The sequence below is a fragment of the Gossypium raimondii genome, chromosome 10 (genome assembly GCF_025698545.1).
Source record: "Gossypium raimondii isolate GPD5lz chromosome 10, ASM2569854v1, whole genome shotgun sequence".
NCBI lineage: Eukaryota > Viridiplantae > Streptophyta > Magnoliopsida > Malvales > Malvaceae > Gossypium > Gossypium raimondii.
Genome location: NC_068574.1, coordinates 4,719 through 144,631, shown reverse-complemented (window position 1 = coordinate 144,631; position 139,913 = coordinate 4,719). Strand labels below are relative to the sequence as shown.

At 34.3% G+C, this 139,913-nt stretch overlaps 18 protein-coding genes and 2 long non-coding RNA genes across 40 annotated transcripts; 11 read left to right on the top strand and 9 right to left on the bottom strand.

Annotated features, from left to right (window-relative positions):
• Positions 1-350: 350 nt before the first annotated feature.
• Positions 351-2,737, top strand: LOC105776007 (pollen receptor-like kinase 4; the record flags this gene model as incomplete). The annotated part of the gene is made up of 3 exons (XM_012598476.2): positions 351-996; positions 1,194-1,790; positions 2,157-2,737. Coding segments are annotated over exons 1-3 (1,824 nt in total), but the record flags the coding sequence as incomplete, so codon positions are not given.
• A 2,817-nt stretch (positions 2,738-5,554) lies between these two features.
• On the top strand, positions 5,555-9,510 carry LOC105776671 (U-box domain-containing protein 34). Of its 2 annotated transcripts, XM_052621822.1 has the most exons (9): positions 5,555-5,689; positions 5,806-5,900; positions 5,973-6,094; positions 6,174-6,380; positions 6,570-6,870; positions 7,246-7,347; positions 7,865-8,287; positions 8,424-9,182; positions 9,283-9,510. In XM_052621822.1, exons 2-9 carry the CDS (start codon positions 5,841-5,843, stop codon positions 9,295-9,297), a joined length of 1,989 nt encoding a protein of 662 aa, XP_052477782.1. In that variant the 5' UTR covers positions 5,555-5,689; positions 5,806-5,840; the 3' UTR covers positions 9,298-9,510. The 2 variants fall into 2 exon arrangements, with proteins under 2 accessions (XP_052477782.1, XP_052477781.1); XM_052621821.1 differs by lacking the exons at positions 5,555-5,689; positions 5,806-5,900; positions 5,973-6,094 and having other exon boundaries at positions 6,361-6,501; positions 7,243-7,347.
• A 985-nt stretch (positions 9,511-10,495) lies between these two features.
• Positions 10,496-16,589, bottom strand: LOC105776672 (YTH domain-containing protein ECT4). Of its 11 annotated transcripts, XM_052621818.1 has the most exons (10): positions 16,439-16,568; positions 15,418-16,219; positions 15,063-15,272; positions 14,552-14,589; positions 14,278-14,443; positions 13,431-13,507; positions 12,836-13,345; positions 11,974-12,516; positions 11,532-11,744; positions 10,496-11,242 (listed from the first exon to the last, which is right to left on the bottom strand). In XM_052621818.1, the coding sequence occupies exons 5-10, from the start codon at positions 14,420-14,422 to the stop codon at positions 10,871-10,873; spliced, it is 1,860 nt and encodes a 619-aa protein (XP_052477778.1). In that variant the 5' UTR covers positions 14,423-14,443; positions 14,552-14,589; positions 15,063-15,272; positions 15,418-16,219; positions 16,439-16,568; the 3' UTR covers positions 10,496-10,870. The 11 variants fall into 11 exon arrangements, with proteins under 11 accessions (XP_052477778.1, XP_012454948.1, XP_012454946.1 ...); XM_012599494.2 differs by lacking the exon at positions 15,063-15,272 and having other exon boundaries at positions 14,546-14,589; XM_012599492.2 differs by lacking the exon at positions 15,063-15,272.
• Positions 16,590-17,902: 1,313 nt separating this feature from the next.
• On the top strand, positions 17,903-19,073 carry LOC105775882 (hypothetical protein). Its single transcript, XM_012598375.2, has 3 exons — positions 17,903-18,017; positions 18,095-18,315; positions 18,628-19,073. The coding sequence occupies exons 1-3, from the start codon at positions 17,928-17,930 to the stop codon at positions 18,935-18,937; spliced, it is 621 nt and encodes a 206-aa protein (XP_012453829.1). The 5' UTR covers positions 17,903-17,927; the 3' UTR covers positions 18,938-19,073.
• A 2,322-nt stretch (positions 19,074-21,395) lies between these two features.
• Positions 21,396-26,699, top strand: LOC105776298 (myb family transcription factor PHL6). 2 transcript variants are annotated; one of them, XM_012598870.2, is made up of 8 exons: positions 21,396-21,544; positions 23,076-23,755; positions 23,994-24,198; positions 24,496-24,572; positions 25,280-25,319; positions 25,447-25,522; positions 25,915-25,984; positions 26,117-26,699. In XM_012598870.2, exons 2-8 carry the CDS (start codon positions 23,207-23,209, stop codon positions 26,399-26,401), a joined length of 1,302 nt encoding a protein of 433 aa, XP_012454324.1. In that variant the 5' UTR covers positions 21,396-21,544; positions 23,076-23,206; the 3' UTR covers positions 26,402-26,699. The 2 variants fall into 2 exon arrangements, with proteins under 2 accessions (XP_012454324.1, XP_012454325.1); XM_012598871.2 differs by lacking the exon at positions 21,396-21,544 and adding an exon at positions 22,102-22,188.
• Positions 26,700-26,804: 105 nt separating this feature from the next.
• Positions 26,805-36,595, bottom strand: LOC105776297 (histone acetyltransferase HAC1). 3 transcript variants are annotated; one of them, XM_012598868.2, is made up of 17 exons: positions 36,279-36,595; positions 35,552-35,980; positions 34,993-35,107; positions 34,535-34,826; positions 33,961-34,461; positions 32,072-33,849; positions 31,618-31,914; positions 31,247-31,525; positions 30,409-30,537; positions 30,054-30,254; positions 29,832-29,974; positions 29,402-29,714; positions 29,096-29,235; positions 28,851-28,929; positions 28,340-28,732; positions 27,645-27,862; positions 26,805-27,529 (listed from the first exon to the last, which is right to left on the bottom strand). In XM_012598868.2, exons 2-17 carry the CDS (start codon positions 35,773-35,775, stop codon positions 27,415-27,417), a joined length of 5,217 nt encoding a protein of 1,738 aa, XP_012454322.1. In that variant the 5' UTR covers positions 35,776-35,980; positions 36,279-36,595; the 3' UTR covers positions 26,805-27,414. The 3 variants fall into 3 exon arrangements, with proteins under 3 accessions (XP_012454322.1, XP_052478069.1, XP_012454323.2); XM_052622109.1 differs by having other exon boundaries at positions 35,552-35,910; XM_012598869.2 differs by having other exon boundaries at positions 35,552-35,763.
• A 659-nt stretch (positions 36,596-37,254) lies between these two features.
• LOC105777404 (uncharacterized) lies at positions 37,255-45,003 on the bottom strand. Its single transcript, XM_012600660.2, has 13 exons — positions 44,757-45,003; positions 44,339-44,570; positions 43,248-43,377; positions 43,029-43,131; positions 42,151-42,274; positions 41,474-41,539; positions 41,068-41,106; positions 40,669-40,749; positions 40,538-40,585; positions 39,109-39,159; positions 38,944-39,012; positions 38,024-38,266; positions 37,255-37,746 (listed from the first exon to the last, which is right to left on the bottom strand). The coding sequence occupies exons 2-13, from the start codon at positions 44,492-44,494 to the stop codon at positions 37,495-37,497; spliced, it is 1,362 nt and encodes a 453-aa protein (XP_012456114.1). The 5' UTR covers positions 44,495-44,570; positions 44,757-45,003; the 3' UTR covers positions 37,255-37,494.
• Positions 45,004-48,770: 3,767 nt separating this feature from the next.
• Positions 48,771-52,634, bottom strand: LOC105777119 (tyrosine-sulfated glycopeptide receptor 1). Its single transcript, XM_012600186.2, is given in 2 exon segments — positions 48,771-50,197; positions 50,200-52,634. Coding segments are annotated over 2 exon segments (3,258 nt in total). The 5' UTR covers positions 52,289-52,634; the 3' UTR covers positions 48,771-49,028.
• Positions 52,635-60,710: 8,076 nt separating this feature from the next.
• Positions 60,711-66,304, top strand: LOC105775113 (uncharacterized). The gene is made up of 4 exons (XM_012597643.2): positions 60,711-60,717; positions 60,816-61,140; positions 61,862-61,997; positions 65,837-66,304. Exons 1-4 carry the CDS (start codon positions 60,711-60,713, stop codon positions 65,912-65,914), a joined length of 546 nt encoding a protein of 181 aa, XP_012453097.1. The 3' UTR covers positions 65,915-66,304.
• A 4,719-nt stretch (positions 66,305-71,023) lies between these two features.
• On the top strand, positions 71,024-94,400 carry LOC105776523 (nudix hydrolase 3). 6 transcript variants are annotated; one of them, XM_052622168.1, is made up of 21 exons: positions 71,025-71,323; positions 71,895-72,074; positions 72,577-72,654; positions 73,323-73,419; positions 74,476-74,609; positions 74,732-74,807; positions 75,275-75,319; positions 85,287-85,393; positions 85,464-85,635; positions 85,778-86,019; positions 86,121-86,202; positions 86,512-86,577; positions 89,020-89,097; positions 89,177-89,272; positions 89,941-90,047; positions 90,148-90,316; positions 91,006-91,089; positions 92,505-92,599; positions 92,682-92,772; positions 92,854-93,000; positions 94,023-94,400. In XM_052622168.1, the coding sequence occupies exons 1-21, from the start codon at positions 71,241-71,243 to the stop codon at positions 94,074-94,076; spliced, it is 2,283 nt and encodes a 760-aa protein (XP_052478128.1). In that variant the 5' UTR covers positions 71,025-71,240; the 3' UTR covers positions 94,077-94,400. The 6 variants fall into 6 exon arrangements, with proteins under 6 accessions (XP_052478129.1, XP_052478128.1, XP_012454668.1 ...); XM_012599214.2 differs by having other exon boundaries at positions 75,275-75,361; XM_052622167.1 differs by having other exon boundaries at positions 71,026-71,323; positions 74,726-74,807.
• Positions 94,401-97,102: 2,702 nt separating this feature from the next.
• On the top strand, positions 97,103-100,540 carry LOC105777522 (uncharacterized). The gene is made up of 6 exons (XM_012600849.2): positions 97,103-97,331; positions 97,520-97,780; positions 97,863-98,036; positions 98,269-98,375; positions 98,861-99,186; positions 99,759-100,540. Exons 1-6 carry the CDS (start codon positions 97,212-97,214, stop codon positions 100,235-100,237), a joined length of 1,467 nt encoding a protein of 488 aa, XP_012456303.1. The 5' UTR covers positions 97,103-97,211; the 3' UTR covers positions 100,238-100,540.
• Positions 100,541-100,803: 263 nt separating this feature from the next.
• On the top strand, positions 100,804-104,380 carry LOC105778503 (putative leucine-rich repeat receptor-like serine/threonine-protein kinase At2g24130). The gene is made up of 2 exons (XM_012602219.2): positions 100,804-103,827; positions 103,908-104,380. Exons 1-2 carry the CDS (start codon positions 101,373-101,375, stop codon positions 104,318-104,320), a joined length of 2,868 nt encoding a protein of 955 aa, XP_012457673.1. The 5' UTR covers positions 100,804-101,372; the 3' UTR covers positions 104,321-104,380.
• Positions 104,381-107,793: 3,413 nt separating this feature from the next.
• On the top strand, positions 107,794-111,762 carry LOC105776023 (uncharacterized). Its single transcript, XM_012598487.2, has 10 exons — positions 107,794-107,961; positions 108,071-108,129; positions 108,217-108,257; positions 108,347-108,378; positions 109,031-109,059; positions 109,547-109,583; positions 109,800-109,856; positions 110,649-110,725; positions 111,082-111,155; positions 111,414-111,762. The coding sequence occupies exons 1-10, from the start codon at positions 107,878-107,880 to the stop codon at positions 111,431-111,433; spliced, it is 510 nt and encodes a 169-aa protein (XP_012453941.1). The 5' UTR covers positions 107,794-107,877; the 3' UTR covers positions 111,434-111,762.
• A 1,437-nt stretch (positions 111,763-113,199) lies between these two features.
• On the top strand, positions 113,200-116,938 carry LOC105776022 (ketol-acid reductoisomerase, chloroplastic). Its single transcript, XM_012598486.2, has 10 exons — positions 113,200-113,527; positions 113,610-113,702; positions 114,484-114,549; positions 114,698-114,838; positions 114,958-115,185; positions 115,290-115,407; positions 115,502-115,641; positions 115,789-115,956; positions 116,121-116,276; positions 116,349-116,938. The coding sequence occupies exons 1-10, from the start codon at positions 113,249-113,251 to the stop codon at positions 116,715-116,717; spliced, it is 1,758 nt and encodes a 585-aa protein (XP_012453940.1). The 5' UTR covers positions 113,200-113,248; the 3' UTR covers positions 116,718-116,938.
• Positions 116,939-117,871: 933 nt separating this feature from the next.
• On the top strand, positions 117,872-118,991 carry LOC128034048 (uncharacterized). 2 transcript variants are annotated; one of them, XR_008190032.1, is made up of 3 exons: positions 117,872-118,096; positions 118,204-118,286; positions 118,430-118,991. It is a non-coding gene; the product is annotated as an uncharacterized LOC128034048 (long non-coding RNA). The 2 variants fall into 2 exon arrangements; XR_008190031.1 differs by having other exon boundaries at positions 118,201-118,286.
• Positions 118,370-119,298, bottom strand: LOC128034047 (uncharacterized). The gene is made up of 2 exons (XR_008190030.1): positions 119,101-119,298; positions 118,370-118,909 (listed from the first exon to the last, which is right to left on the bottom strand). It is a non-coding gene; the product is annotated as an uncharacterized LOC128034047 (long non-coding RNA).
• Positions 119,299-122,616: 3,318 nt separating this feature from the next.
• On the bottom strand, positions 122,617-124,662 carry LOC105775111 (uncharacterized). Its single transcript, XM_012597642.2, has 3 exons — positions 124,625-124,662; positions 123,805-123,973; positions 122,617-123,542 (listed from the first exon to the last, which is right to left on the bottom strand). The coding sequence occupies exons 1-3, from the start codon at positions 124,660-124,662 to the stop codon at positions 123,201-123,203; spliced, it is 549 nt and encodes a 182-aa protein (XP_012453096.2). The 3' UTR covers positions 122,617-123,200.
• Positions 124,663-126,777: 2,115 nt separating this feature from the next.
• Positions 126,778-127,720, bottom strand: LOC105776025 (uncharacterized). The gene is made up of 4 exons (XM_052621973.1): positions 127,532-127,720; positions 127,397-127,459; positions 127,191-127,295; positions 126,778-127,103 (listed from the first exon to the last, which is right to left on the bottom strand). Exons 1-4 carry the CDS (start codon positions 127,718-127,720, stop codon positions 127,008-127,010), a joined length of 453 nt encoding a protein of 150 aa, XP_052477933.1. The 3' UTR covers positions 126,778-127,007.
• Positions 127,721-130,948: 3,228 nt separating this feature from the next.
• On the bottom strand, positions 130,949-132,705 carry LOC128033808 (uncharacterized). The gene is made up of 4 exons (XM_052621972.1): positions 132,652-132,705; positions 132,048-132,252; positions 131,594-131,744; positions 130,949-131,472 (listed from the first exon to the last, which is right to left on the bottom strand). The coding sequence occupies exons 1-4, from the start codon at positions 132,703-132,705 to the stop codon at positions 131,415-131,417; spliced, it is 468 nt and encodes a 155-aa protein (XP_052477932.1). The 3' UTR covers positions 130,949-131,414.
• Positions 132,706-135,192: 2,487 nt separating this feature from the next.
• LOC105776021 (uncharacterized) lies at positions 135,193-137,458 on the bottom strand. The gene has a single exon (XM_012598485.2). It carries the CDS (start codon positions 137,254-137,256, stop codon positions 135,490-135,492), a length of 1,767 nt encoding a protein of 588 aa, XP_012453939.1. The 5' UTR covers positions 137,257-137,458; the 3' UTR covers positions 135,193-135,489.
• Between the last annotated feature and the right edge of the window lie 2,455 nt (positions 137,459-139,913).

The window sequence follows — 139,913 nt, the reverse complement described above, 5'->3', positions numbered from 1 at the left end:
TAGTTCTTAACTCCCAACTTTTTTTTCATAAATCGTAAATTCATGTATATTAAGTATAAGGATTTTGCTTTAGCTTTTTATTCTTTAATAGTTTAAACCTCCCTAACGTAGAGTGAACAATCAATGGTTGTCCTTATATTTCTCCTAACCCATATGCATATAGTTTTAGTTAAATTTTAACAAATAGAAATAGTTCCTCACTAACTTCTATTATTGTCATTTTTCACTCCAACTTACAGAACCAACCCAAAGATAAAGAGTTCATGCATTAATCTAAAAATTCAATATTGTTGATTTATTATATAGAGCAATAATTTTTACTTAGTCCTTTCACCTTTGAGATGATGAAGATGACAATATTGGGGACTCGCATTGCAATTCTCTCTTTATGGTCATTGGTCATTGTCTCATTAGGTGATATGGGTGATACTGAAAATCTTTTGAAATTCAAGGACTCATTAGCAAATCCTTCATCTCTTAGGAATTGGAATGCTTCCACTAGTCCATGTAAAGGAAGCATGGCAAATTGGATTGGTGTGATTTGCGTTAAGAATAAAATATGGGGTTTACAACTGGAAAATATGAACTTACGAGGATTGGTGAATATTCAAATTCTCGACAAATTGCCTACGTTACGTATTATAAGCCTCATGAACAATGATTTCGAAGGCATAATGGTTAATATACGGAAACTGGAAGCATTGAAGGCATTGTATTTATCGAATAATCGTTTTCATGGTGAGATTCCTGATGATGCATTTGAGGGTATGAGATCGTTAAAAAAAGTGTTTTTGGCTAATAATGTTTTTTCGGGTAAAATTCCATCCTCCTTAACGGTGTTACCTAACCTTGTGATATTGAGACTAGAAGGGAATCAATTTGAGGGTCATATACCTGATTTTAAGCAAGAATTGAAGGTGGTGTGCTTGGCTAATAATAAATTGGAAGGTCCTATCCCTAAAAGCTTAAGCCGTATGAGTGCAACCATGTTCTCGGGTAACTATTAATTTTACACATTATAAATATTTGTTTTTTTTATTGCAAGAGAATAAACAAATTCCAAAACCCAATTTTGCTTTCACATAGTTTGCACTAATTATTTTTAGAAAAATGTGAAGTTATTGAATATCAAATATATTCTCAATCCCTATACTCTTTCAAACTTTTAAAATTTAGTCCCTTTCATTTTGCAGGCAACAAGAATTTATGTGGGAAACCATTACAAGCATGCACTTCCTCTCCACCTAGACCGCCTCCTTCGTCAAAAGAAAAAACACTATCTTCAGTAAAAATAGCATTGATTGTGTTATCCACAGCATTACTATTACTCATCATAGCAATACTCATTCTATTCCTGACTTGGAGGACCCAAACAGAGTCTCAAAAAGCAAACGTGGTGAATGAGGCAAAAAGGGTATCTAAAAGTGGGAGCATGGTGAAGGCAGCAGGTTTCGAACATGGATCGACATTGATGATCTTAAGAGACGGTGCCCAAAGGTTCGATCTACAAGACTTGTTAAAGGCATCGGCTGAGGTACTTGGGAGTGGGAATTTGGGGGCATCGTATAAGGTTGAAATGGAGAAAGATGACGGGGTTGTTGTTGCAGTGGTGAAAAGGTATAAACAAATGAATAATGCAGGGAAAGACGAGTTTTATGAACATATGACGAGGTTGGGGAAGTTGAATCATAAAAACTTGTTGCCTCTTATGGCTTATCATTATATGAAAGAGGAGAAATTGTTGGTTTCTCAATACACCGATAATGGTAGCTTGGCTACTCACCTTCATGGTAATCTTTCTTTTCCTATACCTCTTTTATTAAAAGATATAATGTTGCTCAATTTCTTGTTTTGCTCCTTCTATTATGCTTAGCTTTGGGATTTTGTTCCTATATTTTAATTTGGCATCTGTTTTTCTTTATTTTATAATGTATAGCTAACTATATCTGCTTAAAATGTTACTAAATTATGTCAATTATTGGGAAAGTACCTGTAAGGTACCTCTATTATTAGATGCATCAGTTTAGTCTCTTGATTGTTAAAAAGAATCAAATAAGGTCAAATCTTTATAGTACACAGTAAAGGGACCAAAACCACAATTTAACCTATAGTTTTTTTCACGTACTTGCTAACTGATATTCTTTGTTTTCTTCCAGGCAACCCTTGTGAAGATAAACCAGGTCTTAGTTGGCAAACTCGACTGAAGATCATAAAAGGTATAGCTAGGGGTTTAAGTCATCTATACAAGGAGTTACCCACCTTAATACTACCCCATGGCAATTTAAAATCATCCAACGTACTTTTAGACCACACATTTAAGCCATTGATGTGTGATTATGGGTTAACACCATTGATCAACCAAGAACAAGTTCACATGTTCATGGCTGCTTACAAATCACCAGAATATGCTCTAAAAGGTCGTGTTAGCAAGAAAACCGACGTCTGGTGTTTAGGGATATTGATTTTAGAGCTGTTAACGGGTAAGTTGCCAGAGAACTATGTGCAGCCAAAGTATAATAGTAAAGCAAATTTAGGCAGTTGGGTGAAAGAGAAAATGAGCAGTGAATCAGTGTTTGATGATGGGTTATTGGGAACAAAGGATGATAAAAGGGATGAAGTTATGAGTGTTTTAAAGATTGGGTTAAAGTGTTGTGAAGAGGATTTGAATAAAAGACCTGAGTTGAAACAAGTGGTGCAAGAGATTGAACAATTGGGTGATGATGAAGATGAAGACGAAGATGATGATGATGATGATGATGATGATGAGTTTTGTTCTACTATATGTGAAGTGAATGCAAGTATATGCAGCGAAAAATGTGAAAGATGAATGGTTAGTTTTTATGGACTAAATTGAATATATGAATATTTTAAGGATTTTTTTTGTGTTGTAATTGTTGGGATGGGAAATGATATAGTGTAAATGTAAAATTGGAAACGTGTGCTAGCTAGTTATGTGCATCAAATTCTTGTAAATTCATGAGAAGCTTAGTAGGGCTAATAAACAATGTGGTTTATGCATTCTACATTTCAAAGTAATTTTGAACTTATTTCAAATTTCTAAAATTTTAAGAGGATTTGAATATAAATATTATATAATAATTAATTTAAAAATATTATAATGTGAAAATTAAAAATATATTATAATATAAATTTGAGTGGATTTATTTAATATATTATGTAATATATACCATATAAAAATTAACTTTAAAATAATTTATAATACTAAATATTTAAAGAAAATATGCTAAGTTGCGCATGTTAAAATTTTAATAAAATTTAAACTATAAATACAAACTTTTTTTTTGTATATAAAAGAATGTTGGTGAATCTAAAACAGGTTTGGATTAATTATTTATAAATACAGTAAATTTAAGTAAAATTTAATATTTATATTTAGGTTAAGCTAAACTTGTCAAACATGAAATATAATAACACTATATATTAACCTAAATCAGTTGCTAATTAACAAATTAAGTACTGACAAAAGTGACTAGGGAAGTTGGGCACTTCTTCAAGCATTGCGAAACACAAAACAAAAAATAATGGACATAAAGATTGTTTACATAGTTCGATTTTTCTAGGATTATGAAGCCTAGCTCAATGAGAAATATCCACTATCTTCAAACACTTGTAACAAGTTAACCTAAATATATTACACCTTAATGAAATTTCCTTATTTTTGAATCTTTGAAGCCTAGAACTCTCACTACCAAATTCACCCATGTAAATTTTGTAAAATTACCGGGTTTTTTTGCAATTTTTTTGTAATATATATATTTTAGATTTTTATGTATTTTTATTATTTAAAAAGGACTTTTACAATTTTATTAGAACTAGGTCCAAATTGAGATAATTTATAAATATTAAGGGTTAATTTCTTTATAATTATGACCAATTTGATAAAATGTATAATTGTTGAAAGCTAAATATATTATTATATTAATTTTAAAATTGTCACGTCATCAATCTATCACATACTTAAAAGCACATAATGGAAAAAGGGCAAAAATAAAATAAACCCAACAAGTTGGGACCAATTTAAAACTTTTTTTTTATAGTTGAGAGATAAAAAAATTTGACCATAGCTGGATGACCTAACCCAATTTACCCTAAATTCTAGCATATCAATACATTTAATACTTTCCAAGTAAATACTTAAATTTGAAATTAGTATATTGTTATATCTCTACCACAATTTAGACTCAACTGAACCTTCCATTAGACCACCCAAGGTTCAATAAGTGGCATAGTTGGATAAAACCTTTACTTTCCTATAATACTCTAATGATCAACTTGGTAAGGGGACTCCTCTCCACTCACAAAAACTCCAATACACTAAACTCTCAACCACCTCTGCCTGAGTCTCGCTACTATTCTAGCTCTCGGCCTAGGAATGGGTGAACCTACCTCCTTCCAAACTACTCCTCTCCTGCTTTTCCATCTTTGTTGATGTCCTGTATAAATATATAAATAAAATTTTGTTATTAGTCCATAAATTACGTGCAAGTTGGAAATTTGCTAATATTTTAATTTTGCTAATTTTAATCTTTATAGTTTTTGAAATCTAATGGTAGTAGTGAAAACTATTCGGTTAAGTTATGTTATTAGTCTTGTACTATGCATAAAGTTATAAATTTAATCCATGTCCTCTTGTTTGATCATTCTTAGTATTTATATTTTTCAAAATTTGAAATTTCAATCTTGACACCAATAAAGCTGTTAAATTCATTTACTATCTTTTTTTATAAGCAATATGTGAAAATAACAAATAAATATTATATCACATATGTGATAATATATTTATCATATAAGATTTAAAAAACAACATAATAAATTTAACAATTATATTATATTCACAACTAAAATTTTAATATTTAAAAAGTAAAAAAATCAAATTAAAATACAACGATGCGCAAAATTTAAATCAAAATAAAAATTATAAAGGTGTTAAAATTTGAACATGGATATAATATGTAGATTAAACACGTGGTGTTTTATGGTTTTCAAATTCTTAATGCACTATTTTCATGCAATACATAAGGTTGGTTTCGTATTTGTGAACCATGTTCAAAATTACCAATTAATATCTCATGTTTAATCTTTGACTCTATTTACTACAAATCTTATGGAATTTTTTTCTTAAAAAATTTATGGCATTTTTTTGTTTTGCTTTTGCCATATTATTTGACCATTGAAATAGAGAGAAAAAGGAGAAAATTTTGTGGCAGCTTTGTTAATTTAAAACATGTTTCGTAAGCACACAATTTTCGGTCAAAATACATATAATTTTGAGGCTTTAATTTAACAACCAAAATAGAAAAAAACTAATTAAAATAGGAAAAAGCAATTAAAATAGGAATTTGAGGAGGTTTTGGAGCTTTGAAAATTAGTTCTAAATAACAATAATTTCAATATTTGATATAATTTTTTTTCTTTCATGATCTGGCTAGTTTTTTTTTTCTTTGTTAATTAATTCTTTAAAAGGAGACAAAAAAATAAATAAATAAAAGAAGAAGAAGATAGAAAATGTGGAATTCAAAGGGAGGACAAAAAAGAGGAGCAGGGAATGGATTGGTTGCTGTGGCCATTGATAAGGACAAAGGCAGCCAAAATGCTCTTAGATGGGCTGTGGAACACCTTCTTTCCAGAGGCCAAGCTGTTGTTCTTATTCATGTTACTAAACCAACATGTATGTCTTGTTTTCTTTGTGTTGGACAATTTATGTTTTGAGGTATTAAAAATGTTGATCTGGTCTGGAGATGGGATGTTATTATTGCATGATGAGAAAATATTTGATTGGTGCAGATGAAACAAGCTCACTTGCTCCAACTAAATATACGATGGATAGGCAAACCAAGGAATTGTTCCTGAGTTTCCATTGCTTTTGTACTCGAAAGGATGTAAGTTTAAGTTGTTTTTTATTATATGAAATGGTGTGTCGGAATTGGATTGTTTTGGGTTGACAACTGCAGATACAGTGCCTTGATATCATACTTGAAGATACAGATGTTGTAAAAGCATTGACAGAATATGTATCCCATGCTGCTATCGAGAAATTAGTTCTTGGTGCCGCTTCTAGAAGTGGATTTATGAGGTATTCCCACACTTGCATGGACTTAGTATGTACCTATGGCTACGGATGGTTTTAAGCAAGTTGGATTTTCGATTCACAGGAAATTCAGAGCCGATATTCCCAGCTGTGTAACCAAAGCCGCACCCGATTTCTGCACTGTCTATACAATATCCAAAGGGAAGGTCTCATCATTACGAAACGCCTCTCGATCAGCTCCATTTTCTTCTCCACTTATTGATCAAATCAGGAAACTAAATAATAATTTTTCTGATCCTAACCTAATTAATGCTGCTGTAAAAGCAGGTTGGTTTCTCTCCAAAACTACTTTTAAATCATTGGGAGTCACTAAATATTGGAATCTTTGAATATGCAGCTGCTGATAATAAGGCTATGCTCAAGCCTCGTTCCTCATTTGAAAGCGTTTCCAGGTAATAAGCCTTGGGCATTCATTAGGATAAATATGGGTTCATCAAGTAACCATGATTCACAAATGCAGGTCACCACCGTTGCCAGGTACAACAAGGCCGAGCTTGTTGAAAGCCTTTGCTGATTATCCGGAATCGGATACCGATATCTCCTTCGTTAGCTCCGATAGACCCAGCACCGATCGGAACTCTTCCTTGCTGTTCGATTCCTTCATCGATTCCACCAAAAATTCACGCTTGTCAACCAGTACAGATTATAGCATGGGATCGTTGCGTTCAGGAGCCAGGTGGTCCGAAAGTAATATACCTCCACAAAATTTCTCCTCTGTGTCATTTGAAAGTGGAAGATCATCTTGTTCATCTCAGAATCTGGTACTTTCAAATCACTCCCCCATTTGCTTTAAAATGTATTCTCTATACATTTTTCAAATGATTCGTATGTTCCCCACCACCTTCCTCACACGTTCGTCCAGCTGCTAGCCCAAAAATCAATAATTGCCAAGTATTTATAAAATTTTAAATTAATTCAGTCCCTCTTAAAATTTAAAACACAAAATTTAGTTATGCTCTCTCAAAAAAACAAATATTTATAGTTTAATCATTTGAAAATTATAAAATTTTATATTAATATAGAAACAAACTCAAAAATTTATAATTCAAATTCAACCCCTCCAAAAAATATCTTCCTTAATTGTGTATTTGATGAAGATGATTCTTTCTCGGTTATCTTTAAAAAAAAAAAAGCAGGATGAAGTTGAAGCTGAAATGAGGAGATTGAGACAAGAACTGAAGCAAACAATGGATTTATACAGTACTGCTTGTAGAGAAGCCTTGACAGCAAAACAACAGGTAAATGATGAATGTCTCTCATTATTTACAACCGCTCCGACACCCATGTTGGAAACATGGATATAGGAATAGCTTGCACCGATCATACTATACATCTGAACACGAGCAGCATAGTTTAGAAATCGGGATAAACATATCATGTAGAATTTTAAATTAAGATTCAAATAATATTTTATCTTTTTTATTTAAAAAAATAAATTAATCATTATATGTTAACTCAAAAGTAAATTAATATTTGTTTAATAAATATTTTATTCAATTGTAAAGTTAAAACTAATGTCATTAACAAAGTAAGCCGATAATGACACATTACATATCACGTGTAATGTTGGCGCTGAATTTTAATAATAGAAATAGATAGAAATTTTAACAAAATAGTTAGTTTACTATTTTATCTAACATTCAGGAATTAATTTACTTAATTTTTTAAATAAAAATAAATAAAATGCAATTCAAATCTTGGTTAAGCAATCTCCATGATTATTTTCCTAAAACTTAATGAAATATTGAAATTTAGGCAATGGAGCTGCACAAATACAAGAACGAAGAAGAACAAAGATTGGTAGAGGCAAGACAAGCTGAGGAAGCAGCAATGTCAGCTGTAGAAGCAGAGAGAGCAAAGTGTAAGGCCTCTATTGAAGCAGTTGAAGCAGCACAGAAATATGTTGAAACCCGAAAATCATCCACTTTAGATGGTGAAACTCTAAGAGAAACAATGGAAATGAAGAAAATGTTTGAAGCTTTATCCGATGGTAAAATCCAATACCGGAAATATACGATTGAGGAAATCGAGGAAGCTACCGACAACTTTTCTCCATCTCGGAAGATCGGAGAAGGAGGTTACGGGCCTGTTTATAAGTGTTACCTTGATCATACACCGGTTGCGGTCAAGGTTTTACGTCCAGATGCTGCTCAAGGGAGGTTACAATTTATGCAAGAGGTATGTACTACTTTAAAAGACATGTATTATTTGATGATTGTATGGTAGGTTTTTGGATTGGATTGAGTTATACATGAAGCGGAATAACCTACATTGTGTCCCATACAATCTGTAACATTCGAGTACCGTTGCGCAGATCGAAGTATTGAGCTGCATTCGCCATCCGAACATGGTGCTTCTTCTCGGTGCCTGTCCCGAGTTTGGCATTTTAGTCTATGAATACATGAGCAATGGAAGCTTAGATGATTGCCTATTTCGTAAAGGGAAAATGCCGGCATTGTCTTGGCCAATTCGATTCCGAATAGCTGCAGATATTGCCATAGGCCTGCTTTTTCTCCATCAGACAAAGCCCGAGCCCATCGTGCATCGCGACCTCAAGCCTGCCAACATCTTGCTAGATCATAACTTCGTTAGCAAAATCGGTGATGTCGGGTTAGCTAGACTAGTCCCTGCTGTTGCTGAGAACGTGACACAAGTACGCGTAACTTCGGCAGCTGGTACATTTTGCTATATCGATCCGGAATATCAACAAACAGGAGTGCTGGGTGTGAAATCGGACATATATTCACTAGGAATCTTGCTACTTCAACTTATAACTGCGAAGCAACCGATGGGACTGGCGCATTACGTGGAGCAAGCGATAGAGCAAGGAACACTTTTTACGGAGATGTTGGACCCTGCGGTGCCGGATTGGCCAGCCGAAGAAACAATGGAACTAGCAAAGCTGGCACTTAGGTGTGCTGAACTTAGGCGTAAAGACAGACCAGATCTTAGCAAAGAAATTTTACCATTGCTTGCTAAACTCAGAGATATGGCTGATGAGAAAATGGCTAATTTGCTCTTTGCTGGTAGTCCTGGAGCTTCTCCTAAATATAGCCAACATTCTATTTCACAGGTGAATTTCGATTTTCTTCTCCTTTTTTATTTAATTTTTCATCCCCCGCTTAACATTTTGTGTTTTCATATGTATTATTGAGATTCTTTTTTGTTTACAGAGTGAAACGGACTGACAATGGCGGTTTAGGATTGAATTTCAGACACGAAAAATGACTAGCTGAAGGGGATATGTTCCATGTTGTTGGGTTCCTTTTTTAGTCATCCAACTAATTTTCTGCCTAGGGTTTTTTTTCTTGGGAAATTTGCATATTAAAAATGTAATTTAACTGCATTTTTTTGGATTTGTTATTTGTTTTTTATTTCTCTTTAAATAAAAATATTATTTGATGAAAGTTATGACATGTTATCCTCTAACTCTTCATATTCAACACATAATTGAATGCAGAAATAAAGACATCTCTCTTCAAATTTTTTAAAAACATTAAAGAAAATAGAGCATGTGCTTGTGTTCGATATTATTCAAATTTAAATAATTGAAAAAAGTTATAGGTAAAGGAAAATAAGAAATATATCTTACTTTTTATTAAGATAATCCGAATATTATATCCGACATAATTAATTTTAAATTGATTTTCTTTATTTTTGATTCACATGCTTAGATATCAAGCTTATATATAATTCATGTAGGCACACTAAAACTTTCATTATCGATACATTTATCATTTCTATTCGAATATGTGGTATCATCCCAAAACAAATACTTCAATGAAATATCATAGCTTTCTTTTTTATAAGATAAGAAAAACCGTGATGGGCGCACTTACTTGGTCTGAAGACAAATTAATAGGTAACTTCTTTGAAGGTATTGTGGTGTTACGAAATCTATTTTTAGTACAAATTTATAGAGATAATAATGATCTTATTAGAGACAAAAACAACATCAAATGTCTTACTCTCATGTATCGGAAAAAAAAAACCCCGATGATTTCAGCTCTTAAAACTCTCTCACACCCGACCCCACCCAATATTGAATACAAAAACCTTAAGATCTGTTAAATGTCAAATTTTAAAAAGTACTGGAACTTTTTTCTGGCCATCAGAATCACTTGGATTAAGTCAATATAATATTTGCCACAAGGGAAATTTAGAAAAAAAGGTTGCCATTTGTTAGATAGATATTACATATCATATTTAAATAAAGATATTTCTAACAGGCATTTGTATTGGGATGAAGAGTAGAAGCAAAACTAATACTTTGGATTCATGGAAAAACAGTTATGATGATGATGATGATGAAATACATACATTAAAGACAGCATTGTTGGGAACAAGAATATTCCCGTACACAGATAAAATGAACGGGGTCAAAGGTTCCACAACACCAATTGTTGTATTCTTTTTTATTAATCTACCTGCAAAGATGGGGGAACTTTACAAAGCATGAAATCAGCCCATTACCTTCACTATTATACTCACCTGAAAGAGCAAAGCAATGGTAGAATGCAAGGAATGAAGAAACTAATGACTACTGTTAAAGAAACAAAGAAAAGCAAAAACAAAAACTGATGACTACAGGCAAATATTACATATGAAGCACATCAGCCCCATACTAGACCTTGTTCGACTTCCAATGCACTCCAAAGGAATTTCACCAACATCTCACAAAATAAAATAAAAAGGCAAAAAAGAAGTTTGTGTCACATACAGTAAAGCAAGGCTGCCCGAAATACCCAGAATGCTTATTTCTTAACTTGCCTGACCAGAAGAGACAGCTGCCGTCATAGCATCTTCAAGTTTAACCCTTGCAACTTTCGAACCATCAGAAGCAGAACTTGTTCTCTCAATGGCGGTGCCATCTTTATTGCCATCATCCAAGCACACAACTTGAGCAAAGCTCTTTGACATCTGCTTCATGAAGTCGTTGGATAGAGAGACTGTATTTCTATGCTCAGTTTCTCCTACAACCCCGACAGACATGAGACTAGCTTGTTGTCTAGCCTTACGCTCCTGCATTGCTTTCTGCCTGTCCTCGTAGAAGTCAAAATCATCCAGGATTGATGTATCAGTTTCAAAACTTTTAAAGATGTTCAACATCTCAATTCCTTGCTCCAGTCTCACCTGCATAATTTATGTTCAAAACAAAAGCAAAACAAGTGTGTCATATAAGTAAGAACTCTTTAATTGGTAAAATAATCTAATTCCTCAAAAAGAAGACTGGAATAACAAAAAGCTCCTTAACTTAATCGTTTTCTCCTAGCTACGCCCCTATACTTTTATTACAGTCAAGCCCTTAACCTTTAAGTATTTTAGCTGTCTAACTAAAAAGCAGTTCAACAATTTGAAAACCAGAACACATTTAAATGATTGAACTGTGTCATTTATAACAGATGGTCATCTGAAAATATACCTCCTGAGTGTCTCTACTGTTAGTTACTGGCTTATTATCATTATTTTCCAGTATGATGTGACGGAACTGACTGTTTGGAACATCTTTGATAAAATGCCATTTAACAGGGAACTGCCCGCTCCATTTATCTTGCTGCCAGTAATCAACACTCTTGTCAAAATCAACAGGTCCAACCATTTCAGCAACCCCACAGAACTGAGCGCTAGCATTTACCTGCAATAATTTTACAATACAAATCAATGGAGATGAATCAGGGTGGAAAGGAACATGCACGGAGTACCAGAAGAATTAACAATGAAGCTAAAGAATTACAATTGTCTTTCAATATGAACAAGCTTTAGTATCTTGTTCGTGGCATCTCCAAAGGACCCAAGAGAATCATGGATTAAACTGGCATAAATCAAGTAAATACAAGAATGTCTAAATTCTAATATATATTTACCGAAAAGAAGAGAAAGACAGGGCAAGGATCTTGGTTCTCCTTGGCCTCACGATATGCAGCATCCAACTTTTTGTTACCATTAGGTGTGCTAGCCCACACACCATATTTTATACTTTTGTGAACATTATCTTCACTGTATGACTTGATTATAAAGAACTTAGCATTCTTGTAATCAGTTGAGAAATCTGGCCTGTTGTATGACTCATCATGGATCTTGGATAAAGATTTGTTGTTTTTACTATCATCAATGGAAGAACTATGTTCAGCTGTGATTTGATTCTTGGGTTTTGAGGCCCTTGGTCCTCGGTTTTGCTCACTAAGGATATCAAGAGCACCGTTACACCCACATAGGGGGACACCACTGCCCCTTCCACGCCGTCTGTTACTATCAAGTGATAGCCAGCCCCTACTGTTTGCACCCGAATTAGGAATTGATGCACTTCCAAAACGGGGATCTTGGTTGAGGTCACTTTGCATGAAACCTCTGTTATAGGAGGTCACACCGGATCCTAACTGATAAAATAACCTTTGCTGCTGAGATGCCTGGGGAAAAGAATCAAAATTAAGAAGGTAACTTTTTTTTGGGGGGGGGGGGGGGGTGGAATGTATCAAATTCCAATACTAGCTTCACCAATTAACTACAATGACAAGCATCATTCCACAAATCTTATTTCTTTGTATAAATTTAACAGATAATAAAAGATAATAAATGGGATTAGATAATCATAAACATCTATTATGGAAGCTAAGAAAGTTAAAAGAAATATAAATTTAGACACCTTCCAATTTCCAAGCATGTAGGTTAATATATAAAAATAATATATAATTAGATCTCCAAAAGTCAATTAAAAAATATAGATACCATTGGAACATTCTGCCCAATTGGCCCAAATGGCTGGGGAGATACTGCTGGAGATATGGGAGTCAAAGATCTCTGTCTGTCAGAAGGCTTAGACCAATCTGACCAAAGTCCTCCAGACCTCAATCCATCAAAACCTTGCTGTGAATCATTAAATCCTAGGTTACCATGATTTCCGGGGAAACTGCCTCTACCGAAAGAACCCAATGGAGTGTTATAACTGGGCCTTGGTCCAAAAAGCATGTTATCACCTTGTTGGTCAATGCTAACTAAGGTGGTTAGCTCTGGTTGTGAAACTGTAGTAGGTGAACTAATATAAGGCATACTTGGAGGAACTAACTGCTGATAATATGGTGGCCCGGAGAATGGGAATTGCTGAGGAGAGTACAACTGTGCATCACCACCTACAGAAGGCAAAGGTGTAGTGACTGGGGAATATGGTCCATATGGCATTTGCGGATTGTAACCATATCCAGGGTGGAAGACTAGCGATGGATTGTCATTGTAGACACCCTAATTAAGATAAAGATGTCACAACAAAAGACGGAAAGCTTAATCATCGAAAGAAAATTAACATGATGAAAGGAGAGATCCTGACCATAGATCCAAGTTCTAGTCCATCAGCATTTACATATGGTGGATACTCATCCCATTCACCAGCGGCATTGTCATACCCTGCTTTTCAATTTGAATAAAAGTGTCTCAGGTTAACTTCTACTTCGAACATCTAGTAATGACAAACTGAGAACCACATTGCATTTGAAAATCAAAGGTTTCTCCTACTCTTTGAACAAAAAAATTATTCTTTTCCACAATTTTCAAAATACAGAAATTACTGAAAGTAACATGCACCATCAACTATGCAACTCTTACTAATATAAACAGGATTTAAACAAGAACTAATAAAAGAATTAAGCATCTTAAAATGCTACATTTACAACTACGATGAGTTTCAGCATTCAAATTAAAAAATCTATACCTTTCTAACATAAATGCCGAAGACGAAGACAAACTGAAATATTTGTTTCCTATTTCACATAGTAAACTCAATTAGAAATTAAACTAGACAAAGACAAAAGTTATTTGGTTCTTATTGATATGGAAACTTAAGACTTCTTTTTTTATATATTGGTTCAGTAGCAAATGACTTGCGTTGATATCAATCTACAGTTGGCATCAGGTCCAGGGTTCAAATCCTGGACAACCATTTCCCTTCTTCCTAAAATTGGCCCAAAAAACCTAGAATACATGGATCAGAGTCTGATATATCCGGGAGTTCCTGTAATAATAGCAACTTAGCATTGAAAGAGAAAAGGAATGCTCTTTTATGGATCTCGAATGCACAAAAACAAAAACAAAAAATGATTTTCGACTGAAACTAGTACATAAAAGATTCAGCCAGACTAGTCTGGCTTTAGAATAGGTTGAGAAGACAGAAGATTAACCTCTGTAGTAGAAAGACTGTGCCTGAGGGGCATATATTGTAGGTGAGTAGACATTACGATCTCCACTTGAACCAGATTGACCAGTGCTATCCCTCGGATGACCTATTGGGGCAGTATCATGGGAGGAGTTAGGAGAAACAGACATCTCATTTTTTGTTGAAAGTGGCTGCGTAAGAGAATAATATATGAAGGTCATTAGTAAGAATAATGTTCTTCAAATGGTCAAAAAGAAACAAATAGAATGGAAGGAGTAATATTGTTAACTCACAGTTACCTGCTCCTTCACGCTTTCAGGATCAGCACGTTGCTCTTCTGCATCCATGATCAGTATGCTCAGTGACTAAGTAGTCTTAGAAACACAGGCAGTACAAACTATTGACCAACCAAAGCTAAATTCGAGGATAGGTAAACTTGAAGCTATGAAAATGTGCGCACAAATCCACACGTGCACACCTATGCACACATTATAAATAGAAAACATGAATATATTTTAAAGCAAAAGTAGTTGCTTTACAATCAAAATGCTTGGATTAGCATTTATTTTCTTGCATGAAGACAACATCAAAATGATACAGCACAAAGCCAAAAGCCCATAAATACTACTAAAGAACTAGCGAGCCACTTATTATTAAACAGAATCCAAATACAAGATAAACTGGATGAAGCCTCTTTTATGAAGACAATGATGTACATATCATCTCATTTTCTCCAGGCCTAAAACAGAAACAAGATAAAAAGGACAGATATAAACTCGGCAGTGTACTCTAATGGACCTAACAACTCACCTTTAAAACCAAATACCACCTTGACTGCCAACTCCAGAAAACTCTTCCAATTCTAAATCATTGACCCTCGGTAACTCAAAGCTTTATCCTCAAAACTTTACTAGGCCAACCAATACACGCACCACTCCTAACTGGATCATCCAGCTATCCACACTAGCCTTTAAGAGGCAGTGTATAGCCTACCACCTCCAGCACACCTTCAGCACACCACTGGACAAAAGTTCATATGCCACAGAAGCTGCCATCAAGATCCTTAAATTCTATCTAGCATCCACATTGCGTTCAAGCTAGAAAGAAATTGACGGCATACAAGGAAATAAGTGAAAGGGATTTCGAGGTTGGTGAACGGATTTACCTTAAGCTAAACAGAAGCTGCCTGATGTAAAAGCAGCTAGATATTGCAGACCTTTCAAGTGTTGGAGAAGGTTGGTAAAGTGGAAATACAGGCTGCAATTACCTCTATTCTCTAAATTAGTCCATCCCACGTGTCCTGTACATAACTCAGAAGTAAGGGGGCAGCCAGCCCACTTAGGCACATTTACCTATAACGACAGATATACTTGATAGAAGGATGGTGAAAAGGGGAAATAGTCGTTGTGGTAATCCAACATGGAGATCCTTTATGAATACCTTGGTTTAATCCCTGAGGACAAGGACTGGTAATCCAACATTGGGGTATTTGATATAAGTCAATTAGTTAGTTCATTTCTGGTAAAGTTGATTGGCTAAAGACCTACGGTTATTTTGAAAACTATGCACAGAGATCCTAAAAAGACGGCACAAAGCTGGAAGTGGCTAACATTGTAAGGAGCATTCATTAAATAACAAAAAACTCATTCTCTCAATTTTCTTTTTTCTTCTTTTATTTTTGAAGAACTCTTTTTCTTCTACTACACTATTCCCTTGTTTTCTGCAGATTCCTGCAGTAGAAATACTTGTTTCTGCTATTCTTGGCTTGAGTAAATACCATTTTGAATCTTAAAGTATCAAAAGGTCAAATACACCACAAAAATTAATCCAATTTTCGGAAACAGCCTACAAATCGAAGGGGGAAAATGAATATAACAAAGAAGAGCAGAATTTTGAAATAATTCCTTTCAATTAACAAGACCCAGATCCCAGATCTTAATAATAAGACCAAATTCCATCTCCTTTACCTAGATCAAATCAAACCAACACAGTAAATCAATCGAAGATCCCCAAAATTCAGCAACAGTAAATAAATAGGATAAAATAAAACAAATTGACCTATCGAATTCCAATTGACATGACATAAGAACGAGACTGAAACCCCATGAATCAAAAGACCCAGAGAAAAAAGAAGCCAAAAATAACAAAAGATAAAAGAGAGAGAGAGAGAGAAAGAAATAGAATACCAGGGGTACGATCTGACGTTGCCGCCATGAATCTTCTGTAAAACAAACAAAATAAAATAAAAAAGAAAGATTGCCTTCAAGAATCTAAAGCTAATCTACAGATGCAGGCAGTATCTTTCTATTTCTGTTTTCATATATAAGCATCTCACATCCTCTTTCGTTTTACTTATTAATTAATTAATTAATTAATTACTTTAAAAATGGATTTAGTTTTAAAATGTAAAATTATAAATACTAACATTATTTATTTAAACAATGGATTTAAATAATATTTTAAATTTTATCATTTTATTAAAATTATATTTTAATTATAATTGAAACCGGATTAAATCGTTCAATCGAACAACAAATTAACAGATATATTAATTCTGACAAAAAATTTGAATTTGAGTTAACCACTTAACAACTATTAAATTCAAAAATTGAGATAAAAATCAATTTATAATTTTTATGAGGTTGGATTGACGGCAAACCAAAAATCGACGATCCCTCTTTGGTTTTAAAACATTAGTTACAAATGGGTTAACGCACAATGGTGAATTAGAAAAAGTACCTATAAATATATTTGTAAATGTTAGGCAAAAATAGGATTTAATTAAAATGACAAATTTGTTTATTTTGAAATTGAATTTTTTAAAATATGTTTAAAATGAAATTAGGGAAAGTTTTCATTTAATTTATTAAGTTGTTAAAATTATTATTATAGTCTTTTCTATTCGTCTGCACCAATCGAAAGTTTACATTTATCTTTTTCTTCTATAATTCAATTTCTCTTATGAAATAGTTTTAAACGTTAAAAATATACGTACCCAAATCCAAACAGCTTTCTTTTTCGATCTCTGACATTGACCATCAAACTGACTTGGATCTAATGCATGTTCTTTTACTTGTCGATGGGTACTGATCCACTATACCAATCGTCGCTTGGAGCTTGCTAGTCAGACATTTAAAAAAATTTATTGATTTAAATAAAGATTTTAGAATGTCCAATGGCTTAAAAGAAAACTTTCGAATAATTTGGTAACCTTTTTATCTTTTTAAAGTCGAGTGACCAAAACATAAATTTTCTAATAGTTTAGTAAAATTTACTCTATATTATATATCGAATTAATCCATTTCCAATTGCTTGTTCCTGTGTTTTCTTTATATAGTGTTTAATAATTTAAACTTTTTTAATTATTTTTAATAGTATAGGAAGTAAATTAATTGGACTAATTTAATTTAATACAAGGGTATAGGTCATTTCCAATGTTTATTATTTTTAAAAATCAAAATTTCCGGTGCGTTAGTTGTATATTTATGTAATGTATGGGACAAAAGTGTAGTGAAATTTCAAGGTTTGGTTACCACAAAAAAACAAAGAGGGGGCGAAGATATCCATGATGTCTGACTGATGATTTCTATGAACTGATACAAGAACATTTAATCATCCTATTCCTATATGTATTGATTATGGTGTTTTATGTTTGAGTTCATCACCTAGGTCATAATGGCGATAGACATAAAAACAATGGCCACTACCGTTGCAGTATTTGGGGTCTTATCTCTCTTATTTGGTGTAATTGCTGAGAACAAAAAGGTTCCTTCATCTTCTTCCTTTCCATTCTCTCTTCAATATTCTTGTTGGGTCCCATTAAATTTATTTCTATGTTACAGCCGGCATTTGGAAATCCAGAAATTCAGACATCACCCCTTCGAGTAATTTGCAACTATCCATCGGATCCCACTGTTGTTCTTGGTTTCTTATCCATTGCATCACTCACTACTTCAGTTGTGCTGGGATATTACTCTGTGTTTTATCCTTACAATTCCACATCTGTTCCTTATTATGTCTTCTTCCGATCCATCCCTTTCTTCGTCTTTTTCCTCATCACCATGTGAGTCTCTATATACTCTTAACATTGATTTCGTAGATTGATATTTATCATAATTTTTTTGAAATTGTGATAGTTTTCTAATTATTGATTTGTTGTTCAACCTATTTGAACTTAATTCGTGATAAAAACTCATTTATTCAGGTTTTAGTTTAAGCTTGAATAGCTAAGCTCTAGTAAAAAATAAATTAAATTTTAAACTAGATATTTATAGCTTAAAATAAAAATAAAACTTGATTAGATTATGTCGGAATTAAAAATAATGGAGCAGTTTGTGTTTGGGTAGAATGAATGTAAAAAATTGGAAACGTGCAGGGGACTGTCGATGTTGGGAGAAGGGATGTTAACATGGGTAACCATCACAGAGCTCCTTCATTTAACTAACAACGTTCATAAAGACATGAAGACCACATGTCCCACCGCCAAGACCGGTTTGTTCGGCGGCGCCGCTTTCATGGCCCTCAATGCTTCGCTTTTCTGGTTGATATGTCTCATGCTCGCCGGTGATGTACGAAAAGACTACTTTGTAGAACAAGGCGACAGTAAAGCTCAGGTTTTCATAACAGACGACGACGACGACGACGACAAGAAGCAGCAGTCCCACAATGAAGAAGTTATGTATTAGACGAAGGATTTCTTGCTTTTATATTTTGTTTTAAATAATTATGTAGAATCCAACTTAACACTTTTTCCTACTTCATAAAGTAGAAGATTCATACCCAAAACGATAAATAGCCCATTTATTATTGTTGTTAGCTGGTACGGGGTCGTAGTATAAATAAAAGGCTTGTAACTAAATATGTTAGATTTATTTGAATAACATTTATAGTATCCTTTATATAAGGAGTTAGGTTGCATGTTATTTTTTATTAAAAATGGGCGAGTAAGTCTTTTATGTTAGATCAAAAGTAATTTAGTTCTTTTGTTAAAATTTTATCTATTTATACTATTAAAATTGGTCATTATCGTTAACATGATATACATGTAACACGTCACGTGTCATTGTTTGATTATTTTGTTAGGCACGTTAGTTTTTAACAATATAAATATATGAAATTTTAATGAAATGACTAATTTATTCTTTGATTTAACATATAGTGACTAATTTGTTATTTTTGAGTAGAGGGAGCAAAATGTAATTTAATTCCTAGTACAAGATCTTTCATGGTACAATTACCTTCAAAAATATATTAGATGAGAGTGCAATTGTTTATAAATTCAAATTTAGAATGTAACTATTTGTATTTATATATGTGTGATGGTTGAGTAACTACTATAATTGGTGAGTCTATTAAATTGAGTGTCTCAATTATGTGTTTCAAATTATATAATAGGTAAAAATGAAGGAAGTTATGTTAGCCTTTCAAATTTTTTATTATATAGTTACTATTTATATCATCAAACATCACATATAAAATTAATATTAATATGCAAATACATATACTAATAAATTAGAGGGTATGATTATTATTCTAATATTGGAACTTTCTAACCATTATTATTTTTCCATGCTGAAATACATTTTTAGATTTTTTTTTAGGTAATGGCTGCCTTTATACCAGAAAGGAATCTTACAAGTGCTAGAATTTCATCAAATTTATTAAGAGGAATTCATAAATAAATTAGATTGAATCCTAAACGTTTCTTTGATTATCCTTCTGTATGAAATTAAATAAAAAAAACCTAAAACATAAGAAACAAAGGATTTTTAGATTCCAACATCATGTTAAATTTGTTGATATTATATTTTAAAACAAAAATATTCATGATTATAAAATTAAATTAAATGTAATAAAATAATTTTAATGATATTAAAAATTAAAATTAGATAAAAATAAAATTTTAAAATATAAATATATGAAAATACAAGCATAAATAGAAAATTAAGCAATTGGGAGTATCCGAATGAAGAAATAGTGTAAATGATATAATTGATGTAGTTTTAGAAAATGTTGAGTCATAGTCTCTGATGAATATGATACTTATAAACCTTTTAACACTAAAAGGACTAATTGGATATGTATATTAATAATAGACTAACCTAATTTATATGACCACCATCATAATTATAGTAAGATAAAAAGAATATAAAAGGGGAAACAAGAGGAATTGTTAATATATACCCAAAAAGATGCTGGTTAAGAAAGACCCCACAAAGCTTACACCACAAAAAAGATCCAAGATTGTGACACATTGGCAACCGTTGCACTCCTTGACGAGCTATGTATCCATTTTCCTCTTCCCATTTCACCTTTACATATCAAACATGGTGTGGGGACAAGGCTGTAAATAAAGATAAAAAGGGGCCAAATATGGAACCCGTTTTTCAACAATGTTTTATAATAACAAATTTTTGCACACAAATTGCATCATCATCTCCGAGCTTCTTCACCTTAATGATTTAATGGACCCCTTCATTTAATATTCAAATGGTGATACAAATTTCAACTTGCACTAATGTGTTTGCTTGTCAATGTCACCCACATAAAATAAAATTACGAGTGTTTAACCAAAAATCCACTATCAAATAACATTGGAATTGAAGTTGAAGGTATTTGGAAAGAGGGTATTCACGATCATCCATACAATACCAACTTTTGGCTAACACACTTCCTTTTTGTAATTGTTATGTACAACACTAACAAAATTATTGGCTGCCGTAATGTCCTTTTTCATAATATTATTTTTATGTAACTAAATAAGTGTATAAAAGTATTTCAACGTGATTAAACTCACACTTTTCTATATCGATAATAATGATAATATCAACTGAATAAAAACTTAATCACTTTTGAGTTGACTATTATCATGTCACTATCATATCAATTTTATATGTAATATTACATTAAATCGAAATTATAGTGTAATATACTGAATTAAAAATAATGTAATATATATTTTAACCTTTAATTGGTAAAAAAAAAAACTTAACAAGGAAAAAAAAGCAAAAAAGAAAAGAAAAGAAAAGAAAAGTTGACGTTAGCACCAGCACACAGTAGAGTACCAAGTACCAAAACATTGCACCTCATTGGTACGTGCATATCAGTATTTAATAAAGGCGCGTAAAATGATGATGCTGATGTAGTTTATCAATCATTCATTTTCTTTATAAAAACAAAAGCTGATTGAGCGCAGCCAAATCTAGAAGAAGAAGAGAGTAGCTCTTTCATCTCATTACGTCTTTTCTATTTGCATTCAGTTCAGAATTTTCATGGCAGAAGCCAAAAACTAGGTATGTGTAATTGTGTATACGCATTTTTATTTACATGTGTTCTTATTTTTATGTTTCTAAGATCTGTGTTGTTTAGTCATAAATTGAACCAGACAATATCAGATTCATTTGTCTGCAAAGATTCAACTAATTTATATCTATTGCTCTCAGTCTTCTTAGCTGTATGTTTATATATGTATATGCATATATACAAATCTGGATAAGAATGGATGTCTATTATATAGGGGGTCTTAATAACAAATCTGGCTTTTGTTTTGTGAGATTTTAATTCTCGGCGGGCTTTTTTTTAGGTAATTGGGATTTCAATGGCTCCCTTTGTTTTCAGAGTTTATATGCTATACCCAACACTCTCACACGAGTACAAAAGTTTAGAGAGATGTATTTGGGTGGAGGGTCAATTATGCATTTCAATTTGCTTTTGCATTTATGGTGATACAAACTGCTTTTTATTTGTATGTGGAAAGTCCTGATTGGGTTTAAGCATACAAACAACTATCTTAGCAAAGTTTTTTGAAGAACGGCTATAGAATTTTATGATGCTCACTCTTCTTTTTCGGTCCAAGTATATGGACACATAGATATGGGATATGACCTCCAAGTATCCTTGAAGTACACATACCTGTGCCCGAGCTCCAGTTACATAGGTGAAATTCACAGGATACCTCTTTTTGTTAGAATAATTATGCTTATAGGTTTGTGGTTATTATGGTGAATAGATTGATATAGATTGCAAATGTTGAAGTTGTCAAAAAGCTATCATTCTTATGCCAAGTTGTGAACTGTAAACTTTTGCCTGTTGGTCCCTTGGAGACATGAGATTCCTATTCTCCAATGTCCAACACTCTTCCGGACTGTTCTCTTCGTATTTTGTTTTATCTACTTGAAGAATTTATACGATGGAGCTTATCTACTGAAAAAACCTTTTATGGGTCGGAGTTGCTATGCATGATTGATGTTTATCTCTTTTGTTCAGCACCTGTTCTCTTTTCCACAACTCTAATTATGGAGTACTGCTAAATGTATATGTCTAGTATCATGTAACGGAGGTTTCATCATTTAATAGCATTACCTTAATGCCGGGCAGTCCAACACTGCTTATCTGTAGGGAACCATATAATTTGGTTTTTAGTTCAGAAATCATGGTATCCACGTGATATTTGTCTGCTTATAGTTCATGTGGTACCAATTCTGATAGTTGTAAGAATATGATATTTGTTTCATTGTTTCTGATACAACTGATCCACAAATTTGCTCCGATATATAGTGGCAGAGAATGATAAAGCATATATCATGATGATGATAGTGAAGAGAAGGTTCATTTTTGTATGTTAAGCCTATAGCAATTGACCAAGACATTTGATCCTTATATGATCTTGGTGTGAGGCATTGTATGCATATAAAGTTCAGTTCTGAGTTTCTTTTTATCTTCTCAATCATTTGGTTAATCGGATTTTAATCATGAAATATATTTGTTTTCTTGGTTTATTCAATGCTGTTATGCTGAGTGCTTAGTTTCTGTTGTGTTTTCCAGGTCCTTCTCTGGGAAAGGATTATGTTTTTTGTTGAGTTCAGATCAACAAAACTTATTCAGATTTGAAGTTCTAAATATTTTGAAGCATGTAACCTTTGGTGACAACAGCGTGCAGTCCTTGCATCTGGCTTATGACACAAAGTGAGCCTAGCAAGGGAATTGGAGAGCGATATCCTATAGCAGCATTTCCAGCTCATAAGATTCTGAGCATAAAATCTGAAGGTCAATCATCGATGGCCGGTGAATGTTCATCCCGACTTTCATTTCCCTTCAACTCTCCAAGGTCTGATGCTAAGAATGCATCTTCAAGTTCTTCTGTGTTCTGTACCAGTTTATATTTGTCATCATCGTCAACATCCGAAACGCAACGGCAGCTCGGTAATTTGCCATTTCTTCCACACCCTCCCACACGCCACCAGTTCATTTCCTCTGTCGATTCATCAAAATCTCCGGCCATGTTTAGTGAGGATTTGAACAATCCATATAATGAGGGTCACTCTGAAATTATCATGAAGGACTTCCTTAATCTGCCTGCAGATGCTTCCTCTGATGGTTGCTTTTATGGTATGCATTGTGAAAGTGATGATTTTGGCATCACAACTGAGCAGTTAGAGTTACAGTTTTTGTCTGATGAACTTGACATTGCTATCACTGACCATGGAGAAAATCCCAGACTTGATGTAAGTATGTTCTTCGTTATATCTAATTGTTGATAACTATGATACTTGAACTTAGGTGTGAGTGTTGGATATGAGTACGTTTTTAACTTGGATATGGTCATATCCCGTTACTCATGTATGAGCCAAAAAAACCCAGAGCAACGTAGGTTGATAATACCTATGTTGTATGTTGATAGGACATAACTGAGTCCAAGTAATATATATGTTTTCATCCTTTCTTGATTGCCTGGCAATTTAGGAAATATATGAAACATGTCCACCTTCATCAGCAAAGCCAACTGTAGAGTTGAAATGCAACCAAAACACTAATTCTGTTTCACCAACGATTGATGGTCCTGCAATGTCTGGAGCAGCTGCGGCCGTTCTCAAACCAAGAATGAGATGGACTCCTGAGCTGCATGAGCGTTTTGTTGAGGCTGTCAACAAGCTTCATGGCCCTGAAAGTAAGTAGCTCTTATTCCCACTTTTTCATTTTTCAGATATGGATATAGTAGGGCTAAGCAGAAAAACCGAGAAAACCAAAAACTGATTTCAAACGTAGTGTTGGGTTTGATTTTCGGTTTTGATTTAGAATAACAGTTATATAAATTCAAGTTGGTTTTTAGTTCAGAAGTTTAAAAAAAAACTGCAACCAAATTCATCTATATTTTTCATTTAATTTTTAAATGATTTTAAAAATTTTAGGATATAAAAATAAATGTTCCATATTCAAAAACTCATTATATGAATGCATGATGCAGAGGCAACTCCAAAGGGTGTATTAAAGCTTATGAATGTTGAAGGTTTGACTATCTACCATGTGAAAAGCCACTTACAGGTACTTAAGCAATTCTATAAGATGATTTTTCATATATTTGTGTCCGAAACTCATATTAAATACATATTTGTACGAGTATAGATTTATGTTTCTTAAGGATTAGGGATGTAAATTATACATTACTGCTCGCAAGTTACTCAGCCTCGGTTTAGAAAAAATTCGAATTTTACTTGGTCATTATCTATTGAACTCTTTCATCTCGAGCTATTGAGGGAGCCAAATTCAAGTATCCTAATACTTGGGTTTGGCTTAGAAAATATTTAAATTTTGCTCAGTTATTGTAGAGTTGAACTGTAGAATATCGAGCTATCGAGTGAGCCGAACTGCAGTGTCCTAATACTTAACTCGCGTGCTTAATGGAGCTTTTTTTCTTTCTAAAATATATATTTTTTTAGTTTTAATTAATGTTGAAAATTTCAACTACAACTTAAGAACAAATTATCGAGCTTGAAGTCAATCGTGAGATCATCATCTCAAATCATGCTTGAGCTTTGAAAATAAAACTCGATAGAGCTTGACCTTTCGATAGATTAAGCTTAGCTTGACTATACCCTACCAAAAATCCTTCAAATACATATAAAAAAAAAAAAAAAAACTTTATGAAATTTTTTAACGTATTCATTTTAGATACTCAATATGCAACACTCACATGAATAATTAAGCTATGTTCTGAGCAGTAATATTGATATAATCTTTTAACTCTACAGAAATATCGACTTGCCAAATATATGCCAGAGAAAAAAGAAGGTAATTGATTCATTATCTGCAGAAGTGAAGCAAATTCGGCTGATGAATATCCGAATTTATGTTTTTAATATTCTTCTAATGTAATGCGCAAGCTTTTACACGTTTTTTGGCTTTTTGAACTTTTCAGAGAGGAAGACTTCTTCTAGCTCTGAAGAAAAGAAACCAGCTTCAAGCAGCAATGAAAGTGATGGAAAGAAAAGAGGGTATCTCTTGCATTATTTTCTCTATTTCTTTTTTTCCTTTTTCTTTTTCTTGAATAAGATTACTCATGATAGCGGGTCAAACATCTGCATTTTTTGAGATATCCAAATCCGCATAGCTGCTTTGAAATCCAAATATGTTTATATCTGCAATAATTTGAATATTATTATCTAGAATTGAATTCGACTTAGATAACATTATCCATTGAATAGAATATATAGATATCCAAATTCATTATCTGCTAAAACAAAGTAAATTTGGATAATAAATATCCAATGGTTAAAATCAACATCGGTTCCAAATTTGTAGTAGATATTAATTTTAATATTATTTGAATCTAGAAAAAAAAATAGAATCTACACGTAAACTAATGGTTTTTCACATTTGTGAGCAGGGGAATGCATATTACGGAAGCTTTGCGCATGCAGATGGAAGTACAGAAACAATTGCATGAACAGCTGGAGGTATTTATCATGTTTGTAGCTGAATGTACCAATTAATACGACACAATTGAGTGCGATTTAAGTAGCTTTGTTATTTGATTGGTTTGAATTCTGTTGATGTTCTATTTCTGTATGTATTTGAATAATGCACAGCTACAAAGGTCGCTTCAGTTACGCATAGAAGAACATGCAAGGTATTTGCAGAAGATGTTGGAGGAACAGCAGAAAGCTGGCAATGCCTTAATTCCGAACTCAAACTCTGAACTGCCATCAAAGATTGCATCAGAAACCGAGCCTTGTGAGTCCAAAACCGAGTCACCAACATCTCTACCATCAAAGCATAAAGCTCCCAATGTGGAGGATTGTAAACTGAAATCAAGTCCGAAAAGGCTTCGTATGGACGAAGCTGAGGCCGAGGTAGAAAATCCTGAGCAGTAACAAGTGGGAATTTTGATTTGGTTTTGTAGATCCATCCACTGTAGAAAGGTAGTAATTGAATTTATGGCGTATCTATGGCACCTGGGAAATTTGGACAGAAGCAAATTGTTTCTGGCCTGGGTCAAGCTATTGAATTTTTATTTCTATTACTCCTAACGGATCAGCTAAGCTTCACTTTCTATATTTTCATTACAAGATCCAGATGGTCATATATGTTAATTTGTGTATTCCATGTCATGCTTACGCTTTTTTTGTATTGTTGTGTCTATCTGTTGTATAATATAAAATCTTCTGTTAATCTGTTATGGATTTTATACATACATAAAGCAGCAGAAGCAGCAGCAGCGTTTTCCAAAACAAACATCACTTTGAAATTTAAAAGATACTACAGAAGACAAGTAAATGGTAAAAGAAAAATGTTTACATTAGAATTACATAAATAAAATAAAATCAATATGACATATGAATTGCTGCTGGAGTTCTCCAAATGCTACTTATTTAAGAAGCAATTCTAAGACCAACAATGTTCAAAGGGGGAAAACAGCATAGAAAAAGGAAAAGACTTTTAAAACTCCCTCCCTCCCTCACATCCCCATGTAATTAGAAGAAAAGAAAAAAGTCAATAAAATACCAAATTAGAACAATTATAGTACACTAGCCACCCCACCTCCACCGGTACCAGTCCACAGATAAACTAAGATGCAAAATTAAAGAATCACCGACACGCATCACTACTTCAACTCCGACACAAGAGGGGAGGACCATTGTTACCAGCTGTTGCAGGCACACCACATCTCTCCAACAACTTCCCTTGCTGCCAGCTTCTCTTTTAAGGGAATTCAGTCATTCAAACAATTATTGCTCCCTTAATCAATCTGTTTTATCCTTAATTGTATGCCTATCCCCTTCCGAGCTTCTAGATGTGCCGGTTTTCCCCCCATCGCCACCTAGTTCGAATAAGTGAACCAGTGGAGTAGCATTTTCTTTTATCAAAACATATTTACAGTTTGGTTTTACCCGGAACTACCAGCAACCTCTGCAGCTCTCTGTCTCATCATCTCCATCACAGCAGCCCTTCGCCGTGAATCAGACTGTTGCTGAAGCCTCTTCAAATGGTCCTTAAGATCTCTGTATTAATTAACAAATTTAACGTTATCAGATTTAACTTTAAACCCATGAGCACAAACAGAGAAAGAAGCATAGCATATGACTCTTCAAGAAGGTTAGAGACTTGTGTGTGTACCTGCAACGCGGTACATGGCATTCGGATTCTTTGCATGCTCGTGCATGAAGTTGCAGTAGATACCACATTTTCTTACAAAGTACACAGCCACCAGAAGCACGTGTTTTGCATTGGATACCATGGCGGAAAAGCCCCTTCACTTTCCGACAATTTGGGTATTGGCAGTGCGCAGAACGACATTGTGATGCATGCACCAAAAGGTCAAGCATTTTCCTAAGCTGCAAAATGCCAAGAAACAATCATATTAGAATAACACATCTGGAATCAGCCATATTTGGACGCATACAGTCACACTTATTTTCCAACAATCTATTTGCCAAATCGGAAGGAAAAATAATATATATATATTCAGGTAACATAAATACTTCAATGCGAGTTAGCATTTAAAATATTGGATATTCAAGTGCAGAGGGCCAATAAAATCTCATAATATCCAATTAGAGAGTCGTTTAGTCAAACATTACCAGGCCTTTTAGGTTCAATAAGCCCCAAGTAAGAATAAAAAGGGGTCTTGATACAAGCTATCATCAGATATAAACCACTGCTGTTCTCTTAACTAATATAATATAGTATGCCATAAATACCACATGCATGCTTGTATGTTTAAATGGCATTTAGCCAATTAACCACACCCAACGAATCACTGCGAAGACAAAAAACAAATACAAAGTTCAAAAATTTTAAGTAAAAAATACCTGCAGAACCCGTAGTTGCCTAGCCTCTTTATTCTGTGCATCACGTTCAGCCATGGATGGATGGTTTGTTAACTTATGAGGATGATCAATACCCCCATCCCGTTGGAAACATGCATTGCACACATCGAAATCAGGGCAAACTTCACAGCGCCAGCCTTGACCAGTTTCAATGTCCAGATGACATACGTTACAGGTTGTCACAAATGCAGGAGCAGTTGGATTGTGAAGATGGTACAGGACCATCATCGAGGAATGTTTAGCCCGTCTTAGGGTATCATACTGATAATGATTCCCTTGACAAAGACTCAAAAATGCCTGCCTAGTATCAAAAAATTCACTCTCAAGAATTTCATCTTTATCCTTTGTATCAGTAGGTACATCAGTAATTTCAACCTGCACAATAACAATTTTCCAAAATAAAAAACCGAGTTAGAAAAAAATAAGACAGGTTTGCATAGCAACAAACAAAATACTGGAAGTAAAATTATGGTTAGTACCCTGAGAAACTTACAGGATAGAATACATGTTTTTCCCTCTGATTGATGGGATGTCTCTCTCTTTCTTCACGTTTCTGCTCTACTTCATAGCACCTGTGAAAGTATAAAGAAGAAGACGTTAGAACACAGTCCTAGTCAGAGGAAACAAGAATAGATGAAGATAGTAATGGGAGAAAAGACCAAAGACAGGAATTGCATCGATCAGGCTTCTAACCAGGGGAAAAGGAATACAACAACGCGAATAGGGTAGCAATCTTACTTATCACAAATTTGAAAGTTTTTGCACTGGTTGCAGACCCAGCGGGTTCCAGATACCATTAGAATACAACAATGACTGCAACAATGCTGCAAGTGAACCATGATAAAATCCTCCTTCATCGGGGAAATGGTCTCACCAAGCTGAAGTGAATCAAGAAAAGAGAAAAGGAAAAGCATAAAATAACCAATTAAATCCTTGGATCATTACAAGAAAAATCCAAGATAGCAAGAATGGTAATTTATCACATCTAGTAGCTTTGAACAGGAGCAAAACAAGAGCTAAAAGATTAGGAAGAAAAGAAATTACTTTATGCATCAGTAGCAGATCTTTGGAGGCGTTAGCAGAGAGATCAGACTGACCAGAGGCTTTTAAAGCCCTTTTTGTTATGGTCTTTTTCGTTGTTCCTTTTCTGTTCAGCTTTCTGCCATCTTCTTCTTGACGAAGTTGATTGATTAGATCTTCGGCAGCCCCAGGCCAGTAATCACCATCAAAATATGGCAGCCTAGCAGCTGTCACCTTGGCCTTACATTCACCAGCGTATACAAAGAAATGATCATATAAATTAGTAAGATCAACTACAATTTTTTCCTTGGCAGCTTTCCTTAACATCGATAAATACCTGAAACAGCATCACACATACTAGGGAGATTATTCGACCGTGTCATTATAAAATTATAACTTCAGATGCAGATTAAGGAATTAAGAAGAGAAATTTCTTGAATACTATTTGCATTACCATTCTCGCAATTTATCTGATTTAGGTGTCTTTTGAATTTCTGGATGACAATACAAGATATAATCTTCACCCTTTAGTGGAGGGCAAGCCCATATATAGCAACTTGTAAAACCACGCTTCTTGCAGTATTCAAGGTATCCAATCTGGAAAATAAAGGATTAGAATCCGATACCACAGACAATGATCTCAATTAAATAGAATTCAGGAGAAGCTTAGACTTACAAGAATTTCATGGTAAACAAATGTACGGAGGGCCTCTCCAGTAACTGCTTTAACCTCAGGCCGGAAATACTTGACTGAATCTAGGTATGACAGATAAACACGGCGCTGATTTGGGAATGCACATTCTGATCCAAATTCTTGAACATACATGCCAAACAAGCATACTTCTACCCCTTCTATCTTCTGAAACAACAAAACTACCTGAAAGAGAAAATAATAAATTATTAGCATTTAATAATTAGAATTTAAGTGCCAATCCAAACATACAAGCATGGATTACACTTTATCAATCCCAACAAGAGAAAGCACACAGACAGAAAAGCATGTGTTTAAGCTTAATCTATACCCTTCACACCTTTGATTTATATGGAAATTCTGGTGGGTAGTTCTCTTCTTGAAAAATTTCAAGAAACCGTGGCTTCACTTCCAGCTTTTTGTCAACTGATGAAACAACTCTAACTACAAGTGCCTCAGCCCCAGGAACCTGGAAATATCGATGAAGCAACAAATGAGCTTATTACCTACAGCAGCAGAACTCCATGTAGAGGACTAGCATGTGACTTCAAAAGAATGAAAAAGAAATCAACAGGAATGCCAAGAAGAAACTCCATAATATAAGCCAAAGGAATCTGAAATTTAAACCCCATCCTATGATTGATAAGCTTTGGAAATATCAATGAGAAAAGAACAAAAAAAGAAACCAAGAATACCAAGAAGAAATTCCATATACAGAAAATGGTTAACTGGCCCAAGCCAAAGGAATGGGAAGTTTATGCTAAGTCATATGAATGATAAGCTTTGGAGCTAAATGACCTATAACTAGATAAAATGGGTAGCAAATATTAAACACCAATCAAAGCCACTGGTCTTCAAACATAAATTAGGACAGATACAACTACTCCAATCTTCAATGTTCTCCTCAGCATAAACAAACTCACTCCAAGCAACATGCTCAATCACAAGCAAAAGGGCTTTAACTTAGATATCCCTACAGTTTTTGTTACTTCAATACATAACCAGAAACAAGGAAACTTACTTGAATATTACTTTTCGTTCTTACTTTTGTTTTTCTTGTGTATGTGTGCACAATTTTGTAACATATCAAACATCTTTCAGCAACAAAAAAGTCAAAAAGGACAAACATGTGTAACATAGAATCAACCGTCAGCAAGAGATCATGATCCATTAATCACCTCATCATAACTTTTTCCTTGAACCCTTGCCCTCTCTAGTCTTTCCTGTTTCAGTCTCCTAAATAATCGCTGCTCTATGTGGTCACTAAGGATTGTTCTTGGCAAATCTTTGGCCCCAAGGACAGCACTCTGAGGTAAGGGCTTGCGCTCTCCTCTTTCGACCTCGGTAATATAGCAATTGGGGCAAGTATATTCAGCTTGCCCGCCGTCATTCCTTCGACCATTAAATAAAGCACAAATTTGATGCTGCCAAGCCTCACATTTGTCACATTGAACCCACTGCACAATTTTATGAAGACAGAAAAATGAAAACACAACTTCTAGGGATGATCATGAAAGATAATTGCACAAAATGTAAGCATTCTACAGACCCATTCTTCAGTCTCTTCATCATTCTTCTTCTTCTCAAGCCTTCCTTTTGGAATGGCAGTTCCATCAACAATAATGGTATCTCCACGAGCCTCATTATGACATGGAATACAAAAGTAATGTCGTGTATCGCCAGCTCCCATTGTGTAGTACATTGCATTCCGCTTAATGCGAGCACCACAAGTGCTACAATAAATAGGTGGTGGTTCAAAAGTAAGTTTCTCAACTGCACATAATTGACAGGAGTTCTCACTCATTGAGTGCTCCATTGCTTGGTTCTTTTCAGCCTTTGATTTACTCTGAAAAAAGTAAAGAACTATCCTCAATACATTTTTTGTCACCAAGTCCAGTTTCTGCTTTCGAAAGCTAGCACATATTACCTCCTATGATTTATCAATGATCTACATACAAAAAATAAAGCTTCAAACAAAGCATTACACCACAAATGAAGTGTACCTGGCCAACCCATTGTCTGAGACCTTTAATATGCTCCCTAACTTGCTCAGGGGTGAACAATTCAGTCAATGATACCCCCTTTATTTTTGGTTTCCCAGACTTAGTTCCAGATGCATTTTCAGAAGACTGTGCTGTATTTTCTTGATCAGCAAAGTCAGGCTCCTTCTCAATCTTAACATTTTCTTGCTTAGGCAGGCCAGAAAATTCATCACATGTAATAGGTTTTCCATCAGCCTTTGGTTTGCAAATGTCATCTCCATCATCCTTCATCTCAATAACAGCAGGACTACCTTTAGCAGAACTCAATGGGACTTCCGCCTTTACTTCCGTAGGCTCAGGTTTAACTTGCATACACCTGTCACCATGTTCGTAATCTTGGTGTTTGATATCTTTAGATATATGAGGTTCAGTAACAGCAGAACCTGATACTGCAGGACCTTCACTTTCAGCTATGGCAGACCGAGAAAAATGCTCTATCTTCATGCGTTTTAGTGAAGGTTGTATGTCAACAGAAGTATCAATTGCTGTAGTTGTAGAAGTCGTTCTAGCTGAAACATCTCCAGAATCATATGTTCTAGTAGACCTACTACTCAAAGGTGGCAAACCAGAAGTGGAGTTTAGACAAGCACGGGCCTTTTGAGACTGCACATAATTGTTAACAGGAACACAAACAGGGCAAGCTATATTTGTACAAGTCTTGTGATGACGAATCAATATCTTGGAGTGATGGCAACGAGGATACGAGCATCGAGATGACTGACACATATCCATATGACTCAACAACTTTCGGACAGTAAAACAATTACCATCACACTTTCCCTCGGAGGCTTTACACCTACGAGCATGACGCAAAAACAAAAGCCACCTCACTTGATTTCTGAACTGCCGATCATGGCTCCCATTTCCAGATCTAGAGATGGAAACCCTTGAATTTGATTGATCCAATGAGCTTCTAGGAACAACCATTGGACTAATAGTAGATGCATCTGCAGATAAATTGTTACGCTGAGCTTCATCCTGCACGGATATTCTCTGGCGGAAATCCTCTTGGACATTCTGCTCATGTGACATATCCCCAGGCATTTGAACCTGAACTTGAGAATGAGGGTGCCACTGACTCCGCACAGCTGATTCCAGCTGGGATCCAGCTGAAAGTTTATAATCATTATGAGACTCTGAATCCAGTTGGTGTTGATGCAGTATCTGTGGCATTTGTTGAGAATTCTGTGGCAGCGACAAATGCATATCCTGCTGACTAGAGAGCTCTTCCATATGGTTCTTCTGCAACTCAGGCTGAAATTGCTCAGAAGGTTGCTGATGTAAAATCTCATCATGGTGTTCCAATCCAGATTCATGCTTAACTTGACTGCCTATATCAGATATCAGCTGAGACGGACTATAACCACTATTGCTCAGCAAATTCTGATGCTGCAGGTTTTGCTGCTTCTGCTGATGTTGTGAAACCTTCTGTTGTTGGAACTGATGGGGCTGCTGCTGAAATTGTTGATTAGACTGAAGGATATTATCTATTGAAGAAATGGGAATTTGGAAATTCATCTTTTCAAGCTGATCCAGGGACTGAGGCTTCAGATGGGCAGCCGATTGCACACTATGTAAATTCGACTGGTTGCTTATCAAAGAAGAATTTGTTCTGGACATAGACTGCAAATTAACTGGGTTGAAATTCTGAGAGTTGGCCATTGATCCAACAGATGTTACAGTACCATACACATTTCCAGAACCAAAAGAATCGGCATTGTTCATACCATATCCATCACCTGAGGAAAAGAATTGTTTTCTATGAGACAACTTGTATATCCAATAACTACATATTCACATTCATTATTACTAGGAAATATAGGGGCAGAGAGACGAAGTCAATATGCTACCTTGCACTAAGGGTCGCTGATGTTGATCAAAGTGTTGTTGCAAAGGTTTAGATGAATTAGTATAAGGTGTTGCAGTCTGATATCCCCCAGAAGCCCCCAGTTCATTAACAATTTGCATATTGTTTCCCATCATCCCTAATGCACCACTTAGTGACCCATTAGGAAACCCAAAATTTTTCGGCTGCAAGCCAGACCTGATGCCACTGCCCATTTGGCTACCAATGGTCTGCAAAATAAGACTGTTTTGACCACCAATGTGTTGCTTCTGCTGCTGTGGCTGAGAGACCATAGTTGAATCAACAGTTGAAAGCCCACCAACATTATTAGGAGGTTGATTATTCACGTAAGACTGATTATTAATGCTACTGTTATTGTTATTACTATTAAATCCTGGAGTGGGAATCATTTGGCTAGTCATTCTTGGGACACCAATTGATGACATCCCACCAGAAGCAATGGGAAAATTTGCAGGCGACTGTTGATACCCATTAGATATATTTCCTACAAAAAGTACCATTCAGTTAGCATCAGCAGGAAATGCTATTTAACTTTAAAAGATAAGGTTCAGATTCACCTTCAGATCTACTGAAAGAGCCACTACTCATGCCACCAGTTGGCAACAGATTTCCTGCATTCACAGTTGTAGGAGCTATGCTAGCATTGACAGCAATCATAGAAGTATCTATAGAAGATGTAACCATGCTAGGATTGCCACTGTGCGACATACCCGGGGTCGGTATCATGGTACCAACTGCTGCTGATGCCGAATTAACAAGCTGTGGATGTCGTTGGTTGTGTACATTTCTGCTACCCTTTATTAGAATCTGTAAACGTTGCTCTAAAGTATTCAAATTTGCATAGTCCTCCTAGAAAAACAATTTCAAGCATTAGAAATAGAGGGGAAAGAAGGTTGTAGCATAAAAATCATCAAAAGAATGCAAAGTAATGTGCTTCTATAGCATGGAAGAAAATAAAGAAATGAGAAAAATAAATGAGGAAAAATAAAGGAAGAATACAACTAAACTAATTAACCTTTGTACGAGCGATCTTAAATAGACCTTCTTCCAACCGTCTCGCAAAATCCCGAAACTTCATCATTGATGCTTCAGTAATAGGATGCTGGTTCCGCAATTTTAGAATCTCAGTGCTGACAGAAATGAGATTGGTAGTAGTAGCATTAGGTATCAATAGTGATCTCTATACATACATACAATAACAAGACAATTCTAAGACGGAATTGCCTAATCTCTACATATAGATTGATCAAAGAAGAAACTACCTAGCGATAATGATTATATAAGAATCAATGACAGCGAAGATGATTATCTAAGACTCAGCATCTAGCTGTACACAAGCATCACAAACATGCACAATTGTACATGCAAACACACATGCATACAGAAAAGAAAATGATGGAATGAAATAAGCAAAAAAGCTTCAGTTCATGCTAAATAGCATTCAGACAGTATAAGTCAGCATCTAATGCACCTTCTATTCCAAATTACTCTATATAAAGTTTAAATTAAATCAATCAGCAGATGCAGACATTTCATAAAACAAGGTAAACAATACTACTTATAGAAAATCTTACATCTTTCCTCGCATAAATTCACGTATTCTCATGAGGTCCGTGTCCATATTCAACGTATTATGAGGACCTCCAGTGCCAACAACACCAGAAACACCCACACCTCCAGCAACACCTAAATTCTGCATCTGGGAAGGCTGGAGAGGGTTCCCATTTTGCTGGGGCAATCCCCCTTGATTAGGTACCTGTCCTGATATCTGTCCTGACATATGTGCCTGCACATTCATTTCTATGCTTATTCCTTCTTCGTTTTTTCCTTGTTTTAGTAAGAACCACAACTAGAAACAACTACATAACTTATTCCACACTCTTGCCGTACAATACAACCATCCACCACCACTCATGCTTCCTTCTTTGTTTCCCTTGTTAAATTATCACTTCAAATACATCAGTGTCACGGCATTCTCTATATATTATGCACCCTGCTTATATCTTTGAGGAAAATTGAATAAATTAACTCATAATCCAATGATTAAAGCTCAAATACAAAAAATTTAATTGTTTAACAAATCGAAACCAGAATTCACTAAATTGGATGGAATTATGGGAATTACGATCAATGAAGCAAGAAAAAACCCAATTTGAAATTCAAAGATAAAACAGGATCCTAATTAGTGAATTTAATTAGTGAATTTAACACAAAGAAAATCAATAACCCTAAGATAATAAATGAAAAGAACATTACTTTCCTAAATCATTGAAGGAGATAATGAAAACCCTAAAAACAAACCTGAAGAAAGAATGAAAAAATGAAAGCAGAAACAAAAGTAGCTTCGATCGGAGCTTCGAGACTTCCTATAGTAAGACGGCGATCGGGAAATAGAAAAGGCAAGAGAAAGGAGTCGGCGAAACACTGCAAGAATCACACGTGCGAAGGGAAATTGACACGAGCGTACGTTGCCAAGAGACAGTATGAGACGGAGACGAGAAGAAGACGACGAAGAAAAGGGGGCGAATCGAATTAAATTTCCAGGGATTGGGGTTTGCAAATAGAGGGCTTCAATTTGGGGATTTTGTGGGTCTGTTTTTTTTTTTTGTTAATTTTTAATTTTTACACTCTGGGAAAAATATAAATATTAAGTAAATATTTATTCGATAAACGATGATTTTCTTTTTAATTTTGTTTTGGCCTTGGGACTTCTCCTTTTCGATCTTTAAGTTTTTTAATAGTAAATATTCCCTTAATAACGTTGCAAATCTCATAATGGACTTAACAATTCTTTTTCTTCACTTACAAAATGGAGAAAATAATTAAAATTTATCACGGAGTTTTTAATTTAAAATAATAAAATAACTTTTTTAAAAACCTAAGTTTCATAGTAGTAAATCTTATTTTGATATTATTGAAATGCCAATAAAATTAGTTTAACTTTTAAATACATATATAGGTAATTATTTCTATAAAATATTTAAATGAAAAGTTAAGAGTGTATTGTTTGATTTTCCGCTTGTTTTCTTTGTTGTGTCCATCAATGAAGCCAAATATGGATACTTGAAGAGACCAGGCAACACGTGATATAGGAGATAAGGCAAACAAGTGTAATATATGAACTTTTAGCGGAAAAGAGATGTTATCCCGCAATACATAGCTCCAAATGTATGTGCCAAACATGTATTATTAAAAAATGAATAGTCCGGGTAATATGACATAGAAGATGTGCAAATATATGAAGATTCAGTAAAACATACGACGACATTGGCAGATATTTATGCAAAATAAGAGCTTTAGGCAGAAAGGGAAAAGAAATGGATACATAGATGTATCGCCACTGCCGGCGGAAAAACACCGAAAGGCAGGGCTCAAAGAACATTCAACAACCTAACCATCTTTGCTCAGTCCCACTGTATATCAATACAACAAATAAAATATCTATTGAATTTTCTTTACAGTGGAATCTGCCGGATAAGGCAGCCAAGGACCAAGCAAAAAAAAAAAAAAAACCAAATTAGTTATATGTTGAAGGCCGCGGCTTCCGCGGAATGTAAAATGAGTTACTGTAATCGATTGGTGTATGCATGAGAGGATTCCATCTGTCAAACACAATTCGGCCCCCACGCCCCATTCTTCCATGAAATTTATAAGGTGGTGTAGAGGCACCATTTTTTGTTGAAGTATCAGATGGGGGTACAATGTTTGCAGCTGCCAGCTTATCCGGAACTAGTGGTTTTGTGAACAACAAAACTGGCTCAAGAGGATCCTGCATTAACCATACCGAAAAGAAAACCAGAGAGACAACCCACACTTGGAAACATGAGACTGTAACTTATGATCGAGTTAAATAAAGGCTTATACGAAATGCATATCTAAAATATAGTCAAGCCCAGCACGAAAGTCAGAAAACCAAGTCTACAAGCATCTGTTCTAGAATGTCTACTTAAATGGTTATGATATGACAATGCAAAATTGAGCAATTTTGTTTGGGAATTGCATGATGGAGTAGGAAAAAGAGAGCATGTCAATTTGATGAGACATACCAGTTTATGGAGCCATCCATGCAACAAATGTCGCCGCCGGAACTCTTGCTTAACACTTGCAGTAGGAGCCATGCCTACATTAGAATCTGTTAGAGGTGGATTCTGAACTGCAGCAGGTCGTGCACGTGGACGGCTGTTTGCAAGGTCATCCGAGTCCATAAACTCATCTTCACTAGAAGCAAACTTGCTAGATATTGGTGGAAATCCAGGAAGCGTAATATCTTCGAGGAGTTCAGTTTCGTGCTGAAAATTCATTAAGAATCCAAAGCCATCCAAAATCAATTTTCAATTATATTAAATTGCATTTTCTAGAGCACATTAAAATTTATTTTAAAAAGGATCAAAACCTACACAATGAACAGATGCATTGCAGTAAGACGCCACCGATCCTTTTTTAAACAATGGAAGCATCAGAAGTTAAGAGACTAGTCACTGGGAGAACTTTTTATTGAGAAAAAATGGCATATGGCAATGGAAATCTCTTCGAAAAACCGATCTCTTTCAAAAGGTACCAACAGAGCCTAAAACATGGGAGACTACCTGTGCTATCCTATAATTAAGGATATTCTCATAGAGGCTCAACATCGTCAGGCAGATTTATTACAAATTTCATCCTATTTTAATGTTATTTTCCCTCTATTTAGGTCAAAATAGAGGCTTCGGACGACAATCTTCATGTTTACCAGAACAACAGACCCAACAATTTAAATATTCCATTCACTATCCATTGGTTTAAATTATTTCAAATAGATTAAAGACAATAAAATCCAGGCATCTTACAAACAACATTTTGAATAATAAATAATAATTATCATCGGTTATTGCTTAAATGCTTACAAAAGATTAAAGTCGATTAAAACGCAATCCTGGAAACTATAAGAGAAAAGAGAAGCAAATAATAAAATAAATAGTAAGTATACCTTGTACTTCATTTGGATCCTCTGAAGACTAACTTCACATTCCAGAACATCTCTCTTCTTCTCTTCTCTCTGCATTCAATCACAACCCAAGGCATTATTGCTTCAGATGCATACATAAGACTTTATTAGCAACCAATATGCCTGAAATTGACTGAGGATGAGCACCTTAATCAAAGCCTCAAGTAAGGTCTTGGCTTGATCTAGGTTGCGCCTGACCTGAGAGAAGTCAGGTACAAAAGGAAAAATTAATTTGAAAAACGATTGATGATAAAAAATGCATGAATACAATAAAAAAGAGAGTAGAATATTTACAGTCCAAAACAATGTTAAGAGTAGCATATTTACAGTCCAAAACAATGTCAAAATAAAAACAAACATATTACGGGCTTGAATTGACTCGAGCATATTTCCGTAATTACTCTTACTTTTGTCTACATGTTCAAGAATAGAAATTAAAAGTAAAAACAGATTTGAGTTCAACACTTGCAGGTGCTTAACACTTTCTACTGATGTAGAAAAACTTGTGGATAACCAAAAATTAAAAAAAATTCCATCCTTTCTAATGGCCTTCAAAGAAATGCAATACATGAAACTATGTTTTTGCATGATGCAAGATCTAAGCAGTCGCAAAGCTAGGAGTATAGTTAACACGGGAGGGGGAGGGGCTTGAAGGGTGCATATATATTATGGAAATAAAGATTAAAAAGTAAATTAATTGTTACTAAAAACTTATTAAATATTCTCATTTAACTTTAATAAATATATTTAAAAATATAAAAATAAAATTTTAATATAGAAAAAGTTTCAAAGGTCTTGAGCTAGATTGAGTTTTGAACAAGCTTTTTTTTTTTTTTTTTGCTATTCAAGCTTGGCTTGATTCAAAAATAAATTAGTATGAAAATATTAAATTTAAACATCATAGATGACATTGATATTGTGAACTATATCTAAATTTCTTATAATCAAATAAAATATCAACTTTTGACCATCGTAATTAATGTTGTAGCATATGTAAAGTTCTAATAGGATTAAAATTTTAAGGTTAAAAAAATTATTTTTGTAACTAAAACAATAAAATAAATATAGAATTATTTCATATTACAAAAGAAAAATAAAGATTACATACAATAAAAGAAAGTAAAATACAAAGTTTATATTAGATATTGTAATGATTTAACTCTCTTTTTCTCTCTTATGAACATATAATGAAAAATATTAAAGCAGTAACTAACGAAAAGGTAACAGGGATAATTAAGCTAATAAAAAGAATAGGTTTAAATTAAATGTGTGACTAAATTCACTATATCAAATTACAATATTTATAAAAATTAAAAATTTGGAGGGGCCAAGGCATAATTTTACCATTAGTTTCTATAACAATACAATTCGAATAAAAGATTCATAAATATCTTTGTTGCGGGGAGGGCCGGGGTCCCTCCAGCCCCTGTGGATTTGCCCCGGCTCTAAGCTAAGTAAGACAATAACTTTGCTGACCATGAAAGTATTATTTCACATAAAGTTCTCATGAATGTACACTGAAATGGACAGTAATTATGTTCAAAAATTAAAAGAAATGGACAGTAATTGTTCTCACCTGGCGAAGCTTTTCAAACGACTGCACATTGTTTTCCCTCCTTTGCATCTAAAGGAAAGATGGCACAAACTTCAGGTATTTAAAGTACAAAAAACCATATCTAAGGTTTACAACCAAAGTGGAAAACAAACCCTTCTTGTGTGAAGTCTGTGAGCTTTTTCCCTTGGCCTAAAGACATTGTAGGGGTTGTTATCATTAACTGGTGGAGGAGGCTGCACCACAAGGGAAAAGAATATAAATGCTACTTTCATTAACCAATCTGTATTGTATGGTTGAAACATCATTTTATGTTTATATATTGTGTATGTAAATAATTATATTTATCCAATATAAAAATAGATTTGAGGTATTTATTTCTTTAAATGTGTATGATTAAATCAAAATTAAAGTTTCAAGTATACATTTGAACCATAATCAGAGTTTCACGTGTATAACTGCACCAAACTAAAGTTCATATATACATAAAAAATGAATATATGTTGCATGTATTCATGGAACAATCATCATATGGTATAAGCGATAAAGCCAACCTGCAAGCGGCGTAAAATAGGCTTCTGCCACCGTTCACGCTGAAACAAGAAAAGAAAAAGACAGAAACACAAAAATATTCTTGTTATTACATAAACAATAATTCAAGAAGTCATCACAAGCACTCCAGGAGTACAAGGCAAGCTATCATATTAGGATAACAATTCAAATTATGTAACAGTCACATTTTGCATGGACATAGAAGCTGCACAGTACAAATTATTTTCATCAAAATAATGGCACCTCCTCCACTAATATCAGAGTAAGCAATCTAGCTTCTCAAGCCAAATTTTAATTAGTTATTTAGATACTTCTGAACACCATGAAAATCCAAGCAGGCTTCATTCACAAAGATTCTGAATCTCGTACAAGTCCTTAAAACATCCAGATATGACATTTGTTCCTTACCTTTTCTTTCCAATAATTATAAACCGCCTGAAAGACTCCATATTTGATGGATTGAGATTGCAAGGCCTAGCAATTAAAGCAAACCAGGAAAATTAGATTAAGCATAAGGTTACATTTCACTCCAAATGATTCAACAAATTAGATTATTGATTAAAATAACAAATCCAGAGGCAAGAAAAATAAACATGTTACTAAATAAGATTTAGCATTTGGAGGTAAGAAATAGGGTAAGAGTTTAACATCTTAAGTGCAATAATATCTCTTTATCTTGCATCAAAGTTTTTAAGACGAACGAAAGTAGGGAAGTCAGAATTACAGAAAGAAACGAAAAGACACAAAATAGATTCTAGGGCTTCAAACCAGCTGGTCTTGGAAATAATATATAAACATATAACGGTAGACTCTAGGGCATCAACCATCATTACATCAGAGGACAGATAACTCTATTAAGAGAAACATATGAGTCATTTTTACACTAATTGAATAGTAATTTTTATAAAGGTCATTGAACCTATAATTAGATGAACATTTTAAGTTGAAGGAAACTGTTAAAGTTGACATTATCCATGGTGTGATATGCATAGATATGAAATGTAAAAAAAAAAGAAAGAAAGAAAGAAAGAAAGAAGAAAAACATCAACTTGGAGAGCATCTGCATGATCAAAACCAATATTCACCTCAATAGCAGCATCCATCGTCAACAACACAGGAATTGGTGAAACAAGAGTAGGTGTTATAACTCCAGCTCTTTCACGAGCTTTATGATCCAACACCTCCAACTTAAAAAGCAGACTCTCCAACCTGCATTATAAAGCAGAACTGCAGAAGTGATTATGCAGTTACGCAAGTAACACACTTGAACTGATTTGAGCTTGTATAAAATATGATAACATTTAGGGTGGATCTGCCAAAGACCATGAGAACGCTTGTCCTCTGTCTGGGTTCCATCTAATAGCACTATCATTTTTGAAAATATAACAAGTTAGTAAATAGGCTCTTGTTGGCTACAAAGAAATTACGCTTGCTTCAAGCAGGTATAGGCATATATGATTAAAGTGACAAAAACAAACAAACAAAATACACATGCATGCTAAGGAGCTGATAGATATTTATTGTTCATAAAATGGTTCAAGCAAGTGAATACGCAATCTCTGATACAAAAAAGCTAGATTCATGCGACTAAAACAACACCAAGTATAAAAATCCACAGAAGCCCACAGAAATAAGATCCCTTACAAATTTTAAATCGCATAAAACAAATTCTGAGAACTTTTTTAGAGGTTCATAGATTGAAATAAGATCAGCTACATAAGCTTCTTTATGCTCACATTCAGACAGTTGTAACAGTCTAGAACGCTGCCCACTATCTTCAAACTCAAGGGTAAAGAAAATAAGGCAAAAGAAAAGAGAGCAAATTAAATAATCTTAATAGAAATATCAGGTGAATAACTGAAAAAAGAAAAAGAAAGGAATTTCTGAAGGAACAATGTATTACTCAAACACGTCTACTTGAACAGAAAAAATGCAATAGTATAATCAAGATTTAAGTAATTACTTTTCAGGTGCAAGAATCTTCTTATCTTTGTTGTAGTCTTGAAGCCAATCTTCATCCTCATTATCTAGATCATACTCAACAAACTCTCCAATCTCAGCCCGGGCTGCAAATAATAGAACAGAGTTTCAGAATGCTAATACCAACAGAATTATCACTATAAAATAACCATCCAAATTAGCTTTTAAGTCTCAATAAAGGAATCTATCTGGTTCCACAAACCTCCCCTTGCTCGTAAATAGGATGTGGGTTGAAAGAACGTGCGAGAATAATCTCTTTCATAAGTATCCACAACAACAAACTGAGGTGTAGGTATTTCAGGAGCCAGTTTCTTGGTAGCAAGTGGTTGCACCTAAAAAAAATTACATCTACTTCAATAAACAAATATTTTACTATCACAAAGGGCCTCTAGGAGAACTAATAACCTAGAAGCATAGATACATGTGAAATTACAAATAGCACAAGTCATCCTGAAGAAGTCTGCTCATTAGCATGCTGTTATTAAAAATTGCCCAAAGTCATACATCTATGGGAACACTTTTGGTTGGTTGAAATAATATATCATTCAGTAAAACAAGTTGTGTACCCAATTCTCTGGGATAGACACCTTTAGCAATACAAGTTATACTTCCAATTAATCTAATTCCATCGTCTTTGCACACATTCCTTGGGACCATACATCTACCTATAAACTTATTAAATTCCTTGAGATTTGGTCAGTAGGTACTTTTTCTGCTTGCTTTTTTCTTTCAGAAGCAAAACAATAAAATTGCATGTTTGGAAGAAATGCAAACAATACTTTTGAAGGATTATATTTATTACTTTCTAGATAGCAAAATGTATAGTTCTACTATATAAACCGATTATTTCACAATTACAGTAACATATTACTTTCTTGTTCATTTCAAAATTGATCATGAATTGTTCTTTACCTTCTGCTTTTGCCTTCTAGCAACTTTTTAAGAAGTAAATATCAAGTAGCAAAAGCATCAACCAAAAAAGCCAGAGCCTTCAAGTAAGGTGCCAAGTCATACTAAAGTTCTAGAACAAAAATATCCTCAACTGTTGCAAAGCCCTAATTTCTATTAGCAAACTATGTTTATATGCAAATGCAAATGTCATAATTTAAAACCAAATTCCATTCGCATAAGTAATAATTTAAAACCCCCTGATTTTGCTTCACTTTAAGATTACAAATTGCAAGTGAATTTGAAGTATGAAATCAAATTATTCAACAAAAATAGCCTTAAAGGATAATGCCAAGTCACAGTGAAGTTTTTGAGCTATGAAAAGCAAGGGAGTGAAAAGGGTACCTCGGGTTCAACTTCGGCAGCAGCAAGACGGAGCATTTGAGAGTTGCGAGTAGCGGAAGTTGGAGTGTCATCGTCTTCAAAGTCTTTGACTGACTTAACAATCGGTAGCTTTTTGTGTATGTCCAATGGGCGTGGCCTAAACGATAGCCTGCTCATTTTTTGTTCTTCCTTTTTCTTTCACCTCACAGCGCACTCTCAATCGATTCAGTTATCCCACATCGAAACCAACACACTAATTGAAAAGATAACAAAGCGAAAATCCACTTAACAATTCAAATTCAAAACAAGAAAAGGGGGAAATTTAGCACTTGCATTTTCATGCACTGGTTCATACTGAAAGCAAACGAAACTGTAGGCAGAGCAATCATTGGTAACAACGGAATTGAGCAACAGGAGATTGAAAAATGGAGAGGCTTACATTGACAAGGGAGAGGTGAAACGGGAGATTTCTAGGGTTTCGTTGCTGCTGCTGGGGCAGGGATCCTGAAATCTCTTAGATTGTTTGTAGTAAACAAAAATACCATACAATAAAAGGAAACGGAAACGAATTCGATTTGAGAACAAAAATTTGGGGATTAGGGATTTGTTTTGATTGGAATTTAGAATTTTTAACGTAAAAATGGCACTGGCTAGGGTTTCATATATTGAGTTTTTTTAGCAGAAAAGAGAAATAAAAATAAATAAATATTTTTTAAAAATTGATGGGTTGGAAGTTGGAAGACTTGAAAGGGAAAGAAGGAGATAGGTCGAATTGCTTGTAGATGGCTGTTGTTTGGGCCATTTAATCTTTTGGGACTGATAATAGCCCATGCCCAATTTAGCCTTCCGATTTATGTTTTTATTTTATTATCCATTTGTTGTTTTAATTAATGCCTATCCAAATTTATGTTCTTTTATCTGTATACATTACACCTAAAGTTGCTAAACTATTAGTAAATTTGCATTTTGATTACTCAATTTTAAAATGTTACAAAATATTCATTGAATTATTCAAATTTTTTTATTTAAGTTACTAAACTATTCAAAAGTTTTTATTAATTTTTTTAGTCTGGCTAGTGAGCTTTAAGTGACGATTTGATAATCAGTACAATGGATCAATATACATCGACAAGTAGAAGAATATATCTTAGATCCAAGTCGATCTGACGGTTAGTGTTGAAAATCGAAGAATAAAATTGTTTGAATTTTGGTTCATAAATTTGATGTTCAAAGTTATTTATGAAAAATTTTGAACGGTAAAAAAGAAGAGAAATGAGAGATTTTGATTGGTGCAGTCAGTGCGAATGGAGAATGTCATACAACAATGACTTTAGCAGTCTAATAACTTAATAAAAACTTTAGAATAGTTTAGTAACTATTTTGTAACTTTTTTAAGTTGAATGTCCAAAATGTAAACATACTAACAATTAGTGACTTTTGATGTAATTTACCCTAATAATTCATGTACATTCACTCTCTTATATTATTTTTCATATTCCACAATTCTATTTGACATTTGATTATGACATGCACATAAAAAAAACACAAGGGTAAACTATACTAGTAGCTACTCAATTATTAGTATTTTGGGTCACTTAATGATGAAAATTTACAAAATGGATACCCAATTATTAATAAATTTTATTATTGGTTGTCCAACTATGAAATTTTACAAATAGGTCACCTAATTATTTAATTTTGTCCTTTTGGTTACTAGTTGACTAATAGTGGCAACTATAAAATCGACATAACACTTTAACCTTCAACATTTATACATGGTTTCAATTTAGTATTGATTCTAAAAATCTAACCCTCAACATTTATACATTGGGTAATTTGGTCATTTTGTAGTTTTTTTCTTTGTGACCTTTTCACTTAAAAAGTTAAAAAATCTATGAGCTAAATTTGATTGAAAATATTCAAAAATAGAAACACCCAAAAATCAAAGATAATAAATTTCATCATTTCTCAGTCTTTTAAAATTAGCTCTCGATGTCAGAAAGAAAAGTAAAATTGCAAAAAGGACCAAATTACACAATATATAAATGTTGAAGGTTAAAATTTTTAGAATAAAAACTAAATTGACTTAATTTTTAAATGTTGAGGGTTAAATTTACTATTGCGAAAATTTTAAAAGCTGTTACCGTTAGACCTCCGGCCTCCAGTGAGCAAAAAGACAAAATTGAATAGTTAGGTAACCATTTTGTAATTTTTTATAGTTGGGTAACTAAAAAAGAAATTTACAAATAGTTAGATGACCAGCGGTGTAGTTTACCCTTGTATTTTTTTGGACCGTATTTTAATTAATTTTCTATTAGGACTAACAGAGAGTTAAAAGAATATTGGGGCTAGCGGCCCATGGACACCAAAGCCAGACTCGAGATTTTATGTTTTGTTTTTCTACGAATGGAAAATTTTGGCGCTTAAGATGGGATGGGAGTTTCGATTCGTACTAAGCAGGGCAGCTTAAAACGCCGAAGCTGATTCTTTTTTGCCATTCGTTCGTTCGCTCGCTCAATCATTCATTTTGTTTTTTTATTGCAGGTGACAATTTAGTGATTTACATCACAAGCCTGTTGCAAGTTTAAGGGAAGAAATAAGAAAGCTGCTCCATACTTCTCGTAAAAACTTTGTTATGGTAATCTTGCTGGTGTTTTTTTTTTTTGGATGGATATAAATTGTTTTTTGTATATCTGTGTATTGTCTCTTTTATCTTGTTGGTTTCGTGTGAAATTTGGTTTATGTTTTGATTGAAATTGGAGACGACTTTTGATTATTTATTTGAATTAATGAAGCAATGATTAATCCATCGAGGAAGAGAAAACATGGGTTTCTTATGAAAAATAAAGTCAAGATAAATCTTGGAGGACCTTTGAACATGTTTTGCCCGATTTAGGTGTGGTTTGGATGGTGTTTGAAGAAATTTCTAAGTTCTAATTGTCTGGTGTTGGTGGTTTCGCTATCTAATTTCCTAAGTGTTTTTGGAGTTCCATTTTCTTTTTGTAATGCTTTTTCTTTACTTCCCATTTTGCATTCCACATGTTTGATAAATTAACAAAAGAAAAAGATCATTTCCTATACCATTGAAGTTTTTAAAACTTATTTTTCAACTCCATTTTTCTATTACAGAAATGGGCTTTCTGTCAAAAAGAAAATTACCCATTTCTTTGTTTCTCTGGAAGTTAGCAAGTAACATAACTTTGATAGTTTATGTGATGAAAAATCCCGTTAGAGTATTTAGGATTATGCTAAAGGTCTTATGTTTTTCAAAAGTATATATATAAACGGGTCTTTTACCTGTTGGACAGGTTTTTGACCAATTCAACTTTTGCACGGTTCTTACATGACTTATAACCGTGTCTAAAACCTAATCTTAAGTCAGTGTAAGATAGGTGGAAACAGTGGAATTTAAATGAAATCAGAGATCTTAGACATTATAATGTATGCATGTGAATATTCATTTGTGTATACATACACTTAATATATATTAAAATTCTAGAGGTGCAACTTTATTAATGCTAGTGATTCTTGCATCATATTTAATGATGTATCTTGTTAAATTACATGATATTTTAGCAATGTATGGTAGGATTATGCTGTTAGGTTAAGTTTATCTTTTCTGATTCAATATCAAAATAAAAAAAAGGAAAGATAATTCATCTAAAGAGGAAATTTAAAATTGGACCTCTAGAAGTTCTTTAGCTTTCTATTCGTGACATTTTTCATCCGAATTCTGTTAATTTATTCAAATTGTTAAGTTTGGTTTAAATGGACTGCCTGACATATCTGCAATTGAATTTGCTGTTTATGACTTATTTCCTTAAATATAGATGTTTTCAATGTTAGCCTTATTACTTATAGCTAAGGAGTAAGGACCTTGTTTACGGAATTTGTTTTGAGTATTGATTGTTATGAAATGCTTGAGGTTGGAAGATAGAAAATATGCAAAAAAAGCAGCTCCTCATATGTTCTTTCAGCTGGGAAACAGAGTTCAAAAGATTGGACAAATCGTTCTAAAAGATGTCAGAACTCGGAACATAGCAGACATTTGTAAGTGTGATTTAAGTTTCATTTATTAGAGATGATCACTATGCACATACTAATTTTGCTTATACTACTTGTTTCACTGTTGAAGTTAGGACTAAGATTTCAAATGAACAAATATCCCCTGATATTTGGTATTGTGGCAAGGATTATGCTTAAAAGATAAACATTTATGCTGTCTTTGTAGTTTAATTTATTTGTTCTTGTGAAAATAATATACACAGTGTAACCTGCTACCATTAGCTAGATGTGTTTTTACTGCTCATAAAATAATCTGTGATGGTCTAATACTGGCTTGCATTTGTGTGGTAGATATCTGAGTGATACTACAAAAATGAACTCACTTTAATGGAAACTTTTAAAAGCTTATGTTCACTAGCCAAAAACCAGATGGTGTTTGCTTTGTAGATGCCGCAGCTAAGAAACTATCTTTCTTTTAACATACGGAAGACTAATTACCTATCTGACAAAAGGTTACAGTTGCGACCCTGGAACTATAGTCTCTACTTAATTGCGATTTCTTCTTTTTGTACAGCTGAAGTATTATGATTGGGTAAATTTTATTTACACAATTAAAAATAAAAAAAGCAAAAGTATGCATAAACTGATTCAGACATTTTGTGCAGGTATACGTATCTGTTTCGTAAAAAGCAATGAACAGCACTTTTCACGAATCTTTATTTTGGTTTCTATTGATTGTTCCAACACCCTTGAGCCACTCAACAACTTCCTGGATAGTTGGCCTCTTGAAAGGATTCTGGTTGATGCACAGGCAGGCCACATCCAACACCTGCAGCATCTCTTCATCAGAACCTTTTCCTTTCAGGAGTGGATCGAAGACTTCATCTTGCTTGCCCTCGCTCCTCAATCTCTGCACCCAGGAAACCAACTCTCTTGATGTTTTTGGCCTAGACATATCAACAGGCCTTTTGCCAGTGAGCAGCTCAAGCATGACAACCCCAAAACTGTACACATCCCCTCTCAAAGTGGCTACCCATGCTTGCCCATATTCTGGAGGAATATAACCCAAAGTACCAACAAGCTCAGTTGTAACATGAGTGTGATAAGGAAGAATCAGTCGTGACAATCCAAAATCTGCAACATGTGCCTCAAACTTGTCATCAAGAAGGATATTGCTCGATTTGATGTCTCGGTGAACAATGTGTGGCTCACATATCTGATGCATGTAAGCCAGTCCGTTACTTGCTCCCCTAGCAATCTTCAGTCGAGTTTGCCAATCTAACTGGGATGGACCATTCTCTTTCTCATGTAACCAGTAGTCTAAACTTCCATTCTCCATATAGGAATATATTAATAGCCGAAACCCTTCGTGTACACAATAACCTTGCAGGGACACCAGGTTTTCATGTTGAGCTGTTGATAGTGCTTCTACCTCAGCTTTGAATTCCCTCTCCATCAGGCCGAAATCTCCCGAGAGCTTCTTAACTGCAAGTTTGGTCCCATCTGCTAATATTGCTTTGTAAACCAAACCAAAACCCCCGCAGCCAATGATGTTTTCTTGGTTGAAATTGTCAGTTGCTTTCAGGAGTTCAAATATGGTGAGATCCTTGACTTCGTTGGTTTTGTTTGGGAACAGCATAACAAGGCTAGCATCCTTGTCAGTCTGCGGATGAACTCCAGAATATGAGTTGCAGGAAAGTGTATCTAGTTCAATCTTGTCGGTGTCTCCTCCTGGAATAATCCTTCTCTTGGACAGTATCCACAATGCTAGAACAGTAATAACCAAACCAGTACCAGAACAGATTCCAAGTACAAGCCCAATGATAAGTTTTGTGTTTAAGCGTTTTGGCAGAGTGGGAGAATGAGCAGCTCCGGTGCATTGGGGCAAATGCGCTGCACAATTGAACCACATAGACCTGGGTTCCCTTCAAAACTGGAGCTGGTAAAAGTATCAAACTGACCTCCAGATGGTATTGGTCCCTGAAGATTGTTATATGCCACACTGAATGAAGACAAAAAGTACAGACCTCTTAATGATTCAGGAATTTGGCCAGAAAGCCGATTGCCAGACAGATCCAACTTTTCCAAGTTTGTGAGATTTGATAATTGTTCTGGAATACTGCCAGAAAAGTCATTCTGGCTGAGATCTAACACATGAAGAAATCTCAATTGGCCAATCGCCTCAGGGATGTTGCCACTGAGGTTGTTGTTTCTCAGATAAATAGCCGGTGGAAGGCTGGAGAGCTGGTTATACAGCTGCTGACTGGTGGCATTATTAGGCATAACAAACACTGGGAGCTCCAGGTAACTTCTATCTACTTGATTATTGGACTCTTGCGTTGCCAGTGCCCACAGGCTTGTTAGTTCCTTGGGGAACTCTCCTGATATTAAGTTAGCAGACAAGTCTATGTAAAAAAGGTTTGGTAGGCTGCCCAACCAACTAGGAATTAAACCACTGATTCTATTTTGGGACAGGTCTAGCACCTCTAGATTCTTCAGCTTAGCTAGCCATTTGGGGACTTGACCAGTGAAGTTGCAACCTCCTAGAGCCAAAATCTGAAGATTTTGAAAGCCTTCTCCTATTATATTTTCATCATTGGGTATTGCTTCATTCATGAAGTTCTTAGTGAGGATGAGAGTAGTAAGGTTCTTGACTTCCTTCAAAATCCTTATTGCCCCGGTAATATTGGTTAGTTTATTAGTAGAAATTGAAAGGAATGATAAAGATCGCAGAGCAAGTATGGCCGGTGATATCTGTCCCTCTAGCTGGTTACTAGCCAATCTTACAGCAGTTAATGACTTGCAAGAATAAAGACTTAAAGGCAAGGTACCTGTAAAGTTATTGTTGCCAAGATCAAGAGTGTTAAGGCGTTGCAGGGTGGAGAAATTGAAGGCTGAGAGGTCTCCTTCTAGATGGTTAACCCGCAAGTTCAAAGTGACAAGATTGGTGCAGCTCATGAGAGATGGTGGCAGATAACCAGTGAAGTTGTTGATGTGAAGCAGCAGCTGTTCCAACTTGGAAAGCTGGCCTATGTCTTTCGGGATGGGGCCTTCAAATTCATTGGAAAAAAGTTCAAGGATGGTGAGCTTGTCGAGTTGGACAATGGCATCTCGGATCCCCCCAGAAAAGTGATTGAGCGGTAAGGATAGTTGCTCGAGTGAGCTAACACTGTAAATATCAGCAGGAAGTGTCCCGGACAGATTATTAAAACCTGCACGAAAGATCTGCAGCTTGGAACACTTGTCAAGTCCAGTGGGAATTTTGCCATCAAGTTTGTTGTAAGACAAATCCAAGATTGTGAGGGAAGTATTGATGCAGATCCAGGACGGAACCTGGCCTGTTAAGGTATTGTTGCTCACATTGAAAATAGTCAAATTCAGGGCTGCTTGAAGAACAGAATTGGACCGGATGGTCCCTGAGAAGTGGTTGCTGGATAAATCCAGAGTCTGGATAGGGCTGAGGCTGCTGTTATCATCTGAAATGAAATCCAGAGGCAGTTCCCCATAGAGACTGTTGTAGCTGAGATCAAGAACTTGAAGGTGATTGAGGGAAGAAAAAAACCCAGAGGGGAGAAATCCAGTGAACCGATTATGGGAAAAATTAAGACGGGTTAAAAGTGTGAGGTTTAAAAGAGATGTTGACAGATGACCAGTAAGGCCTCTAGAGGGTAGCCACAGCTGACTGACTCGACCAGAATCTGGACCATCACAAGCTACTCCTTCCCAGAAGCAACAATCTGTAGTGGTAGACCAATTCAAGGGAGATGAAGATGGCGCTGTTATGTTGGACTGAAAGGCCAAGAGAAAAACCCTATCGTTTTGATCACAGGCTGCTTGAGAAGGAGAGACAAAGAAGAAAGACTGTAAAAGTAATAAAAGAAGATTCAGGAGCAAATGAAGCATGGAAAAAGCTGTTGGTCTTGAAGCTGAAGCACCTCGAGAGGTCTCTTTGTCATCAATCATCATAGGAAACAAGAAAGAAGAAGAACAAGAAGAAGACGTATGGAAGAGAAAAAGTTGCCCAAGTACATCATTATTTGGTCTTGCTTAAGCTTGTACAAGATGGAAGTTTGCAGTAAACATCGCATTGACCTCAGCTACAGAAAGAGAAAGAGTGCATTTCCTGAGTGACGTTTTAGTTGTTTATTATAATTATATTATATTGTTATAATGGTCAGTTTTAACAAGAAAAAAGAGAAACAACAAAGACAAAAAGAAGGCAAAGGGGCTTTGTTGGGGTGTTATTATTGTTTATGATGAAAAATAAGAATTCCCAGTGAAGCGTTTACTTTTGGGGCGGCTAGCACTGGATTGTGCCATTTTGGTGGTGGTGGTGGTGGTGGTGGACTTTTTCCAAGATGATGATTGATTGATGACCAATGGCTCAAAGCGTGTGGGTAAGTCTTTACATCTGTATATTTGTATCATCTCTTTTTATCGTATAATTATAAGTTTATATATTAATAATTCGTACTATATAAATTTTAATGTATTCACATATTTATATTCTATTCATGTTTTTTTCTTTAAAAAAAAAGATTGATTGATGACCAAACATATATTAGTATTTGTTAATTTTTTTTATATATTAATATTTGTTAATTTTTTTGTATTGTATGATCTTATCGAATCTAAAATTGCAGATGTGTGCAAAGATTAGAGTTACATATGATATACCTAAAAGCTCCTTTCTAAAGCAAAAACAGGTTCTCCTCTTATCCTTTTTACCTTACAAGTTTGTAAATTTGGTGAAAATTTTGTTTCTTTTATCCTAGTGCTTTTTGTGCTGTGGCATTTCTAAATGCTAGTGATTGATAAATATTAGAAGTGGCTTTGTGTCCATTATTTTTGGGTCTAAGGTAAGATCAAGTTTTGGTCTATTTCAAAATCTTATTTCATTTTGAAATAATATTAAAAATAAAAAGTTTAATTTTTTATTAATATTTAAATAAAATATTATTACATTTAAATAGAATATATTTTTCTTATTAAACACAAATTCCCATCAGCATAAATTTATGAAAAAGCTTTATTCAAAATTCGACTTGTATAAATTAAATTTAGCAGGTTGGTTAAAAATACCCGACCCATAAATAAACTTTTAGGAGACTTTTTTGAGAGAGTGGTGTTGGCCTTGCTTTGTCATGATAGCTAAGTTGCTCATGTCTTCTCTTTAAATTTTAATTGCTAAAATTGCTGTCTTTCAACAAGCACCCTTCGTTTTATTGTAGTTTATTCAAATCCCATCATGTCAATTTGTTAAAATAAAAAAAAACCAACCCCAGCAACAATCATCAAAAACCCTTTTATTTTTTATTATTATCACTCTCATTTTTTTATTCTAAACTTATATTCATATGGAAAAATTTATTCTAAGTTTGTTGGAGATTTAACGCATATTTTTAGTGGAGTTACATGTTGATAAACTATATATGTTCAATTTATTGATTTACAAATTTTGACTTGATATATTTTCGTTGTTATGTATCTCCACTAAGTGTATACAAGATTCAAGTGGGAGTTTAGAATTATTTCACGTGAGAGTCCAAAATCATTAGGATAATTGGTAATCAATAATTCTAAGCTTTCATTTGGACCTTGTATATACTTAGTGTAGATGCATCGCACCTAAGGTCCACGAAATTAGGATTCACAAATCAACAGATTTAACATGCATGATTCATAAATCAATTTAATAGAAAATTAAATATTTATTTTATTTAGAATAAAATTTTATTTAATTAATAAAAATATAATATAACATATAAAATGTATACATGTAAAAATTATATATTTTAATACTCAATTATTTTAATTAAATCGATTGATTCTATTAATTGAATCAAATGAATAAAGGAGATCTCACAAGATCAATTCATTGATTGTATTGACTTTTAAAATTTTATCTTCAACATTTTAAAATTTTATCTTCAACAAAGTTATCTATCTTTAATTGTTTAAAAATCTCATATTATATAAATTTTTAAAAAATTTGAAACCTAGTTTCTTTTATTTTTTTAAATATAATAAAATATTTAAGGCGTCAACAAGTCTAAAATCTTGAGTTAAAATATAAAAGATGAGGCCTCCCATACCAGCTTTACCAACCGGTTCTTAAACTTATTTGCAGCTGAGTTTGCCCACTTGCTATTAAAATACTCCATATCCCTCCCCCACTCTCTCCATGTTAAATTTGACCATTCATTTGTTTTCTAATATCTAAATAAATTTTTATACGTTGGTTTATTTTAATCATCTTGATGTTTTTTAATACTATATCATTGCATATACATATATAATCAAAGCACGACATATAGTATATATATTATGTTGCATCAATTTTTATTTTACTTTTGAAGTATTAATGTTTAATGCATTTTTATCTAATCTTTAAATATAGAGATATAATCTTCAAAGATTTTTAAATACATGAAAAATTTCATCATATTCATATTTAATATATATCTAATATTCGTACTTAGAATTCGAATAGTATATTATCATATTTATACTAATATGAACATGGGTGCGTATAAGTCACTTGGTTTATTTTAATACAATGTGGCAGACAGGGTATCTAGGTGTGATGCATTGGTGGGATATTGTTTTTTTAGACTAACAGATAAATCTTTGGCAATGTTTTTATTTATTTGTTTACATTTTGGTGGAGTGAAGCACCAATTAAAGGCGGGGTTTCAGTCATTGTTATTTGCAATCTTTGACACAACTGAATTGCCCTTAAGCCGTCAGTTAGTAATTCTTTCCATGCTGCAAGTTTTGGTGAAGATTTCAACTGATTTATTCGGGGTCGGTTTTATAAATTTGATTTTGTCTAAATAATTAAGTATCCTGATTTAATCTTAATATAATAAAATATTAATGGAGTGTTATTTTGAATAGTTAAAGGGGCCTGTAGTGTTGGGCTTTTGTTATTTGCGGGTTTATTTAGATATTGTTTGAGTGTAATTGTTTATAATTATATAAGGATAGTATATTTGAGTAATCATTATAATTGGTAGGTCCTATTGAATTAGGGTGTAATTGGAGCATCCCAATTACATTTTTAATTTTAAGGAGTGTAAGAATTGGAATAATTACATAAGTAATTACACTCAAATTTCATTTTAGAAATTATTTTTATACAACTTATAAAAATTATATTATAAGCATAAACACGTATGAGTGTCTGTGATAGTTATGACAAAAATTTCTTATATTATAAATCTTAAAATAATATATTATAAAAATGATTTGTGTATTTTATAAAGTTATAATAAAAATTATATTATTTAAATCCTAAAAATTTCTAAAGTTTTGACTAAAAAGTTTGTTATAAAAGTGTTATAATATGTTTATTTATAAAAGTAATGACTAATAAATATAGACATAACTTATTTATGTATTTGTGCTATAAATTATAAAAAATATACCGATTTATTAAAAATTGTTATAGTTTTTTTCTTTATCATAGCTTATTTATAAAAAAATTACTTTCTAAAATTATGATAAAAATTATATTATTTATAAGAAGTGTTATGAAAGTTTTGGATAATTTATAAAAAATTATAAAGTTATATATTATAAATTTTATAATATTTTTTACTTAATTGATGTATTATAAAAAGGATATAACATAAGATTTTCTCTAAATTGAGTTTATATAATTAAAGTTATATGCTATTTGGACTATGAACTGAAATATTATAAGGTCGATGTTAGTTATGCAAATAGAAAAATTTTCTTGCACCACATTTGAGAAAATTGTGCTAAACACAAGTACTACAAATATGTTGCGAACTTTTAATATGAAACATTTAATACTTCAAAATATGGTTAAGAAGACATTTGTCGTTCTAAAAGGATATTTCACATGTTAGCAATATCATCTTAGTATAACATAAAAAAAGGTTGGATTGTACTAGCATGTTATATATTTCGTTACTTCAATCATAGGTGGAATTGATATGATTCATACTTTGAAAAGTACGTAAAGAATGAATTCTTAATAATTTTAATGGTGCAAATTCAAATTCAAATGATGATAAGGAACATATGTTAAATATTAAAAAGAAATAGTCTAACAAATATGCACTAGAATAATTAGATAAAATTGTATATAATGTTTATTCTTCATATTATTTTTATTAGTAACCGTATTATAATTACTTTTTATACTAACATAACACAAATGACAATTTGATTTTAATTTTTGTTACTTGTTTAGAAATTATTTTTGTCATATTAATATTTTTTATAGTAAATAAACTTTTATTCAATTATTTTGTGTTGTCCAAATAGAACCTTAATATATATTTGAGTAAAGTGCAAGTTTAATTATTTATTTGTGGTTTAAATCATTATTTTTGAATTGGATTGGTGTTCAAACTGATCAAATCATTGATTTTTGTTCAAATCAAATAAATTATTCAAAAATTCATAAAAATTAAAAAGAAATATATAATAATTGGGCCAAACTATTTATATCAGTTAAAAGAAAATAAAATAAAAATTTAATTGAAATTTGAAATTAATATTTTATAGATAAAATTAACGTATCATATTAGATTGTAATTACATTATTAATAGTAATTAACCATTCAATGATTATAATATAATTAATCGATATTAGTGATCATCTAATAAAATTTTAAAATTTAGTGACGAAAATATAAATAAATTATACATAAAATGCCTAAGGTTATATATATATATATATATATATATATATATATATATATATATATATATATATATTAGTGAGAAATGGTAATCGCGTTTTTCAGGAAAAGTGGGAGAGTATGGATTAGGGGTTGAATTGAATTGATGATGAAATTGTGGTGGGTATTGGTGTTTAAACATAAATTGTGGAAATGGATTCTCTTGTTACCCACTCATCTTCATAGTTTTCTTGTTAATCCTTTATTTAAAGATGGCAGTGAACCCAATATTTGGATTTTTTTTTTAAATTTAAATATCTTAGAATGTGAATTAGCATAGCTACATTAATGTTGGAATATATTAATAGAAAAATTCCAATTCACACTTGCCATTGCTATCACTAGGTCAATTATGCAATAGTTTAGTATAATTAGAGGAGGTAAATGCTTGTCTTGATTTTTGTTTACAGTAATATATTGGCAAAAATGGAAGCTTCCGAGCAACTAAGTTTTGTTCTTGTTTATGAAGCGTATTTATTCTCCCATTTAATAGTTGGCGAGGGGTTACGGATAATTTTAGGCATTTGCCTATTTTTATTCGCTCATACTTCACCATGCCATTCGAAATCCTTCCACTTGTCACGTTCTTTGGACTGATTCGTACAACTTGCGCACACTAAAGAACACACCTTTCGTTGATCAAGGTTGTTAGGGATAATAAATATTATTGAACAACAATTATCCCCTACATATTTCCCTAGTTCCTCATTCTATAGATTACTATCACATTTAAACACCTTTGTCTCACCATTTATTTTCATAATTAATTCATTCATTTCAAGGTGGTGGCCTAAAGGTTGTTAAAAATGGCTTACCTAGTAAAACTGGAATTTCCTAATCTTCCTCAAAATCGAGGATTACGTAATCAATACGTAGTGAAGTTTATCTAGTCTTTCAATTTTGGGGATATTTTTTTAGTGATGGTCGCACTACATGAAGCATCTATTTTAATTTGTTCTCTCTTTTTTTAATTTTTTTTATACTTAGCCATGATTTCCCTCAAGTATTTGGCATATTTAGGTACTTTCTCCATTAGTTCAATTAAGGGAAGATTAACATTAAGCAATTTAAATAAGTTTAAGAAACTTACAAATTCTGCTTCATCCTTTATTCGCTTGTCTTCTAATCTTGACGGGAATGGTATATTTGTAGAAACAGGTTCAGTACTCTCTTCAATTTCCAACTCAACTGTTGGTTTGACTACCTTGTTTGAATCTAGTTCCGATTTTTCCTCATAAGGGGTATCATCAAAGTATCATATACATTACCTAACTCTTGTGGAGTGGGTTCATTCAGGTTTTTCAAAACCTTACCTGAACGGAGCGCAATTATTTTCACTTGCTCATTCTCTTTCTTACAAGGGTTGTTTTCGATGTTACTAGTGATACTGAGACTAAATTGCCTTTGGATATCACTCATCATGCTTATCATTTGGCTCATTTGGTCCTTTAACTCAATCAATGTGGTATGTGTTTGGGTGCATTTAGATTGCACCTATCTTATGTCAAATTTCATCGACTGCGTCTCCCCGTCAATTCGATCTAATCTCCGACCACATACAGTGTAGTCATCCCCTACGACAATCTCTTGAGTTCTTTGCATATAAGGATTTTGTCGAATCTGATTAGAGTTATCCTCTCCTTGATTTCCATCTCATCATAGATTTGGGTGATCTCTCCTTCCAATATTATAAGTGTTTGAATAAGGGTTTCCACCCCTATTTTCCACATAATTCACTTCCTCAAATTGATTCTTAGGATATTGACCATAAGTGCCAGTTGATTCATTTATCACTGGTCTAGTGGCTGTAATTTCCAACGGGTTAACCTTGTGCAATATCTATTGATACTTGTCCTCCTCATGGACAGCTTTGGTCGTGGGTGGGCTCGGGCTGTAAGTGAAACATCTTTGATTGGTAATTTGGAACAATTGATGTGTGAAAAATAAATAACAAAAAAGAAAGAACCAAAACTAAAATTCCATTAACTGGAAAACTAAGAAGCAACAATGAATAAAGTCTAAATCTCTAAAATCTACTAAAAACTATGAAACTAAAATCTAATAGAGCTCCCTAATATGATGTTTTAATGTTATATTTATAGTTTGAATGTATTTTGACCTAATTAGGTTGATCAAACCCTTGATTACAAGCTAATTTAGATTGTACGAACATAAACACCCTTGTAGTTTATTGGTCCATCGAGCTTCAATGTCGTGACATTTTAGGTTTGACATCACGACTTTGTAGGTAGTTTGCTTGAACTTCTGGGACTGGGGTGAATGTCGAGACTTTGCTTCTTAATGTCGTGACATTGTTGCACTTCAACTTTCATCTTCAGGCTACTGTCTTGAATGTCGCGACTTTAGGACCATTATGCTTGCCTTGTAGATGTTGTTTGAAAAATCGTTTAATTGTTGGAGTGGCTTCGATGTCGCAACTTTCATGTCTGAATGTTGCGACATTCTATCCAATCCACTAACTTATTGGCTTTGATCGTTTCCTACATACTTAATTAACTTTTCGGAGCTATCTCAGGCTCGGATTGACCTAATTGGTCATGAAACATCATCTTAAGCTTATTTTATTTAATTTAAGCTACATCCTAAATAATTTTTAAAATCAAAGCAAATAACATAAGAATGCTTGAGTATAAACTTATTAAGTAGTGAAAAGTACCTAATTTGCCATAAAAAATTATGACAGATCAAGAGGTGGACCATATTTTGCGAGAGTAATTTGGCTTCCAACATGGTCCACCACCCTTTAGTACTCCAATCAAATTGTTTGATACCCAAAATGAATAGATATTTTAATTAATATTTATGGAGCAAATGTAGATATCAATCCTCAAATATTTATTATAGGAATTTTATTTTATTTTCATGGATAACAATATATACATTTGCTATACTATTACGAATAAATTGTCGATTTAAATTGATTGGCCTTAAAATCTGGGGTGCAAATTAGATTGTGGCCGCTTTGTTATTTCAAATCAAATCCTTCTTTTAAGATTATTTGTGGGTATTGGGTGGAAATTCATTCTCATGTACTTGCAAGCAGGCAGCAAATCTAAAAGGACACGTTTAATATAAAGCATGATAATTTACATGGAAAATAAATAACTCCTAAAGTTGAAATTATGAAACAACATACATACATAAATTATTTATGGTCTTAGCTGGAAATCCACAAAGTGTTGGAAATAGATTTTCACCACAATTTTTTCTTTTGAAAATGACGATCCATTAACTGCAGTGATGCTTCCTTTGCGCCACACTGTTGCTTGGGCAGGCCAACCTTATCTTTATATTAAGGCTGTATGACATAAATATATAAAAAAAAGTTCTAACATTTGAAAGTTCATATGTTTGAATATGGATATAGAACATAAATAATGTATGAAAAATCAATAGATAAATATAATTAATTGTTGGATGCAGTATATTCCAACTTTAAAGAAAGAAAAAAGTACAAACTCTTCGAACAAACATTATCAAAAACCACAAAATAAATATTTTAAGTGGTTAGAATAGATAATGGATGAGAAAACAGAAATCTAACCCGTTGGGCCTTGGGATGTTTAACAAACATAAAAGCAAATGCCATCATTTGGGCTACTTAGGTACCCAATAGAAAAGCCCACCGAAAATCCTATCCAAAATTCCTAATGTCAGGTCGGTTTCCCGCCCAACCTAATTATTCCCAATTCCGATGAAGCAGAAGCCACAAAATCCAAATTCATGGGCCAGCTGAAGATCATGCTATTGCGAAGCGGATGAGGCGAGGTCAAGTCAATTCTTTAACAGCTTTCACCATTTCTTTTTTAATTTTATTTTATTTCTAATTCCAGTTAAGAAAAATTGGAAGAAGAGAGGGAAAGAAAAGGGAATTATTACTCCTTTAATTGAGAACTATTGGTTTCAAAGATACCATCTTTTTTCAAAATACGATGAAGGAATTAAAATGGATGAGGAAGGTTGGTTTTCTGTTGCTCCCGTAGAGATAGCCATGAGGCATGCGGAGAAGTGCGGTGGCTATGAACTTGTCATTGATTGCTTTTCAGGTGTCGGTGGCAATGCCATCCAATTTGCTAAACTGCAAGTCTTCACAAACAATACATTTTCTTTTTCCTTCTGAATTCTAAGAATTGGGAATTTTATTTTAGTCGCTTTTTGTTTCTGATAAATTATGATTTTCTTTTGCTTTATACCGATTTTTAAGGAGTAAAAGGTACATATAAGAATCAAACAGAGACCTGATCTGTTCTATGTGTAACACATATGATGATAGTTTGTAAAGTGCTTGTTTTTGAACCTGTCTTTTTCGTGAGTTTGGGTGCAATTTTTTGAATAGCTTGACCAAATGACATAAACGTTTTACTTGCTTTGAAATAGTGGAGATGGTTTGCAAAATTTGAGAGTTCGATCTAAATTTCATAATAGTCTATTTTATTAGGAACCTTACTGGAATTGCTAATGAGTCAGTTGAATCAGTATATAAATTAACCTTGTTATGTATTTCATTCGTTCTTCCTAGGCATACAGTGTGCAGATAGAAAGCATGGTGATGCACTACAAGTAAATTTCGGCACCCTCCAAATTGGGGACTTTTTAAACCACTTACTGAAGATTTTAGAGCATTTTCATTAGGATAATTTTGGCACCTTCCTTTGCAACTTACCGTTTGAATACTTGTACATTATTCATGAACAATTTTAAGTTTATCCTTGAATTCAGTTTATGTATTTGTTATCCTGCGTGTACTTTTCTATTCTATCAACTAGTAAGAGCTTTCTAAATAATGGTTTTACTTTTGAAGGTGTCCTTTTGTTCTGGCTATTGATATTGATCCTCAGAAAGTTAATATGGTCCTTAACAATGCAAAGGTTTATGGAGTAGAAGATAATATTGATTTCATTGTTGGAGATTTTTTCCAACTTGCTCCATCTTTGAAGGTATTTAATATCTTTCCATGAGTGCTACTAATTTGGACTTACATATATGGCGGGGCTGACCTCAAGTTCTAAGTTATAGTGCCAAATGATGAAACTAACTAATTATGTACTGTCTGAGCAGCCATTTCTACTGTTTCTTGTCTTCTATTGAGCGAGTTTTGATTTTATTCAGATGAGTTGTTGCACGGAACAGTTTTTGATGACTTGACTGTGTTAAGCACTGAATTCCTCTCAGTTTGCCCTATTAGCTGACTGAATATGTGCTAAGATTTCCCCTCAACTGGTGCTTTTTTCTTTGTTTTTAATGGTTTTCATGTTTTCTTATTGTGCATATTAATACTTCACATCTATTGGTAGTGATCAAATATCTTTATTTCACACTGTTCTAGGAATTAAACCTTTGAGTTTCCAGTTCAATTTTTATCTTTGCTTTAATAGTAGTTATTGACGATTGGCTTTGGGTCACTTGCATCTTCACTCTTCTAGAAAAAATTGCTAAGTTTGTAGTCATATTAATTTTACTATAATATTCAAACCCCTGGATTTGAAACTTCATCAAAGAAATTAGCTGTGACATGTTAGGAGAATTGTCTTATTTGCTGTTTCCTTGTGCTAGAAAGGTGTACTTTTAAAATCATGCATATTCACGAAGGAATCATGGTCCAAGTTTCAAACTCATAGCCCTTGTCCTCAAACATACTTTTGTTAGTAGAGGTATTGATTTTCTCCTTTTCTCTTGCCTTTCCTCAGACAGCAGTTTAGAAGAGAAAGTAGAGTTCGATTTTATGTGGAAGGTAGAACTCATTGTTTAGGTCTATGTACTTAACATACTTCATCTCCTACAGGATTGAATCCTATTCCTATAAAGATAATACAAATAAATTAAAAAATACGAAAAGATTAAAATACATATTATAAAACATGTTAGTGAAGTTCAATGATCAAAAGCTTTAAGTGTTGCTGTCGGATTCATCCGACAGCCCATTGAATCCCCTCACTGACTTCTTTTTGTTAGCTCATCCATTACGATCCGTCTCCTTCTTGACATTCCAACCTGAGTTCTTCCACTTATCTAGTTCTTGTGGCCAGTTCTTTGGACCTGTACACGTCAAACAACCAACATACCCTCAATCAAGGTTGTTAGGGGTTATAAGAGATGGGAAATAACAATTCTACCTTAATTGTTTTTCTGATTCGTCATTCTGTGGATCATTACTATATTTGAACACCTCCATTATTTTCATTATTAATTCATTTTTCTCAAGGTCGATGGTGGACCTAGAAGTAGCCAAAAACGGTCTGCCCAACAGAATGGAAATCTCCTGATCTTCCTCAAAGTCAAGGACAACAAAATCTACTGGATTATAAATTTCCTCATCTTGACCGATAGGTCTTCAAGTACACCTTTTTAGGTGTACTTGAAGACCTATCGGCTAATTGCATTGTACCAGAAGTATTTTTCAACTCCTCAAATCCGATTTTTCTATAAGTAGATAGGAGCATTAAGTTAATACTGATCTTCAAATCGCATAGGGCCTTTCCGAAATTCATGTACCCTATCTCTATGGGAATGGTGAAACTACTCGAATCTTTCACCTTTGTGGGTATCTTCTTAGCAATGATTGCACTCCATGAGGCATTTATGTTAATATTTTCCTTTTTCTTTATTTTTTTTATGCTTAGTCATTATTTCTTTCAAGTATTTTGCATATTTAGGAATTTTCTCAATTAATTCAATTCGGGGTAAATTAACTTTAAGTGATTTAAATAAGTTAATGAAACTTACAAATTCGACTTCATCCCTTTTTCATATGTCCCCTAGTTTGGATGGGAATGGCATGCTCTTCATGACAGACTCGAAACTCTTTTCAATTTCTAGCTTAGTTGCCGGTTTAGCTACCACATCGTTATTCTTTATAGGCTCGTCATTAATGGGGGTGTCATCCACAACATATTCCAATTCACCCTCTTTTGGTTCATTTTGGACGGGTTTATTCAGATTTTTCAGAACTTTACTCGAACGGAGCGCAATTGCTTTCACCTACTCCTTTGTATCCCTACAAGAGTTGTTCTCTACACTACTAGGGATGTCAGTACCAACTTGCCTTTGCATCATACTCATCATCTGGCGAAATTGGTTCTGAATTATAGCCAAGTGTGGGTTTGGCTGCACTTAGATTGCACCTGTCGGATTTTGGTCCTTATTGACTGCATCTCCCCCGTTATCTTGTCTAATCTATGACCACATACAGTATGGTCATTTACCATGTGTCGCTCTTGAACTCTCTGTATATGTGGGGGATGGTAAGAACGATTTTGTCAGTTTTGCTTGTAGCTCCCTCTTCCTTGGTTACCTCCCCACTTCAGATTGGGATGGTCCTTCTAACCTGGATTGTATGTGATGGAATAGGGATTCCCATCTCTATTCCTCAAATAGTTCACATTTTCGGGTTGGTTCTCAGGATAATAGCAACTGTTACGAGTTGCTTCATTTATCGGTGGTCCAGTGGTAGTAGTTTCCAAACGATTGAACTTATTCAGAATCTGTTGATACTTGTCCTCCTCATGGACAGCTTTAACCGTTTGTGGCCTCAGGTTGTATGTAAATCGCTCATTGGGCAACATGTACGAGTTCATAGCCATGTCCTCAATAAATTGACAGGCTTGCTCGTATGTTTTGTTCATAAAGGCCCCTTTTGATTCTTCATCTAACTTGGGCCTTAAGTTCTCGTCCAGACCATTACAGATCTGCAATTTTTTTATGGTGTATGCTATTGATTCTTTGAATGTATAAACTTTGAGTAATGCTTGATGAATTCTATTCTTTGTGAATAATTTATTTAGTTAAATTAGTTACATTACCTAATAGAGTAAAGGTAGTTAAAAAATGTGTGAATTTTTCTTTCAAATGATTAATACGTGTGTAGATAAAAATGTGTGAATACATGCATTAGAATTCAACATTATTCATGCAAATAAGTAAATGCATGTTTTAGTTTTGAAATCGTTGGAATGCTAATAAATTGCTTTAAATGTTGATTCGGGTCCTCCATCATCGTTCCTCGAAATTGCAGATTGTTTTGTATTATTTGGATAATAGCCGACTTAATTCCAAAATTATTAGCATCGATTGTCGGCCTATCGATGCTGCCTCGCACAACATTTAGAGTGGGTAGTGCATAATCACGCAGTGTACTTTCCTGTCAAGCCATGGGTGGCATTATCTGTACTGGTGGTGGTGGTTGCGGTTCTAGTGGATCTTCAAATAGTGGATTCTCACGTGGTGGGTCAACTACAGTTGGTGGGTGATTTTGCATCTACTGCTGTCTACGCTTACGTCTAATTACTCTTTCTGGTTTTGTGTGTGGCTCGATAAGTGTGCCTTTGCTCCGAGTCATACACTAAAATCAAAGAGAGAAAATTAAGTTAGCGTACAAAGATAAAAATAAAATAACAAAAATAAAAGATCGTATCTATAACTTTAAAATTTCATACTTAGCCTATTAATATGCAGCAATTAAAACTACCTCTATTGTCGAAGCCTCCCCGACAATGGCATTAATAACTTGATGGACATCTCGATGTGTGAATGTCAATATTGAAAATACCGCAACAAAAAGATAAAAAAATAAAATGATGTCCGCAAGTATACATATTAGTGATCTACCACAATTTAGGCTATTATTTACATTCCTTTTTTACTAACTTTAGCCTGTTTAATAGTTAAATCAAGTCATTTTAGTGTTTATTTATGTTTTTATACTCAAAGTAGTAACTTATGATTTTTAGTTGCTTTTATTACACTTTTGATACTAAAATAAATTTGTGTGGTCATGTAGGTCAAAAATGGAGTTAAAAATGTTCATTCAAGCCGAAACTACTGCCAATGTTGCAACATCAGGACACCAATTTTGTGACACCAAAGACAAGCAATCAAGGATGAAACAAGGGCCACGCCGTGATGTGGATGATGATGATGTCGTGATGATGCGACGATTACTTGGATTAAATCAGTCGTGTTTTTACAGCCTTATATAGACATTTTAATATTCTGAATTTAGCCTATATAAAGGGCAATTATAACCAGATTTAGACACAGATTTTGGGAGACAAATTTTTTCTTAGGCATTTTGTTCAGTTTTCAGTTTTTACTTAATTTTATTTTATTGTCGCCTAATTAGAAGTTTCTATTCCAAAGTTAGACTATCGCGAGGGAAGATTGTTCCGAAATTGCGCCTTTGTATCGATTAACCTGTGAGAATTCTCCATCCTTCTTTTTATTCTATTATTTATATCTTTTTTCTCAATCCTATTAATTGAATGTTTGTGTAAATATTAGAATAAGTTTATGCTTTATAAATATCTCATATGTTTCAACTGTTTCAACCTAATTAAGTAACAGAAGCATAGGGTTTAATTTGAAATTGGTTTGATTAGATTAAGAATACGTAAACCTTAAGATTGACGACTCTAGAAAGTAACACAGGTAAGATAAGGTCGGGAGATAAGTCTTTCAAGAACCTTTGAGTCTAGCTTGGTATAATTTGTGAGGTCAAAATATAAGTAAATTATGCTGACTAGTTTATTTAGTTAGAGGTCGGAAGGTAATAACTAAGTTAATTACTAACTAATTATTTTAAAACCCTAAACTAGAAGTAAATTAATTATTAAGTAATACAAATGGATCTAGGCAAAGGTAGCTCGCATAGTCAAAAGTAGGAATAGGAGAAGTCGATAACTTAACCTAGGGTTAGATTTAGTTTTAGTTTAATTTAATTAGTTTATCATTGTTGATCTTGTTTTGGAATTTACATTACTATTTATGACTCTAGTGGATTAGTAATTATTTTCGGTAATTAAATTAATAATAATTTTCTCCAAATAGCAATCCTTTGGGTATGATTCTCGAAATATTTACTAAGTGTTTCGTTGTAAATAAACTATAATTCAACTTGAATTGTTCGCTTGTAGAAATTGCACTTAATTCTTATCTTACTATTTTTGCATTATTTACACTCTCGATGTTCGTACTTTGGGAGACGGTTTGTTAGATTGTAATATAGTTGTTGCAACGAAACACAAAAGTGTTTCGAGGGTCATACCCAAGAGAGATTGTTGGGAAATGTACCAATATTATAGTAAAAATTTAATTGTTTTCTATGTATTTGAACGATGAATAAATAAATTTCACATTTCACTGTTATGTTTTTTGTATTTCTGTCTTTCATATTTTGCATGCATAGCAAAATTGTGACAAGCAAATATTATCTCATTAATTTTCTAAGTTCAAACTGATGGTAAGTGGCATTGTAAGAATGATTATATTACGAGAAAGATAACTTACTTCAATAGATAATCTAAACAAGTCTGTAATCCCATAAAGAATTGAAGTGAGCATTTGATTTGAATACTGAGATGGATTATTATGTCGTCTACAATTCCAATTGAGGAGATTGCTAGTTTTAGCTATCAGAGCAGTTGACTCCACGGGTAGAGACATAGATGTATTAATTGGCAGAATGATACAATGAACTGGGCCCAAGATGAATTAATTCTGAACCTGTTGGTGAATTAATTTACTTGTGACATTCATGGTGTGATTTACCTAAATCCTGAATTAGTCACTAAGCATGCGCATGCAACTCACGTGCTTTGATATAAGTGGAGGCTTATGCTTTAAAGATGATTGAGCTAATAGTCGATATGTTGGGTAAATGACTTGTGTATGAAATAACTTCACTAACAACTGTGGAATTTATAGCTTAATTAAATAGTTAACAGTATCCTCTCATTGGAATTGTGTGGAATGATAAATATGAAATGTGGTCACGAGTTGCTAATTTTCGAACAAGCAATTTATAACAGTGATTTGTTGACATTGATAATATTAATCATTAAGAAGACACAATGGCGAGATAAAATATGATTGTATTGAGTGAATAAATTTAACTCAAATGAATTAAAGATTTCATATGAGGGTTGTCGAAACCACATTTTTGAAAACAAAAATTTAGTTCTCGACTTTAAAATAACAAACTGGAGTCGCCACCGATCCTTTATTAAGGTGTGATCAACTCACCTTAAAAAATATTTTGGTCTACGAATTTTAAGAAAACGAGTTCGGGAGTCGGTTACGCACGAGGAAGGGTTAGCACCCTCGTGACGCCCAAAATCAGTACCAAATTGATCATTTAATGTCTTAGTGTCGAAGGTTAAAAAGATTTCAAAATCAACTCAAATGATGAAATTTGAAAAAGGATAATCAATTGTTCAAGTCATGTAAAGAAATCGAGTCCCAATATGTTAGGGTACAATTCCTCATAATCCCCGAACTTTGAATATCACTTTTATTTTATATGAAAATTTTCATTTCGATAAAGTAACATGCCACACCCAATACGTTAGGGCCCGACAAGTTAAGTTCCCAAAAATGATTTTTATACCCATGCGTTTTGAATAAAGAATATCCTCGGTTATTTAAGATCAACAAAGAAAATCAGAACCCAATACGTTAGGGCTTAATTTTCCTCGAAAATCCCAAACTTCAAATATTACTTTTATTCAAAAAAACCTTTGAATCAAGAAAATAACTTTGATATATGGTTAAAACCAAACTATATTTTCAAAAAGGGTATGTTAAAAAATGTACAATATGATACAAATACCTTAATCTGAATTACACATGTATATGTATTTACAAAATAAAATACAAGTACAATATACAAGTAAATTTGGAAACATGTGTGCTCATATATTTAAACACACATATATAAGTATACATACAAAAGAAGAAATGGAATATATATCAAACAAAAAGAAACTAAATAAAAAATGTGTATAAACGTGTATGAGAATTGTGAAAATAAAATAAAATAAAAGTAAAACATGCATATGTATATATATTTACAAAATCAAAAAAGAATATAAGTATATATATAATATAAAGTATATAAAAGTTAAGAAAATAGAATAAAATATAAGGAAAAACGTATGTATAAATTTATGCATGTATTTATAAAGGCTTAAAATTATATACATATAAAATAAAATATACATATATATATTACATATAAAAATATGCGTATATATGTATGAAAATATGATAGTTAATAATATATAATAACTAATAATGGTATAATGATAATAGCATAAAAATAACAATAAAATAAATGATAAATGAACTAAATTGAACTAAAACAGAAAAAGTGGGGAGAATTTGAAATAAATTTAAAAAAACTAATTTGGATACGCGCCCAACAATGGAGGACTAAAAGCGAAATTAGTCCCGTCCATAAAATGTTGTGCAGTGATGGACTAAATTGACAGAAACGAAATGTGAGGCTAAAACTAAAAGAAATAAAAAAGGATTTAATTGAAGTGTGCCACAAAAAGGAAAGACCCATAGCGAAAATATCCCATTTAAAGGCAGAACATGCGGATCCTCGTGGGTGAAGCAGCGCCGTTTTTGCTCTTTAATTTTAAAACAGTTTTTATTTTTTTTAAAAAGCATTTGCAACAGAAAGGGAAAAAAGAACCAAAATCCTCTGCTAGGGTTTCTTCAACCCCAACCCTATGCGCCGCCGATCAAACCTAGCGCCCATGCCCCGATTTCGACTGAGAGGGCTCCTATTTGACGATTCCGGCGACCAGGTAAGCTTTCCCTCTTTCTTTATGTTATTTTAAACAAAATAAAATGAAAATAAAAGAAAATAAAACATATGAAAATAAAAATGGATACTGAAAAACGAAAAGAAAAACCTTTGTAAAAAAAACACTTCGATATATGTATTTTCTATTCCCTTTTACACCGAAAAAACCCCGATTTGCACTCGTATTGAATTTTCTCTCTGATTTTTCCTCTCCCCCATTACAGTACTTGAAATCGGCCTTTTATAGCCGAAATAGAAAAGAGAAAAAAAAAGAAAAAAAATCTAAAAAAAATCTGTTCTGTTGTTTGTTGGCCCGATTTTTGCTCTTCTATTTGTGTGTGTTGCTGCAGGTACAAGGCAAGGCGCTACATGAGGCGCAACTCGCGCGAATGGCGACTCATGTTGCGGTGGGGTGGTGCATGGTTCTTGTGTGCGTATAAGGAAAACTGCTAGGTTTTTCAATTTTTGGGCTGATTTGGGTCAAAAAAATGGGCCTATAATTAGGTTTAATTTTTGGGCCACTGTATTGGGTTTTGGTTCTGCACGCGGGCTCGTTTATTTGTTTGGGCCCGGGCATATTTGGGCTCTACAAGGGTAATACACATATAGCGAGGTAATTGGAAAAAGGAATTGGATGAATTGCTTTCGTAAAAAGTATATAATAAAGAGTTTTCAATCATGGTACTTGTGGATTAACTCCATGATTGAGTAATTGCGAATTATTATAACAACACTTTTAGGCATAATTACAATTACTAGAGCCTAATTGTATATATCCGGTTTGCCCATTGGCTAACTCAATAAAAACTCGATCCGACTATATTTGAATCAAAAGATAAATTTATGACTTTGAAAATGATTTAATTGTGTCAATTTATTTGATGTGGAATTAAATTGGGCGGCTGTAAGAATTGTTTAAGTAGAGAATTTAATTAAATAATTTTATTGAAGAATTAATTTAAAAAATTTAAGTGATTTTTAAGAAAATTAATTTTAATTAAGTAAAATTAAATTAATCAAAATTAATATGATCTTTTTGAAAATTAAATTTTAAGTCAGATAATTAGGCAAATTGGTAATTAAACTTAAAAATTGGATATGAAATCATAAATTAAGTCTGGGAGTCTAAAATAAAGATTAAAACTCAAAAATTAGTCGAACCGGCCTAGAATGTGAAACCAGACCGATAATCCAATTAATGTCTGGACTGGATCAGTCGGGCCGTTATTAGCCCGAACCTGCTCGGGGTAAACCTGCTCTGTCAACTCCGGTGTCGCCTGAGTTGAAAAAATACATATATTTATGAGTTATTTGACAAAATACATAAGATAGCACTCAACAAAATTAAAATTTTTTAAAAAGGCCAATGGTCGGCTAATGATAAGGAATCATTGTGCAGAACGGGTAGTTTACTTAAATAAATATTGACTTGATGATTTTCATAAATAATTAATTTTTTTTGGTGGAAAAAAGCCCTACTTTTGTTGTTAAAGAAAAGAAAGAAAGACAGACTCTGCAGCCATTAGACTAAATAAAGAAGCACGCAATATCAAATTCGTCAACGAAGACAAAGTCTGATTCATCGAAAGAATCAATGGCAGAGCCTTACATTGAACAAGTAGAGTATCTCGACGTTCTCACTAAAACCGGTAAAAAAACAGGCGTTTCCAAGCCCAGGCACGTCTCTTCATTCTTGTCCATTTCTGGATTATCTGTTTTTGATCTTTCAACATAAAGGATTACTTTACAACCGGCTCTTTTATTTATTTTCTATACTGTCTGTTGCTTACTCTTAGCAGAAATCATGTTTTTGCAGTTATCAAATTGGAAAATTATAGGACAATTTAATTTAAGCTATACTTGTTATTTGCAGCTTCTGTAAATTGGGTTTGATAGAACCTTTGAGATTAGTTAAGCTGGTTCCTTGAAAATGGTAGTAATAGCTTCATTTGTTGATTTGGTTTGTAATTTCTTTCAATGAACCCCTAATTTTTTTGGTACTCAATCTGGATTATAGAACTGAAAGTTTTCAAGTGTGTGTGTGAGTTGGGGGGGAGGCTGCTTATGGTCCTTGAAATTGGAACTGGGAATGGAAAACTTGCAAGCTAGAGCTAGGGAGGCATACATTTGATATAAAATATTTCATTTTGAGTATTATTGTGTGTTAGAGGTTGCTTATGATTTCTGTACTGGCGTTTCTCTATAATGGTAGTTTCTTGATATGTAACTCATTGTGATCTCTTTGCAGGGGAGATGTCCATCGAGATGGGGATTACCATAAAGCAGTCCATGTCTGGATTTTTGCTGAGAGTACACAAGAATTACTTCTCCAAAAACGTGCAGACTGCAAGGACTCGTGGCCAGGGTTGTGGGATATCTCCAGTGCTGGCCATATATCTGCTGGTGACTCATCGCTAATAACAGCACAGTAAGTGAATCCAATTTCACAAGTCTTCAGTTCTACTTCTTTCATAGGGCATTTGAAAAACTGTTCGGTCTTTAATCTTTCTATGTGTGCCGTGCACAGATATTCTCCCCATGTTCTTGTTTATCATTGCTACTTTCTGTTGTTTTATATACTTGCTAGATTTGGTTAATACATTTCTTTTAAATATCTAATTGATAGTTTCCTAACTGATGGTAAACCTAGTGGTTTCTAGATGGCCAAGAAACCTTTTTGTTCGGAAGGAGTGAAGATATCTGAGTTTTTTTTTCTATCTTTATTTAAATATCTTATTGTCCCTTCCTTTGTAGTAACTTTCGACACAAGAAATTCTTTGGAGATCAGCATCCATTAATTTTCTTTTTACCTTGTTGGCCCATTTTTTCCATCGTCTATTACTTGGTGAACATATTATTGTTAGAAATTTATCCCTTTTGGTTGATCTAGTGTTAAAACACAATGCTTGCTAAATATCTTATTTGTTCAGGAGGGAGCTTCAAGAAGAACTAGGGGTGATCCTCCCAAAGGATGCATTTGAGTTGATATTCGTTTTTCTTGAAGAGTGGTTAGTTGATAAAATCTTCTTTTTGTTTTGGTGTAATTTACTCTCTTCTTGGAATGTAATTGGTGCAGCTGATCAGATGACTATGATGCTTTTTTGGTGATTTTGGCAACATTTTCTCTGGTTTTGTTGCTTTGCTAGAACCATTGGTGCATTAATTTCTGATGCTAATGCCGTCTTACTAAATTCAAGTCTGTTTTGTGTTCATCAGGGTTCAATATTTTCAATAAACAATTAGCATTTGGCATAAATTTACTCTGAAAAATGGTGTTATATTTTTCATTGTAAGTTCATAGTTGTATTGACTTCCTTTTTCTTAGAGAAGAGTGTTTTGATTTATTGTTTTTCTGAGGTATGCTGCATCAATCTTATGCAATGATAAGACCATCTAGACATTAAGATTTCACCTAGGTCTGCATCACTTTCAATTTATCATTATTACTATTATTATTCCATGTTTAGTTTCTTGGAATTTTTGTTTAATTGATGAATCTCAATATTGTTGAGATGCTTAAGTGGTTTTGTGATGCTTTTAGATCCATTTTGACTTAACATATGCTGTGAATTTTTGTTTAATTGATGAATCTTAATATTGTTGAGATGCTTAAGTGGTTTTGTGATGCTTTTAGTTCCATTTTGACTTAACATATGCTGTTTACATTTGATTGCAGTGTCACAAACAATGGAAAGTTCATCAATAATGAATACAGCGATGTATACCTAGTAACAACTCTAGAGCCAATTCCTCGAGAAGCCTTTACACTTCAGGTAAGGAAGTTAATAATTATTCTCAGTTGAAAATTTTAACCCATTCAATGTTATTTGATTATATATAATATGCAAAATTCTGTATTTGTTTTCCATCTCAAAGTACTTTCGTTGTCCAAAAATTGTTGAGATGAACAATAGTCAATAACAGTCGGAATTATCATTCAAAATTTCATGGATTTTGTTTTCTAATGGTTTTCTGGTGGAGTATGGATTAATTTTCTTGATATTCCAAACCTGTCTACAGTAGTGACAAAGTTGACTACAGTGAAACATCTGGTGTAGGTATGCTTTATCATCTCAAGTTTAAACATTGCTTGTACTGAATGAATAAGTGGAATTCAACTCTAGATCTTAAGCCCTTCCACTCTTGGTTGTATTTCAGTCTGTTTTCATGTTGTAAGCTTTTTACTCTTATTTGATTGGAAGTTCCCTTTCTGATCTAAAGCGAGCACTGAAAGAAAAATGCCATTGTCAGTGATGAATTTATGGAAACAAGTTGAACAACTCTGTCTCTTTCTCTCTCTAAAATTTTCCAAAAAATATTGGACTGCCAAAGCGTAAGTGCAATTTAACTTTTGGTGCCTCTTTTAAGGTTTTTTTTTTTTGACAGAGAAACATCTTGCACAAAGACAAATGAGAAGCCTAAAAGTCTATAATGTTTGATCACATTTATTTGTTAGAAAATCCATTTTTTATGGTTTGTTTTAGAACCTAATAGGCTTGCATGGATTTGCTGCAGAATCCCTATTCTGAAGTATATCAATATAGCTCTCTGGTCTTCATTCTATGGATGAGATTCATCCTTCTAAACTTCCATCTTTACCATGAGTATCCTCCTTTTAAGTTGGTTTTAGTCTCAGAATTTAAGGCTGTTGATGGTGCCTGGTGCTTAATGAATAGTTCATTATACATTTTCTTTACAATTATATATGAAAGTCATGCTTTGAAAATGTGAATGGTGAATGGTAAACAGGGAATACTGATAAGTGATTTGTCCCGCTACAAAACTACCTGAAAATGTGAATGTTTTTTATTAGCTTTTTTTTATGATAGGATACCGAAGTCTCTGATGTAAAATACATTTCTTTTGGGGAATATAGAAGTCACCTAGCTGAAGCAGATCCTAAATATGTTCCTTATGATGTAAATAAACAATATGGTCTTCTCTTTGATATAATTACAAAAAGGTAAGCTGAGTAACTACGACCATGTTGTTGAACAAAATAATTGTCAAATTCATCTAAATGTTATATTCATGTTGACATTTCATGTTGTGATTAACATTTCAAATACTTGCTTAAAGGTACAGAGAGAACAATGAAGCACGCAGTCTAGTACTACAAAAGCAACTTCGTCGATATGCTCCTGTTTCTCTCACTGCAGAGGTTGTCAACTTTCTGCAATTTTAATACCAGCTACCCTGCTTTTATTGGTTGTTATATTTCCAATCCATCTCAATATTTTTATCCTCAAGCTTTATGTAGTCAGTTTGCATGTAGACATTGTGTGATATGAGCAGAATGCGTTGTGTTGTATCCTATGGACACTTTTGGTTTCACGTTCATTAATTTGTTAGTTTACAGGTGGATGGTCTTTCTATCACTTTTAAGTTTATAAAAGGTCCATTGCTTTCTTTTCTGCTTTAAAAGTAATCCTGTGAAAAGCTGAATACATATTGAAGCTTATAATTATACAGGAGTAAGTTATCTGCATGCTACAGCCACCCTTGTGGCCAATTTCCATTATTTCATTCAAATATTGTGTTTGTAATTTTTCCCTCTCCTAAATATAACAGTCAGACCTTCTCGATGTACGTGTTGAATTATTTACTAAATCTATTCCCTCATTGCAGTTGACAGGGCTTGGTGATGCTGACAAGGAGGCTCTGATATTACTGGTTAGGGCTGCAATGATTATGGATGAAATCTTTTATCTGCAGGTCGTATTTATGCATATAAGTAGACAAAAAATCTCACACACAAGTACACAGATTTGCTCAAACATCTGCTCTGGTCTTGTAGCATGTCTATATAAGTCAGTAGTAAGAATAGCACAGTTGGTTTCTTTTTGCATGAACCAAAGGAAAATTTTGTGCTATTGAATAGATGATCTAGTGCAAAATATTCACGAACAACACTCCAAATGCAATAGAACTTCTGCTTATTATATATATATATGTTGAAAGCTGTTAAAGATTAGTTAATTTTTTACTGGTGCACTAGTTAGCAAACAGGAGATGGGTTCATAATAACAATGCTTTGCTAGTGTTGCATTATAATATAGGTAGTTTTGATTAGTTCACTCATAACACTTATGCAGTAGTCTTTGAGATATATAATTCACTTGTTGCTTCTTCTGGGAAAAGTTGTTTTCAGTTCAATGAGTCAAGTGATGCTATAGGAGCATTCAATATGTCAGTCAATATTACAGGAAAGTAGTAGAGACATTGATATGATATAAGGAACACGAAGGTATAAGTCTATCATACCCCAGAAAGTAATTGCAAAGGATAACAACTTATATTTCCAGATTGGTATAGTAGAATCTTTCTTTCACTAATGGCACTACCTTGAATAAATTTTAGATAAAAAGGCATCATCTAGTTACTAGCAGAAATATTTTGATACACGTATTTAGGATGCAATTCAAAATATATGTGTTCATTTTCACTATAGGATTTTGAGCTGGTTGCAAAATGCAAACTAAACTGGTTGCAAAATGCAAACTAAGGGTGTGCAAAATAAACCATTGATACTGAAAAGTTTCAATGATCTGATGTTTTCAATGTGTTTGATTACTTATTTCAGAAACCACTTAAATGGAATTCCAGTGGAGAGAAGTGTTGAAAATATGAAGAAATTTACTGAATGAATTAAATCATTCTCATAAAGGAAAATTTTATCATTTAATTACATGAACCATTCTGTCCTTTTTAGCTTTTTACTTTTACTTTTAGTTTTCTTTATGTAAAATACTCAATAACATATCCAAAAAATCTAATCAATATTTAATTTGCAGCAAAAAACCAAGCAACCTTTACAACAAAAATTCAATACTTAATTTTTCCGAACTAAAAATTCTGTACTTAGCACCTAACACAATTTACTAATGTAACCTTGTTTCTATGTGACCAAAATAGTGAAAGAATAATTAACGAGGCACAAGGAGAAAGAGAGAATGGTACTCTATATATCATTCATCATCAAACAATACATATATATACAAGTATGAGTTTACTTTATAAGGAAAGTAAATAAAATCAAATCTCTAATATCTTGCCATAATCCACTATAATCAACTATATTATTCTATGTACATATCTTAACACTTCCCCTCAAGCTAGAGCATAGATGTTAATCATGCCTAGCTTGTTACAAATATAATCAATTCGAGGTCCACTAAGAGATTTCGAAAAGATATCTCCTAATTGATCTCCTGTTTTGACATAATCTGTTGATATGAGCTTTTGTTGGATCTTCTCATGAATGAAGTGACAGTCGACATCAATATGCTTGGTTCGCTCATGAAATACTGGAATGGAGGATATATGAAGAGCAACTTGATTTTCACACCACAATTTTGCTGGTGACGACTTTTTAAATCCTAGTTCTTCTAGTAACTATTGTAACCACATAATTTCTCACACAGATTGTGTCAAGAAATTAGATAGTTGATCCTCTATCCATCTTTGATCCTCCCCAATTTGCATTAGTGAAGCATTCAATGCCTATGTGACCACAATTCTAATATAGAAGCTCACAGCCTAGAGCTCCCTTTAGGTAAAATAAGATTTGCTCTAGTGTCACCCAATGTCTAACTGTTGGTGAAGATATGAATTGTCTCACAACACTCACAAAATATGCGATATCAGAATGAGTCACTAAGAGATAATTCAGTTTCCCAACTAGTCTCTTATACCTCTCAAGATCCTCAAACGAATCATTATCTTCCTTCATAAGTTGCAAATTGGAATCCATCAGTTTGCTACATGGCTTACATCCCGACTTTCTAGTTTCTTCAAGTAAGTCAAGGGTATATTTCCTCTGAGACAAGAGAATACCCTTCTTACTCCTAGTAACTTCAATGCCAAGAAAATATTTCAATTGTCCCAAATCCTTCGTTTGAAACTAAGTATGAAGGTATGATTTCAAAGCAAGAATATTTGTATCATCACTTCCAGTAATAACAAAATCATCAACATAAACTACTAAGAGAATCATGCCTACCTCTAAGTGGATCACCTCACAGAATCGTCCAAACCATGCTCATAGGCTCTATTTCAAATCATATAGAGATTTCTGAAGACGACACAACTTCGCACTCTCCCCCTGAGCAACAAAACCAAATGGGTCCTTCATATAGACCTCCTCCTGTAGATCACTATGCAGAAAGACATTTTTTTTATATCAAGTTGATGCAAGGATCACCCATATGTTGCCGCTATAGAAATGAACAAACGAACATAAGCCATCTTAGCCACTGGAGAAAAAGTATCTGAGCAACCATTAAGATTAACTTGGATTGTAAACACATTTACATTCAATAGCCTTCTTTTCAGTCGGCAAACTAACCAATTCCCAAGTACCATTACCATCTAAAGCAATCATCTCTATCATTGCATCCCATCAGCTAGGATGAGATAAGGCCTCCCTTACAGTTTTAGGAATAGAAATAGTTTAATGAAAGAATGAAAAAGCTAGTCATAGGGGGTAATTGATCATAAGAGACAAAAGAGGAGATAGGATAAGTACACTGTCGTTTACCTTTACATAGGACAATGGGAAGGTCGATACTAAAATCAGATTGACTAGGGGTCAAATTTATCGTCTTGAATAAACATGACTGATTGGTGGTCGAGTTGTTACATATTCTAGCATACCTATTTTAGAGGAGTTGACAAGACAATTCACGGTATATAATAACAAATCATCATTTTCGAAGGAAGTATTCAGAAATGGAGGACACAGGAAAAAACGGTGTATGCTCAAAAAAGGTAACATTAATAGACACAAGATGTCTCTTAAGATCCGAAGAGTACCATTTATAACTCATTTTAAGTCTACAATAACTAAGAAACACACACTTGACTTTGGGTCCAATTTTATGACTTTTGGATGAACATCATGAACAAAGCAAGTGCTACCAAATATTTTAGGCTCAATGAGGAACAAAAGTTTTGAAGGAAAGAGGGTATGGTAAGGAATGTTATCGTTAACAATTAATAAGAAATGTGGCTATTAAAATGGCATCATCTCAAAAACATTTAGGTACACTCATTTGTAAAAGAAGGGCTTGGGCTCTTGCCATAAACCACTTAGTTTAGAAAAATACTGAGAAATTGACATCTCACCTAGCTTAGCGTTGTGAACTTTATTGGGAATTTCAAAAATCTGAGCATCATTCCCAACTTGTGAGTAGTTAATAGCAACTGCATGCCATATTTTTCTGTAGAGTTAAGTAGCAGGTATGTTCTGGAAATCTGGGGTTGCATAGAGTTGATAAGCCAAGCGTTGCGAGACGTAATTTCGGATAGGAAAATGAAGAAGAAAGACTTGTAGAAGTAAGAGTTGAGAGAAATTAAGAGATAAGAAATTTTCTGTGTATTTTTTGCATACCCGTTTTGCATGCAATGCATGCATTATAAAGAAAACAAACAAACCACATGACGTGGAGTATTCAGTTATAACAAAAATGCAAAACGCCCCGTATGACTTAAAACCCAAAACTCTCCGTTTTACTTAAAATTCCCACTTGTTTCTTGCTCACTTTATCAGCTCATAACAATACTCCCCTCCCACACGACAACCTTGTCCTCAAGGCTGAAAGTGAGGAAATTTGGTTTGAATTGCAGCCAAGGACTCCCATGTCACATCCTCTGGAAAGGAGTTAGCCCATTCGACCAGCACTTCGGTTACTGCTTGACTCTCTTTCTTGACCATCCTTCTGTCGACAATACGAACAGGCTCTTTTGGTAAGGCACCATGAACATCTACCACAGGCAGCTGGTTTTGTGTTGGAGCAGAACCCACATGTTTCTTCAGTTGCGAGACATGGAATGTAGGATGGATACGTGAGTGTTGTGGAAGTTGCAAAGTGTATGCTACTGCCCCTACTTTCTGGATCACTGGAAAAGGGCCAAAATACTTTGGAGATAACTTTTGGTTGGAGACCTTCCGAATCGATTGCTGCCTGTAGGGTTGCAGCCTCAAATAAACCAAGTCACCCTCCTAAAAACTTCTCTCCGAGCGATGTTTATCTGTCAATTGCTTCATACGGGCCTGAGCTCTCTTAAGACAGAACATAAGCAACTTCCTAGCAGCCTCCCGACTTTGCAGACTTCGGTCCACAACTGCCACAGGAGAGGCGCCCGCCAAATAAGGCATGTGGGTGGGCGGGGGCTGACCATATAGGGCCTCATATGGTGTAAGCTGGATAGAAGAGTGATGAGAGGAATTATACCACCATTCTGCTAAGGGTAGCCATTGAGACCAGTTTGCAGGCGTCTCTCCCGTCATACAACGCAAATAATTTTCAAGACATCGGTTTAAAACCTCGGTCTGGCCATCCGTCTGAGGGTGGTAAGCCGTCGAGAGTAGGAGCTTAGTACCTGACTTCTGAAAAAGCTCCTGCCAAAAATTACTAACAAATATTCGATCCCTATCCGATATGATAGAATCGAACATACCATGAAGTTTGTAAACCTGATTAAGATACTCCAAAGCCACATCCTTAGCCGTATATGGGTGTGTCAATGCCAAGAAATGGCCATACTTAGTGAGATGGTCCACCACGACAAGAATGGAATTCCTCTTATTTGAATTTGGTAGCCCTTCAATAAAGTCCATGCTGATCACCGACCAAGCTCTATCGGGTATGGGTAAGGGTTGAAGAAGGCCAGGAGAAGCCACTGACTTACTTTTGCATCGTTGACATGTGATGCACTCCCGAATCCATCTTTTGACATCCGAAGTAAGGCCCTTCTAGTATAGCTGACTCGACAGTCGTTTCCTTGTAACGGTCACCCCTGAATGGCCCTCTATTGCACTAGCATGAAAGTGAAGGAATAACTCCTGTCGTAGTTGTTGAACTCGCCCCACCACTATCTTCCCTTTCCTGAACAAGAACCTCTCATCCCATGAATATTTTTGGTCCGAATTTTGATGCTGCTGAGTGTGTCTAATAATCTTTTGTAGTCGATCATCTTGAGTGTAAGACTGTTGTACCTGTACCAAGAGATCGGAAATAACTGAACTCGTAGTAAGTTGGTAATACTGACCCTGTGCAAGCTGCGGTTGACGAGAGACAGCATCCGCAACTTTGTTGTTGATTCCTTTCCTGTATGTAACTTCGAAGTCGTAGCCGAGCATCTTCGCTACCCAACGTTGCTGGAAAGGAGTAACGGCGACCTGATCAAACAAAAACCGCAGACTCTGGTGGTCTGTTCGGATTTTAAAATGGCGACCCACCAAGTAAGCATGCCATTTGCGCACTGCTAATAAGACTGCCAACATTTCTTTTTCATATATTGATAGTGCTTGATGGCGCACCCCAAGAGCCTTGCTAAAGAAAGCTATAGGTCTCCCTTGTTGCTGCAAAACCGCACCGACACCAAACCCACTGGCATCCGTATCTACAGTAAATTCCAACTGAAAATTTGGAAGTACCAATACGGGAGTTGAACTCATAGCTTGCTTGAGAGCTTGGAAGGCTTCAGTTGCCTGATCATTCCATCCCCAACAATCTTTCTTTAATAAACAAGTCAATTGTCGAGCAATTAATCCATAATTCCTTATAAAGCGTCTGTAGTATCCCGTAAGTCCAAGGAAGCTATGGAGCTCTTTTACCGAACTAGGGATAGGCCAGGACGTTATACAATCAACTTTAGCAGTGTCCATAGAAATGGTCCCCTTATACAACACATGTCCCAAGTATTGCACTTGGAGGGAACCAAAACAGCACTTTGACCGATTAGCATACAAACGTTGTTCCCTTTAAATAAGGACTATCCACAGATGCTGCATATGCTCAGACCACGATGTAGAGTAGACAAGTATGTCATAAAAAAAACTAACACAGACTTCCGCAATAGTGGCTTAAAAATGGAATTCATGAGAGCTTGAAAACTGGAAGGAGCATTGGTGAGGCCAAATGACATCACAAGAAATTCATAATGTCTTTCGTGTGTTCGAAACGCGGTTTTATGCACATCCGGTTCCCACATGCAAATCTGGTGATAGCCGGACCTTAAGTCCAGTTTAGAAAATACTCTGGCTTCTCCTAATTCATCCAATAACTCTTCAATTACAGGGATGGGGAATTTATCCTTAACTGTATACTGGTTGAGTTGCCTGTAGTCCACACACAACCGCCAACTACCATCCTTCTTCTTGACCATAACAATGGGAGAGGCGAATGAACTGGTGCTGTCACGAATGATCCCAGCTTGGAGCATTTCCTGGATAAGTTTCTCGTTTCCGTCTTCTGGCAAGCTGGATATCTATAGGGCCTCATTTTAATTACTGTGCCTTCATCAACCAGAGGAATTTTATGGTCCTGTTACCTACTTGGAGGCAACCCTTTCGGCATTTGAAAAATGTCATCAAACTCCATCAGCAGCTTTTGGAGTTGACTTCCCTGAGTCGTGTCCTCCAAGGTGCCAAGCGTCACTTGTGCAGGTGAGCTCAATACAGCAGTATATGGCCCCAACGATTTCCCCATAACAGCAAAACACCTCGGATTGGATTCTTTACTTCCTGTTGCTAACGAACCAGGAACTATACCTTGAAGAACGCAAGACTTCCCCCCTACATTAAACTGCATAGTCAAAGAACTGAAATTCCAAACAATGTCGCCCAATGCCAATAGCCATTCAACCCCTAGTACCATATCGCAGCCTTTCAGGGATAAAACCATGAAGTCCGTTTGGAAATAGTGGTTCTACACCTCCCATTTAACACCTTGGCATAAACCCCTAGTGAACAAACAACTTCCATTGGCCACCGAAACCTTCAATTGTTCATGGCACACCACTGATAATGATACTCTATTGACCAACTTACTGTCAATAAAGTTATGTGTACTTCCCGAATCCACTAAGATAATAGCCTGAGCTGATCCCACTTGAGCTACCACCCTCATGGTATTATGCCCTTGTAAGCCAGTAAGGGCATGTAATGAAATCGTGGGAGATTTAGGACCCCCATCCTCATTCCTCATTTCCTCCAAGTTGTCAGAGCATTCCTGGAATTCATCAGCTTCACTCTCGGCAGAGGGTTCCAATAAGAATTGATACAATTGCGATTTCACACATTTGTGTCCTGCATGGTACTTAGCCCTACCCCAAAAACATAGTCCCTTCTGTTTTCTTTCCGCCATTAATGCAGGGGATATAGTTTTGGATCCCGAGTTATTTGTCGATCCCCTAGTGACCGACTGCGAATTTGCAAATTTCATGGGAGGAGAAGAGTACCTTACAGTCGGTGAAGAACTGGTTACCGTTCTTGGTGAGCCAACTCCCAGCGTCGGAGGTCCCTTTCCTGTAGCAGAGATGAGTACCTCGATCTTCCTCGCTAGCTGGTAAATGTAGTTGATTAAGCAGTCCTACGAATAAATCCTGAAATTGCTCGACGGTACCTTGTTGTTTCAGGTTGACCAGCTCCCTCATCGGGTCCCCAAATGATCCACAACCGAACCGATCTCGAAGGCTCTTAATGTACGCCGGCCATGACAACATTTGTAGTCCCCCATTCCTCTACGAGTAGAAATGATGCCATTCCAGTGCTCTGCCTTCTAAGTTTAGCATCACCAATCGAACCTTACTCCCTTCAGGTATGACTTCAGCTTCAAAATATTGTTCCAATTTAGTCCACCAACCCCGAAAATCATTCCCATCGAACTTAGGACACTCCAATCGGCTGATTTTAGTTGAGTCTCCCACCACAAAAGAGGAATCCTTCACATGTACACTACCACCATCTGGAACAAAGGGTTCCGACTGTCCTGGAGGAAAATCGGTGGTTTTGGGTAAAACCCCAGGAGGAGCTCCCAGTACCCCTTTCCCTTTGTCAGCTGCAGCATGTAACCCAGCTGGTGGGGGCTCGAAATACTGACCCAACAGCGACTATAGATCACCTCGAATCTCTGTTTTGAACTCCTGAAAACGGGAGTCCATCTTGGCCTCCAATTGAGCAAATTCCTCTTGGATTTTGGAAATTCCCTGCTGTAAGGTGCTCACCTCTTTCTGCAATCTTGTTGAAACTCCATCACTGGCCATTAAAAGGGATCGTGGAAGCTCTGATACCTTTGTTGCGAGACGTAATTTCGGATAGGAAAATGAAGAAGAAAGACTTGTAGAAGTAAGAGTTGAGAGAAATTAAGAGATAAGAAATTTTCTGTGTATTTTTTGCATACCCGTTTTGCATGCAATGCATGCATTATAAAGAAAACAAACAAACCACATGACGTGGAGTATTCAGTTATAACAAAAATGCAAAACGCCCCGTATGACTTAAAACCCAAAACTCTCCGTTTTACTTAAAATTCCCACTTGTTTCTTGCTCACTTTATCAGCTCATAACACCAAGACATAACAAGAGAGTTATCAGAGTCCCACTAATCATAAGTGGAATCATTTACAACGGGTTTTTTCGAATCACTAGTAATATACCTCTAGCTTTGATAAACAATAAGCACGATCATGACCATGCGAGATAATTGTGCCCGTCAAGTTTTACAGGATTGATTTGTAACGAGAGATTATTATTCGAAACAACAACAAAACCAACAGTGGTTGTCGGAGAATCAAATTCCACGGAGGTGAGTTGCATGTGCCGGCGCATGGGCAAGGACGCTGAAGGTATGGGTGGCGTGTGAGGGCCACAAGCAGGGAGTTTGGTTACTGGATTTTTGGGTTTCCCCGGGGATTGGACTACAACTCTATTGAAGGGGGTGGTGAGAAAAAAAAATTGGCCGGAAAAGAACCCAAATTGAGCCAAATAGCAGCAAGAAAGCACCCTTAAAACAGAACAAAAAAAACAGTGATTGAAACAATGAGAAACCTAAAAAGAAAATAAAAAAAAAGACCTACAAATCCTCCTCCGATCAAGCAACCGACCACTGGGCTAGGGTTGGACAAAGGAGTCAACATCAAGGGTGGAAGCGGGTGGTGAGATGACCACGCGCGTCGAAAAGGAGGGTCGCAAATCTTTAGGCCGTGCGTGAGCCTCGCGTGCTGCTCCGGTTGCAACTGTCAAGATGGTGGTGCTCCTGCCTGTGCTGACAGTGTACCCGAAAAAACTTGAAAAGTTAACTCACGAAATGCTCAAATGGTTTGTGTTCAAAACAACGAAACACGAGCTCCCTAAATCGAGCCAAGAGGCTCTGATATCATGAACAAAATACTGAAAGAATAATTAAGGAGACACAAGGAGAAAGAGAGAATGAAATTATATCTATCATTCATCATCAAACAATACACATATACAAGTATGAGTCTACTCTATAAGAAAGTATATAAAATAAAATAAAATCAAATTCCTAATATCTTGCTATAATCCCTAATAATCAGCAATATTATTCTATTTACATATCTTAACGCCATGAAATATTGTTTCCCAGTCTAGATATTGCAAAAATTCTGGTTTTGTGAAATGCTTTTTCTAGTTTTACATAATTTTTATTGTTTTAAGGCACCTAAAACGTTTGTTGCTTGGAAGGAAAAGTATTGATATGGTGCAAAATTTTGCAATCTAAGTGGTAAAAGCATTCTTAATTTTAATTGCAATCTTAATGTAAATGCTTAATTGTGATGACATGGCATCAGATTCTCATATTTTCCTTTGTTCTTTTTCACCTTAAATAATCAGGTTTGGCACAGCAACCCAGTTTTAAGAGAATGGTTAAAAGAGCATGCCAATGTGTCTCAATTGGACAACCTGAAATGGATGTATTATGTAATTAATAAGAGTCCATGGTAATTCCTTCTGCTTTGTTCTTTGGCGGGAATGTCTTTTTGTCATTAATAATTCATTCTTTATCAACAGGTCCTGCCTTGATGAAAACGAGGCATTTTTAACAACTGCAGATTCAGCAGTAAAGCTTCTTCCTGAAGCCACAAAGCCTATTACTGGGTGGAAAGGTGTACAATACAGAGCAGCATTTCCAATGCTAAAACCTTCTGGTGCCAACTTCTACCCTCCTGACATGGACAAAATGGTAACACAGGAATTTCTTCATGTGCTGCAAAGAATGGTTTTTCATTATACATGTGGCTATACTATAAAATTTCCAGTTTAGCCATCTTTTAGCATTACTTTAAAAACGGGATAGAGAGTGACGAGTTTCATTTTTGTTCTAGGAATTTAAATTATGGACTACAGGTCTAAGCTTGGACAAGCAAAAGGATGCAACGAGTTTTTTCACTGTCATTAAAAGGCACAGTCAAGTAAATTGGGACAATCATATCTTTGATAGCACACATCTTTCAGAAGGGTCTACTCATGATCTTTATAGCATTCCTTACTCCCAAGAGTATCATCCTTTCCTGACAAGAGTTTCGGATCTGTTGCATAAAGCTGGGGACCTTGTCAGCTCTCCTAGGTATGAGTGTGACAGTTTTTTCTTCTGATGTCTTGTTTATTATTCCTACTCTGAAATCTTATACCATCAACTAATATCTCTTGAGTCGTTCAACTTTATAGTTTGAAGAGGTTGCTCCATAGCAAGGCTGATGCCTTCCTTTCAAACGACTACTATGACTCTGATATAGCCTGGATGGAATTGGTTAGTTGTTGCTAAATTTTGATTCTTTTTCTTTCCCCTTCTCATGCACTTTCTCATTTTTATATATGAATAAATTGTAAGAACACATTTATTATGGTATAATTTAAAAGGATATTCATGATAATAAATCTGCAACTTTTTTTTTTCCTCTTCTTTAAATTCAACCATTTCTTTTTCTGTTTTGATTTTAAAAATATTAGTAACATCTTGTTTTGATGTCAATATGCTTAATTTGGTATTCAATTCAATTCCTATTCTAATGAACTCACTGGGTCTTCGCTCTCTCCCTGTTTGAATTTCCTGCTTTAGGATTCTAAGTTGGATGTCACCATTGGTCCATATGAAACTTATGAAGATTCATTGTTTGGGTACAAGGTAATATATTCACATATCAAATGCATGTTAGACGATAATGAACTTGATCTAAGTAAGAATGCCTCGTGAATATTTAGAATATTTACAATGTATCACTTTCTTTTGTAGAGGTAGCATGAAAACATGCTTTTCTTAAACTTGAAATGTCTAATTTAGACTTTGGGTAACAAATATTATAGCCTTGGTAACATTGTGCTGCTTGAAAGGTTCAAAATTGTGTAAAAGCAAATGAATTATGCTAAAAATGTAAAATTTTAGTAATACCTTCCATTCTTGCAAATTACTCAATTGCTATTTGCTTAAGTTTGGATCAGAAGAAACCTATTTCAGTATGTTTTCTTTCTAAATGATACAGATGATTGATACAATACTATGATGCATTTATGCCAACATAATGTATGAGGTCTGATTAGGTACTCGTATCTCTTTAGTTTCTATGTGGTAGCTTTGTTTCTTGTTGAGTTTTTACTTGTTGAGACACCTTTTAATACCTTACTGAAGAATGTACCATGTTGTGTTTTGAAAAGGTTACTCTTTTCTTTTTATCTTTTTCTCTTTAAATTAAACTAAATTCTGAGTACTGGGATTCAATTGAGATTTCTGCAAGTCAATTTAGCTAGCCCTTTTGTTTTCTTAAAAATGTTCTCACTTGCTAGCAAAAGTTACTTTTCCTTCCACAAAATTTAATGGAAAACTGGCTTGCAGTTGATTTAGAGAACCAAAAAAAAAAAAAAAGAAAAAGAAAAAAGAAAAGAAACAAGAAAGTGAAGTAAATCTGACTTGTAGATAATTTTGTCTCCATAGCATAGTGTAATCCTTCCTAAAGTAAAGGTCATTATTTATTTGATAGAGACCAACTCCGTAGTCCAAGCCTGCCGTTTGTTCTTAAAATAAATTCAAAATAAATAAATTGACCATTATTGAAATACATACAAATTAAATACTAAGCAGCATGATCTGCATTTCCATTAAGAATTATGGGTTTCGATTCCTTAAAATTTGTATAGAAAAACAAATTCTTGTTGACAGTGACCAGCTTTTAACATTGCCTAATATGATGAGTAAAGCATGATTGAAGAGGTCAATGTTTCCTATTGTAGCCTGAATTCATGATGTTATTTATCTATTAGCATTTTTGTTAGTAGGTTTGCTAGCATATCTGTTTGCTTTGAAAGTTTTACCAAAGGTCAAAAACTATCTACTGTAGTTTGGTAGTAAAATGAAGAGTGGGGAATCTGATTGCAAACCAGTGGAAAATGTAAAAGCTTAAAGTATGGAGTTTCACCTTTTCTTTATTGAATTATAAGACGGTAAAATAATACAAATGACCATGCAAGAGCCTCTACTCCTTTAATAGAGGGTCGCCTACTGGGAACTAGAACCAAAGATGCCCACTTCTACACGCGGCCCAATTCACCCCCTTTATGACTAAAGCTTAGAGTGTTTAAACTTTAAATTTTAGATTAATCTATTTTATTTCAATATGACAAATGGGTAGTTTCTCGGTGCTAGTATCAAATTGCTACTTTATAGAACTATTTTATTTGAACTAAAAATTGTACAACCTAATGCAGAGGGAATTTTTGCTTGGTTCCTACTTGAAAAACAAGAGAAAAAACAGAATCAAACAACAATTACAAACACTAATGTATCACTTATTAAAGAAAGCAGCATTTCTTGGGTTGTCCATTTTAACACTGCACCCTGAGGTTGGATGACCGCTATTTTTATTGATTCTGCTAATTATTTCAGCCAAAAACCTGATAAGTGTAACGGCAGAGAAGCTTTAATCATGGATCTCCCAGGAACCTCCCATATATATCTTGCTATTTTTAAACTTTTCTATTCGTTCCAACTAACAATACTACCTGAATACTGCATTAGTCAGTGTAATCTTCCAAACTGCTCTTGAATAATGACTGTCAAAGAAAATAAAAATGAGAGATTCTGTCAATCATGATGCATAATCCACAAAGGACCTTGGAACCCGTCTGCACTAAGAGGTCTTTATGTTGACGCTTTCCCCTGATTGAAAACCCAAGGACAACTTTCTTGTAGTCCTGTGCTTGTCCTCCACAAACTTGTACCATTCCACTTATATGCAAAATTGCAAATGTCTACTATGCACTTGTGCTGTTTTTTGTTTGACTTATTTTATTATATGCTTTGTTGCTTTCTCTTTTGCGTTTTTAATTTTATTCCCTTCAATTGTCCTTCCTTTTTCTGTCCTTTATTTAGATTTATTTATTTGACTCACTCTAGCAACTAATGATTGATTTAGTGTCTGATTGCTTTCACGTGCTCTTGCACGCATCCATGCTTATGTCCATGTTCTCGTAATAAAGGATGAAATCAGTTTGTAACCTGTTGTAATTTTATTGTTGCAATATATGAATCTCCTTGGATGTTAGTATAGCTAATTAGATGCACGAATTTGCATAGGCTACGTTCGAAGCATTTATTGGAGTTCGGGATGAAAAAGCAACTGCTCAACTTAAATTGTTTAGTGATAACTTGCAGGTAATTCATTCATATCCAATGTTCTCAGACATTTCTTCTGGTCGCTTGCTTGATTCTAACAAAATATTTAATATTTTAGGTTTTGGAACAAAACCTTCCTATGGACGATACTTATAAATCGAAAGATATCATTGCTGCTCCAATTCGTGTTGTCCAGCTTCTTTTTAATGCAGGGGTAAGTTTTGGGGTTCATTGAGAAAAGTCTTTCATGATAGTCAGATTGGTTTGTCGGCAGTGATGCATATGTTCACACAGATGCTTGCAAATGTTTGTATGCTTGCATTTTGTAACTAAACTTTTAAGGACTGCAAAATGTATGAATACTTTCTTCAGTGTGTTCATGGTTTAGATGCTAATTCTTCCCCATCCCCTTTAATCTTGAATTTTCCTTTTGTATATTTACTCAATGTACATGATAAATGCTTAGATGCAAATACAATAAGAGATTGAATGAAATATCAAATGTGGTTAGACATACTCGTGTGTGTGTTCTGGGTGGGCTCGTTAACTAGTTTACTGACTCAAAAGTGGATTCTAGGAATGGGGATGGAAAGAATGAAACTCAACAATCTACTCTTGCTCCCTGAATTCACTTTTTTGAACTAAGAAGAAAAGGAATTGTGGCTGTTGCCTGCTAGTGTTATCAAGTAATTATGGCTGCAGAGTTGCTATAGTATTTAAATTATTTTTTCATTCCATAGATTGGAATGTATGGTATGGAAAACCACATGTTTGTATTTTTTGTTCTTAATTAGTTTCAAATTTTTCTAGAGCTTCCATTCTTATGTATGTAATAATTTATCTTGGATAGATATGCGTTTAACATATTTGTATTTATATCAGGATGTGAAGGGCCCTCAGACTATTGCTTTCAATCTACCAAATGATGAGCGTATAGTTAAAGATCGAGGAACAGCAATGGTTATACTTAAGAATGTTTCTGAAGCAAAGTGCGAAATTTTCTTCAATCATTGTTGAAGTTGCTCCAATTTACCAATATTATATTTACCATAATTCTAAATCATTGTTTGATATTTCCATCCTAATAAGGTTCAAACAGATTCTTAATCCCATAGCTGATGCATGTATTGCAAAGGAACAACACGAACTTGTAGATTTTGAGTCTTTCTTCACTCACACAATCTGCCATGAGTGCTGCCATGGGATTGGGCCTCATACCATAACCCTTCCTGATGGCCGAAAGTCTACTGTTAGATTGGTAGTTATAATGTTTCCTTTTTATTTCTGTTTTATTTAGCTGTTTTTAGAATGTGTTTGTCTAGCATCTTCATTACAGCATAAATAGAGAGAGAGAGGAGAAGAAAAAATCTAGTATTTAATCATGTCTGTCCAATTATAATTAAATATCAACTGTCCAGCTCACTCATGCTGGTTTATCCATTTATTCTACATGCCACTGTGATGAAAATGGTTAGAAAAGAAACTAAGCTTTGTTTATGACTGAAGTTCTGTTTTTCTAAACATGAATAATGTCTATTTACCTTGGGCATCTTCATGTAATATTTTTGAGCGAGAAACAGTTGCTTAAATAGAACAGAAGGTAGAGGTTTGTGTGATTTCAGACAAAGGGGTAAAAGAAAGATAAAGGAAGTAATATAATCACAACATACAGGCATTGAATATTTATGATGGAAGAGCACCACCGATAGATTTTAGGTACATTCTTATGATATGGATTTCCTTATTTCTTCAAGTTGGGATTATGTTTACAAGTGTTTTAATTATCCATACTCTCTGATTTCTATCTCCTATCTGCATTAATCTGTATATTGACATTGTTCTTTGAAGTTGTATGGTGTTTCCTGGAGTTACTATTTTCCTTAAAAGAAGTGCTTTATTCTAATTATTTGTGGTGTCCCATGGTTTCTCTTTTACTGTTTCTTGCAGGAGCTTCAAGATTTACACTCGGCTTTGGAAGAAGCAAAAGCGGACATAGTGGGTCTTTGGGCACTGAACTTTCTAATAAAAAAGGTTGGTAAAAAGCCAAGTTTTATTATTTTCCTTTATATGATATAATTACTTGTGACTATCAAGATTAGATGACCCATACATGTTAGCTGATGCAGTTCGCAATTATTTATTTATTTTTTTCAAATGCTTTATCTTTGGGATAGCAACTTTAGTTCCTTTTCTGCATTTTACTAGTATTTCTCAAAGTTCTGCTGCTACTTTTAAGAATAGACGGCTTACAACTTCCAACCACAACCACAACCAAAAATGACTTCAAGAAAATATTGTACCTAGATTCTAACCCCATTCTGGAAAGAGTGTTTTAAGTCAACTCAAGGTGAGATGCTAAGCTTGAGAGTAGAGGCCATAGATTGTGGAATTTAGAAATTTGTGCAGTCATTTAAGGAATGTTTTGAGGTTTCTCGGAAGTCAGCCAAAAAGTTCTTTCGTATTGAAATAGTTGCTTTGAGTAAGACTGGCTTGACATTTTTTTTGAGTGCGACAATTCATTGGAATATGAAAATTTGTATCCCATGTCAGCCCAAAAATACTTTTCGAAAGTAAGGTTTTTGGTTCAATTTCTTTACGCCTGCATAAGGATTTAATTGCTGCAATGTATCAAATCCAAGTATCCAATTGGATAACTGCTTTCCTGCCCCTTCCAAAAATTGACATGCAAAGTTGAAAGAATGTTTACACATCGCTCTGAGAGTTAATTATGGATTTTTTTTCATTATTTTGTTTATTGGTACTTAAGATTGCCTGGATTGAACCTGGTTCACTAGGATTAAGAGACTAAGTGTTCATCACTCTACCAACTGACGATAAAGTAGTTGGCTGGCTATTCATTTTTAATTTTTCAGCCACTGCGACATTTTTTAACTTCAACATCCCATCAGCATGTATCTAGTTTGTGTAAGAACAAACTTAATATTATGTCTGATGGCTGTTGAGTATAGTTTCCTTTCTCTGAAACTCTTTAATTATTTCCTTGAAATGCATGGCTTTCAAGTAATACCTCTAATGAGAAAATCTTGAAGAGTGCTAGAGTTTGGATAGAAAGGAGTTTGTTCAGATCGCTGGTGTTCAAATGTAATACCTTGCTAGTCCCACCACTGACTAATCCTTTGCATGCAGTTTTTAGTAATATAGTGCTATTTTTTATCTATTTGGAACGGTTGTTCTCAATCAAGCTTTAGTCTCAAATGCCCAGTAAGGGACATTTGGAATCAACTTCTACCTTGAACCTTGTATTATCATAAAGGAACCTGGAAGAGATCACGGTTTAAGTAATCTATATTGTATGTTGAATTAGTTAAAAAGTTGTGCATTAGTTGCCTGTTTATGTCAACACTTTTTGCATTTTTGACAAATGATATTATAAAGAACTATGAAAAACTAAGGCTCTTTCTGTTTGTTTTGACATCTTCGAGCAGCATTTACTTCCGACTAGTCTGGAAAAGTCCATGTATGTTTCATTCCTTGCAGGATGCTTTCGCTCAGTTCGGTTTGGCTTAGAGGAAGCTCATGGGTAAGCGAACCATTAACTGTTCACTGGCAAAATATTTTTAATTATTGTTACTGACTATTCTTGATTTACTGAATAATTTCAGAAAAGGTCAAGCATTACAATTTAACTGGTTATTGGAAAAGGAAGCCTTTGTTTTCCATCCCAATGAGACATTTTCTGTCAACTTTGACAAGGTACAGCACCTTCAGATTTTCTCATACATAAATATTTTTAGTTAAAACACTTCCGCCTAAAATAGTGCTTTCTTTTGGAAGGTTGAGGAAGCTGTTGAAAGTTTGAGTAGGACTATACTTACCATACAAGCTAAGGGTGACAAAGAAGGTGCTAGTTTGCTTCTGCAGAAATACTGCACAATGACAAAGCCATTGAAAGTTGCATTGCAAAAGTTGGAATCCATTCATGTAAGTCCTCCTGCAACATTCAAGTATACTTTTATTGATAAAATACTTGCACTTGGTTTGCCTACTAATTTATTTCAAAATTTAATATATATCATATTTTTGGGATAAAAGGGGATAGATTCTATGTTACTCGGATTTGAGTGTCAATGTTAGATAGATGTGCCCAACATGGGTATGATCAATTTTGTTCAAGATTTTTATGTATTTGAAGGGTCATTGAGGATCATATTCTTGTACCTATGTTTGGATGTGCTCAGACACGAGTGTCGTACTTGAATACTTCAAGATATAGGATAGATTTGCTCTAAGATGCACACGTGCTTGACAGAAATTGCTACTGAGCTTACTTCCTAGTGGCATAAAGTCATAAACCCAAGTGTATAAGAGATGGAAAATGAAAAGAACATGAAGGATAGACCTCGAGATATACCAATCTGGCAGCAACCTGTGTTAAAAATAAAGAATATTTATGTATAAAACAATAATACTTACAATGATCTGCTTTCTTCCTCAATTGTCACACTAGATTTATAAATAGGAAGCAGCATGACTAGAGAATCTACATGCCGACATCATACCCTGAAGAGGGCTTAGCTTTTGAATGTAAACCAAAATATGTAATTGGCATAGCAATGCATTCAACTCTTTATTTTCCTTCAAGTACCCTTGTCTGATACATATTTAGGACATGGATGTATAGAGGTATGTGCTAGTCACCTCCGAGTCCGAGCAAAATAGCTTTATGCTTATAATGTCTCATATATTAAAATTTGCCTTAGGTGCCAGTATATCTGTAGGTTCATATATGCAATTGAAATAAAATAAAGTAAAATAACTCATTTGCCGAACAAGTATGAAACTTTGAAGGTTGATGATGTCATGATATGGTTTGTTTTTTCGGTAGAAATATAATTATCTTGCCAATGTATCCTCTGATAAACAATTATGGTAAAAAGATTGGATCAAAGTGCCTATTTTGAGCATTTTTGTTCATATTCTGTTTGCTTCCATCTATTTCTCAGGTGCCTGTTGATATAGCTCCCATATTTCCAGTAGCCAAAACTTTGTTGGAATGAAGGTTGCTATTATATGGTTTGGACAAATAGCCATGCTGCTTATGATTAAATTTACAAACACAAAATAATGCTTTTTAGCAATAGCAACTTTGATACTACATGCAATCGAAGTCTTAGTATTGGGCAAATCATCCCTTCCATGCAAGCATAGTTTCGTATCATTTGTTTTGCTTGTGTTGCTGTAAGTTTGATGAAGTTGCTAAATTCACGTTATGTGATTGAATGAGCGGGTTGGATGTTCTCGTTTTTTATAACATATGAATTCGAAGATTGTACTAAATAACATTGTTTGTTGGTTAAATATTAGAATCTATTATGTCAAAATATGCATTAGAAAATAAAATTTTAAATAAAAAATGTATGATAGATTTAGATTCTATGTCGAGAATAGAAATTATATTTCTTAAATTATAAAACAAAAAAAATTACATAGCTATTTATACTAAAAGAATAAGGAAATATAATAAGTACATTGAAACTAAAAATCCCTAATTTTAAGTTGATCAAATCCCTAAAAGTCAGCAATAGGATTGGTAAGTTGTCAGCATTCCCCCTCAAGTTGGTGTATAGATATCACACATGCCCAATTTGCAAGGCTACTGAGGTCTAGAATTGCGAACGCGTGTATCATGGTTAGACAATCGATACGGGTTGGTTTGCAGGTTGTATCGAAATCAACTACGAGAAAAAGAATTGGTGGTTGGGATGTTCTTGATCGCTATAACCAACTTATGGTGTGGAAGAGAAAACTCATTTTTAAGGATCAATTTACAACTAGAATTCACTGAGTTTAAGCCTAAGACTTTATATTACTGCTTACTAAATTCAATTTCATTTTCTTATTTTATTTTATTTTTGATGTATATAATTGTTTATTATTGCAATTTCACTTTATTTACTTTCCAAATATTTTCAACTACCCTTATTTATTTTTTTAGCAAGTTCGTCACGAGTCGTGGGCACAATTATTGCCGCGACAATAATTCTAGTTACAAGTAAATGCGAAATTAGTTAACAATCATCGTGAATTTGACCATACTATTCTATATTTCTATTTAGTGTTATGTTGTCATAGCAATTTATATTTGATGGTTTCGACGCCTGTCAAACTCACTCTATCGTGTGGTTTGCTTCATCACTAATAAATGAGAAATTGTCAAGTTGAATCATTCTAGTGTTGTATTTTCAATTATAGAAATTCAAAATCAAATTCACACAATCTTGAATAGAAAATGGAGAATTTATAACCTTAATTTTTCTTAGCCAACATGGCCTGGCAAAAGCATGATGTAAGGGTAAGAACCCCATTACTAAATAATACCCTCTTAATATGTATTTGTATTTGTAACGGTTTGAAGTATATACGATATTTATTCTCAATCTTTATTATGTGAATGTCAGAATTTTTATTATTTATGTTAGAATTATAATTTTATTTAAACATGCTAAATTAAATGTACATGTTCATAAATAAATTCATTTAATTTAAGCAAACGAACACGCAACCAGATATTTTATGGGCTGGTGGAACCCTATGTGACGAACAGGGAAGCTGGATTTGAGGCTATTGCAGAAACGTTGGGAGTTCTTCGGTGATAGAAGCTGAATTATGGGCTATATGGGAGCATGGGTATCGAAAGGTGATCGTAGAAACGGACAGTTTGAATGCTCTGAATAAAATTGCAGGCACACTGAGGATTAGGTTCGATTCAGCATTGGTTTGCAGAAATAAATCGATGCTGCAGCAACCATGGGAGGTCAAGCTAATACATGCAGTTCGAGAGGAAAATGAGGCTACCAATCATACGGCTAGTGTGGGGAATGGAGGTCAATATGGATTAAATTTCTGTGATACTGCCTTGGATAGCATTCGGGTAATTATTTGTAAGGATGTAGGTGCTTTTATAGATGCTGAACATCCATGTTAAATAAGTCTTGTTACTGAAGCTTTTTTTCAAAAAAAAAAACATGAAATTTTTAACAAATACAAATAAATTAATAAACATAAATAAAAATATAATCCTTCAAGCTCATTTCATTCATATTCATACTAACAAATAATATTAAAATTATATGGTTTCATAAATATAATATTTTACTAATTATTTTAGCTCACAACTTTATTTATTATTATTTAATACCAACATTCTTCATATTATATGATATTAAAATTATATTTTATTCAACAAAAGTATATTTAAAATATTAGTTGGCAAAATCGATATATATATTATTCTTATTTATACAGTGGAAAGATTTTGAGTCAAGTCAAAGATGACAAATCCATCTTTATCTTTACTTGAAAGAAAGAAAAAAAAACAAGAAAAGAAAAATCCAAATTGCAAACGTTATCGACAAAAAAGCAGCTTACGGGGAATCCCATCTCACTGTCCGACGTGTCTCTACACGCCTCTAGATTTTCCACGTGTCGCTCTTTCATTCAGAAGGCGACAAAACAAATAAGTCCCACTGAGGAAGGTTCCCGAAACTCTGGGCCCCACACTATCCAAATCTAAAACAACTGCTCGTGCCGACACGTGACTCAGCCGAAACCTTCCAAAACAGATGACGTCACCGTATCTTTCAAAATGACAAAACCAGCCCTCATGCATCATAGTAATGGAAACTGCAGAGTCAAATATTTATTGTTATCCCTGATAGTTTACATATGAGAATAATATTAAAACCCGCTGATTCACATAATCAAATATCTAATTTGAATAAATTATATTATCGTAGATAATTAGCTCAGATACCAAAATTGCTTACTAGCTTTACCTTTTTTTTAGTTTTTTATTTTGGCTTGCTAAATTTAAATAATTTTTAAATTAAATTTAGATACTAATAATTGAAATTTAATGCGATCGCAAACTGATACGGATATAATAATATAGAACAAGGGCATATCCGTCATTAGCAAGTCCACCATCCAGCGCTGTAATCAAAACGACACGTCGGCGATTCTACTTGGCACGTGCAGTAAGTAAAAACAAAGGCCGGCATTGATCAACCTGCCAGCCACTGCTGTTAAAAGAAAAGATCCTTTAGTTTTTCTTGTGCTTCAGACTCTTCTGAGAGTTTCAGACTATTGAAAGAACAAAGCACAAAAAAAAAAAAAAGAAAGAAACTGATCAGATGGTGCAATTGATGAGTTCGGGGAAAAGGGTATCCGTGAAATTGGAAGTTGAAGAATCTCTAGAAGAAGAGTTGGCCTCTCTTCACAAAAAAAGATCAAAACTCGACCTTTATTTACAGGTATAATTAAAAAAAGAAGAAGATTTTTTATGGTTCCTTTGTTGGTATTTCATTTATGGGTTTGTTTCTATTCTGGGTTTCGGCTAAAAATACTAAAGGTTCTTAGTTTTTGGAAATTTGTCGCTTGAATCTGATTTTGTTCAATTTGTTTGCTAAATTTATGTTTTTGGATTTGTTAATCTGAGCAGGAAGGTAACGTTGAAAGTGGGAAATTTCCAATCTCACCATCATTGTATAACCCACTGGATGAGCCAAGTCCACTTGGCTTGCGTCTGAAAAAGAGTCCATCTTTTCTGGACCTGATTCAAATGAAACTTTCACAGCAAAATGCCGATAAGTTAACAGCTCATAACAAGAAAGATAGTAAAGGAGTTTCAGTTTCTGGGGTACGGGATAAGCTCAAAGCCTCAAACTTCCCTGCTGCCATTTTGCGAATCGGTTCTTGGGAGGTAAGTTTCATCACTTGGATGATAGTTTTTTTCTTTTTCCCTGTCGAGAGTTTGAATTGATTGAGGCATTTTCGGATTGCAGTATAAGTCAAGATACGAAGGGGATTTGGTGGCAAAATGTTACTTTGCTAAGCACAAGCTTGTATGGGAAGTGCTTGATGGTGGTCTCAAGAACAAAATTGAAATTCAATGGTCAGATATTGTAGCTATCAAGGCAAATTATCCTGATGATGTTCCAGGGACCTTAGATGTAGTGGTAATAATCAAACTTATGCCATAAGCTCTTCTCTCTACATACTTGGTAATATAGGAATAAGCTGCTTCAAATTATACTTCCTGGCAAATCGTGTTCATATAACTTCTGATGCGTTAATGATTTATCATGCCATGATGTGCTGCATTGTCAGCTCTACTTAAATCTTCTCTTCTGATCACTGTGAATATTTTGATGTAATATTTATTTTAGATGCAATTTTTGTTTGCTACAGTTGGCAAGACAGCCACTTTTCTTTAAGGAGACAAATCCACAACCTAGGAAGCATACTCTGTGGCAAGCAACCTCAGATTTTACCGGTGGACAAGCAAGCGTACACAGGTACTACTGTTGACCTTTAACTTAACAATCAGTTAAAGAAAGAATTTAAATAAGCATTAAATATTGTAAATATTTAAAATATTTATTTATTGGACTAAATGGGTATAAATTCGAGTCATTAAATGATCAAATTTCATCACATACAATATATACTTCAATAAGAAACTTTGAAAGCGGATTTTTGCCGGTTCTTTAAACTCCCTAGTTTAATGATATATATATTGGACTGGACAGACATCAAAATTCGAACCGAATCCCGGTTCAACGAGCCAGCTTTTTTTTTTTTTAAATTTCAACTTTTAGTTTCTAATTGTAGCAGGTCATTGAAGTGAATTCACTTCTACTGTTGTCTTGGTGACTTAACTGCATTGAGTGCCATTGTCTTAGTTGACCTTGATCATATGAGCATTGACTCAATTGTTAAATGTTGTTTTGTATGCACATTGAATGTCATGTAAGGGTGGTGCATTCGTTATATATTGCAGGCAACATTTCCTACAGTGTCCACCGGGTCTTTTAGGGAAGCATTTTGAGAAACTTATTCACTGTGATCCGCGTCTCAAATTCCTAAGTAAACAGCCAGAAATTTTGTTAGAGTCAGCATATTTTGAGTCCAGGATATCCGGTTTCGATGGTTTGGATGATGCTGGCCATAGCATTGAGTTAAAAAGCGAGGAGGTGCCTACTATCTTCAGATTGCAGGATCAATCATCGCCATCAACTGTTCAATCTCCTTCCTGCATTAATGAGCAAGATTTCGGTGTTAGAGCATCTGACAATTTTTGCCAGGGAACCCCATCACCTAGCTCAGGTAAAATTAACATCGTTCTAGTATAAATTTGAAAGAATATCTATATTGTTTTTGGCTGTAAGTAATAGAGTGTTTGATAGGGAACAATGGTTATCATCTATGTTAATCCATTTTTGGCAGGAGTTGTATTTTTTTCAAGTTGTTCAATGTATTTAAACTGTCATGCCCCTGTATATCTACATTTGGATATGTATAGACACAAGTACTTTTAGGAAAATGAAGAGTCTGAGTAACATAATCATTGTTTTGGTATCCGCTTATTCGGAGCATATTTTTTTTCTGTAAGCGGTAATTAATTTTGTTTTGCTTCTCCTGTGGTCAAGCGAGCATTATGAACTGATTATTACAATTGGAGTGCGTTCGTTTCTGCTCTGCAACTGCCAATTCATATATTAATTGTTCATATGATAGGTGAAATCTTAACTACCCTGGTATTGACATTTGGTGCTTGAATCTGTTGGTAGTAATTGCAAAATTCGGAACAATTTCCAGCACTTTGTTTGCATGCTTTTATAATGGTGTTATTGCCTGCCGCTATTTAACAAAGCACGTACCGTTGTATTTGTTTACAGTAAGGGAGGCCCATGTTATTGAAGAAATTAGAGGTAGCAGGGCGAAGGAATGGGATAGGATTAATTTTCCGGAACTTAATGCATCCATGTCGATGACCGATCTAGTGGATCATATTGGGAACTGCATAACTGAACAGATGACAGCTTCGGTTGAGAGCCAAAATATCTTGGAGGAGATCACGCAATACTTGCTCAATGATTCACAGCATACAACAGCATCAGAGGAAAAGTCCCTAATGTCTAGGGTCAATTCTCTTTACTGTCTTCTGCAGAAGGATTCAGCCACAGAAGATGGCAGCAGCTTAGTGCCGATGGATGATGTTGCTGGCTCTAAGCTCTCGCACCCCATGTCAAGGAAGGATTCAATAGGGGATCTTCTTCTCAATCTTCCCAGGATAGCTTCGATGCCGAAGTTTTTATTCAACACCCTGGAAGATTCCGATATTAAATCCAGAGCAAGTAAGAAGAATGTTTTGTGAAGTTTTTTAAACAAGTATTGATACCAGAATCTACTGATGGTAAATATGTGTCGAACTCTACTGATAAAAAATTTCTAATCCAAGCAATGTTCCTAAGCATAAATGTGCCAATCTTGAGATAGAGACACGGTGGTGTCATAGATGTTACAATCAAGAGGTCTAATTCAAGCCATCATACGGCTTCTGTCTGCCTTAACACGTATAGGTTGGACTTTAGAGTTTAGACCCCATTTTACAAGTACGGATCCATCTGACTTGACTTTGACTTCTATCACTAATTATAATTACTGTATATTTTTCACAGTTTTAGATCAAATGGATAGGATGCTTGAAAAAAACTTAAATTACTATGCATATAAACAACTCGCATCAGTATAAAAAGGACGGTAGTTATTTCATTGTTAAGGGAGCAGAAAATTGGTTGCATAATCCCATGATTTTGATCCTGAATAAAGCTTTTTTTTCTTCCCAAAGGAAGGATTTAACAATAGTAATACGCACTTTTAACCACTAATAAAAAATGTCAACTCTTTTTCCTTTTAGTACAAAACCTAATACTTGAATTCAAAGTAGGATGAATATGTTATAATTTCATATTTAGTACGTAAATATGGAATACAAATATATATTAGAAAAAATTTATTAACTTAAAATATCATCTCAAAACCACACAAAAACATCGACTGTGACTTTAGTAGAGAAAAGAATAAATAAATATGGATGAACGGGTGGAGTGGTTTGTGCTTATATGACGAGGTGTTCCATTAGCTTAGATTTAAATCCGGTTGATGCCCTACTGTACTAGTCTAAATTCACAAAGCAATTGTTTTCTGCTCTTTGAATGGCTATCCATCCCCTTGGATTGAATAGCAGCAAGCAATCTTTAATGGATATAATGGGATTGACGAAAAACACTGCATATTAGTCCCTTTATACATCATTCTCCCCACTGACTAAAAAATCCATTTCCACTTTCACTTATGTAGCTAAATGAATAATGGAAACAATTTGCTTATACCACTTGTCACTCTCACTCACTGCCTCAGTTGAATTTAATGATTGTTAATTATGTAGGTAGTAGTAGGAGGAGGAGAAGGCGAGTTTTTTTATCAACTTGCCAATATATCCCTCCCTAATGGCATACATTAGATTAATTTTTTTTCTTCTCCTCCAGCATTTGGTTTCATCTAATCATCATCATTCTTTGCTTCAAGACAAGGCTGCACTTCTGGCATTCAAGAAATCGATATTTGATCCTAAATCCGCACTTACCAACTGGATAGATGTTGTTCCTGTCTGCAACTTCAGTGGCATCACATGTAACAAGCAACATCACCGTGTGCAGGAAATCAACCTGTCTGGATACGGACTTGGGGGGAAAATTTCACCTTTCCTTTCAAACCTCACCGGCCTTCGACACCTAAAGCTTAATGAAAACCATTTCTACGGCGCCATCCCCCCAGAACTTTCCTCCCTCCGTCGCCTAACCATGTTTATTGTTATGGAAAACTACTTGACAGGTAGCCTGCCGCCTTCCTTTTTCTCCAACTGCACTAACTTATTGGTCATAGATGCCTCTGTCAACAACTTCACAGGTCAAATTCCTGACCAAATTGGAGACTGTCCAGATTTATGGTCCCTCAATTTATACAACAATCAATTTACAGGCGAACTTCCTGCCTCCCTAGCCAATATTTCACTGTATAGTCTCGATGTGGGATACAATCTTCTTTCAGGTGAACTGCCTTCAGACTTGGTACGGAAGTGGCCTGATCTTGGAAATCTCTATTTATCATATAACAAAATGACCAGTCACGACAACAACACCAACCTCTATCCATTCTTTGCTGCATTGAGAAACTGCAGCAATTTGAGTGAGGTTGGATTGGTTGGCATGCAACTTGGAGGAAGATTACCAACCTCCATCGCTCATCCTACTCTACGCTTGCTAGACTTGCAAGACAACCACATCTCTGGACCCATTCCTCGAGAAATCGGGAACCTCACGAATATTACAATGCTGAGCTTGACGTCCAATCTTCTAAATGGAACAATCCCGGAGGAGATTAGTCTATTGTCAATGCTAGAACAGCTTTTTTTGTCCCACAACTTTTTAAGTAGCAGAATTCCTGCAACATTAAGCAAGCTCAATCATCTCGGTCTGATTGATCTATCAAGCAACAAATTCTCCGGTGAGATTCCACCCAGCTTGGGAGATTTGGGACAACTTCGTTTTTTGTTTCTCAATAACAACCTCCTTTCAGGGTCAATACCACCAAAACTACTAAACTGCAGAAATCTCAACATGCTTGATCTATCCTACAATCAATTGACAGGGAGAATCCCTCCAGAGATAGCTGAGCTACGTGAAATCCGAATATCCATAAATTTGTCACACAATCATCTCCAAGGACTGTTGCCGATCGAGCTCAGCAAGCTAGAAAATGTTTTAGAAATGGATCTTTCATCAAACAACCTCAGTGGGAACATCTTCCCTCAAATATCAAGCTGTATCGCGGTGACTATCATAAATTTCTCACATAACAATCTTCAAGGGCAGCTTCCGGATTCACTAGGTGATCTGAGGAGCCTCCAGGTATTTGATGTTTCAAGAAACAACATATCTGGAAAGATACCAATGAGCCTGAGCAAAATCAACCTCACATTTCTCAATCTTTCTTTTAATGACTTCAATGGAATGATTCCCTCTGGTGGGATCTTCAATTCATTCACAAATATGTCATTCTTGGGCAATCCGAGTTTGTGCGGAGTTGCTTCGAGTAGGCCAATTTGCCCTCATAAGAAACACTGGTTTCGATCGCGTATGTTCCTGGTTATCTTTGTCATAATCATAGTTGTTTCAGTGCTGTTATCCACAGTATGCTGTATGATTGGAATCCGGCACATTAAACTGATGGTTTCCTCCAGGAAAATTGAAGGATCAAGAAGAAAGTCTGCAGCACTGAAAATAACACAAAATTTCCCCAGGCTGACATACAAAGAGTTATCAGATGCCACTGGGGGATTTGATGAACATAAACTAATTGGTACAGGTAGCTATGGGCGTGTTTACAAAGGAGTTCTTCCGGATGACACAAGCATTGCCGTAAAAGTGTTACATTTGCAGTCTGGAAATTCCATAAAAAGCTTCAACAGAGAATGCCAAGTTCTGAAGAGGATTCGGCACAGAAACCTCATTCGAATCATAACAGCCTGCAGTTTACCAGATTTTAAGGCTTTGGTTCTTCCTTACATGGCAAATGGAAGCTTAGACAGCCGTCTCTATCCGCATTCTGAGTCAGGCTTTTCGGATTTGACTCTAACTCAAAGAGTTAGCATTTGCAGTGACATTGCTGAAGGGATGGCCTATCTGCATCACCATTCCCCTGTCAGAGTCATACACTGTGATCTAAAGCCCAGCAACGTTCTCCTAAATGATGATATGACTGCACTGGTTTCCGACTTTGGGATTGCAAGGCTAGTTACCACAGCTGGAAATGGTGGTGGTGGTGGTGGTGGTGGGGCTATAGACAACATGGGAACTTCCACTGCAAATATTTTAACCGGATCCGTAGGTTACATTGCACCAGGTTAGTATTTAAAGATTCTTAATAGGGTCATCAATATTGCTTGCTCTCCTATGATTAAAAATAACGGTGTGTGAATGCAGAGTACGGATTTGGATCAAATACATCCTTCAGGGGAGATGTGTACAGCTTTGGAGTTGTAGTTCTTGAGATGGTGACACGAAAACGACCCACTGACGACATGTTCGTTGGGGGTTTAAACCTGCAAAAATGGGTGAAAAATCACTACCATGGAAGGCTAGAAAAAGTGGTTGATTCATGTCTGGTGAGTGATTCAAGGGATCAGTCAGCTGAAGTGAAACGAATGTGGGAAGTGGCCATTGAAGAACTTATAGAGTTGGGTATTTTATGCACCCGGGAAACTCCATCTAATAGGCCTACCATGCTTGATGCCGCTGACGATCTCGATCGCCTTAAGAGATACCTTAGTGGGGATTCCACTGTCACCTTCGCCTCTTCTCTGGGAATTTCTTCTTCCACTCTAAGTAATGACTAACACCCATCATTGATTGTATTTGGTGTATATATAAATAAAAACTTTACACTGATACTAATACCTTTGTTTATTCATTTCGCCATCTACGATGATGCAAATATACTTCGTTATTTCACCAATATATATATATATATATATATATATATATACTTCCTTATTACAGGATTAAATGTCAATTAACATAACAATCATTATTCCTACCACTGCTGAAATGCTTTCACTAGGACGGCTTCTGGTTCTATCTATCCTTCCCGGCGTAGGTAAAATCTTTAAGGTTGACGTTATTATTAATGTATGAAGCATGTTTAGTTAAAATTATATAATATCAACTATCAGCCTATTGAAATTTAAATAAATATATAATGCTTTTAATATAATTATGACATATGATACAAGAATTTAAAAGAAAAAAAAAAGAAAGGAGATGGAACAAAGTATATGGTTATCTTGTTATTCCAATTTCTTAAATTAGCATATAAAAATATTCTGACCTGCTACTGCTAGTTAGGACTTAGGATTGTAATTGGACCAATTTTATCATATTGTAAGTGGACTTTCCACCAAGACATAATATATCAAACATTGAGTTCAATTATATGAAATAAAAAGATTAATGGTGGATTGCATTTTCATGACAATGACCCTTAATCCATAGTTTTAAAAGGCTGAGTTATTATAATATATTGTATCTAATTATGAGGTATAATATAATGGTTGTCTGGTTCATTCTTTAAGTATAAGGTTCTGAGTTTAATATATATTTATGGGAATGAATGAATGGTCTTGATATTATTTTACACATGCCTTTGCACATAATTAAGAAGCATTGACGCCTCATCAAGCATTTTACTTGTGTTACATGTTTTATACATATAATATGATGAGATATATGTCCAATATATTTTAAGACAATATATTTATACATGTATGATGGACATAACATGGAATGACTTTTTTACAATATTTTTCTGAAAATTAATAATCATCAACAGACTAAATTCTACGAAAATTAGATACTTTTGTTTAATTAAATATTGGCTAACAATACTTTTCTCAACAAATTAATTATATTAGAAAGAGAAGGATACATATTTAATTTATATAAAATATAAATTAAACTCTGTTTTATCATATTTTTGTTTTATAAAAATTAAAATCATCTATTTATTATGTCCATGTTGGATAATAATCATGTATTCATGCCCACACTAATTCAAAGGTTATTTTTCATTCCTAGCTAATAGGAGTATTATTTTCTCTACCAAAAAAAGTCATATTATAATTTCAAATCAACTCTACATCATTAGAGTTTGCCTAACATTTCTGCACTCGAGCTGATCCAATCATATTTAATAATTTACGTTTAGTTATAAAATATGTAAACATTGAAATAAAATAAAATATATTTAAATCTTCCAATATTATAATAAGGAATTAAAGTGCACAAATATCAAGTGTCTGTTTCCTTCCAACTTTAAGATGAAAGCATGGGCGATAGCATTACCAAAGCACCAACTCAAGATTATGATGAATTAATGTATTGATTTGAAAATGAATATTACTATATAAAATAATATTAAAACAATTTATATTAATATTTATAATTAAAATTTATGCCAATATTAGTATAAATTTATACTGATAAATATAACCACAATTTATGCCAAGTCTACACCGGAAAAAATAAATAAAAAAGTACTTCATTTTTTTATTGGAAAATTTATTAATTCATATTATGAACACGATTATATAATTCAAGGAAAAAAATAAGCACTCATAGTAAGCGGTGAAAGACAAAATCCATTAACACAATAAATGTTTCAGTCTCAACATCAAATGAACATTATAACACGTTGACAATTAGTTCCCTCACAAGTTAAGCACGACATATTTATAGTGATTGTAAGCATTTAATACAATAAGAAAATCAGCCTAAGATGGTCCAAAGCGGCAGGCAAAAATTGATAAAAGAACTGAGTATCTACCAAATTAGAGAGGACGACGACAAAACCATCTCTAAAATCACTTGCAAAAGCAAGACTAAATAACATGCTGCAAATGTCACGGGGATAAACCTTTCCTCTAGCAAATCGCGTGGCCTTAGGCAATTCCTTCACTTCAAAAGTGCCAAAATCAACCTAATTCTCTCAAATTGAGAATTCTCGTAAAAATTCTCTAAAATGCTCTCAACATATTAACTCGGAAAGAATAAAGTTATTACAAATGAAAGGGGAAATCTCTATTCATAGTTGAGTTCCCCAGATCCAACCGTACTTACATTAATGGTTGAGATTAGTTTCCATCTACAGTAATAGAGTCCGAAAGGATTCAAATTCTATACATGTTTATCCTTTAAGATTTTACAATAATTATCTTGATAAAATATAATTTAGTGGAGTGTTTAAATTTAACCAGGATTCAAGCAGATGAGTTTCTCCATGGGTTCCACGAATCGGGTCAGTTCATGTGGGTCAAATGAGCTCCATTTCATAAGTTAACCTTTATGGGACATTTTGTACGCAATGGTCACAGGCTTTGATATGTGGCTTGTGACACAAGAGTAGGCAAAAATTTTAAAAAGTGAAGATTTATTAAAATAATGGAAACAAATAAATATATATATAAATTAAGACAACATGCCTTCAAATCGACTCGTGAAATCATTTATTAATATGAAATACTCTCAAAATAGAAATAGATTAAGAAACCGACGAAGAATGACTCACTTTTCAAGAGAAATTGTTGGTAACTCGTGAAGTTTCAATGACAACAAACATTGTCATCTGTCCATCACAAAGTTTGAAAATAACAAAATTACCCACAAAATATATCTCTAAACTGAAAAAAGAGAAGACATGTAGCACTTCACTCCCGACTTGATCGTTGAATTCGAGATATGAGTTGCGACCATTGTGTCAACTCAATCACAATCTCAAAACAACAAGCACCTTCTTCCAGTTCACTTAATTATTAAATATGAAATTCACTCCCCTTTAATATGCACTTGTAGTGAACAACTCAAACTGTCAATGTTAGAAACAAAGACGTAAGTTTAGAAAGATGACAGCAGACAAGGAAGCGATGGAAGGTGTAGTTACTAACAAAGAATATTTGGTTTAGTGTTTCATACAAATTGATTTTTTTTTTTTTTGAAGAAAGGTGGGGAGGAGGTGGAGTTGGAGGTGGAGGTGGTGGTGGAGGTGGAGATGAGGACCAAATTGAAATTATTTATAAATTTTGAGGGTTAAATTTTTAAAATTATGACTAAATTAATATAATATATAAAAAATGAGAGCTAAATTTATTATTATACTAATTTTTTAAGTATAATTTATCCAAGTAAATAGGTGTCACCGCAACAGCTGTTTTTACAGCAGATAAATGCAGCTTATATGACATAACCTACAGTATATGGCTTAAGTATCACATTTAGTAAGTTATAAAGTTCAGGTACCAAATTGCCTATTAACCTTATATTACAAAACCTACAGTATATAAGCACCGTTGACGTAGTTGCCTCGAACTCCGAATTTCAGAGGCCGTTGTCTCTGTTGAACATGGAGGACAGTGTGCTTCTACGAGAGTGGTTCGACCGAGTTGACTCAGGGAAAACTGGAAGCATCACCGCTACTCAACTCAAGGTTCCTTTTTCAATTCCCCCCCCCCTTTTTAAAATGGGTTTTCTTTTTTTCTTTTAAGAAAATTAATTAAATTGCTCAAGTCTCTTTTTGAATTGAAAATAACGAGCAGAGCGCTTTCGCCATCGGTAATCTCAACTTTCCTCTTTCTGTCGTTCAACAAATGATCAGGTTGTCTTTTTTTCTTTTTTAGTTTCTCAATTTTGGCTCCTTTTACCTTTTTTATGTTGATTAATTGTTTCATATTTAATTTTACAGGATGTATGATTTTGATAGAAATGGTACCATGAGCTTTGAAGGTAAAATTCCCATCATTTAATAAATTTGTATGTATTTTCTTTTCCAATTTCAGTTCTATTTATTAATTTTTTATTTTTGTTAAGCATAGAATTCCTTGCTCTCAACAAGTTCCTCGTCAAGGTTAGTACTTTCATCAATGGAATTCTATCCTTATAGACCTTTCTGGAGTTTCCTTTCTTTTCTTAAAATGCATTTTAGGTCAAATTCTGCTATAAATCCCCCGTTGACCCGTTCTCTATACAATGCCTAGAATGGTAGATTTAGTCCATATTCTCTAATTAGATCATTTATTAGTCTCTATATTTTTCAAAATTTTAAATTTCAGTCTTGAGGACCGTTTTTAAATCCATAACTGACTTTTTTGTGGATAATATGTGGAAATAGCAAGTTGACAAACATGACAAATTTTGAAAATAGCAGAATTTAATGAATTAAATAGTTATTGTTTGGTCAGTACTGAAATTTTAAAATAAAATTGATCAAACTATAGTACAAGGACTAAATACATAATTTACACTTAATACAGGGACTAATGGCAGAATTTAACCTACATTTTAACATGAAAAATTGATACCCTTTTTCAATTATGATCCCATGCTTCTTACTCCATGCTTGATATGAATTTCAATAATTCACAGTTCAAATTATCTTCTGATGCATGCTGTTGATGTTTTTCTCTCAAAATAATAGGTGGAATGGAATTCGTATAGGAAAGTGATTTAACATCTTATTTGGTTACTCTCATTATATTTAATGATTTTTTTTCCGACAGGTCCAGCAAGCCTTCTCAGACTTAGAGAGGTAATTCTGAGCCTTATCCATATGATAAGTAGCAGTCTTCTTTTACTTTTCTTCTATGCTATGCTACTCTTGCTCTTCATTGTACTTGAAGTATATATGTCTGACACATATTTTGGCATAGATATGAGATAATACCCAGACCAACCAAATAAATGGAAAAACTTAGAGAAAATGGAACATACCTATCTTGTGTGCATTTCTGACACTGACACCCGAGTTAGAGTACATAAAATCTACAATAATTTATGTTCGCTAGATGTTTTTAGTGATTGATGGGTTTAATCATTTCATGCTTGAGACCACAATTGTGGGGGGACCAATGACGATTTTTGAACTAAACAGAATCTTAGTGGGTTCTAATAATTCCAGACATTTATTTTAATGTTCACAGCAAGTTAAGGCATGATGTAGGCACCTCCTATTTACTATTTTCTTCAATCTGAACTAAAAAGTAAAAACTTAAAATGCTTTCTTGTTCACTTTACAGGAATCGTGGATTCCTTGCAACCAATGATGTTTATGAGGTATCTTGTGATGATTTTGAAGCATCTTTTAAAACCACGCTTCAAGTCTTGGCATCCTTAGACTTTGAATAGATATTTTCTTTTTCATTTTTTTGGTCCATTCTCTTTGATTTTCTCCACTTCAATTTGTTCCGGACTCTTTTAGTCTCCCTTTGAAATCTGCCCATCCATTTTCCATCTACTTTTTCTGGTTATGATATCAAAACGTCTTTGCAGGCAATAAGCAAAATTGGGTTCGTTTTGGATTCTCCTGCATTCTACACAGCATGTGAGGTAAAGCCTATATAATTGGACATAAAGTTATAAGTGAGAGGGTGATATTATGACGTAGTACATGGTAATAAAGTAGTGTTTATACCCCCTCAAATCTTTATCGTTTCATCAGTTTACTCTTTGGTTTGTTTCTTCAAGAATTTGGAGTCTCATGTACAATACATGTTCATAAAGGTATATATGTATATTATATTCTTCATCTCTTGTGTGTTCAAATGAGATTATTAGCTCTATGGTCAGGAGCAAAGTAAAAAAAAATTATGTTGGGGGTGCCAGAATAAAAGATCAAATTATGACTTCTTTGGGGGGATAAAGTAGATTTTTATAATTTTTAGTAATAGAATACTAAAATATCTAGTGCGTTTGGACGAGCAGAGGGGGTCCAAGGCCCTGTCTGCGCTCCCTTGCTTCTGACCGTCTATGGTACATTCTTATTCTGTTTTTATTCCTCTTTCAAAGTCCAGTCATGCTCTTCCACTGCACATACTAGACTGTTTGGAAGCATTATTATTTCACTCTGTTTGATGTTGATTTAGCATTCTATGATTTCCTAATTTTATGGCTAAATGTGTATCTAGTATTCCCCTTCCAAAACCTGATCTTGATTTCTAATTTTCATTAGTTCTTGTTATAGTGTTATTTTAGCATGGATATAATGCCTATGGTTTTCATATCAAAATTTAATATTTGGCCCATCTTAGTTCGCTTGGCATGAACTGAATTTAGTTGTTTTTTTTACTGTACCAATGGATATTATGTTTGTTCATTTTTATTTTTTTACTTTGTTGGCAGAGCTTTGATCAGAAGAAGAATGGGAGATTGCATCTGGATGACTTCATATCACTTTGTATATTTTTGCAGTCTGCTCGGTACAGTATCTCTAATCTCTGCTGAACTGCTTCTTGGGTGTTAAATATCATGCGGTAGTCTTGCTTATTGAATTATATTAGTGTATAAAATCATGCAAACATGGTACGCGAAGAACATCTACTATGTCTTGTCAAATTTTTATGGTAAGATGTAAGCAATACGGACATGAAATGCACACATGTTACTCACATGCCGTGCGGATATAGGGAAGTAAATGCTTGAATTCACTTAATTTGAAGGTGCTTGACATAGAGTCTTCATATAAACATATTTATTTGTCCATTTCTCAGACAGGTTATGTAAATCTCCTTGTTCCCCCCCCCCCTTATGCTTTTGTGGATTGTTGTCGGTGCAGAAACATGTTTAATGCATTTGACACGGGAAAACAAGGGAGGGTTACTCTTGATCTGAATCAGTTTGTCTACTGCAGTGAGTATAAATTTTTATGACTATTAGCCTTTCTTTCCGTACATATTGCTGCATTCTGTATTTTCTTTTTAAGAAAGGAATAAGCAAATCATTTAACATTCTGTTGAGGGGGGATCGGCTCCTCCGGGAGAAGTAACAAAGAACAATAGGGTTTACTTGCTTGACCTGAAACATGGTTTTCTTTGACATTTTCATATCATCTATCAATTTAACACGCTTTCTTTTATGTTGATGTCTTTTTTGCACATGTTATTTCAGCCGCCAGCTGTAGAATATGACATCGAGAAGACTGGGTAAACTGGACTTGAGAAATTCGAATATAATGACATGGGGACTGATATCATATTCTGTTTGGGAAAAAAAAATATGCCATATAGTGTGCCAGTGAATTTTCTTACTTGATTGTAGAGCCGCTTCCCTAGTTCTTTTTGCATTAACAAATGGTTATACTGTCTAGATTTTTCATGAATCTGCCTGCCCGGTGTGGATAAACTAGTTGATGAAGGTGGTTGCTTTGAGCTTCTTTCATATTTATCTTGTACGAATGATGATGTTCAGAAAATTCAAATGAAATAAAGGGGCAGTAATGCCTACCACATATTTATGATGTCAGTTTGTAACAGTGGTAGGAACCATGATCCCAGGGGCTCCGTAGGGGCAAAATCTATGACTTCTAAAATCAGTCGTGACCATTTTTCGTTATGTTTTTTTTCTCGTTTCATAGTTATTTTATATTTTTCACAAACTATGAATTTATGCGATACGGATTTTGTCCATGTGGTCTATGAAATAATTTTCTTGGCTTTACGTTCTTTTTAATCTTCAACTTCTAACGTCATTTCTATTATTTTTTGGCTTTAACTTCTAATGTTTCATGAACTTAATGGAAGTAAAAAACAATAGATGAGCAGAAAGATCACGAGACAGTAATTGCACACAAAATGTGAATAAATGTTTTCAATGTATTGTATTATATAATGATGAAGTGAGTACAAATGAAGAGAAAATATTTTATTTATAGTGGAGTTTCCCATGATATGCAGGTACATGATTGAGATTAAAATAATCGACAAGTTGATGATTAAAGGCAATCTATAAGTTGATATTCTATTTACAAGATCCCTTGTTAAAATATAAATTAGATATAAATTAGTGGAGTGTTTGCATATTCACCAAGCTAAGTAGAATTTTTCCAAACAATTGATTAATTCTGTTGGGCTGAATAATCCCAAATAAATAAGACGAGTCATCAAAATGTATTTTGATTGTGGCTTTTTGCGCGGTCCCTAACAGATATAAGTAAGGATAATTATAAACAGGACAATTGGCTTGGATGCAAATATGAGAGGTAAAGTAAACTAAACAAGTTGTTAGTAATTTTTTTTTGGTCATTTAATTATAAAAAGTTACAAAATAATTATCTAACTATTTAATTTTGTCTTTTTGATGACTAACAATGGTAGCTTTTAAAATTAACATAATAGTAACTTTAGCCCTCAACATTTATATATCGTGTTAATTTAGTCTTAATTCTAAAATTTTAACCCTCAACATCTGCACATTACGTAATTTTAATATTTTGTAATTTTGCTTTTATTTAAATAACTTGTTTCATATAATAAAAATTATATAAATTATATATAAATTAAGTGAAAATTTTACATAAATATATTAAATAATGTATAAATATTTTATTAATTTATTTATTAAATAAATTATCAATTCAATTGTATAGAATTTTAGCCTAATAAATCATTTTGTATTTTTATTAAAATTTACATCTCTACATTCATAAATAAACACATATTTACAACTAATTTTAATCTTATTACTTTACCACTTTCTTCAATCGAAATTAATCTTAATCCCCATAAAATTTATGAAATCTAAATTACATTTTTTAAAAGAAAAGTAGCCCATGGTGCAGCCACACCCGGTGCACGATAAAGCCTAATGTAGCAGGGGGCAGGCCCAACGCCAAGCTCAGTTAGGCTACAAAAGGATCGGCTTAAATTACGTGTCGCTCTCTGTTTCTCTATATAGCCTGGCTGCCCTTTCCGCTGAAGCTGACTATCATTTCTACTTCTGTTACGATGGCGGCTACTACCTTCTCTCCTTCCTTCTCCACTCCCTCGCTCAATTCTTCCTCCAGAGCCCACAAAACTTTAACCAACCCTAATCTAGGCTTTTTGGCCTCAGTTTCGAGATCCTTGAGGTCTCTCAAAGCAACCAGGCTGACTACTGATAATGCTTGTGGCTCAGCTATGGCCTCTCGTATGGTCTCCGTTCCTGCCGTCCAGACACACATATCTCTCGATTTTGAGACCTTTGTCTTCAAGAAGGAGAAAGTCTCCCTCGCTGGTCAGGACGAGGTGGGTATTATTCTATTTTGTTTTTGTTTTGTTTTTTTTCGTCTCTGTTCTCATTTTGACGGCTTATTGATTTGGTTTTTAGTACATTGTGAGAGGAGGAAGAGATTTGTTTAAGTTGCTGCCTGACGCTTTCAAAGGGATTAAGCAGATTGGTGTTATTGGTTGGGGTTCGCAGGTACCAAACCAAAATTTTTGGGCATTTATGGCTTTTACGGGCTAATTTGCATATATCTATATATTAGACATTGCAATTCGTGTATGCATGTCATGTGTTGTTCACAAGCTGAGAAAATATAAATATTGTTCGATCCTAAACGGGGATACAATATCGTCGTGTGCGTTGTGTCGTGTTATATTGCTTTTTGTTTATTACGTGGTATCCATGTTGTATTTTTCGATTGCGACAATAATTGATTGTTCTATAAAATACTTAGCATCTTCACTCAACTAAAGAAAGAAATGCTTTTTTCTGATGTATTTTGCTTCTTGTAATAGCTGTATATAAAATGAAAGAAAACCGGAAAATATTCTTACAATGAAGTTGCCCCTGCAACTTTGGTTGCCGTTTATATTTCTTATATTCTTCATTTTTCTTAAACTACCTGTATGAACTGCACCTTTGTCCAATTAATATTTGGATGTAAGTACGGGGATATTATCCTTCAAGAACCAAAAAAATTCATGGAAAGTCTTAGAAAAAAATTTTAACTTACCTGTCTTGGACACCTGTATCTGGCATTCCCACACCAGCCCTAGTAACTAAGGTCGTTGTGGCCATTTCATTGAATATATCTTCCCCCTAGCTTAAAATGATTGTTTTTATTTCCTTCTATTGATTGTGAATGGCTCATATAAGTGAAAACCCTGCTGTAACTTAGCTGCAATATGCACTTGGACTGAGTAAAGTATGTGTTCTCGAATCCTTCGCATTACTAACTGCTAACAACTTCTTTCAGGGACCCGCTCAAGCTCAAAATTTAAGGGATTCTCTTGCTGATGCAAAATCTGATATCATTGTCAAGGTAATCACTTTAGTTTAGTTATGATTTTATTCACAGCTGATCAATCCACTGTTTATGTGCTGTGGGTTGCTTTTGTTGCAACCTGACTTATTTTGTTTTGCTTGGTTTGTTTCTTTTTTATATTAATTTTTTCAAAACGAAATTACAGGTTGGACTCAGGAAGGGTTCTCGTTCTTTTGACGAAGCTCGTGCTGCTGGGTTCTCTGAAGAGAATGGCACTTTGGGTGATATATGGGAAACTATTTCTGGAAGTGATCTTGTGTTACTGTTAATTTCTGATGCTGCACAGGTTTGTTTGGATATAATATTTTTTTTGGCTAAACTGCTAATGAAATTAACTGGTTTTCATTGGTATTGCTATTTATGATTTTTCTTGCACAAAAAATTGAATTCTATGTGGATTTGCAGGCAGACAATTATGAGAAGATATTCTCCTACATGAAACCAAATAGCATCCTGGGGCTTTCACATGGCTTTCTTCTTGGACACTTGCAGTCAAAGGGACTTGATTTTCCAAAGAACATTAGTGTAATTGCTGTGTGCCCCAAAGGAATGGGTCCATCTGTAAGGAGACTCTATGTCCAAGGCAGGGAGATCAATGGTGCTGGAATCAATTCTAGTTTTGGAGTCCATCAGGTAATTTTTTCCTTGTGCTGCATCTTCCTAGTTCTGATGTTCCGTACTGTTTTTTTCTTTTTCTTTTTTACCATTAAGGCACTGAGTAATTTCTTTGTGCACAGGATGTTGATGGTAGAGCTACTGATGTTGCCTTGGGGTGGTCGGTCGCCCTTGGATCACCTTTCACCTTTGCTACTACTTTAGAGCAGGAATACAAGAGTGACATCTTTGGGGAGCGGGGTAAGTAATTTTCCATGCACTTCTGCAATCAATTTCGAATGCTTTTTCTTTGCTTTTTCTCCTTAAATTATTGTGCTTTGATGATTATTTCTAGGCATTCTTCTTGGTGCTGTTCATGGAATTGTGGAGTCTTTGTTTAGAAGATACACTGAAAATGGAATGAGTGAGGATCTTGCTTACAAAAACACTGTTGAATGCATTACAGGAATTATATCAAAGACCATCTCAACACAGGTTGTCCATTGTGTCCAATTTCTCAAACCTCTTATATTTCCTCATCCTTATCTGCTTATTTTCTGTTTTGCTCTACTCCTGTTGGTGCACTCAGACCTGTTAAGTGTTTGTATTTATTTACTGTATTATATTTCTGTCCTTTAACAGGGCATGTTGGCTGTATACAACTCCTTGTCCGAAGAGGGAAAAAGGGAATTTGAGACTGCCTATAGCGCATCTTATTACCCGTGCATGGATATACTGTATGAGTGCTATGAAGATGTAGCCAGCGGAAGTGAAATCCGCAGTGTTGTATTGGCTGGGCAACGGTTTTATGTAAGTATTTTCTTTAATCTGCTGTTGATACTTCAACTTGTAATGGATACAAGATTCTCATTATCTGGATTTTAAGGTTGCACATAGTTATCGTTATATAGTTTACAGCCTACTTTGCACTTTGGACCAATAAGATTCATTCTTTGTTTGGCATTGTTTTACAGGAGAAGGATGGTCTCCCTGCTTTTCCAATGGGAAAAATTGATCAGACACGCATGTGGAAAGTTGGTGAGCGAGTCCGAAAGGCACGCCCATCTGGTGATTTAGGGCCATTGTATCCTTTTACTGCCGGTGTCTATGTGGCCTTGATGATGGCTCAGGTATGATGCTTGCCTTTGATATAGACTAAGGCTTTGTCTGATGATCTTTTGTACCGGTTTGAATAATTTCAGATCGAGATATTGAGGAAGAAAGGACACTCGTACTCTGAGATCATCAACGAGAGTGTGATTGAGGCAGTGGATTCCTTAAATCCATTTATGCATGCTCGTGGAGTTTCCTTCATGGTTGATAACTGCTCTACCACAGCACGATTGGGATCCAGGAAATGGGCCCCACGGTTTGATTACATCCTAACCCAACAGGCTTTGGTGGCTGTCGACAAGGGCACTCCCATCAACCAAGATCTTCTCAGCAACTTCTTGTCAGACCCAGTGCATGGTGCCATCGAAGTCTGTGCTCAATTGAGGCCGACGGTTGACATTTCAGTGACCCCCGATGCTGATTTTGTGCGACCGGAGTTGCGTCAATCTGGCAATTGAGTCGGTAGAATCTCAGAACTGGAATGAGCAACTATATTTATAGTGTGTTTGAGCCAGAACTTGCTCGTCATGTATGTAGTGATGTAGTTTTTGCAATGTCTTGGGGCTGGCTGTCTTTTTATGTTTCATTTTTAAATGTTTTATATAATTGTAGGACCAAAACCATCAGCTGTTTTGAGATAATGAGACTTAATAATGCATATCTAGCTTGTTTTTGGGTAGTTGGATAATGATGCTTAATAATGTACTTCTTGTTTGTTTTTTGGTAGTAGGTTGCCAATTTCCTCCGGCTGTTAAAAAATTCAGAGTGAATCGGCCTGTTCAACCCGAAATTTGTAGTTTGTTAAAAATTTCAGAGGGAATTAGGGAATAATAATCAGTCTATTTGTATGATTTGATTTGACTGATGATGCCCTAGCATGGACCATCACCATACCCAATTTTTCATACAGCCCATGCACTATTTTAATTGTATTAAAAAATAATTGTTTGTTTAAATAGTTATGAAAAATTCTGATATAAGTTGCTGAATCCGAGTGATTTTGATATTTTATTTACTGGTTTTTTAATTGATTGGCAATACGATAATCTCTGGATTAGCAGTGTCTATAATGGTAGTGGTGTACCTTGGAATATTAAATATTATAATTTTTTTAAATATTAATAACTATTTAAACACTTAGTATTAATGCCTATTTATCAATCAAATTTTTGATTAATTGATAATGCCTATTATCATTACACTTAAATATTAAATATTATAATTTTTTAATTTATTACATAAAATTTCCACATAATTGCTAGTGAAGCTTAAAGAACCTCTAATTGGGATGGATCAATATTCCCGAGGAACTCATCATCCAATCTCTTATTACTGTTTCTGTACATGGCTCTTTGCTCATGTAGAGCACCTTGTATTACAAAAAGAAAAAAGAAGAAAGTACGCGGACGACCGCGGACCATCCATTCTTATTACTAGAGATGATTTATTAAAAACTGAGCAACATAGGAGAGACACCCAACATCAATAATAAAGTCCTCTCCTCTCTTTTCTGACCTCCCCGCCAACATCCCCCCCTTCCCCACCTTTCCTTTCTCTGTAAGTAACCAAGTATCTTCTCATTTTACCTTTGGATTTGTTTGTAAAGGTAAGGCCGTCTCTGTCTGCCAGCAATTTGCATTGTGTGTTGCCTAACTTTCTTTTTCTTTTCAAAGTCCCTGTTACCGTTTTAATCTCTTTTATGGAAAAAATTTAAGGACATTGTTGGATATTTCTTTTTAATTTCCATTTTCTCATCCATTTCTTATGCTTGTTGCTAAACCGTTGTTCAATTTACTTGGTTGGGTTACTAGTATGATGTTCTTATATATACCCTATGGTAATTATTTGTTTTGAACAGGACTTTGCAACTGTTGTTTTCTGACAGATAGATTTGGACATGTCTTTGATTCAATTTCGTCTTACCCTGTCTTTCTCTACCAGCAGTATGGCGGATTTGCCCTCCTTTTCAACTGAAGAATTTTTTTGGCTAGCATCATTCTTTTGGGGGCATCATCACCTGCAAACTAGTAAGTAGTCCAATATGCTTTTGCTTTCATCAATGACATTTTTGGTGGATTGGAATTTTTTTCAGCTCTTTCTTCTTCGTAGATTTCGGTCAAAAATGGCTTTTATTAATCTTCTTTTTCATTTCCATCTTTTATAAATTCAGTACACTCTAATCTTGGCACTCGGGAAACCATCCTCAGCCTTATCTAGTTCGTGTTACTTAAATTTTTTTCCTAAATCTTGTTGATAGATTAGCTCCATAGGTAGCTTTTTTTTTCTGGGAATGGTAATAGTTATTGTAATAAGGCCCAATTGGCCCAGACCTTTTCAACCCAATAATCCTAAACCTAGCCCACAAAAAAATAGACTAGCAGAAACCCTAGCTTCTGCTTAGCGCCGCAGCAAGCTGGCACCGCTCGTCCTCGCTCGCCGCCGCGAATCTCGCACCACGACCCTCCCCAACATGCGCCGCTTCATGCCACGTTATACCTGCGACAACAAACAATACGACAAAGAAGAGAAAGCAGAACAGAATAGCAAAAATCGGGCAGCAATAGGCCAACAAATAACAGAATAGATTTCTTTGGATTTTTTCTTCTTTTCTTTTCTTCTCCATTCCGGCTATAAAAGGCCGATTTCAAATCTGTAAAGGGGGGATTTGGAGTGTAAAAAAAACACAAACAGAAATCAGAGAAAAGATTAAAAGTACAGATTCGATTTTTTTTAACAAAGGTTTTTTCCGTCTTATTTAATTGGTGTTCGTCATTTGCGTCTTTTTTCTTTTTCCCTTTTTTATTTCGTTTAAAATATAAAAGAAAAGGAAAGGAAGCTTACCTCTTTCGCCGGAGTCGTCGATCGGCGCCACCTCCGTCGCGATCGGAGCTGTGGCGCACGGTGGAACGGGCGGCGCGGCGGCTTGGGTATAGAACCCTAGCAGAGAACAAAAAGGGGGGAGGGGTGCAGCATTTTTTTTGTTTTAAAATGGTTTATGAAATTTTTAAAAGGAAAAATTAGGTTTTATTGAAACTTCAAAACGGCGCCGTTTTATCCAAGCCTTGACCCGCGCGGTGACCCGACCCGAAGGGGAGGATCCGCGCGTTCGGCTTTAAAGGTTTAATTGCGCAATTGGCCCCTCTTTTCTGCAATGCGTTCCAATTAAGTCCTTTCTACTTATTTTAAAAATTAGGCCGCGTATTTGATCCACGTTTCAATTCGGCCTCAGCTGCGCAGCGTTTTGGGAGGAAGGAATAATTTCCTTTTTAGTCCCCCATTGTTTCTCTCGCGTTCAAATTGATCTTTTTTTTAAATGTTATTCTAAATTTGCCCCATTCCTTTGTTTTTAACTCAATTTAATCTTTTTCCTTTTTATCATAATTATGCTACATTATTTTATTTTATTTTTATTTATTGTTATCATTATTAACATTATTATTATTATTATTTCATTCATACATACGCATATTTTATGTATAACATACATACATATTTAATATATATATTTTAAGCTTTTATACATGCATGCATATATTTCATTCACACATTTTAAAATTTCTTCTTATATAGTTTTTATTTTTCTTTCACATGCTTATATTTTATACATACTTACACATTTTTATTTTGTAAATATATATATATATACATATTTTTATATTTTTATTTTATTGATTCACATGTACATATTTTATTTATTATTATTTTATCTTCACCACTCCCACATTTAAAATACACATACATTTTTATAATATATTTATGTACATATTTTCTTTAAAATCATTGTAAATATTTTTATCATTTTTATATACATATTGTACATATATATATGTATTTGAATATATACGTATCTAATTTTCACGATTTACCAATGTATATATACTTATACATTTTATTTTTCTATTCTGTAAATATATACATATGCATTTTTATTATATACATTTATTTTTTTATACATGTTTTTTGTTTGTTTTATTGGATATATTTCATTTATTTTATTTGCATGTGTTAGAAGTTTGAGACTTTATTGTTATATTATATTTGTATATATATTTGGTAAATATATGTTCATATATGCTTTAAATTAGAGTTTTTGCTTCATATTATACAGTAACTTTTGATATACCCTTTTCGAATATATATTTTGGTTTTAACCGTACGCCAAATTTATTTTCTTGATTTGAAGGGTTTTTTTTTTTGTGAATAAAAAAACAATATTCAAGGTTTTGGGATTTTCGAGGAAAATTGAGCCCTAACGTATTGGGTTCCGATTTTCTTTGCTAACTTCAAATTACCAAGGATATTCTTTATTTTAAATACGAGCATCAAAAATCATTTTTGGGAACTTAATTTGTCGTGCCCTAACGTATTGGGTGTGGTATGTTACCTTCTCGAAATGAAGATTTTCGCATAAAATAAAAGTGATATTCAAAGTTCGGGGATTATGAGGAATTGTACTCTAACGTATTGGGACTCGATTTCTTTACATGACTTGAACAATTGATTATTGTTTTTTTCAAATTTCATCATTTGAGTTTATTTTAAAATCCTTTTAACTTTCGACACTAAGACATCCAATAATCAATTTGGTACCAATTTTGGGCGTTACGAGGGTGCTAACCCTTCCTCGTGTGTAACTGACCCCCGAACTCGTTTTCTCAAAATTCATGGACCAAAACAATTTTTAAGGTGAGCCGATCACACCTTAATAAAGGATCGGTGGCGACTCCAGTTTTATTTTTAAAGTCGACAACTAAATTTTTGTTTTTCAAAAAACGGTTTCGACAGTTATGGTTGTATAAAATTGCTTACAATCATATTCGGCCAGTTTCTACCATTTATTTTTATCCAGAATTTAGGAATAGGCTTTGAAATTGGCAATTAGGAAAAAGAGAATGGCTTGTACCTTAAAACAGAGAGTAAGAATAGGTTGGTTTCGAAAAAAATGGTTTGGCACCAACAATGATGCAACTAAATTGTGCTGACGCTCAAAAAAGAGCTGCCTTCCCGAGATTCTAACCTCAAATGAAGCATAAAAGGGTTTGGGAAACTTAGGATAAGACAGCTCCACACTGACGACTAAAAGACCCTGGTATGGTTCCACTTTTGGACCTGTATCTTTGAATTTTGGGTCAAAGTTATCCATATCTACATTTGCTGTCCATGTCCAAGTTGGAGTAGTTTATTAGGTTTGTTCTAAGTTGCCAAAGTTTGTGGACTATTTTGGGGAAATTATCGAAACCGACTGAAGATTAGATTTAAACCACTTTATCTTAGGTTAATCAATTTAGGACCGCCTAGAAATTTGTCATCAGTACGACGGAATTCACATTTCACTTTTAGAATACAGAATATATTTATCTAATTTCTGATACTCATATTCAGATATTCTTACATTGGGAGTATTTGAACTTTCCAAACAAAAGAATCATGCATTGGAAACATAATGCAATTCTATCATTAAATATCATAAGTTGCCTTTAGCTTTAGAAGTAAATTGAGTAGCTGCATAAGAATTTCTTTTTATATAGTAAAGGTAATTTCACTTCTCTTTTGGGTCTATTTGTTGGTATTTTGATAGGTAAAATGTTTTCGAGATTAATGCAACGTATTGAGTTTTATGTCTTTTAAACTATGTTACCTAGACTCTTCATTTTGTTTTTTTCTAAAAGATGATGATCTAAATATATGGAAATACTTTTAAATGTTTAGTATACCCATGTTGGACGCATCCTTATATTGTATCTGACACTAACCCTCGATTCTAAGTAACAGCCTTTTAATATTGTTTTGAGATAGTCTTTCTCCCTCTATTTAAGTTCTAAATATGTTCAATATTATTCTTGCAGGTCTACGATATAACAGGTTTTATCAGCCCTTTTTGTTTCAAAGGATATGGAAAACTAAGTGATAAAGAAAAAGTGGATGGAACAATCGCTGCAATTTTATCCTATGTTCTTTTCTTCTTTTCCTTTTTCTTGTATAAAAAATTGTTCAAAATATAACTTTCTTTCCTAAATTTCTTTGCAACATTGATCTAGATAGCCTTATCTTGTACAGGGGATTTTCAACTTTCCATGCTTTAATTGCAGCATGGGCCTCTCTCTACCTCCTTCTATTCTCATTTCTTAGTGGAGAATCAATTGCGGAAGCCACATCCGACTTAGGAATCTCTCCAGCAGCCACACAAGCAAGCAAATTCATTCCAGCACCATCCGCAACTGGCATGCATGCATTTGCTTTAGTGTACTTAAACAAAAATATCAATTAGAGTATTTATGGACTTCAAAGAAGCCCTCTGCATCTTCCTTGATTTAATTTCATTTCCACAAGATGAGGAAGCAACTTTTGTGACTTCGGTTATTTTCTTAAGATCTTCTCCGGTTCTACAGTATTCTTCATCAGGAACAGCTGCGGGTGAACTCTCTCCCTCATCAGACCCAGTCAGCAGATCTTTTACATCATTGCTCTGCCAGGATTCATTATTTACATCAGTCATAACATTTTCCTGGTAAGTACCACTCTTCTCCTTCATGTTATGTTTGAATTGTTCCTGCTTCTCTGAAAGCACAGGAGAAGAAGCTCTGCTGTTTGTAACCAATTGATCTTCAAGAAATCCTCCACTGACACTTTGTGCTGGACCTTAACCTCGATTTGGGATTTTAACAATGAACTTATTACCATTACCCTCAGCGATAAGAGCATCCACCGCCTTTTCACATGTTAAACTGGACTGTGGTACTTTTCCAGGAACAGAATTTCTGTGCAAAGAAGAATTGTTGCATGGTCCGGTTTCCCTTTGAACCCCCAATGGCCCCGGCAAACCATTAATGAATTTCCAGTGCCGTGATGAGCTACCTGAGATTTTAGTCACAGTTCCTGAACCAGCTGCAGAACTTCTTGCATCCTCCTTTACTGGAATTTCCCCCATCTTCGCATGATCACTAGAACATGACAGTATTGTTGTGGGATTGACTAGAACTGTTGATTTTCTCATCCCTTGTGATTGTTTGAGGATCAGAGGTGCCAACAATAGTAGCATTCCGCGCCTTTGTTCTGGCTGAAGCAGGCAATGTTGATGCCTTCATAGGTACCGGCATTGCAGAAGCAGACTTGGTTGCAGTCCCTCCTTGAAAAAGCTTAACAAAACCAATTTTAGTTGCAGAGAATTGTGTTGCTGAACTCTTCACTGCAACCTCAGAAGGTCTATAGTGCTTGATTCCACATTTAGCAACATCAGACCAGGGAACAGACTGATTTGGACCGTATTTAGCATCCAACTCAACCTGAACTCTTTTTTTTCCATGTATTCCGCGCCTTTGTTCTGGCTGAAGCAGGCAATGTTGATGCCTTCATAGGTACCGGCATTGCAGAAGCAGACTTGGTTCCAGTCCCTCCTTGAAAAAGCTTAACAAAACCAGTTTTAGTTGCAGAGAATTGTGTTGCTGAACTCTTCACCTCAGAAGGTCTATAGTGCTTGATTCCACATTTAGCAACGTCAGACCAGGGAACAGACTGATTTGGACCGTATTTAGCATCCAACTCAACCTGAACTCTTTTTTTCCATGTATCAACTAAACTCCTTGCTTTCTTCTGTATTTCAACATTTCTATGAGTACGCAAAAGATTCACAGACTTGCCAATGCTACACATCTGCAGAACTGTAAGATTTACTGGTAGCTTATTAAGTGCTTGGAGTAAGGTTAAAAGAAGCCCACTATACCCCGACCAAAAAACACAGAAAACAACAAAAGTTAGGCGGAACACAAGCCCAAACAATAAAATCGAAACCCAATAACCCAATCCACAACAGGTTTTTACTAAGCAAAAAATAAAAAGAAATAGATTGTAAGTAGTAAACAGAGGGAAACACAAAATTCAAAAATAAAAAACATATATTAAAATATAAACAAACAAAAATAACAACCACACCGAGATCCATAGGCTTCAAACACACAACAAACAGTTAATTGTAAAGCAGAAAACAAAAATCCTAAATACACACTGAAATACGAGTAAAAAAGCGTAGATTTGAAACTAAAACAATAAAACATTCAAGTAATTCTTAATTATGTGACATGTATAAATCAAAAACATTTATTAAAAAAACTCTAAAAATTTAATTTACATTAAAGTTTTTAAATTTATTTAATTTAAAAACAATTGCTTTAAAATTAGACAGTCATGTTCAAAAATATTTTAGAAATCTTTTTAAAGTTAAATACTATCGAAAGAAAACCGGATATAAAAACAACGCAAACACATTCCAAAACAACTCAACCCAAAACTTTAATGTAAATAGATCACAAACCGGTATCCAAAAAGAGAACACAAAGATTTAGAGACTTCCACAATCGAAGCAACTTACAGTGCATTTACAAATAGGGTCAGACAACTTTCCGTCATTTCATAGAACCTCCAAGCGGGATAAAAGCCCAAAATCTAAGCAGAACAGAAGACCATAAACTAAGCAGGGCACAGGCCCAAAAGCCAAAACAGAAGGCCAAAAAGAGAAACGGAAACAGTATTGTGCGAAGAAAAAACTAATATAGCTATATTTTACACAGATACATGAACAAATATTATTAGGATTTAATTATTGTTTTTTCAATAAAGTTTACAATCACCGAAACGTTGTTTGTATTAATTCATTTGTATAAAATAATAAACCAGGTCGGATCCAATTTAATATTTATAAGAATATTTTTAGAAATATTTTACTTGTTTAAATAATGCATATATAATTATTTCAATAGTTTTCCATTCTTTATAGAAATGCGAAACGATCAAAACCGGCATATAGGATTCCAGATTGGGACATTCTGTTTCTTAGTTTTCTCAAAAAATCTGTACTTTAGTTTTAAAAATAATAATAATCTAATTGGAATGCTTGTTAATATTGATAGTAATTGAAGAATTGAAGAATTTCAACCGATTTGCTAATTGCAAAGGTTTTTTAATTAATTGTTTTGCAGCAATTTACATGATCCATATATAATTATTTAAATAGTTTTTCATTGTTAATAGAAATGCGAATTCTAGGTATTGTAGAAGAAAAAACTGTAAAATCCGATTTAATTTATCGTAATCGATTAGTTAACATGTTGGTTAACCGTATTCTGAAACACGAAAAAAATAATTGGCTTAACATATTATCTTTTGTTCTCCAATTGACTTATGTTATGGGATAAGTTGATTTTTGCTCCCACAAACTTTTTCTTTAAATCCTTCAGTTCTTCGCTCCACTAAATACCCAGTTCAAATTCATTTTTCTTTTTCCTCTCTTTAGTACCAAAAGTTCAAATCTTAGAATTGATACGATATACACTTTTTTCCATGCACTCCATTTTAAGCATCAGTCATAATGGTATGATCCCTTCTCTTCAAACTAACGTGTAAAAGACATGAAGATTCTTCATTTTCTGCTTTCTGGTAACCATTACTGCACATATAATCTTAGAGCAACAACTGACTAACTAAAAACCAATTTTTGTGTGTTTTTCTATGAAATTTGTTCAAAATAATCCATAATCCTGGTTTTCAATCAATTATGTTTGTTTCATGACCGTGTTTAATTGATGTTTATACACTCATCTTTTCTTGGGTAGTCTGCAAACCTTAAGCAAGAAAAGAACTAGGGGGACTATTGGAACAGTGTAATAAATGATCAAACCATGCCAGAAGCAATCAAATGCCTTTTTCATGAACATCTGGATTCAGTTTTTAATTCTGAGAATAAAATAAAGCACTTTGTCAATGATTTCAACAGCAGAAAAAGCCTTATTAACATACCACAGCAGACCCAAGTACAAAGAAGAATATAGCACCTATGTTAAGGACTTTAAGAATCAGAAGCAAACATAAATTGACAGAAAAAGGAAAAAGCTTGAATTAATGGAGTTCATACTTGTATTAGTACTTAGAAACACAGAACTAGCTCTGCTATTGGGATCGAACTTCAAGCTTTTCTTAGTTATACTTTTTCGGTTTTGCTATTAAACTATTTCGATTTTTAAGAGAATTTACAGATAAGAAGACCGTAGCTACTGAGGAAAACTTGCTGTTTAATTCTAGATAAAGCTAATTCAAACACATTGATTCCATCACTGTTAAACAAAACCCTATTGCTTGGGACATTCACCTCAAGCTCGCAGGATCAGAGTTTTATATACAGAAAACTAGCAAGATTTGGTCATATTTCTTCCTCTTTTTTGTTTAATTAATAAACCCTTTCTTCTATCACTAATGATAAAAATCATTGTTTTGGCAACCTAGTCTTCCTCCATTTGCTTGATTGCCCATTACCTCGTGCAGAAAACAAGTGGTTCTAGCTTTTGAAGAGTGAACCTAGATGAGAGGAGAATAGTAAGGGAAGTAATTAGAGAAAACATAATACTAACAAAACTTTCAGTTTAAACACAATGGCAACTACCTTAAAGGTTTCTACTGTCATCTAAGTGGATCAACATTAGAGGTCAAACATTTAAAAAACTGCAGGTTATGATAATTGAGCTCGATGCGGAAGAATAAAGTAAAGGGATTGTTATTTAAGATTTTCAGCAGTTCAAGTACATAGGTATACAATCAAAGTTTCTTTATGTAAAATCAAGAAAGAACCATGTCTTTGTTCATCATATATCATTCTCAAGTAGGCAACGGAAACAATTAAACAATTTTTTGTAGCAGCAACCAAATACCAGTGGCCCAACCAACCACAACATCGTAAAAAAGATTCATGAATTGCTATAGATTCATGAATCGTTTTCAGCAGTTTCCTTCCTTAACGCCTGAAGTCTTTCTTTCAGTTTCTTACTCTGTTCAAAATTAGCCTTCCTCTTCAAAGCTTTCTGCCAAATAAAAACATCGTGTTTCAAACAGAGTCACGACAATGATACTAGAAACTGAATTTCCCCCTAGAGCTGAGAATAACTCACTTCCTGCCGGAAACAGCGATCGAGCTTTATCTTTAATTCTGTACATTCACCGAAGAATTTAGTTATTGGATGCTCTAAATGACACTTTTGGAATTCCTCGATGACCTGCCAAAAGATAAAGTCATATGATTAATTTAACAAGAACCAAACTTTCCTTCCAATCCAACAGCTAAAAATATTAGATTCAACACCAAGTTTGTACTTACTTCAGCACACATAGGATGCCTGTGTAAAGTCAGAGGAGGGTGAATTTTTCCAGCAGAATATATTCAACGATCTGTATTATGAAATTTAAACAAGCAACAGATTTCAAATGAACCTATTAATAAATTTGCAGAAACCTCAGGGTGTGAGACGGCGATGACGAGCTTGCTGCGCAACTGACTACCAATTGCACTGCTTGCAAGCCGCGCGACTGACTGCCGATTACAAGGGTTGAGTTGAGCGACGGAAAGAGGCTGTGAGGGATGGGTTGTAGCGGCTGCCGGCTGAGAATCGAGTGGAGAGAGTGAGTTCTGCCTGAACAGCATCGATTGAGGTGAGAGATAAGATGACTCGAAGGTGAAGGGCGATCTGTCTAGGAGGTGGGTGAGGGACCGACTATCTAAGGGTGTTTCCGTTTTAGGAATTTAAGGATTAGGAATAGGTTTAATTTAATTTTTTATTTGTATCGTTAAATGTTTTTGGTTAAACTACAAAAATCATCACTTAACCACGTCTTTGATTCTATTTTGATGATTCAATTTTTTCTTCAATTTTTTAAAATTAAATATTTTAATTATTTCCCATTAATTATCAGAAAGCTATATTGTGTCTTTTTTTGCCTAATAAAATTTTAGCTCTATAATATTTATAGATTCTATCAATTTAATCCTAAATCTAAAAATTCAACAAATTTATCTTTTAATGTTTACAAAATTTATCATTTTAGTTTAAATTCTAAATTCAATAATTTAACTCTCAACTTTACAAAATTTTCCAATTTAATTCTATTTCTAAAAATTTAAAAATTTAATTTTATTTAAATATTCATTCACATACCTCTAAAACCCACTAAACAAAAAGAATATTTAACACCATTCGTACTGTGCTCATATGAACTAATGTCACCTTCGTGATGATGATAAAAAAAATTAAGTTGACATAAATTCAACTAATTGTCATAATTTAAATTAATATAATATTATTCAATTAAATTTCTCTCAAAATTAACAGTTTTAAACTATTACTCAATAATTATTTTGAATTTTTTATTTTAAAAATATATAGAGACCTAATATTCGAGTAGAGAAAATAATATAATGTGAAATTTTGATAGAATGAAAAACCTTAAAAAGCTTTTTTTCGCCTTGAAAAGGCTGAGAGAAGAAAAAACAAGAGAGAAGGAAAATATCTGTAAAGAAGGGAAAAAGAGTAGCTAAAAAAGGAGAATGGAACGTTAGAAATAAAGGAAAAATAGGACAGAATATGGGAATAAGCTGGTCATTTATTGCCAACTGGTTAGTTTAATTTATTGTAATATTTATGAAAAAATTGAAAAGAGAAAATTCCTAATACAATTTCAGATTTTTGCTTCCCATTAAGTAATTGACAAACTTTTTTTATTGTTGATTTCTAAAACTGAAAACCAAAAGCCATAAAATAAACCAAAAAATACAAGTGCAAAAGCATAGTTCTTAAAAGGGAGAACGGAAAAGATAATGTTGGAGAAAAGAGGTAAAATACCTGATGAAGCAAGGGAGTCCAAAAATCCCAAAAACAGAAACGGTAGAGAGAATCACAATATAGTGTCTTTGAATTCTTCCGGGCATAAAAAATATAAGAGGTAAAATTTGAACTGAGACGGGCATAATAACGGAGAGAATAAAAGGGAAAGAAATGTTAAAAAAAAAGGAAAATGAGGAGAGAATAAACAATCCCACAGGAACTAAACAGAAACCCGAAAACCATGACCATTATAACAGCCAAAAAAAGAGAGGTTAACTATCACAAGTCGCAAAAAACCAATGGCCACATAGGCCCATTGAAAATTAAATTCGATCCAAAGAAAATTTACTTTAATTTTGACAATTTAGAAAACAACAATCAAATAAAACAAACGCATCAATGTTACTGCAAACAAAACCATGAGATTGTAGAGAGATACCTTGGGTTGATATGAATGGCCGACGTCCACAAAAGAGAAACCTTCGTCTTCTACATAATTAACAATACCAAAGCGAAGATGAGTAATTTGGATTTTTTGAAAAATAAATCAGTAATACGATTCAAATATGAAACTTTGAAAGAAAACTCTCATCGTAAGATCAAAAAAGGTAAATATACTGCGTTCTTCATAAGAAAGAAAACAACACCTAGTTAACATCTTCTAATGCAACACAATAAACACTTGTAACTACTTTGTAATATAAAACAACATTTTCAGTTAAATTGCATCCCTAATTCCATCCAGGCCATGCATTTAGATATTACCCGAATATTTCAATCAAAATCTAATTCCAAATCATATAAGCACCAGCACACAAACAGTTCCAACTAAGTTCATCGATGACCTCCACTCAACTATTTTAAAGAAAACCTATCCCGATCCTTACTGATGAGTGAAAGCACCTAGCAGTGTGAAAAGAAAACCAGAGACTAATATGCACCACCTTAGCACCAGATAAAATGCAAGAATTTTCACTCCAAATATGACAATGTTCTTCTAGTTAAAATTGATATTGATCCCAAAGTCTCTTACGTTCTATTCTATTTGAAAACACACAACAACGCCATACAAACTGTATTTTTCCTTTAAAAAAGAAAATCAAACAACACTTGTATAAGGAAAGTGGCCTTAAATATATATTCACTGTAGATTAAATGAAAACAGCCAAGTGTTCAAGTAATTGGAAACAGCTATTCCCTGACCTTAAATATATATAAACTGTAGATTAAAGATATTAACCTCATATAACACTCAAGATTAAACTTACCAGTAAACAGAGAGTAGGCTTTCCCTAACATACCTATATCTTGACAGTTCAGAAAATTAGAGCATAACTTTTTCACATTGTCCTAATCAAATTTCCACATCAACCATTAATAATTCGGAAAATTTTGAATTAAACCCAAGGCACCACAAGAAGGTTATTCAAAGAATCAAATTCATGCAAACTAATATGATATAAACCGAAGTCATTAACCAATGGCTTAAAAAGGAAAGTGGGCTCAATTTGTTAGTTTCTATCTCACAAACACAAACACTCTAACTAAAAACAAGGCAAGAAAGATACTAACTAAAAACAGTTATATATGGACAGGAAGACTACTACATATCCCAAGGACAGGCCGATTAAACTAATTATTGTAGAGTTTCACAGGGAATTATTTAATTAAAGTCATTCATATGCGCCGATTTACTGATGGTTGACTTAACAATTGGGATACTCGTTTCACAGTACTTATAATCCAGCCAATCAGAGATTTTTCTTTCGCAGCACATCAGACTAGAAAGCAGTTTTTTATACACGAGACCATTAGGCTATCTGGACTGTCACATTAGAAAGAAAGACAGGCAAAAAAGTTTAAAGCATTATCTTAAGTGAGATAAAAGATGAAAAACACATTCAATTGAATACATAGAAAACAACACATAGTTAACATCTTCTAATGCAACACAATAACCACTCGTAACTACTTTTTGATATAAAACAACCTTTTCAGTTAAATTGCATCCCTGATTCCAGCCATGCCATGCATTTAGATATTACCTGAATATTTCAATCAAAATCCATTTCCAAATCATATAAGCACCAGCACACAAACAATTCCAACTAAGTTCATCGAGGAGCTCCAGTCAACTATTTTAAAGAAAATCTACCCCGATCCTTACTGATGAGTGCAAGCACCTAGCAGTGTGAAAAGAAAACCAAATATGCATTGATCCATGGACAGACTAATATGCACCACCTTAGCACCAGATAAAATGCGAGACTTTTCACTCCAAATATGACCATGTTCTTCTAGTTAAAATTGCTGTTAATTGATCCCAAAGTCTCTCACTTTCGATTCTATTAGAAAACACACAACAATGCCATACAAACTGCATTTTTCCTTTAAAAAAGAAAATCAAACATCACTTGTATAAGGAAAGTGGCCCTAAATATATTAACTGTAGATTAAATGAAAACAGCTAAGTGTTCAAGTAATTTGAAACAGCTATTCCCTGACCTTAAATATATATTAAGTAGATTTATTCATCATGCAGTTCTGACTGCTAATCTTATTCATCATGGACAATCTGGAGTTCAAGAAATCAGTTAATACACGAGGGGAAAACCACGACAGACAGGAAGGGATTTATCAAAACGAATTCAAAGTTACATGGCAGAGTTAAATGGGCTGGAGGAAAGAACGCTTACCTCAGATGTTGATAGAAGGCAGAGACAACATGAAGGGAACACAAGGGTAGCAATTTATTTTGACGCAGCTGTCGACGGAAGATTTTCCAAATCGGCTTCGGGTCTGGTGGTTCGGGGATTGATGGGCGAGATTTTAGCCTCGAAGACAGTCCTACACACCGCAATGTCGTCCCCGTTCATGTCAGAGGCACATGCACGTTTACAAGCCGTTAAATTAGGAATTTTAATGGGTTTTAACTTTTAACTCAATAGAAATTGTAGGGGATTCAAGAATGGTCATTCAAAAATGTAAATCAGCAGCGTCAGATAAATCAGTTATTGGGGCGATTGTTAGAGCATTCAAAGCAAAAAAGACCATTTTCAAGAAATCAATTTCAAGTTTGTTCAAAGATCAGGAAATGGTTGCGCCCACGAACTCGCGAAAGAAGCATTAAAACGGGGAGAAGAAAAGCACCTGGAGGGAGCAGTAATAGTCTACAATAGACCCGAACAAGAGGAAAGATGGCCGAGGCACCCAGATTGAAGAGGTTTTCACGGAAGGTTTGCAAGGAAAAGAGATAGCAGGAAATGGAAGATTTTTTTGAACTGGCTATCGATTGGACTGCTGTTACAGAGATGTGAAAAGGCAACAATTTAGTGGAGATCAGGTATTGGGTTTCCTGTTTTTTAATTTTATATTTTATTCATTTTACGCATGTTATTATCAAATAATAAAAATATATTTAAATAATATTTAAATTAGTTAATCTTATTATATTTTAATAAGAATATAAAAATATTATAATTTATTATTAATATTTTAATATATGAAATATAAATTTTAAATATTTTAAACGATAAATATTAATTATTTATAAAAAAGAAATACTATATTATTAAAGGGTAAAAAATTAAACACCAAAAAGTGTAAAAAATTTAGCCAAAAACAGTTCTTTTTAAGCAATGAAAAATTGTCCTTTAACAGTAGACTTCCAATTTTTCTTTTTTTCTTTTTTTAATCGTAGAAGAAGAAACATATAAATTAAATAGATACAATAATCAGGTTTCCTCCAACTAACCAACTTTACAGTCCTCAAAGTGCTGCTTATAATACTATTATCAACATTCCCCATCACACTAATACATTGTTGTTACAGTTGCAAACTCCTTTCTAATACTGATTCAAGCTCTACAAAATTATCATAAAAAATAAATCCATTCCTGCGCTTCCATAGGTTCCAACATAATACTCCAAAGAGAATTTTCCAACTACTACTATCTCAAGCAAATAACTAGGATTAGAAAGAATCTAGTTAGCCCATTTAAGAATCTGCATAATCATGAATTCAACAAATTTCTCCTCCCAAACCAACCGCTTCCAAATGATCGACACTACGATATATCTATAATACACATGGTCTAAAGTTTCATCCTCAACTCCGCACACTTCAAACCTCGCACCAATGATCATATGTCTTCTCTTCCTTTCATTGTTTGTTAATAATTTATCCAAACACATTAACCATAGGAAAACTCAAATTTTTTGGGGTCCTCTAAAATGCCATATTGGTTTCCACCATTCTTGCACCCTCTCCATTTAAATTATTTGACGCCACTGAATAGGCCGATTTGACAGTGAATCTCCTATTAGCATCCCATCTCCAAGCCAAAGAATCCACATTGCCCTCTTTGACCGACGGAAGCATTGCTGCCAATTAAGCAAAATATTGTATGGTAAAACATCTTCCAATAAACTCTAATTCTAATCACCATCTGGTGTAACCATTCAAGCCATTGACCCATATATGATTCTATCACTATTCCTCTCATCAACCCAATTAATCAGTATCCAATGTCAACCAGCTACACATCTCTCCAAAAATCAACATTTCCACTATTTCTAATATTCCAAACCATTCATTGACGAACCATCTTCCATACTTGGCATACTCCTTTCTAAAGTCTCGAGCAATTATTTCACTTGTTAGAAAGAGGCAGCATGTCGTTCCATCTATATTTCGTACACAGGATTTGCACCCATGTGTCGTCATCTCTGGAACCCAATTTTCATAAAAAAAAATATTCATTTTGTTTTTGGGTACATTTTATGCGAAGCCCCTTTCCAATGTAGGCTGGCAAACCTGCTCTCAACTACAAAATACTAGTGTTGAAATTCATGGCATCTCGGTGACTAAGCAAATTAAATTTTTGAATTTTGTATTAGGTGTATACTTTAATATGATAAATTAGGTTCTTTTCTATACTTAAACAGTTTGTAATTAAGTATTTTTATGTCATTTTAATCATTTTACGAATTATATATTAGTTATATATGATTGAATAAAATGATTCTTTTTATTATGTTGCTTAACCAGCGAATTCAAACCTAATAAAATCTAATGAGTTAATGCAGTGCGCAAGAAATGACTTGAACCGAATCAGCTAAAGAGCTAGTGGATTGGCCAGCAAGTCGGGACATTGAAGCTGCACCCTAGTCTATAATCTTTTCTCAAAATGTTCATTTACAGCACCACACTTGAAATGTGCGGCCCTAAATCTTTCATATTGGATTCTCTCACTGTAGCTTTTCCGGTTTTTCGAAGTTGAATAGATGATTGACTGATTCACAGGTCTGCACATCATTCCTCTAAATTCACTATACAATTTGGGCACAAAATATACCGTAAGAAAGACGGTCATGGCATGGGGTTTGAGCTTTGGATTTTGCTCTAGTGGGATGTCTGAATCCCTCTTCCTCAAAAATCTTGTAATTTTGATTGTGGATCCATTTATTATGAAAATCATTGAGTGGATGGACGGATGGATACGAATAAAAAAAAAAGGGTAGAAGTGGGAGGTAATTAACCTCAAGAAGAATTTAAGACCCAGTTCACCAGCATTTTTCTTCATGGAATTCCATGACGACCAAAGCTTCTTGTTCTTCATTTAAGTTCTCCATGTCTCTTCACGCCTTTTTGTATAGACAGATATCAATATATACAAAATTATGGAGGGATAGTATTTTGGCAAATAAGTATATTTATGAGTGATTTTGGAGCTCCTGCTCTGAAAACAAGATCCATCAATGACCCAGGACAACTCCCTTGATTGATGATGCAAACAACAAAATTTGGAGCCATGACCCGCGGTGCAGTGCAAGTGATGATTAGGATGAACAAACTTTGTAATGAAACAAGGGAAGGGAGTAGCTCTTGAAGCAGGGGATTCATATTCATATCTATCAATTACAGTTTAAACCCACCACCTCTTCTTCACCTCCATCTCCGTCTGCAACTTCTTAAAATATAGGATTAGGTGGCTGTACAGTACAAGGAAATACAAACTTGACCTACAACTCAACAAAAAGTTTCAAGAGCTACTCCCATGCTTTACTCCTCCAGCCACTGCCTACTTCACGTAATGAAACGTAGCAATTTTTGGTGACTTTTGTCAGTTAATTGACAGTTTTGGTTAAAAAAAAAAGGTCAATTGGTTGTTTTTTTTCCCATAAAAACTCAATTGGCTTTTCGCTAAAAGCTTTTTTTAACCCTTTAACTTCATATTTTTATTTTTAATCTTTCATCTTTAAATATGCAGTGGTGATAGTTCAAAATATATAAAAAAAAATTTAAATTTTGTTAATAAATTCAACAAGGATCCGGAAGACACATTCTACTGGATGTATTTGAGTGCAATAAAAGGCCCGACTGAATTTCTCATCAAGAGCAAAAGTTGCAAAACTAAAGCCAGAGCCATAGGAACTTGAATCCAGTCATACATACATACATACATACATACATACATACATACATACTGAGGGAGATAAAATCGAGATTTCCTATTTCACATTGGGTGTAGGATTAAATATGGCCACCCCAGTACCATGTTCATAATCTACAATCTACTTAAGCATAAAATTAGATCCTACAAGGCTCGAACTGCTCAATACCCTTCATAATATCTGCTTTGCAAGTTGTTTTATAGTGACCAGTCTGGTTACATCTGCTACAATGCACCGTGTGTTTCTCACGATTAAGCTCCTCTACGCATATCCGTTTCTTTTCAGGGCGTCCTGGTGGCCGGCGAAACTTGGGCGGTCGCACAACTTGAGCATCCTCATTCAAAGTACTAGGCGCCTCACCGAACTTGTTCCAGTCAATCTTCTGAGGAATGGGGTATATCTCTTCTGAATATGCCTCACAATAACTGGCAACTGTAAAGCATTTCTCTGCGAAAGCATATACATCTTTTCGGCATGACATGATTGCTGCCGCAGCATGTGCACAAGGTATTCCATAAAGTTGCCAATCACGACATGAACAAGAGTGTTTCCCAATATTCACAATGTCTGATCGTTCAGCTGATATAACCTCAAATTCTACTTCATCTGACCGCAGAACTTGATATGTTGATGCACGGCTGATAACTTCTCGCATGCGTGTCTCAGCACTAGGGGCTAGTACAGAAAACCAAGAATGACTTCTAGTTCGACGGTCCTCAAACTCAGACGTCAATTTGTTGTGAATTTGCTCAACCACCTGTATTATGGGTAACTCTCGAGCATCAAGAATCCACCGATCCTCAATGTTTGATGAGAGGTGCCCATAACGTGTCCCTTCGAAATACAACAATGCCCAGCGGGAAGGAGGAAATTGCTGTATCCACTTTGCAGCTTCAGGAGAAGCCTCCTCTATTTCAGCCATTTTCTCTTTAAAAGCAGTCGTAGTTGTAGCATATGCAGCTTTCCAGAGAAGATGGACAAGCCTTGAGTTCTTGAACTCTTTGCTAATGCTTTCACTAAGATAGCGCATGCAAAAGGCATGACAAGAATTTGGGAACTTTCTCCTTACTGCATCTAAAGTGCCTTTTTGACCATCTGATAGAAATGTGAGCTGTGGCATTTTCTCAGAATTCATCTCCAAAGCCTTATGCAACTCTGATAAGAACCAGATCCAGCTATCATCGTTTTCTGTATCAACAATGCCAAATGCAAGAGGAAATAAACCACCATCAGCATCAAAAGCAGTTGCTGAAAGCAAAGTACCGAGGTATTTGCTTTTAAGCTGGATTCCACCAAGCCCAACAATAGGCAAGCATCCACTCAAGAATCCACATATGGATGCATGGAAGGAAATAAACAGCCGCTGGAAACGGTTATCTGCACCAGTGGTGAATACCTCTGCAATACTTCCAGGGTTTGTTTTCTTTATTTGCTCACAAAATGTGGGAAGCATGCAGTATCCTTCTTCTGAAGAGCCATAAATAGCAGCAAGTCCCCGTTCCTTTGCACACCAAGCTTGCTTGTATGGTATGATGATCCCATATTGTTTATGAATGTCATGCAATATATCCTTTGGTTTGTAATTTATGTTATCCCGTAGTCGTTCCTCTATAAAACTCACAATCCAATCCATAGAAGCTTGATGGTGCCCATTTTGTGCATTTTTCCCACAAGTATGTGTTCCTTCAAGACTTCTAATTGTGAAAGTTGGAGCATTGGGAAGCTTAACTGCACGAATACGCCATGGACATCCTTCTGTGGCGCACTTAGCAAAGTAACGGATAAGGTCACTCTTTACAATACGCAGCTCAAAGTGCTGTGCAATGGCAGCTTCCTTAATAGCGTTACGGAAGGCCTTGACATCAGGGAACTCCTGACCAACAACAAAAGTGTGGTCTTCCATGGGGCAACCAATACAAATTATGATTTCATTCCATGCAATGACCAACTTACCATTGTCTTACCCAAGAAGGCAAGAGAGTTAACTTTTTTCAGTCAGGTAAAGAAGTTAAGAGGGCCAACAATTTTGAAGCCAACGAACAAACCATTCAGAGAGCTCCACATGAGCACTGTGAAGAATAACCATAACAAAATGAAAATTTGACATTAACAGAAGTACACGAATACCGTCAACTGCTTAAAATGAAATTTCATGAAAAGTGAAAATTGAGAAGATATGATTCAAATGGTTCACATCTGACCATATGTACAAACAACCAAAGCATGAAATAAGCAATACCTAATTCATTGGAAACATGCATAATAGTATACCTGTATTGGTAGGAGACACAGGAGTATCCTAGATATACTTCATATTACTATCTTAACTGAAAAACGAAACTATGCCATCCTTCCTAAAGCTAAAAGCTAATTGCTAAACACCCAATCTTCATAGTTGCAAGCAGCAATTTACTTCTAAACAAGGAACAAATACTAGTAATAATCTATTAAAACCAGGCTCTCAACTTATCTACCAAAATAAAATGCTTATATAATGTAAAAACTCAAACTTTTGAACAGCTTACATTTTACAACAGTGATTACAATGGAAATTGTCCTCATAATTTCAAATAATAAATTTTATTTTATTTTATTTCACATGTATCCTTTTGAGCTCAAATTCACTCTACGAAAGTTTACAAGAGGAAAATCCAGAAAGAAAATAAGAGAAAAAAACTACCACGCCACTTTAATAGCTACTTTCAAGCACCAAGAAAAAGAACAACTTTTGAAAATGTAAAGAAAAATTGAAATAAGGAAATCATTCTAACCTTTTCCCGTTATTAAGACTCTCATGCCAATAACAACAAAACCAAAACATGTTTTTAGTTTGAAATGGTTGATTGGTTGAACTTCATTAGTATTCAAGTGAAGTAGTTGAAATGCTAAAGTTGGTTGTGATTTGAAATTTGCAGGGAATGTTAGATAATTATAAAGGGGTTATATTGAAGTTTTTTTTAAATTTTCAATAGAACAGTTTTTGAACAGCAGCATTGATGTAAGTTTGAAAAATGTGGAAATAGAATTAGAAGTTGAGTGAGATATGAAATTAAATCTGAATGAGTCTACTTTCACATGAAAGCAATAGAGTAAGCAAAAGAGATATATACTTTTAGATATTTGAAATTTAGTGAGACAGGGTCAGAATGATTTTGAAGTCCCTTGTTCTGACTTTAGAAATTCATTAAAAATTGTACAATTGGAACTATGAGTTATAAATTATATGTTTAAATTCCTTAATGAGTCTATTTTAAGTAGAAATAAGTGGAAGCACCATATGAAGCCTATGCAATGAGATAATTAAGGAACGGTTACGGAAAATTGAGTACTTCACTTTCACTTTCCCATAGTATAACAATGGTCTTACGTATGATCACTTATCATTTGTCCCTGATCAGATAAGTGTAGCTAAGTTACCACTTATCACTTTTTCACTTGATCAGATAAGTGTAGCACTTATCACTTTTTCACTTGATCAGATAAGTGTAGCTAAAGCTACCACTTATCACTTTGTATCTTGATCAGATAAGTGTAGCACTTATCATTTTGTCACTTGATCAGATAAGTGTAGCTAAAGCTACCACTTATCACTTTGTCTCTTGATCAGAAGTACTCAAATCCGGCGTTCCGCTTAATTTGATCATTTATTCGATTTTCGCATTTTTATTTTATTCTCATTTCAACAATAAATACATTTCATCATACATTATATAATTCATGAAATTAACATTTAATTATTAAATTTCAGCCATATGAACTTACCTGGGTCGATTTGCAAAATTTGTAAAAGTTCAAGGACTAATCAACTACTTTTTCTTTTCCTCGGCTTGCTTCAGGTTCTCGATCTAAAATACTAATTTATTCATTCATCAGCATATAATTCTATTCTAATTCATTTCACAATTTATGCCCTTAAATTTTCGAAATTACACTTTTACCCCAAACTTTACAGTTTTTACAATTTGATCCCTACTCAATTAACCCCTCAATTGATCTAATTTTTCTCAATTAACACCTTTTCCAACTATTTTAGACTACTAAATATCCTTTCATATTCAAAACCGCAACACCAAACCCTAATTCCCAACTTTTTCACAATTAGGTCCCTAAAATCAATTTCTATCAAAATTACTTAATAGAATCATCATATAACAAAATTAAAGCTTTAATTCCATGTTTATTCATCATAAAAATTCAGTACTCATGGTAACTTTCAAAATCAGCCATAAAATCAATAACTAATGAAACAATTAGTTGGACCTAATTGTAAAAGTATCAAAACCACAAAAATTAGAAGAAATAATCAAGAATTAAACTTACATGATTCAAATATATGAAAAAACAGCTTGGAGGGACTCTTCAATGGCGTTTTTTGGCTGATAATTATGAAGAATTACCTAGAAACTCTTTTAATTGAGATTTTTTTATTTGTTAACTTTTACAAAATTTCCAATTTTACCCTTATTACATCACTTTTCCAGATTTTTCTTGCCCAACCGTCCAGCCCATATAATTTGGGCCTAATTGTCTTTTAAATTCCTCCTTTTTAGTCACTTAAGC

Coding starts and splice junctions, on each gene's coding strand:
- LOC105777404 (XM_012600660.2), bottom strand. CDS start 44,494: ATGAGCAGGCTATCGTTTAGGCCACGCCCATTGGACATACACAAAAAG. Junction 41,540..42,150: donor CGATGGATGCTGCTATTGAG/GTGAATATTGGT, acceptor TTTAATTGCTAG/GCCTTGCAATCTCAATCCAT. Junction 40,750..41,067: donor CTATTTTACGCCGCTTGCAG/GTTGGCTTTATC, acceptor CTTGTGGTGCAG/CCTCCTCCACCAGTTAATGA.
- LOC128033808 (XM_052621972.1), bottom strand. CDS start 132,705: ATGGGGAATGTTGATAATAGTATTATAAGCAGCACTTTGAGGACTGTA. Junction 132,253..132,651: donor CTTTGAGGACTGTAAAGTTG/GTTAGTTGGAGG, acceptor ATTAAAAAACAG/GAAACCCAATACCTGATCTC. Junction 131,745..132,047: donor ACTATTACTGCTCCCTCCAG/GTGCTTTTCTTC, acceptor TGCGGTGTGTAG/GACTGTCTTCGAGGCTAAAA.
- LOC105776022 (XM_012598486.2), top strand. CDS start 113,249: ATGGCGGCTACTACCTTCTCTCCTTCCTTCTCCACTCCCTCGCTCAAT. Junction 115,186..115,289: donor CTAGTTTTGGAGTCCATCAG/GTAATTTTTTCC, acceptor CTTTGTGCACAG/GATGTTGATGGTAGAGCTAC. Junction 116,277..116,348: donor TGGCCTTGATGATGGCTCAG/GTATGATGCTTG, acceptor GAATAATTTCAG/ATCGAGATATTGAGGAAGAA.
- LOC105778503 (XM_012602219.2), top strand. CDS start 101,373: ATGGCATACATTAGATTAATTTTTTTTCTTCTCCTCCAGCATTTGGTT. Junction 103,828..103,907: donor CGTAGGTTACATTGCACCAG/GTTAGTATTTAA, acceptor GTGTGAATGCAG/AGTACGGATTTGGATCAAAT.
- LOC105776021 (XM_012598485.2), bottom strand. CDS start 137,256: ATGGAAGACCACACTTTTGTTGTTGGTCAGGAGTTCCCTGATGTCAAG.
- LOC105777522 (XM_012600849.2), top strand. CDS start 97,212: ATGGTGCAATTGATGAGTTCGGGGAAAAGGGTATCCGTGAAATTGGAA. Junction 97,332..97,519: donor AACTCGACCTTTATTTACAG/GTATAATTAAAA, acceptor TAATCTGAGCAG/GAAGGTAACGTTGAAAGTGG. Junction 98,037..98,268: donor CAGGGACCTTAGATGTAGTG/GTAATAATCAAA, acceptor TGTTTGCTACAG/TTGGCAAGACAGCCACTTTT.
- LOC105776297 (XM_012598868.2), bottom strand. CDS start 35,775: ATGAATGTGCAGGCACATATGTCAGGACAGATATCAGGACAGGTACCT. Junction 30,255..30,408: donor AATTTCCATATAAATCAAAG/GTGTGAAGGGTA, acceptor TTTCTCTTTCAG/GTAGTTTTGTTGTTTCAGAA. Junction 29,975..30,053: donor TTGTTTACCATGAAATTCTT/GTAAGTCTAAGC, acceptor TTTATTTTCCAG/ATTGGATACCTTGAATACTG.
- LOC105776671 (XM_052621822.1), top strand. CDS start 5,841: ATGGATAGGCAAACCAAGGAATTGTTCCTGAGTTTCCATTGCTTTTGT. Junction 6,095..6,173: donor TCTAGAAGTGGATTTATGAG/GTATTCCCACAC, acceptor TTCGATTCACAG/GAAATTCAGAGCCGATATTC. Junction 6,381..6,569: donor GCTGCTGTAAAAGCAGGTTG/GTTTCTCTCCAA, acceptor TCACAAATGCAG/GTCACCACCGTTGCCAGGTA.
- LOC105776672 (XM_012599488.2), bottom strand. CDS start 16,466: ATGGCGGCAACGTCAGATCGTACCCCTG. Junction 14,590..16,438: donor AACGTCAGATCGTACCCCTG/GTATTCTATTTC, acceptor TCATGGATGCAG/AAGAGCAACGTGCTGATCCT. Junction 11,745..11,973: donor CTGTCTTTCTCTTCTTTTCG/GTAAATATATAT, acceptor AAATTATTGCAG/GTAAATGCTAGCGCTCAGTT.
- LOC105776025 (XM_052621973.1), bottom strand. CDS start 127,720: ATGCTGTTCAGGCAGAACTCACTCTCTCCACTCGATTCTCAGCCGGCA. Junction 127,460..127,531: donor TCGCCGTCTCACACCCTGAG/GTTTCTGCAAAT, acceptor ACAGATCGTTGA/ATATATTCTGCTGGAAAAAT. Junction 127,104..127,190: donor ATCGCTGTTTCCGGCAGGAA/GTGAGTTATTCT, acceptor TTTATTTGGCAG/AAAGCTTTGAAGAGGAAGGC.
- LOC105776298 (XM_012598870.2), top strand. CDS start 23,207: ATGACACAAAGTGAGCCTAGCAAGGGAATTGGAGAGCGATATCCTATA. Junction 24,199..24,495: donor CAAGCTTCATGGCCCTGAAA/GTAAGTAGCTCT, acceptor TGCATGATGCAG/AGGCAACTCCAAAGGGTGTA. Junction 25,985..26,116: donor AATTGCATGAACAGCTGGAG/GTATTTATCATG, acceptor AATAATGCACAG/CTACAAAGGTCGCTTCAGTT.
- LOC105776523 (XM_012599212.2), top strand. CDS start 71,241: ATGGCAGAGCCTTACATTGAACAAGTAGAGTATCTCGACGTTCTCACT. Junction 90,317..91,005: donor GAAAGTCTACTGTTAGATTG/GTAGTTATAATG, acceptor TGTTTCTTGCAG/GAGCTTCAAGATTTACACTC. Junction 93,001..94,022: donor AAAAGTTGGAATCCATTCAT/GTAAGTCCTCCT, acceptor TCTATTTCTCAG/GTGCCTGTTGATATAGCTCC.
- LOC105775111 (XM_012597642.2), bottom strand. CDS start 124,662: ATGACGGAAAGTTGTCTGACCCTATTTGTAAATGCACT. Junction 123,974..124,624: donor ACCCTATTTGTAAATGCACT/GTAAGTTGCTTC, acceptor GTCGGGGTATAG/TGGGCTTCTTTTAACCTTAC. Junction 123,543..123,804: donor CATGGAAAAAAAGAGTTCAG/GTTGAGTTGGAT, acceptor AAAAGAGTTCAG/GTTGAGTTGGATGCTAAATA.
- LOC105775113 (XM_012597643.2), top strand. Junction 61,141..61,861: donor GCCATCCAATTTGCTAAACT/GCAAGTCTTCAC, acceptor TTACTTTTGAAG/GTGTCCTTTTGTTCTGGCTA. Junction 61,998..65,836: donor AACTTGCTCCATCTTTGAAG/GTATTTAATATC, acceptor GTGGTCATGTAG/GTCAAAAATGGAGTTAAAAA.
- LOC105776023 (XM_012598487.2), top strand. CDS start 107,878: ATGGAGGACAGTGTGCTTCTACGAGAGTGGTTCGACCGAGTTGACTCA. Junction 107,962..108,070: donor TCACCGCTACTCAACTCAAG/GTTCCTTTTTCA, acceptor AATAACGAGCAG/AGCGCTTTCGCCATCGGTAA. Junction 108,130..108,216: donor GTCGTTCAACAAATGATCAG/GTTGTCTTTTTT, acceptor TTAATTTTACAG/GATGTATGATTTTGATAGAA.
- LOC105775882 (XM_012598375.2), top strand. CDS start 17,928: ATGGCGATAGACATAAAAACAATGGCCACTACCGTTGCAGTATTTGGG. Junction 18,018..18,094: donor TAATTGCTGAGAACAAAAAG/GTTCCTTCATCT, acceptor TCTATGTTACAG/CCGGCATTTGGAAATCCAGA. Junction 18,316..18,627: donor GTCTTTTTCCTCATCACCAT/GTGAGTCTCTAT, acceptor GGAAACGTGCAG/GGGACTGTCGATGTTGGGAG.